At 39.8% G+C, this 144179-nt stretch overlaps 1 protein-coding gene across 1 annotated transcript; it reads right to left on the bottom strand.

Annotated features, from left to right (window-relative positions):
* Positions 1-47817: 47817 nt before the first annotated feature.
* Positions 47818-132795, bottom strand: LOC137661594 (tubulin polyglutamylase TTLL13-like). Its single transcript, XM_068397200.1, is given in 9 exon segments — positions 47818-48071; positions 52519-52808; positions 53723-53777; positions 53780-53906; positions 54189-54414; positions 54556-54641; positions 55753-55896; positions 56176-56332; positions 132713-132795. Coding segments are annotated over 9 exon segments (1422 nt in total).
* Positions 132796-144179: the final 11384 nt, after the last annotated feature.

The raw sequence follows: 144179 nt of genomic DNA, 5'->3' as shown, positions 1-144179 counted from the left end.
GGGAAACCAGCTAATTAAGCTGATAAAGTTGGGCCAGCGCTGGGGACATTTTAAAGACACAGCGCTTGTATTTTCCGTGGAGGAATGGAGAGAAATGGGAGACACTGTGGGAAAATACTGTTGAGAGTGACCCCGAGGAAAAAGAAATTAAGGAGGTGCGTGGACTCTGGCAAAAAGTGATAGAGACTTTAAAAACTATGAGGGCAGAAAGAGAGGTCACCTGCGCGGCTGCGCAGATGCTGGTGGCTCCGGAGTCCACCCCCCCCGCTAAAAAGGAAAAAACTTCTGGGGCTCGGGCTCGTTTCTTCGGGTTACCCGCAGTTAAGGGCATGTCGGTGCCGATACAACCGTCTGTAGCCGAAGCCCGTGCGGCGGTAGAGGCGGCAGCCTCTCGGGAGCAGTGGCGCAGCAAGAATTTAATCACGTGGCAAAGGGAGCGGAAGGCGGAAGAGGAGGAGGAGAAGGAGGAGTGGTCAGCTCCTCCCGACCCTGCCCGGTTGGTGGGAGGAGAGGGGAGCCGGCCCCCTCCCTCTGCGCCGCCGGCGTACCCACCCCTTCCTCAAGGGGTGATGAGGTCAACATCGACGTCATCTACCCCACCTTACCGTGGGAACCCGGAAACCGATCCCACCAGCCTCTTACAGCAGGTCTTGCGGGAATTAAAGGATTTAAAGGTACAGCAACAAAACAGAGACAACGCCAGGGATGCTCCGCTTCCACCTGCACCTAGGGCACCGAGGTGGAGTGGGGTGACTCGTGATGCCATATTAGAAGGACACTGGAGTGCTGCTGCTGATCTAGGTGGAGTGGGAGCTTTTCCAGTGCTACAACAGAATGGAGTAGCTACTTGGGAACCACATGATTGGAAAATTCTTCAACAAGCAAAAGCTGCAGTTACACAGTATGGAGTAAAATCAGACGCTACAAGGAATATAGTCATAAGTGTATTTGCAATACCAAATATACAGGTTTAGTGCTTTTGCCTGTTAGTGATTGTTTTACATGTGTAACGTTTTGGTTGAGATGTTAACTGGTGGAAGAGTACTGTGGATGTGAATGTGGGAAGTAATTTTAATCATGTGTAATTGGTCACAGGGCCTAAGTTGCAGTAATTAACTTTTTGTTGATTTGTTTAACAACGCCTTGTTGCATAATACATGTGCGGAGTCATCAATGGGATCTTGGTTTGGGGAAGGGCAATCAGGTGGCAGACTCCCTGGTTAGTCCTGATTGCCATATTCCTCCTTTAGACAAATTTCAACAAGCCAGACAAAGCCATGAGCATTTCCATCAAAATGCAAAAGGAATACAGAGACAATTTGGAATAACAGAAAATGAGGCAAAATCTATTGTTCAAGCATGTCCGAGGTGTGGGGCTCAGGGACCAGGCATTGGTATTGGTGTAAACCCGAAGGGTTTGGCAGCACTTGAGCTATGGCAGATGGATGTAACACATATTCCAGAGTTTGGGAGACAAAAATATGTACATGTCACAGTAGATACTTTTTCGAGGTTAATCTGGGCATCCGCAATGTCCGGAGAAAAGGCGCAACAGGTTTGTAAACATTTGTTGGCATGTTTTGCTGTTATGGGGGTGCCAGAACAGATCAAAACAGATAATGGGCCAGCATACACCATCCAAAAGTTTCGTGTATTTTTAACACGCTGGGGAGTGAAACATGTTACTGGTACACCACACTCCCCGACAGGTCAAGGGATCATCGAATGTACCCATAGAACCTTAAAAGAATATTTGAGGAGACAGAAGGAGGTAGATACTGATCCAACATCGCGGTTGCATAAAGTGTTGTTTACTCTGAATTTTCTGTGTTTGACAGGGGACCGAGAAGAACCACCGGTTGTAGTACATCACCAGCAGTTGAAATTTCATAATAACACCATTATACCTCAGTTACAGGTGATTTATCGGGAACCTGCTACAGGGGAGTGGAAAGGACCAGTGCCAGTGATCCTTAGTGGCCGGGGATATATGTGCGTGGCCACCGACCAGGGACCACTTTGGGTGCCGAGCTGATCAGTAAAACCACACCTCCCCGAGAAATCGGAGGGGCGAGGAAACGCGACAGATGTAAATGACTGCCCATGAACGAGCCAATTATTGGTGACGGGGCATGTCGCATTTGATGAGGAGTGTGAGGATGAGGTAGAACTATGGTCAAAAACTGAGACAATCTTTGCATCTATCTTTGCTCCCAGGGTTGCTTCGGCACATGCGATCTCACAGATACGAAGGTTGGCCTGCCGGAGTGGAAAAAGGGTCAATAAAACATCCCGGGTATTAGAGGCTTTAGCAAATGATGTAGACAGTGTTAGGCATGCAACTTTGCAAAATAGAGCTGCTATAGATTTTTTGCTTATGCATGGACATGGGTGCCAAGATTTTGATGGGATGTGTTGTATGGATTTAAACGATTCTTCTCAGTCTATTCACAAGCAGGTCCAGGATTTGATAAAATCCACAAACCGGTTACATGAATACCATGGATTCCTGGATGACTGGCTTGGAGACCTGGGAATTGGCGGATGGGTGATGGAACTGGTAAAAATGGTTCTTACGGGAGTTTTTGTGATTGCAGTTATCTTGTTAGTGTTACCATGTTTATTTTCTTGCCTGCAGAAAGCTTTAATGAAACTTGCAAATTAGGCCTGGCTTGCTCACAAACAAGAAGGGGGAATTGTAGAGGCTTGGTTAAGTGAGAAGGGGCACGATCTTGTGCCATTGAGCAGTCTGAGGAACCCAGGCTTTGAGCAAGGGTTAAGCCCAGAGCTAGCAACCTTGGACTCCCCTTGAGCGGTGCAGGGCGGGGGGCTCCGCGGCACCTGCTTCAGCGGGGGGGCGGTCACAGCTCTGAGTGTGTAAATCTATAGACCAATCACAAGTGCGACCGGGATGCGTGATTAGCATGTACTCAGCTTACAGCCTATATACCCTCTGCGTGCTTAGCGAATAAACGGAGAACTTCCATACTCACATTGAGATTGTGTCGTTACTCTGGACTGTCGCCCAGCACCTGTGAGCACGCCCCCGTTTTTCCCCTCCTTCACTCATACATACACAAATTCGACCAGGCCAAGTGCAAAGTGCTACACCTGGGTCGGGGCAACCCCCAATATGAATACAGACTGGGTGATGAATGGATTGAGAGAAGCTCTGCAGAGAAGGGCTTGGGGATATTGGTGGATGAAAAATTGGATGTGAGCTGGCAATGTGCGCTTACAGCCCAGAAAGCCAACCGTATCCTCGGCTCTCAGGAGACCCCACCTGCAGTACTGCATCCAGCTCTGGGGCACCCATGACAAGACAGACACGGACCTGTGAGAGCGGATCCAGAGGAGGGCCACAAAAATTATCAGAAGGCTGGAACACCTCTGCTATAAAGGAAGGCTGAGAGAGTTGGGGTTGTTCAGCCTGGAGAAGAGGCACCTTTGGATAAATCTCAATATGTAAAGGGGGCTTATAAGAGAAACAGAGAGAGACTTTTTTTTTGCCAAGGCCTGTAGTGACAGTACAAGGGGCAACAATTTTAAACTGAAAGAGGGCAGGTTTAGATTGGACATAAGGAAGAAATTTTTTAAGCTGACAGTGGTGAGACACTGGAACAAGTTGCCCAGAGAAATTATGAATGCCCCATAATTGGAAGTGTTAAAGGACAGATTGGATGACGCTTTCGGCAAAATGATCTAGTGGAAGGTGTCCCTTCCAATGGCAGGGGAGTTGGACTAGGTGATCTTTAAAGGTCTGTTCCAACCCAAACCATGTGATTCTATGAACAACCTTATTAAAAGTTTGCACCCTATGGCTAACACTCCAGGCTCAAATTTACTAGAATTTACAGGCAGCTTTGGGCTTAAATTTACTAGAACTTACAAGCAGCTTGCCATTAAAGATGCTGGTTTTAAAGAATACTCTTTTTTAAGTCTGACCTATTTCAAACAAGACTTTACTAAGGAATTATCTGTGATCTCGGGAAATGCAAAGTCTTAGAATTAAAGAGTGTCTGTACTTCACACACAGGTGTGGACATATGTATTATCAACAAACTGTTCTGGAGGGAGTGCATCAATGTCTAAAATGTAAGAGTAGCTGTTAATTGAATCAGCTGCACCATTTTTTAATGTTAATTGCAGACTTTATTCTTTCATGTGTGCATAGACATTTTGTGACCGTCGCTTAATATGGCTGGTCAACCTAATAAAAGAATAAACCAGTTACAGACTTACCTATGCTGCTGCAAACTGACAATATCCAAAGAAACTTTAGAGCAGAACCATTGCCTCATTAAGAATTCACCACAGTTAAATCCCTCTAGTAAGGTGACTGCACGTGTCTTTGGACTTTCTGGCAAAAAAAAAAAAAAAAAAAAATCAGAATTCTGATTTTAACTTTATCCCTATTTTGTTTACTTATTTACCTAAACTTTACAGGTAAGCATTTAAAAAGATGGATTTTTGATTTTAGAGATCTTTAAAATGAAGGGGTTTGGAAGTTCTTTTGATTATGATTTTTTTTCAACATGTACCATTTCAATTTTAGTAATTTCCACTGGATATCTTAAAGTAGTTCAGTTTTATTCCCTGTGTTAGCTGGTAGTCATTAGTGGTTTTCAGTTACTTATTTTATGGAGTATATATAGAGATATTCTAACTAGTTATTACTCAAAACTCATCTTAATGTCTTTGTGTTAACATTCCACATTCAGTAAGCCCTCAATCCTGCAAAGACAATCATATCCCTACTTGCATGCAGAGTGAATAATTTCATTAATGCTATTGGAACTGTTCTGATTGTGAACCTTATAATTCTGAAAGTACTTTTCTTTTTTTTTTTTCCTAAAAGTACTTTTCAGGAGCTGTTTAGTTGAGATTTTGCAATGAAAACTGTGCTAATAATGGAACTGCAAGAAGATGCACGTTAAATTGTGTTTTTCAATAAGAGAATATCAATGTGAAGACTCAAATTTTATTTTATTTTGTGATTTAACTTCACTTCGTATACACAGATGAATGTATACAGATAAGTAAGTGACCTATGTATATATTGGCCAAACACTAGATTATATGAATAACGATTTAATTTTCTCTCTGGTACATATGTACTTCAGAAGTGGGTTTGATCTTTGACATTAAACTAGACTGAGGGCTCCATAGCTTCTCACTATATTAATTCTGTTATCCCATCAGTTTCTCCTTCATTATGGTAGTATCTCAAAACTGATTCGTATGGAAAGTAGAATTTATACAGAGTATAACTGTGCAGCCACTGTGCTGCACAAAAACATAAACATGAGATAAACCCTTGCCTGTTTTCTTATTAAAAATGAGAAAATACCCAAAAATAGTAAAAAAGAGTTGGGTTTAGTATGGATGAAGGTAATACATTCTTTTTAGCTAAATGTATAATTTTTGCAACCCAACATCACTATAACTCAATGTATGTTTCCATGGCATTTTTCATCCAAATATGGTCACTTTTTTCATTCTCTAAGTCAAACGAAATATACGTAGCTGTAGTTAGCGGCATGTTGCTTTAAGTGGTTGAAACCCTATTGCATTTTTAGAAGGTAGAGATAAAAAAAAGAAAAAAAAATAATAGAATAGTCAATGTTCAGAAAAAGTCAGCTGCCAGCTGCATGAACTTAGGAAGTTGCTTCACTTCTAAAGAATTAATTTCATTACTGCTTATTACAGGTTTCTTGTTCCCTACGTCTGGCACCAGCTATTGTCTTGAACAGGACATGGGACTGATGAACTATTGCTGTGGTCAGATGAGGTGACTTTGAGGTAGGATCTAATCAGCCTCCTTCGATCCTTGAGTTGACGCATCAAGGACGTTTTGTGTAGAGTAAGCAGAACTTCAACCTGTAGCTTCCAAATTATCCAAATTTCCTGGCTTCAAATTAAGCATGCCCCACCCAACTAAGAGTCTTTGCAAACATTTGCTGATGTTATGGTATTAAGACTCTATCTGAAAAGTGTGATTGTTACCATTTTAATAAGAGATCAGTATAGCTTGATGTTTATTGTCCGTAGCAAAAAGTACAGAAAAATACAATTTACTTTGAAAGTTATAATATCTACTGGAATTATCTGAACATTCTAAATTTTAATTGAAAAAAATGAAAGTTTCTGAAGCCTTTAATCATAAATTCAATTATCTTCAAATTAATTTAGCTTAAGGTGAGAGGTGATTACCAGCAATATTCAATTTAATGTCACCCTATTTTTGTGAGCTTTTATGACAGATTAAATTGACAAGAATTTTCAGTTTTATCAACGAATTTTTAAAGAACTTATTCTTTTGATAGTTTATTAGGACATTAAAATATTAATTTAAAGTTCTGCTTTGAAAGTTTCTTCCTCGAGCAACCCCCTCTATCCCCACTTCCATTTCAGTTGAAACATGACCCAAAAAGGGACAGCAATTTTTCTGCCATTTTAAACTATTATAGACCAAGACAGGAAAAGTACTTCAGCTAGAAAAGCATAAATAAGACACCCTCTATTTTAAAAAGACTTTTTAAAAAATTAACTAGACATTCAATAATTAATAATACAGTGCAGCATCATTCTGACTATGGCTCTGAGCAGTTTTCTGACTTTCTAGTCCATGAAAAACAATTAGAATACTGTAAAATTTGTTTTGAGCCAATTAATGTTTTCTACAGCCTGTCAAAGGTAGGATATAATCCTTACCCGTAATTAATATTGATGGGCTGGTGAAAATCACATGGATGATGATTACTGAAGTTAACAACAAATCATGTTTTTGAAAATGATATACTAGTGCAGATGAGGGGAAGGGTTTAAATGGTTTCCATTTTTATGGGTTTGAAAGAGGTATTTTTTTTTCTATTTTGAAAATAGTATTGAAAACACCATCAAAATTGTTACTAAAACCAGTTACAAAATATATGATTTTTGTAAATGGAACTGTTGGAAACATTTTTTGAAGAAAAAAAAAATCGATACTTTGACATGACAAGAAGTTTTAGTAATAGGAACAAACCAACAGAGACACTTTACATCTAAATAGCTTGACTCACTTTCCTTTTCCATTTTGATGTCCAAAAGTTTACAGTTCAAAAACATAGAAACACATACTTTACTATAACACTGAAAAATGAGCACTTAATGTTATCAGTACTGTGGATAACAAATGTGAATTCACATCAGTGTAACTTCTTGAACAGCTTTTTTTGTTCTTTGTAGTGTGTACAAAACACTGTTGCACTGGTGCCTGTTGTGTTATAAAATATGTAAACAAGAAACACTGTAACTCAGGAAAATAAGAAATGTATGTTTTTGTCCTGGTTTGGCCTAAACCAGGCCGATTTTCCTTTCAGTGATTTTTACTTTCAGCTAAGTCTCCTCTAAATAACTGCACTTTCTGAAACTAACTGCATGTTTTTGCAGACAGTGTCTGCTTCCAGGACTGATAACGCTCGAAGTTTGTAGTTATCGCTGAGGCACCGGTAGGGATGTTGTGCAGTAAGGCTCTTGCTGTACTTTTTTCTTAGAGAAACCAAGGTCACCGCTGGATTCCTCACTGCTTACAAGTGAAAAGCTGAAGGGGGGGTCGCAGCTGCAGGGGGGAGCAGACAGGGCAGGTGACCCAAAATTGACCAACGAGGGTATTCCATCCCATACACGTCATTCTCGGTATAAAGCGGGGGGATCACGAGGGTCTCTCCCCTCTTGCTCGCTCTTGCTTTTTCTGCTATGGCTGGTGTCCAAGGAGGACTCCGACTGTTTTCCTGCTGCCCCCGATTCTGATCTGCATCCCTGAATCCAGCTCTCGACCGTCGCTAGGCCCAGCCTGGGCCTTCCCGGAGCCTGCCCTGCAGTGCCGGTGGTGACGTTGCCGACATCGGGGGAGCTCGATCTTGGTTTTGTATATATATTTGTATATATTTGATTATTCCAATATTATTATTATACTCTTTTTCATTATTATAGGTTTATTAAAACTGTTTTAACTTTCCAACCCGTAAGTCTCTCTCCCTTTTCCCTTTCCCTTTCCCTTTGGGTGGGGGGGGAGGGTTAACAGAGAGCGTCTGCTGCAGGTTTAATCGCCAGCCCAGCTTTAAACCGTGACAGATTTATTGGCGCCCAACGTGGGGCTCGAGAGAAGCTCCAACAGGTTCCTCTGATAAGTCGAATCCCGGCTCCGGCAGGAGGAGACCCAGAGAGCTCAGCTGAGAGAGTATCAGATTTCTTCCTTTGAGATTTACGAGGGGTTGGAAATTAAAACAGATAGCGAAGATGCTGATGTCATTTTTGAATGCTGTGTTATCTCATCTCTTTATAAAGCCTTTTACAGAGTTAAGTGTAATGATACCTTACTTGCCGTATGCGCTGTTTGTTACTGTTTATGTGCAGTTTATCACTGCTGGGCACTGGTCAATGTGCATTGTTTTGTTATGGCGTTTCATACTGATTTATGTCGTGATAAACTGGGCTGTTACTATTCTGACCGCGGTAGCAGCGATTTTATCTGCGGGCTCCGGGCGTCCTTTAGCTGATTGTGTTAATGATTACACTTCCAATTTTACTTTGGGAAATAGTACCTTCTCCTTTTCTGCCAAGCTGATTCCTCTAGATTTTGTGAAATTCGGATGGTGCTGTCTAGGTGGCATGTTTTTATTTTCGGTTGTCCTGAATGTGTTTCTGATGTGGGATAAGATTAAGTATCGGTGCAGGGACAGGTGTAGGTGTTATGCAGCCACCTCAGATCCTACAGCGTGTGCTGCCGCTACAGCTCGCACCGCAGCTGCTACACCCCCCAAGATGGCCACTGCAGTTACTCAGACTCTAACGAGTCTCAGCACTCCCACGACAGCCACTGCATCTACTCAGACCCCAGCATCTAACGAATCTGTACCAATTGCTCCTGTAACCAGGAAGAAATACCGAAAGAAATCAGCTCGTGAAGAGGAAGATGATGACTCAGAGCCTTCTAAGGCAGAGCCATCACATGACCCAGGTGAGGGCCCTTCTCAGGCAGAGTCAGGGCCCGACACAGATGGGGGTTCCCTTGATCGTCATTTTAAAGCAGACCCATCACAGAAGAAAGGTCGTTCTAAAGCAGAACTATCACAGGAGGAGGACTCGGATGTAGAGATAACCTACCACTCCTTATCCCTGAAGGACCTGAGAAATATAAGGAAAGACTTCAGCCGTTATGACGGTGAGCCTATTATTACCTGGTTGCTCCGATGCTGGGATAATGGGGCGGATAGCATGCAATTAGACGGCAGAGAAGCCAGACAGTTGGGATCCCTGTCCAGAGATGGTGGTATTGATAAGGCGCTCGCAAGAAAGTCAAACACTATCAGTCTCTGGAGGCGACTCTTGTCAGCTGTAAAGAGCAGGTATCCCTATAAAGATGATGTTATGAGCCACCTAAGTAAATGGACCACTATAGAAAAAGGTATTAACTACCTTAGACAACTAGCTGTGCGAGAGATCATTTATAGACACCCACGGGAAATTGTAGATCCTGTAGATCCTGATGAAGTGGAATGCAACCGATCCATGTTCCGGAAGGTTGTGAAGAATGCTCCACCGACATATACCCATACATTGTCAATATTAGTCTGGGGAGAAAATGCTATGGCACGACCTAGTGTGGATGAAATGGCTAACTGTATGCGACAGTATGAAGATAGTATTTCTTCCCCACTGCAGGCCCGTGTCTCGGCTGTGGAAAAACTGACTAAGGAAAACAAGGACTCATTTAAACAACTGTCAGACAAACTGTCCAGGATCGAGAATAAACTTGACTCTCTACCTACACAGGCACGCGTTGCAGCTGTTAGGAGAAAACACCCTCCTACAGGACCAGCTCGAAGGAAACGGAACACATCACGAGGTATCCTGTGGTTTGCCCTGCGTGGTTATGGGGAAGACATGAACAGATGGCATGGACAACCTACCAGTACCCTACAGGCACGAGTACGTGAGTTGCAAGCTAAAAGAAATACCAGAGAGAATTTTTCTAGGAGGATGGCTGCTCCAGTTACCAGTGAGCAGGACCCCAGTCAGGGTAGATGGGCCTCAAATTCCTTTTTCCAAAGTGTGAATAGGAGAAATGAAGGTCCAGTCCCTGTGAGCAGCATGAATCCATTTCTTGATTAGGGGGGCCCTGCCTCCAGCCAGGTGGAGGAAAGGGACAACCGAGTTTATTGGACTGTGTGGATTCGATGGCCTGGCACATCAAAACCACAAAGGTATCGAGCCTTGGTAGACACTGGTGCACAGTGCACCCCAATGCCATCGGATCATAAAGGGGCAGAACCTATCAGTATTTCAGGAGTAACAGGAGGATCTCAAGTGTTATCTGTATTGGAGGCCGAAGTGAGCCTAACTAAAAATGAATGGAAAAAGCACCCCATTGTGACTGGCCCAGATGCTCCATGCATCCTTGGCATAGACTACCTCAAGAGAGGGTATTTTAAGGACCCAAAAGGGTATAGATGGGCCTTTGGTGTAGCAGCTGTAGAGACTGAGGACATTAAACAGCTGTTTACCTTGCCTGGCCTCTCAGAGGATCCTTCTGTTGTGGGGTTGCTGAAGGTTGAAGAACAACAGGTGCCAATTGCTACTACCACGGTGCACCGACGACAATATCGCACCAATCGAGACTCCCTGATCCCCATTCATAAACTGATTAGACAATTAGAAAATCAAGGAGTGATTAGTAAGACTCGCTCACCCTTTAATAGTCCTATATGGCCAGTGCGAAAGTCTGATGGAGAATGGAGATTAACTGTGGACTATCGTGGCCTAAATGAAGTTACGCCACCGCTGAGTGCTGCCGTGCCAGACATGCTAGAACTTCAATACGAACTGGAGTCAAAGGCAGCCAAGTGGTACGCCACCATAGACATTGCTAATGCATTTTTCTCTATTCCTTTGGCACCAAAGTGCAGGCCACAGTTTGCTTTTACCTGGAGAGGTATCCAGTACACCTGGAATCGACTGCCCCAGGGGTGGAAACACAGTCCTACTATTTGCCATGGACTGATCCAGACTGCACTAGAAAAGGGTGGAGCTCCAGAACATTTGCAATACATTGATGACATCATTGTGTGGGGTGATACAGCAGCAGAAGTTTTTGACAAAGGGGAGAAAATAATCCAAATTCTTCTGAAAGCTGGTTTTGCCATAAAAAGAGGCAAGGTCAAGGGACCTGCCCGGGAGATCCAGTTTTTAGGGATTAAATGGCAAGATGGGCGTCGCCAGATCCCGATAGAGGTGATCAACAAAATAACAGCTATGTCCCCACCAACTAACAAAAAGGAAACACAAGCCTTCTTAGGTGTTGTGGGTTTCTGGAGAATGCATATTCCAGATTACAGCCAGATTGTACGCCCTCTTTATCAAGTGACCAGGAAGAAGAATGATTTTCAGTGGGGCCCTGAACAACGACAGGCTTTTGAACAGATTAAACAAGAGATTGTGCATGCAGTAGCCCTTGGACCAGTCCGTATGGGACAAGATGTTAAAAATGTGCTCTACACCTCAGCTGGGGACAATGGTCCTACCTGGAGCCTCTGGCAGAAAGTACCAGGGGAGACTCGAGGTCGACCCCTAGGATTTTGGAGTCGAGGATACAAGGGCTCCGAGGCCAATTACACCCCAACTGAAAAAGAGATACTGGCAGCATATGAAGGAGTTAGAGCTGCTTCAGAGGTAATTGGTACTGAAGCACAACTTCTCCTGGCACCTCGATTACCAGTACTAGGCTGGATGTTCAAGGGTAAGGTTCCTACTACCCATCATGCAACTGATGCTACATGGAGTAAATGGATTGCATTAATTACACAGAGGGCTCGAATAGGAAATCCAAATCGCCCAGGAATCTTAGAAGTGATCATGGACTGGCCAGAAGGCAAAGACTTCGGAATGCCACCAGAAAAGGAGGTGACACGTGCTGAAGAAGCCCCACCATATAATGAACTACCAGAGGATGAGAAGCAGTATGCCCTGTTCACCGATGGATCCTGCCGTCTTGTAGGAAAGCATCGGAAGTGGAAAGCTGCTGTATGGAGTCCTATACGACGAGTCACAGAAGCCACAGAAGGACAAGGTGAATCAAGTCAATTTGCAGAGGTAAAAGCCATCCAGCTGGCTTTAGACATTGCTGAACGAGAAAGGTGGCCAAGGCTGTATCTTTATACTGACTCATGGATGGTAGCAAATGCCTTGTGGGGGTGGTTAAAGCAGTGGAAGCGAAGCAACTGGCAGCGTAAAGGTAAACCTATTTGGGCTGTTGAACTGTGGCAAGATATTGCTACTCGGCTAGAGAAACTAGTCGTGAAGGTACGTCATGTAGATGCTCACGTACCTAAAAGTCGGGCAACTGAGGAACATCGAAACAACCAACAAGCAGATCAGGCTGCTAAAGTGTTCCAAATAGATTTGGACTGGGAACATAAAGGTGAACTATTTTTAGCTCGGTGGGCTCATGACACTTCAGGTCATCAAGGAAGAGATGCAACATACAGATGGGCTCGTGACCGAGGGGTGGACTTAACTATGGACTCTATTGCACAGGTTATCCATGATTGTGAAACATGCGCCGCAATTAAGCAAACCAAACGGTTAAAACCTTTGTGGTATGGGGGGCGGTGGTTGAAATATAAATATGGGGAGGCCTGGCAAATTGACTATATCACACTCCCTCAAACCCGCCAGGGTAAACGCTATGTGCTTACCATGGTGGAGGCAACCACCGGATGGCTGGAAACATACTCTGTGCCCCATGCCACTGCCCGGAACACTATTCTGGGCCTTGAAAAGCAAATCTTGTGGCGACATGGCACACCAGAGAGAATTGAGTCGGACAATGGGACTCATTTCAAAAACAGTCTCATAGATAACTGGGCCAAAGAGCATGGCATCGAATGGGTATATCACATCCCCTATCATGCACCAGCATCTGGGAAAATTGAACGGTATAATGGGCTGTTAAAAACTACCCTAAAAGCAATGGGGGGTGGAACCTTTAAAAACTGGGATAAGCATTTGGCACAAGCTACCTGGCTAGTTAACACCAGAGGATCTATCAACCGAGCTGGCCCTGCTCAGTCAGATCTTTTACATACAGTAGAAGGGGATAAAGTCCCTGTGGTGCATGAAAGGAATCTGTTGGGAAAAACTGTCTGGGTTCTTCCTGCTACAGGCAAAGGTAAACCCATTCATGGGATTGCTTTTGCTCAAGGACCTGGATGTACTTGGTGGGTGATGCTGCAGGATGGTGGAGTCCGATGTGTCCCTGAAGGTGATCTGATCTTGGGTGAGAATACTTAATTCTGAACTGCATGATGTTAATTGCTGCATAATACTAACAGTGTTCATAAGTGTCTTTCAGGTTAAGACAGTGGTGACGAGACCAGAGCTAGCTGCAAGTGGCGTCCAGTAACCTCCTCGAGACTGACATCTTTAACCTGCAACCCGTGGGCATGAACTGTGACAAAACTCATACCATGTCTCCTGCCCTGAGAGACTCCTAGCCAGATGGAAACCCACAATCCTGAACTAAATGAACTTGATGAACTTTTTTTTTTTCTGTATAGAGATGAATCATAAACTAATGTTATCTGTATATATTTTAAAATGAAAAGTTAGTGGTGATCTGAGTATGACGTGAATGGTATGGAATAAGGGGTGGAATGTCCTGGTTTGGCCTAAACCAGGCCGATTTTCCTTTCAGTGATTTTTACTTTCAGCTAAGTCTCCTCTAAATAACTGCACTTTCTGAAACTAACTGCATGTTTTTGCAGACAGTGTCTGCTTCCAGGACTGATAACGCTCGAAGTTTGTAGTTATCGCTGAGGCACCGGTAGGGATGTTGTGCAGTAAGGCTCTTGCTGTACTTTTTTCTTAGAGAAACCAAGGTCACCGCTGGATTCCTCACTGCTTACAAGTGAAAAGCTGAAGGGGGGGTCGCAGCTGCAGGGGGGAGCAGACAGGGCAGGTGACCCAAAATTGACCAACGAGGGTATTCCATCCCATACACGTCATTCTCGGTATAAAGCGGGGGGATCACGAGGGTCTCTCCCCTCTTGCTCGCTCTTGCTTTTTCTGCTATGGCTGGTGTCCAAGGAGGACTCCGACTGTTTTCCTGCTGCCCCCGATTCTGATCTGCATCCCTGAATCCAGCTCTCGACCGTCGCTAGGCCCAGCCTGGGCCTTCCCGGAGCCTGCCCTGCAGTGCCGGTGGTGACGTTGCCGACATCGGGGGAGCTCGATCTTGGTTTTGTATATATATTTGTATATATTTGATTATTCCAATATTATTATTATACTCTTTTTCATTATTATAGGTTTATTAAAACTGTTTTAACTTTCCAACCCGTAAGTCTCTCTCCCTTTTCCCTTTCCCTTTCCCTTTGGGTGGGGGGGGAGGGTTAACAGAGAGCGTCTGCTGCAGGTTTAATCGCCAGCCCAGCTTTAAACCGTGACAGTTTTAGACTTGAACACTGAATAATATGCAGAAGCATGCTTATAGAATTGTTGGGAAGGTACAAACATGCTCTTACCATTTTCTTGCATCCAAGTTACAAGTTAGGTTGCCCACATTCAACAGTTCTTACACAGAAACTTGTATGGTTTATGTGGACAAATGACACACACCTTACCTTACATGCAAAGCCAATAATATTTTGTTAGTCTAATTAATATCTTGATGGTCTAATCAAGGGTTTATTATTAATGCAGTTAAAATGACACTAGGACTTATAATTCAAATTAGCTACTTTTTAAAATTTGGCTACATAATGAATCAGTTTTAAGACTGAATTTAAGATTTAGATTTAAGATTAAGTTACCTCATTTTCCTTAGTAAACTTTGGTTGTGTTTTAAGGTCACACTAAAATACCCCACCAACATATTTATTCTGAGTTATGTTTTAATAGCTACTCTGTTCTTACCTTTTTCCCCTTTCTCCAGAGACCCTTGTATTACCTCAGAACTGCAAGATGTGTATATAACTCCAGAGAATACTATTCATTTCACCTGCACAGCAGAAGGAAATCCTTTGCCCAAGGTAATTTGTATATACATCAAGTAAATGATAACCAAGTGGTTCATATGAATGCTGTTTATTTTTGAATAGAACTTTGACTTTGGTAACTCTACGGCTACTATATTTCACATGTCCATATGTTTGGGAGAGACAATTGATGTGTATAGATGGTTGATTTTTTCTGATTTAACCAATTTTAAAAGAAACTAGCTATGAAGACACATGGATAAAAAATGCTGCTGAAATGTATTTACTTCAGAGTCTTCTTCTTGAGCTATTTTAAAAATAATGAAAATTACAGGATGTAGTAAAAGGTTTCCACCTCATTGAAATGTCCTGCTGTTATAGGAAAACTGTGAGAAGGTTTTTTTCTGAGACAACATTGAAGAGGAAGTAAGGTTTTAAGCCGTTTGCCAAAGAAAATATTTGTAGTTATAATATTCGTAGTTATAATATTCTTGTAAAATCTATATTTCCAAGGTGTAATTGCTAAACCACAATATCTCCATGAAGATCGTTTCAATATTATATTTATTGATACCAACTAGCAATTATGCAGACTTTGTAGGTGCTCTAAAAGCTCAAGAATAAAAGTTATGTAACACTTAGTGAAAACTATATATTTATTTGTTGTATTTTTTAAATTATGGGATAAAAAAAGAAAAACAACGAACAGATTAAAAAAAAGTCTAATTCAGGATTAAGAAATTAATACGGATACGGTTGGCCTTCTGGGCTGCAAGCGCACACTGCCGACTCATGTTGATATTCAATATTCTTCTCAAGAATATTTATTACTAATCTACCTTGCATATCCAAAGCTACTTGATCAGCTGACATTTCCCATTTAAGAATGTCTTTTAGAATATATGGGTATTATAAACGAGGTTGTTTAAAATAACTAACGAAAATGGCTTTTTATGATTCAATGTTCACCTTTTACATTCAAGGAAAAGATGAATATCCCTATAATGCAAAACGTGTAAGATAAGTCTTGTTTCTTACTCTTGGGATTTAAATTCTTATGAAGTATGTTTTTAATTGCACAGTTTTAGTAATGATGTTGTTGCCAGATGTATAGCTGTTACTTTATAGCTTTTTTTTTCAAATAAAAAATGTAGCCTGTTCCAAGTGGCTCACCCAGAGAATTTACACTGCTGTATCACAGTTAGGCCATATTTTCCAACAGGAATGTCATTTCTGAAAAACAAACAGTCAAAAAAGTATTCTTCAATGGTTAGATGCCCCATATCACCCTTCTGCAAACTGGCAGAGCAAGTACAAAAAGAGAATTGTTAAAAATCCTTTGAAACCTTATTGTACTACAAGCATATTTTAATTTATTTTCACAGAAAATATTGCTTAGTAGGGATGCTTATGAGGTTCTTTTCTCAATAACTGTCACACTTATTCAGCCAGCAAAGAAACAAAGATATTTTGCCTTCAAACAAAACAAGCATAAACAAAACTCTTAAAAAGTAAACAAATCTTCCTCTTGTTTATAATCTCAAACCAAGTGTAATCGGCATAAAATAATACAAAGGGTGATGACATTAACAGCGAAACACAGTTGTATGCTGGACATATGGATTTTTAGCCACAGCTGTGAGTGAATGGTATCATACAGGTGTGCCACAATGACACCTGTGTGTCTTTGTCTTTTTTATTAGGGAATTCTGGTACTCTCCAGTTCTACTTCTAGTTGATACCACTAGGGGCAACAGTACTCTGGTACAGCATCTTTGACACTTCTTTAAAGGAGGGGAAAGAGTGACTAATGTGGGAATCAAGTTCAATGCAGACACACTGGGAAGCTGGAGTTCTTGTTTATCCTCTTACTGTTAGAACTGAGGACAGCTGACCCCTGTCTTAAGCTGATGAAGTGTCTGGAGTGTATGACCTATGAGGAGCGGCTGAGGGAGCTGGGGTTGTTTAGCCTGGAGAAGAGGAGGCTCCGAGGTGACCTTATTGCGGTCTACAACTACCTGAAGGGAGGTTGTAGCGGAGTGGGAGTTGGCCTCTTCTCTCAGGCAACTAGCGATAGGACAAGAGGACACAGCCTCAAGCTTCGCCAGGGCAGGTTCAGGTTGGACGTTAGGAAACATTTCTTCTCAGAAAGGGTCATTAGACATTGGAATGGGCTGCCCAGGGAGGTGGTGGAGTCACCATCTCTGGATGTGTTTAAGAAAAGACTGGACACGGCACTTAGTGCCATGGTGTAGTTGACATGGTGGTGTCAGGGCAATGGTTGGACTCAATGATCCCAGAGGTTTCTTCCAACCTGATTGATTCATTGATTGATTGATTGAAATTTACAATATAAACTTCTAAGCAAAGCAGGAAAATTAGTGTGGTCCTTCACTGACTTAATTGGCTAGGAATATTAGGCTACCTACAGTCAGTCGCTCCAAACATCCATCCAGCCCTGAGTCCTCTCTCTGACAGTAACTGGTAAAGGAAGCCCAGGGAGCAGGTTGGGTACATACAACATTGTATAGGCTATTTCAGAGGACAGTGTCCAGTCACTTCCTGAGCACTGCACTTCAGTGTATTCATGCTCCCTGTAATGATAACAGAGTTTCTAATCCAAATGCAAATCCATTCTGGTTAAACAGTACACAGTTGATCTGCATATTTATAGTACATTGGTTGATCAAGGTTGATACGACCCATAACCTCTTTGATCTCAGAGAAAAAAAAATACTTTGTTGATGAAAAAAAAAAAAGAAAAAGGGAAGCTATGTGAGCTTTTATGAATGAAAAGTTTTTATGAACTGTATTTTATCTTCAGTCATTCATTGTATGAGAAAGATGGCAGAAGGCTGAATTTGCTTGAGGATGAGTCCAATGACTCAAAGTTAAGCCAAAGCTATCATGCAGCATTTGTTACTGCACGATGAATCTCATGGACTTTTCTGTGTTGTTTTGCAATTCCTTCACCATAGCAATACATCTAAGGATTAAACTCCACCTCAGGTAATATTTGAAAACATGTGAATAAATAAAAAGTATAATTTAATGATTAGAAATGGTTACATTATAACAATATGTATAAATATTTTACCTTTCCATGCTTCATTGATAACAATGTTCAAAATACGTAAAAGCTTGTCACATCAACAAGGCATTGTGGTTTACTAATAGATTTTGATGCTAAACAAAGCCAACTGAAGCTAAGATTACAAAATTATGATTTGACAAAGGCAGAGAAAACATTACAGGCAAAAAATTACAGGTTTGTATTACTTTAGGCAATCTATTGTGAGAACAAGTGGGTAAGACAGGATGATAGGCGATACATATGTTTCAGGGCCTTATCTCAGGTTGCCACTTATCTCGCCTGCTCTCTTGCACTCTATTTCAACCATTCATTTATACGTCTGTCAAAATATAGAGAGTTCCCTGACTCTTATGCTGTTTTATTTCTGTCCTGCAACCTGCCAAAGAATTTGGCTAGCACTTACTGTTGGGTGATGTCCCTCTCCAAATGATGTTTGGGGCCAAACTAGCCTTTTTGTGGTGGTGATAGAAGGGCCAACTGGAAAATGACGATAGGCAAGAGCAGCCCATTGGATGTAGTAAGAAAGCCATTTGTTTGGTGGAAACCGGAAGTGGGTAGGGTTGGAAGGACAAGAGGAGGGTGCTGAGTACTCCCAGGTGAGAGGGAAAGGGCTCAAGCATGAAGGGTTGTAGTACAGAAATATTTTGGGGTTTTCATACGGCCTTTTTGCACCTTCAGAAGTGTGCTGAGTGTCAGCTGCCATCCTGCACTTTCCATTCCTCTTGGAAACATAATATTTCCTAGGGATTATGGGAATAAGTGTGTATATGAAAAACAGATAATTCTATCCAAGATTGCTTTATCCTTAAATACCTAAAAGTTTAGGGAATTTGTGTTTTTAAATTCAGTTAAGCTGCAAAGCTAGGTACTTACAAAATACTTTTAAAAATGACTACAGGTTTCTGAGTACCCTTTTATAAGTAATTTTGAAAGGTTTTATTCACACAGTTCTACCCGAGCTATATACATGCATGCCCTTCACCCCTCCAGCAGTGTGGGTTATGAGCATCTCCTCCACCCCCTTTCCAGGAGTGGTAGGTTCCCCTGTTTGCCCACCACTCCCATCGGAGATGTGGTGCTCCAGTTACACATGTACCTGTGCAGCAGCCTGTGATCCCCTAACTGTGTCAAACCAGGCTTTGCCTTTTACTCTTTCCTCTCCAAGGTTTCCCTCACTTCATTGCAAACATTTGTGCTTCCTTTGTGCTTCTTTTCAGGCTGGCCCCTTTGTTTTAAAAATTTCATTTCCCTGGTTACTTCTTAGTCCATGTGATGGTTATCTTTATCTCCAGCAATACCAGCACTGATGAATGCTTCCTAGACTGTTTTGGGTGTCCCATTTGTGCGCACTATTACACTGTCACTCACCTGTTCCCTACAGCTGCTATCCAACTATTTTACCAAGGGTTGGTTTTGTGAGCATCTCCACAAATTGGAAATCATTAAATACACTTCTTGCCAGTTTAAGTACTGCTTTTTCACTGTGACCTTTTCATCCATTACTTTAATGCTTTAATGCATGAACTGTGTAATTACATTGCTGACACTTGGTACCATAATGGTAACACATAAAGTGTATATAAGATAAAGTGAATTTTCTGACTTGTCTTGAAGCCAACTAAAGATGCAGGTGGAAGGTAAAAGGTATTTCACACCTCTGTGTTTGCATCTTTTGAAACAAACCTTTATCGAGATTGTGTAAGAATATTTTGAGGTAATAGGAGTATGCTTATATAATCATGCTTGGTATTTTTGTTAGTGATCTTGGCATAAAAAGCAAAAATATTCTGACGACAGTTTTAGCAAGTGTGGTCAATGTGAGCTGGATCAGAGGAGTGTACAGGACAGCCTTCTGTTATGTAGATGGAGTGAAATACAGTGTCATGAAATCACACTTAAATTAATTCAGTAGGACTGTTCAGGACGAGCACCAAGGTGTGCTGCTGGGGCCATGCAGCTTTTTTTCTCCCTACAGCTCATTAGTTTTCATGGAGCACTGCAAAATGTAGGGGTGTTGCTTCAAGTATCTTTGTTAGCACATTCAGAGAAACCTACATAGCCCATTTTATAATCTACTGCAGTATGCAAACATAGTTTTAGAGACTAGTAATGAGAATTGCAAAGAAAACTCTTATTTTGAGAATGATCAATGAGAAAAAATACAAATTTGTACATTTTTTTAATTGTGAAAAAGTGTGAAATGTGAAACAGTATGAATTGACATAGCTATTGCTGGAAGAAAAGCAAATATAGTGCTAAGAAGGGTCACAGATGGCATTTCAGCTTCAGACTGGGAAATCTGAAAATCATTGTACCTGGTGAGACCTACTTTAATTGTTCTATGTACAGAGTTGGTCAGTCATGTTTTACGACTCATTTGTTTGAGCAAATGAAGTGAACATTTCTTTTTGAATTTCATTGCAATACAAAACCACAGAGAATAAGAGAAAGGAAATGAGAAAGACAAGAGAAAGATAATCAAGGATGAAAAGGAGAAAAGTATCTTAAACATCAGCACTGGCACAAAAAGGAGGGATTATACACTGACTTTGAATAATTCCCTAACCATTAGAACAATCAGTTTCCAAAACAACTCCCATTGCTGCTGTATGGGTATTTTCTATTGAATCAGTATGGGTGAGTGTACTGGTGTGTGCTGGGATAGAGTTAATGTTCTTCATAGGTGCTTGTATGGTGGTATTTTTTTGGATTTATGATTAAAACAGTGTCGATAACACACTGATGTTTTTGTTATTGCTGAGCAGTGCTTACACAGAGTCAAGGTTTTTTCTGCTTCTCACTGTGCCCTGCCACCTATCAGGCTGGGGGTGCACAAGAGGTTGGGAGGGGACACAGCTGGGACAGCTGACCCCAACTGACCAAGGGGATATTCCACACCATATGACATCATGCTCAGCATATAAATCTGGGGGAAGAAGAAGGAGGTGAGGGACGTTCGGAGTGATGGTGTTTGTCTTCCCAAGTAACTCTTACATGTAATGGAGCCCTGCTCTCCTGGAGATGGCTGAACACCTGCCTGCCCATGGGAAGTAGTGAATGAATTCCTTGTTCCACTTTGCTTGTGTGCGCAGCTTTTGCTTTACCTATTAAACTGTCTTTATCTCAACCCATGAGTTTTCGCACTTTTACTCTTTCGATTCTCTCCCCCATCCCACTTGGGGGGGAGTGAGCAAGCGAGAGGCTGTGTGGGGCTGAGCTTCCTACTGAGGTTAAACCATGACAGTGGGGGAAGGAAATATTATTTAATAATATTACTTAATATAGTTTTTGTTGATTATGGGAAAAAAAAGCAGCTAAAACATCTAAGTAGAGATAACTGTCCTTTATCAGAGAAATGATAATTAATTAATTAATTAAACAAAATCTAGATGATTCCTGCCTTATTTTCTGTTTAAACTTGGAATATTACAAAGGTGAAAATAATAGCTATAAAAACATATGCAAAGATTTGAAAGAGAAAAATAATACAAAACACACCAAAAGCATACCTAATCTGTTGTTCATATTTTTGCTATATATATTATTGGACTACTTAACATTTCATAAACAAAAGCCTAGATTTGAAGCTGTTGTAGTACAGTAATTAATTTTATTATTTTCATTTTCTTATTTGTATGGTCATTCATTATCTTCACCAGTTATAACAACCGCTTCTGGTTCAATAGTTTTTAACAGATATCAGCTTAAATTTAACTATCTCTGACCCCCATGCAATTTTATGTCATTTTCACATGTTATTTTTTGACACAAAAAAGTTACTCTTCATCCCAAATTGTCTAACCTTATATTTCCACCCTAATAACCTGTATCTACATTTTGAGATCCTTTGCCTAGATTTGAGGTAAATGTAGTATTCATATCCCTGGCATCATTAGAATCTGAAGTGTAGTTTCTCAGCTTTACAACAATATGACGGAAGTCACCATCTGCTTGTCCTTCAACTTGTTTTATGGTTTCCTTGTTACTTGTTATGTATTGTGCTTTTTAATTTTCTTTAGCTGTATCATTAACCAACCAATAGGTGTGCAAAAAGCAGCTTTTATTTCTTCTAAAGCAGATTGCTTTTTTTAGCATATTATGCTTTTTTTGTCATTTTAGCAGATGCTTCATCTCTGTGTCTATGGTACCTCTCTATTTTGCTTCAGTAACCGAAGTAAAACCTAAAAATTCCCCACTGTAGATTGGCTGAGAAGTGATGAATAAAAAAAGGAAAAGATTTCACATTAAAATGTACATATCAGTGTGTGAGGCAGATACACTATGTTTTATGACATAGAATAATTAATATTGTAAATCAGAATTTATTCTTATTATGCATCTTTACAAAGAATGGCAAGGAGGATATTGCCATGACTGATTTTAACCAGATTATAAGTCTTTATTTATGTAAGAAATATAAAAACTATGTTAATTCTTAATAAAAAATACCAGTGGGAGTGCTTTGTTTCAAGTAATGTCATGAAAGTTTTAAGAGTCAGAGACGTGCATGTGGGTTTTTAAACTGATAAAGATAAGAAAAAGGCAAGTTCTTGCCAGATTATACATGTCAAACACTCTCTAATTTAAAGGTCATTTCAATTTCCAGTATTTTCCTAGTTAAAGCATGGTTTCCCAAGAATACTAGCTAGCTAGTACAAGAGAGAGATAACAAGGATAAACCCATTTGCATTTTAGTCTCTGCTTTTCCCTTTCAATAGTCAGTATTAGGTTTTGCACATATTTTATATAGTTCAAATTAATTCTCTAGAATATCTACTGCCATAACATCCACTGAAAGGATTGCTGCTCAGAGACCTTAGAGAAAAGTCTCATTACACTTTATGATATACTGCCATTAATGAACTGCTCTGACACAAAATTAGTGTCTTTTGTTTGTGACACCATAATTAACAATAATTCATTTTATAGGATAGCTCTTATAGGGGAAGAATTATAAATAGTTATTAGTCTCCAGGGAGTTAAGTCTTTACAGACTATCTGAATATTTCTGTAGTGAGTGTTCCCTTTTTATTCACAAACATATGAAACAGGTGCCATTAAAATATATAATTCCAGTGTTGTAGCCATTAACTTTGTAAAGATATTACTACAGATTCCTAAGGCAATTAAATGTGGTTACTAGATGGTGTCCACTGCACATTGTCAGAGAAAGTACCAACATGAAAAAAGGTGAGTAGGTACATCAATACCCTGAGCTTAAAAAGCTGTACGAGATTTTTGTACTATTCCTGAAATATACCAGGAAATTGAGGTTAAAATGCTTCAACATCTAAAAGAATATCACTGGTGCTGAAGCATGAAAATGTATGTTTTAGGAACAACCATTACTCTGAGCTTTGAAGATCATCATAAGGGAAACCCAACAGTAACCATAAGTAATTTAAAAAATCACATTGATGTATTCTAGAATCACATTCAGTAAAGTACTTTGTTTGTAAAGGCATATTTAGTGGACAGGCACTGGGGTATGATGGTTACCTGTACGTGAAGTCAGTAAACATAACTTTGATTTATTAGGATGAATCTTTCAAGATGCATTGAAGACCAAAACACGAGAACAATTTGGATGCACTGCATGTTTTGAGAGAAATGACTTGGTGAAATCCTTAAGAAAGATCATCTGTTTGAATAATTTTTGTTCACAGATGGCAGAGTTGTACAGTACCCTTATCTTCTGAAAATAATTTTGCTAATACAGGCGTATTAAAAGCCATCAGCTGAAAGAAGTACTCAGTTTTATATCTTCTTAGACAATATGTTGCAGTGTTTTGCACTGAACCTAGTCTGAATTGTGTTTTGAAAGCCCTCTTTCTTATGATTAATTTCCCATTTGCTATACTTTTCAGATTTCTGATTTAGGGAAGACAAGACATAATTACACATTTCATTATCAGCCCATCTAGCCCCAAATAAGTATCCATTGCATGGAGATAAAATGGAAAAAGAAAAAACCAAGCCAGTAGTAAATTTAAATGTAGATTTTATGACATATAATAGTAATGATAGAGAAGAAGATTAACAGCACAGATTCTATTTCAGTCATTCTTTCTCTCTTCTGAGAATTATAGACAAGATTTTACTTTTTCAGCACTATGAATCATGATGGCTCCATTTTGTCCAACACCACTAAGACTGGAGAAGTAGGTTTAGAGTTCTTTTGCTTTTAATTAATGATCGAGGATGTAAAGGTATACTTATTTCTCTATGATATGAATGAATCTTGAAAAATCAATATTTACGTCTTATTATTAGCATTTAGATCAGGATAAATGTTATATTGAATGAAGTAATTTGTACTTTATTGTTTCCTGGGGGCAAGGGAGCTTGTAGCTACGAGGACGAATCATGTAGTAAGAGAGATCCATGGTCTCCTTCCTATCTCCTGTTTTCTACTAGTTATTTATTCCTTGTTCGATATGTTTTTTCATCTTGCACTCATTAAAAACTTCTTATTACAGAATGAGCTTTTTTGTAATATAGCAAACTTGGTCTACTGCAAAAGAGAAAAAGTTTTTCCAAGATTCCAGTCTGCAAATTGTTAATCTGCCTTTATCCTTCTACTTCCCCATTTATTTTTCTGGGACTTTCTTTTTAGAAAAGCAGGATCAGCCATTGGCCCTTAGGTGAAATTATTACGTTTGACGAGGACTGGCTTTCACCTTTTGGTTTTTGGCACCTGGAGAACTACGGATGTTCTCCATATTCTTTCCCCTTGCCATCATGCATCAAAGTCTTGGCTGTAGAATGTTTCTTTGCTTGAATTTTGGACATGCTAATGAAGGGAATAGATCATATTTTAAAAGTTGCAGAGAAGGATTGCATCATGACTGACGTAAATATGGGATTCCTATATACTGACAAGAAGCCAGAGTTCTCTTGTCTTAATAGAGTAGGAATAAAACTGCTCATGTTCCTCCAGATTTTCCATTTTGTGCCAAGGCCTTAGCAATGATATAAAAACTTCAATTGGTTTTAATGAATTTAAGGTCCTTAATACTTCATTATTAATATATGTATATGCACTTTTTAATTATAGCTGCTATAATAATCATAAAGTATAATATGAAGATCACTTGAAAGTAAAGCAGAGGAACTAAGACCAGACAATGTTTTCATTTCAGTCCCATTTGTTTTTTTTTCTCCTGTTCAGCTTTGCCACATTCTATAGTGCAGCCCAATGACAAGTTTGTGATCGCCTGTACCTAAAAAAGGTATGATCAAACTTACATAAGGTCATGTGTAGAGGCTTGGTTAAGTGAGAAGGGGCACGATCTTGTGCCATTGAGCAGTCTGAGCAACCCAGGCTTTGAGCAAGGGTTAAGCCCAGAGCTAGCAACCTTGGACTCCCCTTGAGCGGTGCAGGGCGGGGGGCTCCGCGGCGCCTGCTTCAGCAGGGGGGCGGTCACGGCTCTGAGTGTGTAAATCTATAGACCAATCACAAGTGCGACCGGGATGCGTGATTAGCATGTACTCAGCTTACAGCCTATATACCCTCTGCGTGCTTAGCGAATAAACGGAGAACTTCCATACTCACATTGAGATTGTGTCGTTACTCTGGACCGTCGCCCGACACCCGGTGAGCCGCCGCCCCGCTTCAGTCATGTTCCTAGGCTGCATAAAACATATGCAATAAGAAAAATAAGAGAAAGTATTATATATAAAAACAAAAAAAAAAAGCCCTGACACTTTCATTACATGACACTGTTAATGCATTACTGACTCTGTTAATGCATTAGTGCTTAGGATTAATGTAGTTGAGACACTTAAAGAAATTATATATGCTTGATTTCTCATTTTACCTTCGTAAATGCATAAACACACGCTTTATTCATGAACAATTACCCATTTTCTGCATAAATGTCGTAGTGCCTGGAATTTTTTCATTGAGTTCCTTTGTAGAAGCACTTCTCTTACTTATTCAGATTGTCTCTTTTGTTATATCACAAAGAAGAAAGAACGCAACTTCTTTTTACGTAAGGAACAATGTTATATACATACATATATTTAAAAAATAAAAATATTATGACCCTTTCAGTTGTGCTCCACACTCACCCTTACTCTGTCCATAGTTTGCTTGTTCCTTTTTAGCTTTCATTCTGAATTTCCCTTGAACTGTGTTTTACTCTAAGCTGGGATACTGTGTCATTTATTAAAGTTTAACATATTAAGGTTTACCCTAATGGTTTTTTTTGTTACACAAATAATAACTAGCATTAATGTTTAAGGATAAAACTTAATTTTGATTACAACACAATTATATATACTTTTTTTTTTAGAGTGACTACTTCTAAATAAGTGTTTATAAAATAAGATCATTTCAGCCTCATAATGCTTTGTCACTGTTTTCTATTGTTGAACACAAAGATATATAACCTGTTTGCAGCCATGTAGTGAATTGCACAGTGGGCCACAATCTGCCATTGAAAGCTCTGGGCATTGCAGGGGTTCAGTACCTCAGAATTTGGCCTGGCTAAATAGCAATTACACATTATGTCAAATTGCTTGATAATTTTAGTTTAAACTAAAAAATAACTCTTGGGGTGGGGGTTACTTTCCAATAGAACACCTCATTAACAAGCAACTCAATACACTGAACATTATTTTTTGAATCTTGTGACATTCCAAGTCTTTGTAGTGGAACTAATCACAGAATGATTACGTAGCCAGAAGTATTTGTTTAGTAAATTATTTTATGTTTCATTTCTCAGACACATTTTTAGAAGTTCACTAACTTTATTCCATTGTTCCTGGTAGGATTAGTGAAACAAGAGCTGGATTTCCAACAGGATCTGATTACACTTATATACTGCAGATTTTAATTGCTTCTATTAGTGATTTGAATTGTCACCATGTTTTCAGGATGACTGAAGAGCAGTTTATTTTAATAAGGAGACCACTGGGCATCAAGAAACTTGGACTCTCTGCACAGACTCTACCTGGCTGACTACGCAAATGATCAAAGTCCTATGCCTTTCTTTCTTTCTTTCTTTCTTTCTTTCTTTCTTTCTTTCTTTCTTTCTTTCTTTCTTTCTCTCTTTCTCTCTTTCTCTCTTTCTCTCTTTCTCTCTTTCTCTCTTTCTCTCTTTCTCTCTTTCTCTCTTTCTCTCTTTCTCTGTGTTAGTAATGGTTCCTTCTTGTCTGCGACACACTAAGTGGATGGAAAACTCTAAATAAAAGCAAATATTTTGATTATGTGATTCTACATCTAGATTCTCTTATTGTTCTCCTTCACCATAGGTGGTGATCTATCCAAGTTGTCACCCAGCAGTGAAGCTTATCAGCATTAGCAAGTGACAGCTCATTATGTCATGAATATTGAAGCACACAGTGCACAGTGCTTAAAAATCCCTCACTTGTTACACAATGTGGTGTCTAAAATTAAGCGCTCTAATTTTTTGTAGGTATCACCGTTTAAGGCTGGGCAGGCAGTTAAATGGATGGCAGACGTTCTCTGTTAACCTTCTTTTTCCCCAGAGGGGAAAGGAAAAGAGAAAAAGGAGAGAGACTTATGGGTTGGAAAGTTAAAAAAGTTTTAATAAACAATAACAAGGAAAGGAAAGAGTATAATAAATAATGAACTGTATACAAAACTGCAACCGAGCTCCCCCCGATGTCGACCAAGTCACCACTGATGCTGCAGGGCAGGCGCTGGGCAGTCCCGGAGCACACGTGGCAGCAGGCAGGAACTGGATTCAGGAGCGACAGCAGGAGAGTGGTCAGAGTCCTCCCAGGATGTTGGCCATAGAGGAAGAGAGTACGACCCTTGTGGTCCCTCAGCTTTATACTGAGGATGACGTGGGTGGAATGGAATACCCCGTTGGTCAGTTCGAGTCACCTGTCCTGTCCCCCCCCTCCTCACAGGTGCGGCACTCCACAGCCCCTTCCTCTGTGGGACAAAGAGACCCAACAGGGACCCTAGTTCCCGTGACAACAGGCTGTGTAGTCAACTTCAGAAAAGTAGTCACTTAAAAGGAACTTGACTGATAAGTCTGTCCTAGTCCAAACCAGGACACTAGGAATGAGAAGCTGATTTAACAATTCACTGGATTGAATGGCCTTTCAATTTCTTCTTTATTGGACTGGATCTTTTTAGACAGTAAGAGCTAATTGTGAGTGCAACCCATTTTGAACCGTGCATTAATGAGATTAATCAGAAACTCCTTAAGGCCTATGCTGTTTTTCCTGAATAATGTAGCTAAATTGACCTGTTATTTGTCAAAATAAAATGTTGTAGAAATGGTGAAAGTAAAACTGACAATGTATTAAATAAACAATTTTGAGAAAGAGGTCTTTAATACACAGCCTCCCAAATTATCAAATACAGTATGATCTATGAGTATAGTTTACCATGTTTATTTCTCCGTCCTTTAATATGCTGTAAGAAGCTGACTACCATACAATGGGTGCTAAGTTGTGTTGCCTACTGAAACCTTACACATTGCTTATGGAGCCCAGCAGGATCACAACTAGTATGAGTCAACATATCAGCATCCTGGGGAAGGTGAGGGTGGTCTCACAGCTCAATGTGCAACCCAAAGCTAACAGAGGACTTTATCCTTTAGATGGTGTGGGAATATAACAGAAGATTGGCGAGGAGGATTGTAAATATGCTCAAGTGACTTGCACCTGGGGTGCCAAAAAACACATATATCATACTAGTAACTGTTGTTTAGTCTTGTGTGCTGGACAAGTAGAACATCTGCATTCAGATAACATAGGCCTGTGGTAAGACTCAGGGGCACCTAATTGTTCATGCCTGAGATTCCTGCCCTGCTGTGAGAAACATCAAAGCACAGTGGAAAACTACCGCCTGCTAGAAATCCTTTATATACAGGCGGAAGCAGCAGGCCCGGAATCTCTTACTCTCTGTCTAGCAGGAACCGAGCTCCGCGGTGCCTGCGTCCCCGCTTGCGTACCTTTGCCCCCGGTGCTGCTTCGGAGATCCCCCGGTTTGCGAGGTAATGGGAATAAATTTGCTCTTTGCATTTTATCCGTGGTCTTGTGGCTGTTCCTGCGTCCTGCCTGTGTTGGCTCACACATTTTGGCGTAGTCGGCAGGATCCAGGAACAGTCATGCCATGGCTGAAAAAGAAGTCGGGGACTGGGGAGGCCGTGTCGGTGACTCCCTGCATTCCGGGATGGCCCAGTACTGAGGAATGGGGCCCCGTGGCCACTTTCCTGGCTACGCTGGCTCTGCCAGAAGCATGGCCTGAAATAGATGACGGGGTGGCGATGACTCCCCAGGCAATTGACACGGCTGTGCGTGGGTTGCCATGGAAAAGGGCATCAGATTCTTCTCGTAAATTAGCGGGGAGATTGGGATGGTTGTTAGCTACTGGTCTTAGAGCTTTTCACCGTGAAAATGTTGCATTACAGAGTAGAGTGAGGGAATTAGAGAAGGAAGTCTGGATATTAAAGGATGCAAAGGTGATTGCACAAGAAGTAATTACTACTCAAGCAGAGGGGTGCTGTGGGTTGCAAGATAAGGTAGAGCGGTTGGTAGCGCGTATTGCTAATAGACGAAGGGATGAATATGGAAATATTGAGAGTGAATCCTTGGACTCTGAGATTGAGTTTGAATTTGATCCGGACTTAAAAGGCAGGGAGGTGGTAGAAGCACGACCCCTCATACAAATGATGGGGCAGCAGGAACAAGCGGACGGGGGAGTGCAGGTCACACATACTTACACTCCAAAAGAATTGAGGGAGTTTTTAGAGATTTATCAGCAGAAGAGCGGGGAAAGCATATTGACATGGATTTTGCAAGCTTGGGACAGCGAGGCTGCCTCTATTCATTTATTAGCAGGTGAAAAAGATTTATTAAGCCCTATAGCCCATGATGATCAGATACAGCGGTGATATGCTCAGTTGCAAAGTGTCAGGGGCCCTGATGGGCGAGCCATTATTGCACCTACGCTGTATCAGTGGTTGTGTGCAGCAGTTTTAACAGCATATGCAGAACCCGTTGAATTAGTGTCGTCCCTTGTAAGCTGGTGCACATTGGAAGAAGGTATTAATTTGGTGCGGCAGATGGGGATGGCTCATGTGTTAGTTACGGGATCTAGTCCAGACAGTGCACTCGTAACAAGAAGTATCAAAATGCAGTTCTTGAGAGGAGCGCCTGCCTCACTAAAGCCCCTCATTACATCATCAGTGACAAATGCTACGAGTAATATAGGCGCCCTAGCAGATACCTTAAGGGAAATTGGGGCTGTAATTTCAGGGCCATCTATTCGGGTGGTGAATAAAGGAAAGCCGGCAAAAGCAAAGGGGGTTACAGCATGGGTGACAAGAAAACAAATGTGGAATGATCTTATACAAGCCGGCATCCCACGATCAGAAATAGACGGGATCGCAACATCAGAAATGTTCCGCAAATGGCAAGAGTTAGCATTTACACGAAAAAGCCGACCATCCCCAGCCCCACCACCAACTCCGTGCCCACCCTCCGCCCCTCCTACCACCGCAATACACGACACTGCTTGGCAAATGAATAATAAAGTGGCTGTCTTGGGGCTGGGGGGGGGGGTTTACATGTATTAGCTCTGGTGAATACTGGACCTGCAGTTACTGTATTGCGTAGTATTGTTAATAATAAAGATGCCACATCACAGATCTGTGGATTGGGGGGAAATCTGACCCCCGCCCTCCAAGCTAAGGTGACCTTAACAATAGAAAATGCTACACCGTTTACTGCGACTGTGTTAATTGCCCCAATTAAAGAATATTTCTTGAGTATTGATATGTTGACAGGACAAACAGTTGAAATTTTAAATGGTTGCTTCTGCTTTGGAACTCCGCAAGCAGGATTTGCCATTCGATCTATAACTGTCTTGTGTGCATTCCCGAAGTGGGATCCTGTTGTGCTGCCTGTGCCTGCCAAGGTGATAACAGCAAAAACAGTATCGTATTCTAGGGGGGGGAGGAGGAAATTACCCAAACCAGATGGCACTTGGAGAATGACTGTATATTACATAGAATTGAATAAAGTCCCCCACCCCCCCACCCCATGCAGTTACTGTACCAGACACGGTTACTCTTATAAAAAAAAAAAAAATCAGCAAAAGTTTACAACCCTGGAGAGTGGTGACAGACCTTGCTAATGCTTTCTTTTTGCTAGTTGTTGCTTCAGAAAGCCAAGACCAGTTTGCCCTTACCTGGCAACAAAAACAATATACTTTCCAAGTTTTTGCCTCAGGGATACAAACACCGTCCCTCCATCTGCCACCAAATGATAGCAGCTGATGTTGCCCTATGGTCAGGTACTGTTGCTGTTTATCATTATATTGATAATCTATTGATTATGGCAGAGTCACAACAAGAAATTGCAGCTGCGGCAGGCAGAAAAGGCAGCACAGACTCTGAGATCGAGGATGCAAGGGCCTGAAGCCGAAAGGCCTACGTTTTTGGTTTGTTTTTTTTTATTGTTATTCTACTACCCTATTTAACTTCTGTAATGCAGGAGCTGGACTATGCAGTTCAAGACAACAACACCCATTCCCTGTTTTCAGCTCTGTGTTCAGAACTGACCTTCAACACCATAAATGCAACCTCAACATCACTGATGAACCAGTCAGCACAGAGGACAACATTCAACATCTCCAGGACTTATAGCATCCAATGGAACAGTCTACTGATGGTGCCTGGCTGGCTGAGTGGTTTCATTCCCTGACAGGATGACTGGGACACTTGATTTACACTATTATTCTATAGATATCTATGTTTATTCCTTTTCCTATATGTATTTATTGTGTGCCTCTGTATATTACTCTGTTCTACACCCCGCAAGCCCAAATGTACACATCCAGCTTTGTACTTCCCAGGAGAAGGGGTCTCTTGAGCGAGTGGGTGGAATGTGGGAATATAACGGAAGATTGGCGAGGAGGATTGTAAATATGCTCAAGTGACTTGCACCTGGGGTGCAGAAAAACACATTATCTGCATTCAGATAACATAAGCCTGTGATAAGACTCAGGGGCACCTAATTGTTCATGCCTGAGATTCCTGCCCTGCTGTGAGAAACATCAAAGCACAGTGGAAAACTACCGCCTGCTAGAAATCCTTTATATACAGGCGGAAGCAGCAGGCCCAGAATCTCTCACTCTCTGTCTAGCAGGAACCGAGCTCCGCGGTGCCTGCGTCCCCGCTTGCGTGCCTTTGCCCCCGGTGCTGCTTCGGAGATCCCCCGGTTTGCAAGGTAAAGGGAATAAATTTGCTCTTTGCATTTTATCCGTGGTCTTGTGGCTGTTCCTGCATCCTGCCTGTGTCGGCTCACACAGATGGATTTTTAAATTATTATTATTTTACTTTATTGTGAATTTTTTAGTAACCTGGATTTATATTGTAGAGAACTGTATTGCAGAGGAGAGAGGGACTTTACCTAGAAAAAAGTACTAGGAAGGTACCCAAAATCCTCAAACACATAAAAAATATATAGATTAGGACTACTTCCAAACCCATTTCCTTTTCTAAAATCTGTTTCCATCTATAGCAGAGACAAACTCTTAACTCTTGCTCTCTCTTGATTACTGATTTTCTCTCCTATGTCCCATGCCCAAGCACCAAGAGAGACAGTGTGTAGCTTTTGACTAAGGACCACATATTTTAGTGTAAGGAGGGAGTCTGACATTTAAGAATTGGGGGCAGCTTGACCATTGGATTCCTCAGGCTGATAAGTATGGGTCATGATGAAAATTATCTAATAGAATTTGTTTGGAAAAATGCCCTTTTTTTTTTTTTAGAAACCTTGAGACTGAAAGGAACCTTTGGAGGTCATCTAGTCCAGTCCATAGGCCAAAGCAGGGCCAAACAGGTCCTGAGTTGATTTGGCTTCATATTCTTCTAGTTTACAATAGTTACTGTTACTGCATATTGGGTTTTCATATCTGTTACTGGTGGATAAACTTGTCCTGACCTTTGGTATAAGTTATACTTTTAAACTTGTGGATGTGTCAGAGATATTTGAGATAGTCCTTATACATACATTTCTCACATTTTCTCTTGCTATATTTCCACAAAACTCTGTTTACTGTCATAGCACATGATCATTTTTACAACAACTGGTAATAGGAACAATCCCACTGATACACCAAAATTCATAAAGGGAATTTCCAGCTGCCATGAAACATTTACAGTACTGTTGTCATATAGGATATATGGTCAGAAGAACTTAGGGCTTAGTTATTCAGGAGTATGGTCATTTTCATATGTAAACCAAGTGGGATACATTTTGCTAAATCAATAAATATTTTAATCCATTTAATGCACTAATATAAATTTTATCCTCCTTTCTTCTGAGATGATAACAGATCCTCATAAATTTCTGAAATGGAATAATTATCATAGGATATGAATATTTTAAACTATGGTAATTTGGGGAGAGAGGAAATGATCAGGTTTCTAACAGTAGTAGAGCAAGAAGTTAGAGGTTGTATGTTTAAAGGACAAACTTGACTTGAAAATTGAAATAAAATTGCTTTAGGATGATCAGGCAATCAATCATCCTTCTTGATTGATTTAAAAAATGCAGTAAGAGCATCCAAATCAAATTTACAGAAGGTAATCCAAAGTTTTCTCTGGTTCAATAGTTGCAGAGATTCCCCGTCTTGTGTAATTTACATCATGCTATTTTATGAGGGTCTAATTTTTGTTTCATCAGATTCCAGAGTCTCGAACAACTGAATACCACTGTCAGATCTCAATTATTCCCCCAAATTTACTATGGACCATTATGTGATTTTGAGGAGCAGAGCTCAGATGACAATAAATAGAATAGATATTGTAGTGGTAATTTGACTGGAAAGACGCCCTCATAAAATGTGTTATTGTTCTATCTTGTTTCAATATGGCTTGGTTAGTTGATCACTCCAATAACTTCACTAGGCTGTTGTAAATTTTTCTGGCATAACTTTTGAAATCAACATTGCTGTTACAACTTACATTAGCTCATGAGCTGCACTGGATTATTCAGTTTGGTCCATAGCAAAGGTAGTTAGTATTTAGATATGGGTTCCTGGACATGCTAAGAGATGACATTCACATAAAGAATGCTTTATTTTTTTCTTTAATTCTGCATCTCTGCTTGTATTTATTGATCACAATAAACACAAGTGACGAGAGTTTTCACTTGTTTAGAAGTTGGAAAGAACAGAAATACTCCTTGGGGATCACAAGGACTATCATCTTTTACAAGTGAGCAATCAGAGTTGCAATTACAATGTGAACATAAAGCATAGGAATTAATATACCAGTGAGAATAGATATGAATGATACACATACTCATTTGATCTGTCTATTGATAAAGTCAGCCTAGCCCTTCTTTTTTACCATGTCCCCTAACAAAATCTGAGAAACCCTTGCAAGGGATGTTTTTGTTCAACATAGGATTTAGACTGGTTTAACATTGAATTGTATTCTGAAATATCTTTTATGAAAGAACAGAAAAGATTTAGTAAAATGTACTTTGTTTTTCTCTGGTTTTATTTGTGGACTGGCATTTCGGTTATGAAAAGTAGCAAGTTCCTTTGTAAACTCAGAGAAACTTTACTATCACAGATGGGAAGATATGAGTGTGTTTCAAGTATGTTGCAAGCTTATACCTTAGTTATAACTACGTGCCCCTCTCCTGTTAATATATATTATAATATTAAGTACCAGGGAGAGTATAACATAATTCAGGAAAAATATTAATCCCATGAACATTTCCATGCTTTATTTGATAATCAAGTTTGTTAAGCAATTATAGTTTTTCTCCCTACTGAAATTACTCTCCCTTGTTGCCAGCTGATAAGCTATTCTACTAATACATTGGTAAATATCTTACTAAGGCTTGTTTTTAAACTGTTTTGTTATGACTAGAATTATTTCTAGATTTGAAAGTCCACTATGGAAGGGTTAGGTTTCAAAACCTTTTTTAATCACTTCTGAAAAAGCCATGTGAGTAGGGCTTGTGTACTTGAACTCAGAAGACTTCTAAACTCAGTAACATCAATACAGAAATTATAGTGCCTGCAAAAGAAGGTACAGGCATAGTCTTTGGCTCTGTCTCCTAGCTTGATCCATCTTCCACAAACATGAGAGAGATTTTCAAGTGTTTATAAGGAACAGAATTTGGGATTGCTGAGAATTTGCTTGCTTATGGAGCTCAGTTCTTCAATTTAAATTTTCATTAGGCTTCACTGATTATAATGCTGGTATCCAGATGGAAAATGTGAAATGCTCAGAAGAATCAAGAACTGAATCAACTGATTAAGTTGTTACAAAATCAGTTGTTAGGTGTCAGAAAATTCAGTCCCTGGGAAGATTACAGCTTATTACAGTTAGTAGTACTAACAAATAGTACTAACGTGCAAGGAGGTTTTCATCTCACTTTATCTTCATAAACTGTTTTGATCTTAAAGTAACTGTCTAGATTCAATCACCAATGGCTGATTGAGCAAGATAAGGTGATTTTCCCCCTTATCGTAAAAGATGCTTGTCTTTTTTCATGCACCAGAATTAAAATGGCTGTTTTTGTCTGTGTGGCCAATACTTTTGATGGCTAAAGTCATATAAAAGGAGTTTGCAGCTGTCTTCAGATCCTTATATTATTACACCAGATATCCAAGCATGCACTGCTTTGCAACTAAACATCTTTTAAAGTAAGTGTCAAATTGTTAACACAGTCACCTAGTAGAATTCCTATAGGCATAAAATCGAGTTATGACATATGTTTCTAGTATAGTTGAAATACTTGTGCATTTCTACTGAAAAATTTAGAGGTGTCAATACATAAATTTGTTGAATAACTCTGATTTGTAATTTTCAGAGGGTGTATGCTAGGAATATCTTTGAAAAACAAAATTTAACATTAAACGTGATGGAAAGGTGTTTTAAACTTAAAGCTGCTTAATAAGCAAAAAAACCATTTACTTCTTAAAAGTCACAAAGTGATGAAAAAGACAGATGTAATACAGACAAATGGGTATTATACAATGAAAAAATACCACTGGAGTTAATTACTGCAGAACAAAAGGCGTTGTTGCTGGTATTTGTACTACTGTTATCTTATCAGTCCTTTTCTGAGTCAATAAAAAAGCCTTAATGTACTGTATATACAATAGTATATACTGTATCTTCTTTCTCTCCTCAAGGGAAAGAGTTCTGTATTTTACAAGACAGACTTCAAGGGAAGTTTTTCTTTAATTAGGTTTTCATACTTTAGGTACCTCCACATAGATTCTATTTTGTTCCATTCAAAGGTCACTGCTGTAATAAGATTCAAAACACGAGACTATTGTAATAGACACTTTTCTGGATGTGCTTTAATAATCTCACCATGTGTGCTGATCTCTCCATTCTGTTCTACAAATTACATCTTAACAGTAAGTCAATGGCTAAAGGAACCAACAGCAAATCAGAATACGCTGCTGATGGCTTTGCTTTGCATAGCATTGTGCCCTTATTTCATATGATTTGCTCTTGGAATTCTTCAGAGCTACATTTCACGTAGCTTAATATTAAGTTTCCATGATATACAGACATGTATGAGGAAGGTATTTTCATGTTTGTAAGATGTATGTATAATACAGTATAGGCTGCTTGGATTTCAAAAGACATTTAATAAGATTCTCTCTTCAAAGTTTCTCAAGGAATCTAGTTAAATAGGTAAAAAGAAACACTTTGACATGGATAAAAAGAAAAAAAAAGAAAGGGAAAAAAAAAGAAAGGAAAGAGCAGAGAATAAAAATAATTTTTTCTGCATTCACAGCGGAAAAAAGTCACCAGTAGAGTCACTGGCACTTGTGCTATTTAACACATACATAAATGACCTGTAAAAGGGTGAATAGTAAGGCGACAAAGTTTTTTTAAGATGTTAAGCTATTCAGGGCAATGAAGATAACTGTGAAGAATTTCAGAAAGCTGAGTGCTTTCTAAAAATTACTGAAATTGGAACGGCTCCTGTGTAAGTAATATCTGAATAAGCTAGGCTGTAGTTAAGCTGTAGGACTTCTTGCAACAGGATGAATGTGTGCTCAAAATTTTCCAGACATCACTGAGAAGCTGGATCTCTTCATGACAGAGAAATCAAATCAGGCTATGGAATATAAACCTCTGAGTCACAAATTCTTTGAGCTGCAAATGACAGGAGCTTGGGATGGTATTCTGGGGTAGTAACCCACTACATTTCCTTTGTTCCAGACAAGATCTATTATGCATCATTGGAAACAAAGCACTGGGTGGGATGGATCTTCAGTTTGACTCATACAGAGATTTTTGTATTTTTGTTGATGTCAGAGAGATGGGGATATCACAAGACTACCTAGGTTTTTAGACACTTTTTTTGTCTCTATACCTACATTTTTCATAATGCTCACAAATGAACTTGATACATTCTGTACAACAACTCATTAAAAAAAAGCTATTTTTTTTCTCATTTCATTTTTACATTGTACTGCACAGCTATAGTCCTTGGATATTGGTTAAGAGAAAAAAAGAAACTGGGAGGCAGAACATGGGTTTTGACAGATTTCATTTGTTTATTATTTGTTTTATCTCTTAGGATGTTGAGTGTCTGCTAAGGATTGTAAAAGTATTTAAGAACTGCTTCATTTCTGTAAACCCAGATGTCTCATTTTCAGAATTCATTTTCTCTGTCCCATGAACACAGTTTCCTCAGTCTCAGCAATGCAGAGACCTGTTTATGATCAAAACCTTATCAGTTTATGTCTGTTCCATAACAAATGTACTGCTTTCTCAAAAAAAAAGTCTTCTGGAGGTTTTTTCTTTTTTGATTTTGTGGGGTTTTTTTTTCAGAAACCTTGAATTGATTCCCTTAGCTGATATCAAAAGTGCTGTTTATTACATTGTACTGAGGTTCTAGTGCTGTATGTAATACAGCTACATGTTCTCCAGAAAGATGAGGAATCTTTTTCAGGAAAATCATTAAACAGCAATAACGCTGACAGCTGCCTATCATCAATAACCAAAACTGAATTAATTACATAAGGTTAAAAAGACTCTTACTTCACCACCCCCATGGGAATTCTTCTGGGGTTTTCATACAAAATATTCATTCTCTATTAATCAATAGGAGATTTTGAAGTTTCCTTGTTCTTCTCAGACTTGCTGCTCTTTGAGAGTGTAGAAGTGCTGTTTGTGTCACACAAAGTTTAAACTTTTTAAAGTGAGAGATTGTTCGAACTGTGAAATTGTTTTTGCAGTAGCACAAGACAGACAAGCAAGTGATAACTATGTTGAATCATCCATTCCTTATGTCATATAGCAGGTTTGACAGTGCAATTAACTTCATAAGAAGCAGCTTGTTTCCACAGTAAGAATTTATCTTTGCTCACAGAAGCTGTTCAGTTTTATTCTGCTTACTTCCTGTCTCTTTCTTGAAATGCGAAAGTGATACTTTAATACGATTGTCAAAAAACTGGTTTTCTCTTTTAGCAGTCATCAGTGAGCTGCGACCATTCAGGTTTTTTTTTTTTGTGGGGGAGGGGGTATGATATTTTTTTGGTTGTTGTTAGGGTTTTTTTGGTTTGTGGGAACTTTTCTGTTTTTTTTTTTGATTTAGGTCTTTAATTACAGTATCTGATACTAAGTAAAGCCAGGAAACATATTTTTAGTACTTTTGAATTTCCTGGTCATTTCCCCTATTGCTTTTTTTTTTTGGTCTCATGATGAGCCAATCTACAGAAAATCCATATCCTGTGGTTTTATAACATGAGCAAGAAACCATAAAGAATATCCTCAAAAAAAAGCTTTTTTATTTATCAACAGAACCTCTTTTTCACAGAACAGAGACAATTCTTTGGCTTCTGCTAGAAATTTTCTAGTACAATTTTAGCAAGTCTTGACAGTGTCAGCAGCATTCCTATAGGGATTTTTTGCTTTGGTTTGTTTATGTGGGGTTTTTTTTGTGTGTGAAATTACGGTCTTTAGTTTCCCTGACAAAAACTGGAAAATTACGAGTATTATACTCTTTTGTAATTTTAGCGTGAAAGGCTAAAGTGGTCCCATACTGTTGCTGCATGTTAGCTTGGAGGTACTAAAAATTCAGTTTGTTCTTTAAACAAATGGCAGTCTTCAGCCTTTCATAAACTCAAGCAAAAAAATGCATATAGTATTATTTCCAAGTGTTCTGCAAAAGAAATCGGATGTGTTCAAAAAACAAGGTGTAAGGAAGTAGAGCAATGCTTTCTGCAAAAAGTTATAAATGACATTTTGTAAACTGACTTCTAGTGATAATGAGGATGAAAATAGCAATCACGCTTTTTTTGTTGCATTAATTCCACTCCATGGAAATAAATATTCTGTAAATAATTTAAAAATAAAAAAAATTGTTTTGCATATATTGCAGAAAGATTTCTAATTTTAAGATCTAAAAACATGTTTGCATTTTACTCAAAAATATTACCTCAGTTCAAGCTAACTTCAGCTGAGGTACCCAGCCTTATAGCTCTAACAGTGCTAAGCTTGATGGTTGAGGGCTTTTTTGAGCTTTTTAAGAGTTTAAATCTGTAAGCAGGATCTTTAGTATTTCCTTGGCTGCTTCTCAGATTTCTTTGCTGCAAAATTTATGTTGAACCTGCTGTACAAGCTAGTGTTCAGAGATCTGTGGCTACGGGGTTACTGTAATCCCAGTCCCGGAGGTGACCATCTCAAACCTGTCTCTGCTCTGTACAGAGAGGTCTGCGTCCCCCCACACACTGCTGTTCTCCCACCACACAGGCAATCCGTGAAAAGTTAGCTGATGTAAAGGTACAGAGCTAACTACAACACTGTGAGGTTAAGCTTGCCTTTCAAGCCTTTAGAGTATGTTAAACCTTCCCCTGAAGCATATAATGCTGGTCTCCCAGGCATGCTGAAAACTACTATTCGTTTAGTGTAACAAATCAAAGCCTTTTTGTGAATAATAAACCATGGAAAAAAAATCCTCTGGTGACAGAATAAAAGGGGGAGCTGGCACTGGCTTAAAAAAGCATTTCTTTTTTACAATGCCACCATGGTCTGGTCCTAGGAGCATAGTATATTGTGGATAATTTTTTTTTTAATACACTTTTAAATCTGTCTCTCTCTAAATACTGATGCTTATGGATTTCTATGTTTAGTATTTACATATTCTGTGTTCATCTTTGTTTAAAATCTTCTTTGAGTTCTGCCTACTTTATCTTACACTTTTTACTGTGGGTGGTAAGCACCTCTGTCTCAAATTTTGTATGAAGAATGAGTGTGAAAGAGTTATTTACAGTATATGCTTTCTTTTCTAACATTCCTGGAGAATGTAGTATGCCTTTTTACACATTTTTGCAATTGGTAAAGGTAACTTCCATGCTGTTCATCATCGATGCATAATATTATATATTATGAATATTATATATTGTGTGGATGTCCACAATACTGTCTGCCATAATAATGTCCTTTTCAAAACATGGCATCAGACATAATGCAGAGAATATATTATATGGCATTTTAAGAAAACTGACAATAAAAAATGCTAAAGATTTGCTGCTACTGGAAGACCTTATTCTGTGACATTCATTTTCACTTTATTGTTCTGCACTTGCAATTAAAAGAACATTTTCCTTCCATGTTTACAAGCTCCAAGTTAAGTTTCGTCATAGTTAAATAACAAATACATTTCTTGAAAAAAAACAATCTTTTCCTTGAATTTGTTGCAATATTATTTTCTATTTATTTTAAAAGAATCAAAGTGGCTAGAATTATTTGTGAATTGACATAATATGACCTATTAGTTCAAGGATTCTGGATATTTCCAAGCAGGGCAGATACTAGCATAACAATAATAACTATGTGTAAATTTTTTTTTGTAGGTAGATTGCCTGTAATTTCTTCGTATCATTTTGTAGGCATTGGATCATCAGTAAGGCTTTTAAAATAAGAAAATGGCTTTGTCTAGTCATTAATTTAGAGTTTTATCTTTTTTGCCAGTGCATTGTAGGCAGTTACTCTAGATTCCTCTTCAGTGTATTTACACCACAGAATTCAACCCATGCCACTTATGTTGCACTGTGGAATATTTAACTGCATTCTCGATATAGCTTCTGGATATTTGTGGGTTGCCACTCTATCAGCGATGTATAGGATTGACTGAAATTGGAGATGAGTGTACAGGTAAACTGCCTAAAACAGCATTCGACAAGGAAGGTTTTCCACCTTGTTTTGTGATCCCTGAGCAAGAAATTCAAAATGCATGCTCTTTGTTCACGTGAGCCAGTTTGTGGCAGTAAGATGCTCTTTCCTAATGAACTCAGTTTATGCAAGGGAGCAACTTAACCATCTGATATTGTATGTTGATGCTTCGTATCTGTGTGGAAGCTCTGAGAGAAAATCAGAACTAAGAGATAAAACCAGTCAATGTGGTCTCCTCAAAGTTTTCATCTTTAATCCTGAAAGCGCTTCCTGCCATTTGCCACAGGTCCACCAAGTAAATAAATGAGAGAGGAAAATGAAAACACTGTTACATTAGCTTCCTTTCTTACAGTAGACTACAGAGGATATGGGAAGCTGGGACTAACCATTTTGCATGGGCTGTGGTTTCCTAAACATAACTGCATAGCAAGGAAGCTGCTGAAAATAAACTGCTGCGTTGGAGACGTCGTCGATAAGGATGTTAGAAACTGTTTGTGCTGGGGTGTAACTTATCACATTCAGTCACTGGCCACCCAAGATCTTTGGTGACTGTGGCATGAAACTGGTGGGCAATTACAAAGGTCATAACTCCAATCTAAATGATGGGAATTATTCATATATTTGCAACAGCTGCTTTTAAGTTTGTGCAAATGCTGATCAATCCTGTTCTCCATTGGTTGAATGAGACTTTGGTTTTACAACGGTGCTGGTGAAAACTTCCTCTAAAATATGAGTCACACAAAATCCTTTTTTCTTTCCATGAATTTTCTCAGGAACTTTTTTTGTCAAGCAAGAGCAACAAAAATGTTTATTTAATTCCACGTAAATCCTTTCCTTCCTCTCTCTCCCCATCTTCCTAGACTCTTTTTATGCTTCTGTCTGACATTTACACATTTTATTTGCTTTCTTTCTTTAGGTGTTCCACTTACATATTTTCTCTTGTTCTGAATAATCTTTTTTATTCCTTTCTGTGACCCTCTAGGTTTTCTATTTAATTTGCTGTTCCCTTTTGGTTTATTTCCTTCAAAACACACACATAACCATATCAAGTCTTACATTTTTAAAATAAATTAAATAAGGTAGTAATGTTATTAATTTATTTCATTAAGAGACAGTAACATACTTTTCAGCCAGCTGCACATTAAAATGCATTATTTTATGTATTGGTCTTGTATTTGATTCTCCAATTTCCTCTTCACTATCCGGTTTCTTTCTCCATCCCTCCTTAATGTCAGTTTTAGTATTAGCTTTGAAATGTCTCTTTTTAGTGATGAGAGTGTTTTGACTGTATAATAAAAATAATTGTTGAAATGCAATGCAATCACAGAATCACAGAAGCACAGAATGTTTGGGGTTGGAAGGGACATCTAGGGATCATCTAGTCCAACCCCCTGACAAAGCAGGTTCACCTAGAGCATGTTGCACAGTGTCACGTCCAGGCGGGTTTTGAATATCTCCAGAGAAGGAGACTCCACAACCTCCCTGGGCAGCCTGTTCCAGTGCTCTGTCACCCTCAAAGTAAGGAAGTTTTTCCTCATATTCAATTCAAATTTATAGTTAAGATTTACTGTACTAAAAATTGAAGACCTCTATCTCAGAATAAAAGCTGCTGAAAACAACTTGCTGTGGCAGGAAAAAGAGATAAAACCAAGTTTATAGCACAGCTTGCCACAAAAATGAAAACTATTTCTTTAGTTCAGAAAACTTGTCAAAAAGAAGAGAAGCAGAATATAATTTTGTGAAGTTCCATGTGATACTGAAATAATTGATTAATAAGGCTGTCATGTAAGTTGTTCCTTGGGGTATATTTGTGAGAATTGCTTTGCTGGGATATTTGTAGAAGAGATATTGCTGTGGATTAGCAAATTTACTAAAGCTTGATTCATGTCCAGAAAAGAAAAGTTGCCTGCAGCATTTCCATGAACTTTCATGTGAGATAGATCAGTCTGTTAAGCTGCTCATTCACCTTACTATGTATTGTAGGCACTGCTACTAATATTTGTGGAAAGCTGACACTTCTATAAGTGCACAAGCCAAGATGAACTTACTGTTCCTGTCAAAACAAAGAAGCAAACCTATCATCCTTTCTCTACACACTTTGGAAGACCTGAAACTGAAATTGGCTTTAGAAGTTAAACCACTCCACTAAAAGGGAGAAAAGGGCTTGCATCAAAGCTAAAATTCTAAATATTACCTTGTCATGGTAGAAATAGCAGATCAGTGAGAGACCTTAACACAGCTCTCCCCCATGCAAAACTGCAACAACATTTAGCATTTCTTATTTGGGATACTTTAGAGGCAATTTAAATTTTCAAAACATCTTTCCATATATGTTTACAAATAAAATGTGTTGAAAGGAAAAAAAAAAAGCTGTTTGCAAATTTCTCAGGTTTTCAAGCAGAAACAGAAAAGCACTAAAATAAGTAGACAAAATCGAGTTTACCTGTTTATTGGAGACTTTTGAAGTCTGACCTTCTTTTTGCTCTTGCTTCTTACTTCCTTTAGTTCATATAAGTTTTCTAAATCTTGCAAAAAGTTATACCATATAAAAAATGCATGAATAGTTTCTTTGATGTATAATAATTTATAAGCTAAAAGATTTAACTTCAAAATGTGATATCATTTTTTTTTCCAGTCTTATAAACAATATAGGTTCCTTTGTTCAGGGACCAGGCTGTCTAATGTTGATTTTGGTTTCTGTCTGTAGCAGTGGAAGGCATTGAAACAGCAGATAACATTGCTCGTAAAAGTATTATAGTCTTGACAAGTCTGTGGAACTTTATTTAATATGGACTATTTCTTGCTCAGAAGGTTACAATGCCTGTGAAAGGCTGGTTTCTTAATGACAATAAAACTGAAGTTTTGAGAGCTTTTCATGGAGTTGAGGGACTTAAGGGAGCATACAGAACAGCACCTTCGGGAGGACAGAGTTAAGCTGAAATGTTTTCACAGAATCACAGAATCAATCAGGTTGGAAGAGACCTCCGGGATCATCGAGTCCAACCATTGCCCTGACACCACCCTGTCAACTAGACCATGGCACTAAGCGCCATGTCCAGTCTTTTCTTAAACACATCCAGAGATGGTGACTCCACCACCTCCCTGGGCAGCCCGTTCCAACGTTTTCAGGGCTGTATGAACTGGATCATAGATGCTGAATGTAAGCTAATCTAATTATACTTTAGTATTTTTGTTTGTTAAAAAAATGTTTCTTAATAATATGTTTTTCCAGTTCAGCCTAAGAGTTTGAATGGCATAGGTGTTAATAACAGGTAAGTTACAAGTATCAGTTTAGTAAGCTTTTAAAGAATACATGAAAATTTGGGGTTAGAATTTTCTTTTTTTAGCTTTTTTTTTCTCTCCCTTCTTTTTTTTTTTTTTTTTAAGAAGGGAAATACTGCTTGTGTTTGGAGACAAATGATTACTCTTGGTCGAGCAATATATTTTAGCATTATGAAATGAAAATTTTCCTCATTATGTCTTTTTAAAGCATATATTAACCTAATTATTATATTATCTGTTTAAAGACTAACCTAGTGCTGAACATGAAATAAATCTATTCAATCCCTCCTATTTTTCATATGCAGATGTCCTGTATTTCAGTAGCTGCCTTCTGAGGATATTAGCATTCATTTGTAATACTATTATGAGAATATCAGGAAGATTTCCAAAGGTCATAAAACATGAAAAATATATTTGTTCCTGAACCAGTGCTGTAGTTTTATAATTACAGAGGTTATTATCCATGAAATCGTACCCATTAAAATGTTTTAAATTCAAGAAAACTAGAAAATAACTTTGAAAAATATCAGTCAAGTTCTGAGTTTCTACCATACTTTACATGGATTTTTGTAGACTATGTGGCACTACTCTCAGCATCAACTTGTGGCTTGCACTTATTGTGGAACATATAACTGCTGGTACAAGAGTGGGATCAGTTCTAATGTTTCTTTCTGTAATTAAGTTTTAGCATCTCAAGGATGCAAACCAGTAATCAACTATATGATACTGTAGTTTTGTCTAAGGAACACTAATTTTATAGTATTTATGGTTTATAATTCAGATTTAGTATAATGTCTAATAACTTTCATGATTCCATTATGACTGTGGTTAAGGAATTTTACCACTAGATTATTGAGAGATAGATTGAGGAAGATTATAATTTTACACAATTTAAACTCCCACAATACTCCTTGTACTCAATTGTCACTGTCTGAATTGTCAGAGTTAGCTAAATGTGGGTTAAAAATATTGTTGGGGTTTATGCTTTATTGGTCTACCAACCAAAGCGTAGAGGGAGAGTAGGAAAGGACAGTGCAGCACTGAGAGATGCTTAACGCAAGACTAAAATTTGACTTTAACTGATGTCATTTATCATCTTTTTTTATCTCATAACTTCAAAGGGAAAGCATCTAGCAGCCCTGCACTGAATGATTAAAAGGCCTTTTGTCACAAATCGGTAAATAAACCGGATTACTTGTCTTCAGTTTAATCTCCAGGTCTTGAATCATATTTGAAATTCTGTGTCTTCTTTTCTACAGAGGGACAATTTTTCAGAATTCCTTACTCAGTGCATGCTATGGACATTAATGATATTCAGGGTTTTCTGATTTTCTTTCTTTAGAACATAAAACCCAGACTTCTGCATCTGTCAACTCACATCCACAGTGACCATCAGAAGAAGTTATGATCCACTGCATGCTTCCATACTGCTTCCTAATATTAAATTTCTAGCTATGCTCCTTCAAACCCAGAAATCCTTCAAGGTAAAAGCTGCATGCCCAAAACGTTGATAAGAAAATACCAGCGTCGTTCTTTCCAAGTATCCCGGCAGATTCGTTATGAATATGTGAAGGAATCATTCCTTCTTCTTGAACTGCTGATTAAGCTGGACTGCAAACAATGCTAGAGGTGAGGACAAGTGTCCTGGCTGCAGGGAGGGAGTAATACAGCTGAATATAAGTGATTATTTTAGTGTCTCATTTCATGGTCCAAGGACTTGCCATTTTCCTGCTGATGTAATCAGACTCAATCTTAACAATTTCTGAAACAGGGGCAAACAGGGTGTAATAATACCACTTTATGCAAAAGATACTAAGATTCAGAAGTTAACTCCACTTTAGAATCATAGAATCATAAAATGGTTTGGATTGGAAGGGACCTTAAAGATCATCTAGTTCCAACTCCCCTGCCATGATCAAGGACACCTTGTGCTAGACCAGGTTGCTCAAACCCCTGTCCAACCTGGCCTTAAACACTGCCAGGGAGGGGGCATCCACAACTTCTCTGGGCAACCTGTTCCAGTGTCTCATCAACCACACAGGAAAGAATTTGTTCCTAATATCTAATCTAAATCTACCCTCTTTCAGTTTAAAACCATTCCTCCTTATCCTGTCACTATATGCCCTTGTCAAAAGTCCCTCTCCAGCTTTCTCATAGGCCCTCTTCTTGTACTGGAAGGCTGCTAGAAGGTCTTCCTGGAGCCTTCTCTTCTCCAGGCTGAACAGCCCTGACTCTCTCAGCCTGTCTTCATAGGAGAGGTGCTCCAGCCCTCTGATCATCTTCGCGGCCCTTCTCTGGACTCGCTCCAACAGGCCTGTGTCCTTTTCCTGTTGGGGAACCCAAAGCTGGATGCAGTACTGCAGGTGGGGTCTCATGAGAGCGGAGTAAAGGGACAGAATCACCTCCCTTGACCTGCTGTTGATGCTTCTTTTGATGCAGCCCAGGATATGGTTGGCCTTCTGGGCTGTAAGCGCACATTGCCAGCTCATGTTGAGCTTCTCGTCAACCATCACCCCCAAGTCCTTCTCCTCAGGGCTGCTCTCAATCCATTGTCTACCCAGCCTATATTGTGCTTGGGATTGCCCCGACCCACGTGCAGGACCTTGCACTTGGCCTTGTTGAACTTCATGTGGTTTACATGGGCTCACTTCTTAAGCCTCTTAAGGTCCCTCTGGATGGCATCCCTTCCCTCCAGTGTGTCGACCGCACCACACAGCTTGGTGTCGTTGACAAACTTGCTAAGGGTGCACTTAATCCCACTGTCCATGTCGCCAATAAAGATGTTAAACAATGTCGGTCCCAATACCGACCCCTGGGGAACGCCACTAGTCATTGGTGTCCGCTTGGACGTCCGGCTATTGACCGCAACTCTTTGAGTGCAATCATCCAGCCAATTCCTTATCCACGGAGTGGTCCATTCATCAAGTCTATGTCTCTCCAATTTAGAGACAAGGATGTTGTGTGGTACAGTATCAAATGCTTTGCAGAAGTCCAGGTAGGTGACTTCAGTCATTCTTCCCCTATCCATTAATAATGTAACCCCGTTGTAGAAGGCCACAAAATTTGTCAGGCACGATTTGCCCTTAGTGAAGCCATGTTGACTGTCACCAAGCACCTCCTTATTTTCCAAGTGCCTTAGCATAGTTTCCAGGAGGATCTGCTCCATGATCTTGCCAGGCACAGAGGTGAGACTGACTGGCCTGTAGTTCCTCAGTTCTTCCTTTTTTTCCTTTTTAAAAATGGGGGTTATGTTTCCTCTTTTTCAGTCAGTGGGAACTTCACCAGACTGCCACGACTTCTCAAATATGATGAATAGCGGCTTAGGAACTTCATCCGCCAGTTCCCTCAGGACCCAAGGATACACTTCATCAGGTCCCATGGACTTGTGCACCTTCAGGTTCCTTAGATGGTCTCGAACCTGATCTTCTCCTACAGTGGGCGTTTCTTCATTCTCACAGTCCCTGCCTTTGCCTTCTGTGATTTGAGCGATGTAGCTAGAGCACTTGCTGATGAAGACTGAGGCAAAAAAGTCATTGAGTACCTCAGCCTTCTCCATAACCTGGGTAATCAGGTCTCGCGTTTCCTTCTGGAGAGGGCCCACATTTTTCCTAGTCTTCCTTTTATCACTGACATATCTGTAGAAGCATTTCTTGTTGCCATTGATGTCTCTGGCCAGTTTTAATTCTGTCAGAGCTTTAGCTTTCCTAACCTGATCCCTGGCTGCTCAGAGAATTTCTCTGTATTCCTCCCAGGCTACCTGCCCTTGCTTCCACCCTCTGTAGGCTTCATTCTTGTGCCTGAGATTGTCCAGGAGCAACTTAGTCATCCATGTGGGCCTCCTGGTGTTTTTGCCTGATTTCCTCTTTGTTGGGATGCATCACTCCTGAGCTTGGAGGAGGTGATCCTTGAATATTAACCAGCTTTCTTGAGATCCTCTTCCCTCCTTGGCTTTATCCCAAGATACTCTACCAAGAAGGTTTCTGAAGAGACCAAAGTCTGCTCTCTTGAAGTCCAGGGTGGTGAGCTTGCTGTGTACCCTCCTCGCTGCCCTAAAGATCTTGAACTCCACCATTTCAAGGTCACTGCAGCCAAGGCTGCCCTTGAGCTTCACATCCCCCACCAGCCCCTCCTTGTTGGTAAGAACAAGGTCCAGCACGGCACCTCGCCTTGTTGGCTCCTCTATCACTTGGAGAAGAAAGTTATCATCCACACATTCCAGGAACCTCCTGGATTGCTTGTGCTTGTGTAATCGTGTACACGATTAGTGTAACCTTTCATCTTTCCATGCCTTCTTATTATGCCATAAAATATGACATAAAAGAGAAGAAGGAAAAAAAAGATAATTTTAACCTAAAATTTAGGTTAATTTAGCAGATCCTGAGACAGAAGAGAGAAGGCACATAATTTCCTGCTTTGCTACTATTTATTTATTTCAAGCTAACCTTATTAAATCTGAACATAGTGATTTTTAACAAGAATATGTGGTCATTATAACGAATTTTTCTTTAAATCTAAAAGTTCTTGAAAGATGTTATGTGCTGCTGTCACACTTCTATGACCAAGAATTTGTGAAGAAATTAATTTTAAAAGCCTTTTATGAGCAACAAAATAATAATTGAAAACTTTTGGTCATGTCCTTCCTCAAATGAGGTCTTAGTTCTGAAAATATAAAGTAAAATGCTGATAAAGAGAAGGTATGGCATACTGTAATATAGATAATGAAGGCAGATGTGCTTTTAGCAAGTTGCCAGTTGTTTGTTTTCATTCTAGATTTTTGCATGTTGATAGTTTTAATTACTAAAAATCAAAACTATGAAAGTAATGAACAAATTTAATGATAAATAAGATGTGATACCTGGAGTGTGAAAACATGTTTCAATACAAGGTAAGGATGAATCGTATCCAAAACAACTGTGTAAGGTCATAAAAACTGAGAATTAAATTTAACAAATAAGTGAAAGTAATTAAAAATATTTAACATGAAAACAAATAATACCTTTTCCAATATTTGCATTCTCTGTCTGTTTTTATCTTTGCCTCATTATAAGTGTTCAACATGATGTTTCATACTCAAGAAGCATCTATAATTAATTTGCTTTATTTATTTTTTTATATATTACCTCTTAACTAGATTTTTGTATGAAAGTCCTGGGCTCTTCATGACCTCCCAATTTACTGTCTTTGGCGTGTGTGCCCTGTGGCAATGGTGACAACATCCAGCAAGTCCAGCCTGATGTCCTCTTAAAAAGCAAAGTCTCCTGAACAATATGTCAGCTACAGCAGCCTTCCAAAGATGGATCTAAAAATTTGGCAAAACTGCTGCAAAGATCTGCAATACTCTGGAACAGATGTAGCACATGGAATGTCCAATTCCAAACTAAGTAATTTTTAAAATGTTAGAATTGTTACTTAATATATCTTCCCATATTAATATTACATATTGTGACAGGACATATAGTAAAAAGAGGGTGAACTAAGTTTTGAATAAGTAATTTGTGATTTGGACTTACTTTCAGTGTTTATTTCCTTTGAGCAGTTTCAAACTAGACACCTAGCTGAATTTTTTTAAGCATTAATTGCAGCTGTAGAAGACTGCTTATCATTTACCAGAGTTAATAATTATTGTTGTTTGCAACTGTGATGATTATAGTGTGTATAACAGTGAATGAATAATTTGTCCTCTGGTGGCAGTTTAGGGAGAGTATAATATCTGCAGATACTTTAGGACTACAAATGAGTTTTATCCTACCTCAGAGCCACCGATTTTGAAACTATGTGACCTAGGTTGGTTTCTCAGTGTTTTAATACTCTGTCATTATCTAGTAATTATTGTTTTTTGGTATAATTCCCAATTGTGTTTTTCTGCTAAGTAAGAAGAAAATTAGTCAAGCTGTTTTTGAGTTATAAGTCATTACCCTGAACATGAAGCTACTCTGTAAATATGCTGATTGGCGCAGTAAATACTTTATACAGATTGCAAGGATTCACAGGGAACAGTGGCGCAAATGATGCTCTATAGAAGGGACAAGAAGGAAAAAAATAGTTCTGAAGCTCAAGCATGAGTTGAAAGTCAAGGGGAAGTATCAAGCATGTTGTACTTTTGTGACTCAAAAACGTAAGAGGAGAAGATTTTGTTGTGAAGGACATGTTCTTCAAACCGTAGTAAATGAAAGAAGCTGTGAGCTTTACATGGCTCATTAAGTTAGGATGGAATTAGAGAAGTGAACACCGTTAAGTACTGAGGTGGTCGTCACCACCTGCAGTCTTCTTCTGAAGCCAGAAGAGTTACGATATTGTCAAGGATTTCCATACCTCTGTACGATCTTCTTTCCTTTACAAGGGAGTCACTGGTTTGAACAGCCAACCAACAACTGGGGTCAGGCCGAAGGGTAGAAAACTCAGATAGGTAATTCTGTTCCTGATGTCTGTGATCCCGTACTGGTAGAGCTAGGGTTCCTAGGAGTTGCAGCTTTTTAGAAGAAAAATGCATAAATCCTGAATCAGGAGAGCTTCTCTGAGGGAGATGTGGGTTGTGGGCTGGCCCAGATTATACTGAAAAAAATATCCACCTCACTTGTATATGGTTTGGGAGCCTGAGTTAGTTCAACCTAATTTTTAAATGATCCTCCTTGATCCTAGCTGTAGCCAAGCTGCTGTGCACCTCATTTCACTGGATTTATTGCATGCAGTTGTGCAGCCTATGAAAACTGTAACCATCCAGTGTTATATAAGCAGCAGGTCTTCAGGGTGCCCCAGTGGGAAGTTCATATCAACCAGTGAGAGAAGCTGGAAGTATTTGAAGCAAGGCACATGAACAAAGCCTTCCAGAGAGAGTTTGGAGGGTGGTAAAAGTATAAAAGGGAAAACTGGGCTGATTTTTGAGTGAAAGAGACAGGTTTCGTGCTTGTGAGCAGGTGGAAGGTGGTGTTTGTGTTTATATTAAACTAGATTCAATAGGACCATCTGGGATTATATAAAAGTGGGAGGAAAAAAGAAAAGTGATGTATGTCTCATGTATTTCTCTTGTCTCTATATGAGACAAAATATTGTTTCTTTTTTTGCCCATGCCTCATCAATTAGATTCCTAAATCTGAGATTTAATAACTGTGAAACTTCAGGATCTAAGACCTCATCTGAAATTAACATGTTTGTGCAAACTTCCTTGGGTGGAAATCATAGAAAACATTTTAGAAACACTCTGTCCATCCTTCATGTCATGCCGTAAGGATTTATACAGGTAACATTTGTCTGTGAATTTCTCAGAGATTTCCATGATGTCACCCAATATTTGCACACATGCATAGGACTATTCAACTATAATAACTTTTGTGAAGTATTTTAGTTTAGACTGCATATGCTTCCCAAAATTTTTAACCTTTCTTTTATTAATATATCTACATATTATTTTACCTGTTTATCTTGGTGTTGTCTATCTCCTTTTGTGCTTCTGTCATCCCTAACTTGAATTTTCTGTCCTGGCATATTTGTCTTTGCCCTGTTTACAATATTATTTTCTAACCAGTTGTTCTGAAACAGTAAAAAGACAAGTTTGAGAGACTACCTTATGGTATAAAGTTAAATATAGCAACTAAACTCAAATACAAGACTGAAAACACTTTTATGGCTTAATTGTCTCATTAAAGTTTGCTATGAGCTGTGGAATTCTGACTTTCTGCAAATGTCTTTGAAGATACTATTTTCATTAATCATGCAGCAGCTTTTAACTGTATTAATTTATTAAGGGAATATTTGGCAATATAATAGATCTCATACTATGTAAAAATTCTATTTTCCTTAGTCAGCAACAACCGTAAGTGCTGAGAGCACTTCATCTATCCTATAGAAACTTGAAAAAAGGAAAAACAGATCTTTCAAATACCTTTGAAATTCAGTGTGAGAACTTAATGTGAAACTTCCATCTGGAAATTACAAGGCCAGATGGTTGTATAAATAAACATCTTACCAGGATGACGCCTGGTAAGCAGCAGGGTGGCTTCCGAGAAGGGGTCAGAGCAGGCGGTCTCTGCACCTGCGAGGGGTGGGTTTTCAGCGGGAGCAGCGTACCTGGCACACTGCTCTCGTGCTTTGGATGCCGCCGTCTCCTGGAAGAGGGAGCTGCTCTGCTTGAAGAACGGCTCGTACTTCTCTGTTCCATGCGCCGGGTAAATGCGCCGGTAGCCGCCCAGGTGCGAGTTCTCGTACTTCTCTGCCTCGGAGAGCCGAGCAGCCTGGGTGCTCTCTAACTCCTCGCGCCTGCAAAGCGGGAGAAAGCCCAGGCAGGGAGCTGTGACCCGAGGGTCCGCGTGCTGTCCTGGCTGAGGGACAGGGGCCTTGCTAGCTCCTTCCCCCATCTGTCCCCTTTTGGGAGCCTGTTTCACACGGGCGCGCTGCTGGGAACCAACACAACTCGCGCTGCTTCATCCTCTACCTGTGGCTGGGGAAGCATCACCAGATCTCTGCCTCGTGTCCCAGGCTCCCACCCTGCCCCTCAGCCAACTCACCCAGTCACAGAAGTTCAGTTACAATGTGCCTTTGAAGGCCTGTCTGCCTCCCTGTCCGCTGCTGGGAGCTTTCCTCGCCAGCGGGGAGCTCGGAGCAGCCAAGGCGGCAGGGGCAGGCAGGTGCAGGGCTAACATGCTCGGTGTGTCCAGCCCAGAGTTATCTCAGGTCTCCGAACTGCGATGGGAACTGGAGGGAGTTCCTGCCTCGCCCTGCATGGCAGGAAAAGCCCGGGCAGCAGCCTCATCTAACACGGCCTCGTGAAAGGCCACGCAGACAGAGAAGGGGGGGAAACCCTTAACCCCCTGCTCTGGAGAAGGGCCCCTGGGTGCCCTTGGTCCCTGAAGCAGTCCGTCCCGTGAGCGTCACCGTGAGCCTGGGGCTGCTGGCACTGCCCGTCGGCACCGCGGGACCTGACAAGCAGACGCAGCTCGGCGGGGATGACTCTGTCCAGGGCCAAGAGCACCAGGTGCCTCAGATCTCCTGGTGCCCCGAGATGAGCCCTTGTTCTTCCTTGCGGGATGCAGATGGCTTGGTGGGTCTCTTCTCGGAGGCTAGTAGTGCCATGGCCTCTGGGAGCTTTGGCTGGGAGACAGCCAGCCTTGGTTTCATCCTGCCTCACCATGCCCCATCTTTTCTCACTGCAGCACTACGGGGAAGAGCAATACCTGGCTGCATGGAGAGTCTGGTGGGCCTGGAGGAGCCGTTCCTTCACCCGCTGTTCTCTTCCTCCAGCACCTTCCTTCTGTTACAGGCGTGTACGTTTATCAGGTTGATGGTGTCGCAGAGAAGAGTGTCCTTCACCTCCTGGTCTAGAGGAGAGTCCGTGGTGAAGCTGGGAGAGTGGTTCACCTGCCAAAACAAGCAGCTGATCTAGCCTGGCAGCTCGCAGCTCCCAGGAAGCACTGCCAGCAGCAGCTCGCTGGCCCCGCTCTGCCCCACCGCACGCCTGGGTTACTGGGCTACTTGTCTTCGCAGCCCGTTTAATTTTGTGAACGAGGAGGCCCTTTTTAATCAGATGAGTTCTGTTCATCCCAGCACCCCTTGTTCTGGAGCCCTCCCCCAGACAAGCCAGCTCTCGGCTATCCACTGCTTCCAGAGCTGCTTCACCGCAGCAGGAGGCTCCTTCCTCACCTCTAGCAGCCACGGCTTCAACTTTCTGTCTAGCAAAATATCGAAGCCCAGTATCTCAAAGCAGGCACAGCTGGTAGTGTGGTTGGGAAAGCAGCTTTGGTAATTGTGCTTCACAACGGGGTGAGCTGAAATAAGAGTCTTTATAACAATATCTTCAATATCTTCCCAGAGTATTGTTGTGTTGTAGTTGTTATCCACCATCCAGGCGTTCAGGGTGGACAGTTTCCTGTGTGGAGGACAGGAGATGGTAAGAGCTGACCTGTGACACCACGGGTGCCCCAGGAAAGGTGGCAGTAAAGCCGTGTCCCAAATGCAGCTTTCCTGCAGGATGTGCACAGGGCGTTGCAGTACCTGGACAAGGCAATACTTCTTACTGCCCACAGAGTCATCCTGGACGAAGTTTTCGTGATGTTTGTTGATAGCATAGTTGGTCAAATGCATGCAAATATCATCCTGAGGGAGGAACCGCCAGAGACACTCGTTTACTCTTAACCACAGAGTGCAAATAGAAGCAGCCCCACCAGCACTAATCTAGCCACCAGCTTCGCCCACTTCTGTCTCCTCTCTGTGGCGGTGACTTGCAGCAAGGAGTTAATCATGCTGGTGAGTCCCTCTCTAGCCAGAGTTAGGGCTGACAGAGCTCTGCCCTCCCCACACCCCTGTCCTTATCTCGGGGGAAAGCATAGGGATCAGCTCCACAAATGCCATCGCAGCCGTGGCCTCTCTGGTAAACAAGGGATTCGTCAGGACAGAAGCTGCAACAAATTTCTGCAGATTCTTCGTCTTCCTTTGTCACCCAGAGCCTCTCCAAGACACGCACGGACCAGAGGGAGGGTGGGCGTATACATATAGAGCTCTGGGGCGAGCGGGCAGGTAGCCAGAAGCCCGGAGTGTCTCAGGGCAGCCCGTGACCGCAGCACAGCAATCCAACACTACAGCCTGTCTGCTGATGGGGTTTTGCAGGTCACAGACCCTGCTTGGTGGTGGGCACGGCTGTAATCCACACCTCGCTTTCCCAGTTCCCCTCCCTGTCCCTCCAAGGCTGTTCCAGCACCACCAGATAACCCCCAGGTCCCTCTTTTCCACCTGAAGCACAGGTGGGCGAGGAATGGTGCAGACTTGAGAACGCTCATAAAAGCAAGGAGCAGTAGGAGTGTTGCCCAGAAATGCTGTGGGGTCTCCATCCTCGCAGGTTTTCAACACCTGACTGTGTGAAACCCCAAGAAACCAGATCGGAATTTATTGTTGACCCAGTTTTGAGCAGAAGGTTGGACTCAAGACCTTCCAAGGTTCCTTCCAAGCCAAACAACTCCATGATTTTGTGATAATGCCAGTAAACAGCCCAAACGTGTGGCCTGGGAGTAGATCTGCCTCAGGCACTCCTGAAATTCCTCCTGCGAGGAGGAGGTGGTACAGAGAGAGGGGAGAACAGGAAAAAAAGAAAGCTGGGTCCCATGAAACCCACCTGTCCCTGTCTTTTCAAGGTCTGGAATGCCCCTAGGACAAATTAGGAACTAACACCTACAGATACTGTGCGAGTTTCCAGAAAACTTCCCTTTTTTACCAGGTTCCTGCTGCTGGGATCGTTGTACCTCATGGTGGCAAACCGGGCCAAACCCTCCTTGTAAACAAAAGTCCTCAGCAGGTCACAAGATGTGACTAGCACATAGACACGCATGTCAAACTTAAAGCCATCAACAAGGAAAGGCTGTGAGAAAAAAGGCAGGAGCAAGCATGAGAGAAAGAAACGCTGCTAGGCGTGCTGCTGGCTCCTCGGGCTTGGCTGCTCTGCCTTGTGCCGCTCCGTGGCAGCTCAGCAGTGAGGAGAAAGGCGAGCTCTCGCCGTGCCTCTGCTGCGCTGCAGCCGCCCCAGTGCCTCCAGCAGACCCAGGAAGACGCAGGGCGCAGTACATGAGGAGGATGCGGGGTGCTGGAAGAGCTGGGAGGTAGCAATGCTCCGCCTGTATGTCACAAGTGTCCCCATTACCTTAGAGATGTACTGCTGGCAGATGATGCGCTCTCCGTGTGGGATCTCCTCTGGATTACATGTTACGAAGATCCCCCTCCCTTGGCAGCTGCTCTCTGGCTTGCAGATGAATGTTCTGGTTTTCCTCGCGCGTCTGTAGGCCTGGAGTTCTCCATAGCTGTGTGAGGAAGGGGTGACTGTTACAAGCTGCAAAAAACCAGCCCCTGAACTCTCTCATGACAGTCAGGCACTCAAACTGCGGTGCTGCGGGCCAGCGCAGAGCAGACATCTGCAGCAGAGGAACAGGACACCTACTCCTCCTTGTTCTTGGGGCCCCAACTGTTTCATTCCCCCCTTTACTTGTTACTTGTAAATTCTTTTACAAAGGTTCCAAGTTTTCATATTTCATTACCTTAGGTAGGATCCAAATTTTCATAGTTAATTTCTTCAGTTAATGAAATATAACAAGGGCAAGTGTAGAGTCCTGCATCTGGGCAAGAACAACCCCATGTACCAGTACAAGTTGGGGGCAGACCTATTGGAGAGCAGCGTAGGGGAAAGGGACCTGGGGGTCCTAGTGGACAATAGGATGACCATGAACCAGCAGTGTGCCCTTGTGGCCAAGAAGGCCAATGGCATCCTGGGGTGTATTAGAAGGGGTGTGGTTAGCAGGTCGAGAGAGGTTCTCCTCCCCCTCTACTCTGCCCTGGTGAGGCCGCATCTGGAATATTGTGTCCAGTTCTGGGCCCCTCAGTTCAAGAAGGACAGGGAACTGCTAGAGAGAGTCCCGCGCAGAGCCACGAAGATGATTAAGGGAGTGGAACGTCTCCCTTATGAGGAGTGGCTGAGGGAGCTGGGTCTCTTTAGCTTAGAGAAGAGGAGACTGAGGGGTGACCTCATTAATGTTTATAAATATGGAAAGGGCAAGTGTCATGAGGATGGAGCCAGGCTCTTCTCAGTGACATCCCTTGACAGGACAAGGGACAATGGGTGCAAGCTGGAACACAGGAGGTTCCACATAAATATGAGGAAAAACTTCTTTATGGTGAGGGTAACTGAATACTGGAACAGGCTGCCCAGAGAGGTTGTGCAATCTCCTTCTCTGGAGACATTCAAAACCTGCCTGGACGCGTTCCTGTGTGATATGATCTAGGCAATCCTGCCCCGGCAGGGGGATTGGACTAGATGATCTTTCGAGGTCCCTTCCAATCCCTAACATTCTGTTGTTCTGTGATCTGTCACTTTTTTTGTATAACTGGTTCTATTTGAAGAAGGATTTATTTAATCAGCTTGGCACATCATTCAGTGTGTCATTCCTATCAGCCTGTAGCCTGTAGCTCTCTTTGTATCAAGTCCTCTTTCATTTGTAGAATGCAATGGAGGTAATCATTTCTTTAACCAGATGCAGGATGACTGTTGATCTAAATTGTTTTATGCAGAAGTATGATGAAAAAGAGCAGATGAATATAATTGAGTAAAATTATTCAGTAAAGATTCTTGCTGTCACAAGTACCTGGATTATGAACTTACTGGTCATACCTCTTTTCTCCATCATGTAAAGATGCTCTCTAGAAAAAGCTTTAGTAGAGTAATGGAAATAAGCAAATTTACTTAATGGAAGTGTTCTTTAGAGTTCTATGCTACTTCATGAATCCTGAGGAACAAAAATGACTTCTGAATCCAAAGTCTATCAAAATTTGAACTCATGCAAATATCTGATTGGACTGTCTTCCTAAAAATTCAGTAAGTCAATACTTCAGGACAGGATGTGAACATGTACAAAAATACTTGTCAAGAAGAACATGAGGTGTGTGGGCCTTATTGTGGATTTCGTTTTAATCTATATGACAAGTGACTGAACATTTAGACTGTAGATATTTTGTGTTTATTCAGGTTTACATTTGCATCAGATATGCATCTGTGGGTAAACCAACACTCACACAGGCATACATCACTATCGAATTTTACACACTTACTGGGATTTTACTACTGTCTTTTAAAAACTGTACTTGGGAGTAATATTATTGCCCACCCTACTTAGCAATTTTCTTCTGATATATGTCTTTGACACAGGTTTCATCTGAAGAACAGAGAATCATGAGTTGATTACTTTCTCCTCTTTGCTTTCACTGCAGCACACAATCATCTAGTCTGGTCCCTGCCTGAGAAAGAGTAGGTGATGTTACACTTACAAGAGATGTATATTACAGAGCTACTTTCTTTTTTGTATGTTTACATTAGCATTTTCTTTTGGATTAACATTTTTGTGGCTACTTTCCCAGTTGCCCCTGATTGCTTTTGTTCACATCATGGGACAGACTTGTGAAGCAGGACCTGGATTTCTTTTCAATGAAACAAAACCAAAAAATGCCAGCCAGGAACGTACCAAATGAATTCAAGCCCAGAATCATTTGTTGGACAACACTAGAGTATACTCAAAGTTATCCCTTCCTCTTTGAAAATTTTATAAAGATCATTTCATCCTCAATACAAACTGTTTTGCTTTATATATCTGCTCCTACTACTGGGACACATTATTTCCTAGTGTAGATATAAATTTAGCCTTTGAAAACAATTTTTACAGTAATTCTTCCTGGAGAGGGCAGATATTTATGGACCTCATCTAAGAAAAGTATATCTGCCAGCAGTTTTTCAGAAAAGTCTACTGGTTCTGTTTTTTTTCCAACACTTATCTAAACTACATATAATGAGGATGACATGTACTGCTAATTTCATATAAAAACTCTTTCCATCAAGAAAGGTGTCACTAAGCAAAAAAAAACAGGTCCTAAGACACAAGCTGTTCTTGGTTTTAAGGTTGAGGTATTTCGTCAGCCTTTACTAAAAAATAATAATTGTCAATATAAAATCAGTTGAAGAAATGTAAGGGTTAATTTAATAGAATTAGAAAACTAAAACCTGTGCATGGATTGAATACTCTGATTTTTTTAATCAATGGTTACTGTGTTATCTTTTGATCCATAACCTATAAATCATCAACAGTACACAAGAATATTGAAATTGATATTTTAATTTTTTTCCCCTCCAAGATAATTTTAGGGATGTAAATGCAGTAAGAATAGAAGAGAATGAATTGTCTCCCAAGATCAAAATCTGTCATATGTTTAATTGCATTAGATGTCCTTAAGACTTCCCAAGGAATGCTGGGAGAGCTGCCAAGTGGCTCGATTTTAGAAGAGGCTCTCACTAGGAGCAAACAGTACACAATGTACTGTACATAATGGAAGTAAATTATGTCATGTACATGTAAATTACTAAGTTTATTTTCATAAATATGTTTCAATTGTAAAAATTGTCATTTATTATTACAATTTTTTTAAGAAGATTCTCCTGTTAGGAGAGTGAAATAGCTAACTTGAAATTATTTCGTACAATTATAACTCTTCCATTTAATGGCATACAAAGTAGCCATTTTAACCTGCAGAACTTTTAACAGAACTTTTAATCTGCAAACAGAGCCAAAGCTTTCAAATTATCTTTGTCCTTATTTCATTTGTTCTCATCAGATGAAAATTAAATAAATCAGTTCTGAATACATCGTACTAATCTGAGTAAACAGAATGAGCAAGCAATTAGAAAATTAAGAGCAAATCTATTATTTTCAGGAAATTAGTTAAAATGAAACATGCAAATAAAAAAAAAGTTGTTCATCTGAAGATGTTATCAATAAAGTAAAGAATTCAAATGAACAAGTTTGATGCAGTGGCTACTGAAAGAAGACATTTTTCTGCCTTAGGAACAGTGGTTCATTACTGTTATTTCTTAATGAAAAGATTTGAGGAGGTGTTCATGCTGGCCAAAGGCCATGATGAACCAACCTACCTTGGCCTGCATTCTTACAAAGGGGAGCACACTGATGGGGAGCAATAGTTCCACTTTTGGAAGCCCCAATTTTGGTCTTTCCGAGGGATCAACATTACCTGATGTCCTTGCAGCGTATTCATTTGCATCTTCTTCCACTTTCACTCTGTTTTTATACTTACTGAGTCTTGGTTTTATTCTTCAGTTTGCAGAGTAGCAGATAATTATTTGAGAAATGTAAAATGACTGATTACTTTATCATTCATAATAATAAACATTTAGCAGTACTGGTTTTTAACCTAAAAGGATATTATCTAAAGTAGTTAGTTAAACGGATCGATAGCTCCTGGAGAGATCCTGGATGGCTCCATTTCTCCACAGCTATATGCCCACATTTAACTGCTTACAAGTTCTGTGCTGCTCACCCAGAAAAAAAGAGCAGCACAAGCTCTTTGTACTTCAGTTCTTATGATCCTTAGCTTGCATGTTGTTTATCAGATAGAACCTGCCAAGGACAGTCAAACAGGATTTCCCAGTTAGTATTAAAGTTGGCAGGCAAGTCTTCGTTTTTTTTGTCTCGCATAGCCTACACTTTTAAAGGCATAATTTTCTGCTTATTGTGTCTTAAAGAGGCTGTCTTCTAACAGTGGGAAAGATTATGTGACTAGATGTTCTGGACAGCCTAATGAACCCTAGTGGAGGGTTATTTGTATAGTTTAAGAATTACATTTTATCTAGTTATCTGAAAATTGGGCATGTAGACAAAGATAGGTATCCAGATGGTTCACCCCTTGGATAATAAAAAAAATTGTATAAGTGAAATTTAAGGAAAGTGAACCATCTGGATGCAGCTTAAGACAAATTGTCAAACATCCTGAAGTATGCTTTCAAGCACACGGAAAAATTGCTCCTGAATACACGTGTGTCTCTGATTTTGTCAGATAGTTTCTGAGCATAAGTGTGGATGTTTCATGAGTGAAGAGGGAAATATTTAATAGAGAGAAAATTAAACATTTATTTTTGTCCTTTTCTTAAAAACATTGGTTGCATGTTAAAAACTTCTGTGTTTCTCTAGGAAAGAAGATTTCCCAAAACCAGAAATCTGGAGTTTTAGACATAGCAAAGCAAGGGAGGAAAAGACATGTGAAAATTTTTATATCACCCATTTGTGGTGGTTAGTAGTTTAGAATTTAGTAGTGGAAATGTCACAGGTGCATTTTGTATAGATGTATGATGCAACTACAACCGGACAGCAGTTCCAGTATCTTGCCTTTGTTTCATTAATCATTGCTTTTCCTTCCACCTTAGTAAGATCTCAAGGAAATGGCTGCAGCCTTGACTTTTTGCTTTCATGAGTTTTAGACAGACCTTTCTAAATATAGGACTTAATTGAATTTAGTTGTCGTTATATTTGTCACGGCGGTCAAATAAAGACAGGAAACAGAAGGATAGTTCCAAGCAGGCAGCAAAGCAAGAGCAAAAGCGGACAGAGCGCCTGCGTTTATTTTGCTCCATTTTTTATATCTTCTCCCCTCTAGCTGTCTAGCTTTGTGATTGGTTGCACTCGCTGTTCATGTGCCCGACCACAATATCTGATTGGCCGTCACGCGCCGGCCATGAGTCCATGGTTGGCAGCTGGAATGTCACCCGTATCTTGTTTTTCTCACATCCTGTTTTCTTGCTAAATTCCTCTTCACTCTCAGGTTTAACCATTTCAAGGACATAGCTCCATTCCTTCAAGGTCAGGGCCGCCAGCAGCCCAGTCCAATCCCTCATTTAGTGTCATATTCTTAAGTTCTTACTTTGTCCTTTTACACTCAAAGGTATAAAATTTTTAATTCATTATTCATATGTATTTATGGTATATGTTTCTCCAGATTTGTACTATGCATATAATTCTATAGGGTTTAGGAGAAAGAACATTGCTGTAGTTTGGGTGATTCCTTAGGGACCTTGGAGTTTCTAAGTCAAATATGGCTAATATATTTGACTAAATATGGCTAACAGGATAATTTCCCTAATTCTTTTATCTACAGCAAATTTGCTGTGTCTACAGTCAGTCTTTATTTTCAGTATGAAGCAATCTACCCCTCCCCCTGCCCCGCGAAACCCTAACACCTGTGGAACTCTGTTAGGACTAAATGACCAAAGGAAATATGGACCTGGCTCTCGGTTTTGTACTGCCATCCAAGATGGGTGGCAGTCTTCAGGCTAAGTGGAAATTGAGTCTCAGAACTGCTCCTCTTGTTATGTAACAATTAAGTTTAATTCTGTCATTTTGTAAATATTTTTTTATATTTTATAGCATCTAGGGCAATTGAAAATGCATCAGCTTGATACTTCTTTTCTGGCTGTACTGCAGTACCAAATTTGTTTCAACACTGGAAAGAGTATTTTTCTGACAAAACATTTAACATACTCTGAAGAAGGCAGAGTATTTTTCCCTGACTTTGTATATATTTTTACAATTCCATTGTTCAGTTTGGTGATCATAACTAATAGTCAAATATTACTTGTTTTTTATGAATAAGAAAAATATTTTTCTCACATTGAACGTATTTAAAAAGGTAGTGCTTCTGGGTTTCAGTCAACACTGACCTGGAAAAACTGTACATGAGCACATTGAAACTCTCTTGAGGTGATTAAGTGCCTCTATGTTTCATAGCTGGTAGAGTTTACTAACCTATCAGTATTCCTGGTTTGAATTATAGAGTTTGAAGGCTGTGTCACCTGTCATCTTTTGTCAAACTCAGTGTCTGTAGCCTGTAGTAGACTAAAATAAACAACCAGTGTTGTTTTTAAAACAAAGATTTCTTTGAGGGATTCCAACATTAGCAGAAGGTAGCATTCAGAATACAGGCACTGGCAGTCCTCTGTCACAGGATGTTTATGACTCTGAATGACAGAGTACACATTTTGAGCCTGTTACAGGAGGCAGTCCAGAGCAGTTCTCTGTGCTTTCATTGAACGGTTGTTTCTACTTAGCACTCTTGACTTAAAGCACTGAATCCTAATGTTGTTTCAGAAATACGTTTAGCACTTCTCCCCTTTCTGATTCCCCCAAATTCTAGCAAAAATCATAAGAGGAACAGTCTCTGCCGTTCTCCAAGAGTCTCACCAGACTCTCATACCCTGCCTGTCTAATTCTAATGGCAGGAATGTCTTAATACATCGGGGGTGTTTACTCACTCACGTTACCAGAGCATAAACTTCATACCCTTCGTCAGACTTGAACTGGTCCTGTTAATTTCTGCTGCTTTTTAGGTATCTGATAGCAATATTGTAAACATGAAGTACCCTGACTTTAGGAATCATGTCATCCAGAGAGGTGGAGTACCTTTTCATGTCACACAGCATCAGTTTTTTTAATAGAAGATTTCTATGGATAAAGTCATAGATTTGCCTATTAATTTTGCAGGACTGAAACAAAATTTAAAAAAATTTAATATTCTTTGTCAATTGTATGAAGAGTTCTTATACAGCTGTCTAAAGTTTCATTGATAAATGCTTTTATCATACTGTGAACAAACATTAAATGAGCGAAGTTACGTATCTGTTACCTATCTAGTTATGTATCTGTTCTTTTTTATGAGCATTGTGAACAAAGGCTGAATGTCACAATTGCATTGATACATCTATTATACATGCCACCTTCTCTGGACACTCCCAATTTTACAAGGTCTTCTTGTGACAAGGTACTCTGTCATAATTTCCAAATACCTTTGAACTTCAACAACTTGTGAAGACTGACTAACTCCAGTCTCCTGCTTGCCATTCTGAGTAACTGCTGCCAACTTAAATTCATCAGTCATAATATTTAGGTCATTGGAGTATATCCTGAAGTTAGAAAATCAGTCCTAATGCCAGGTCTTGTGTTAGTTATACGTGTCATTCTTTATGTGCATTTATTTTCATGCTGGGGAGTTTCTCTTTACACGGAGCCTACCTTTTAAGTGTCTTTTGCTTCTCATACGTAACTTAAATGCATGTTGATTTAATCAAGCATTCCTCTACAATAGTCAATGTCATATACTATTGGAACTACAAATACATATGAAAAGTGATTATTTTGGGCCTTATCCAGAAATGGCATTAGTCTGCCTTATTTTTTTAAAGACAATTATCTCTGTGGTCTTCCTGAGTTAAAACAACTGTGGGTCCTGTTCATGCTAAAGTAAAGCAAGTTCAGGTTAATGCATTGATTCCTGTGAGTAAGAGAATGAATGGCTGAGATGAGTAAGTTATGCAGAACAGCTTATATCACTGAAGCAAGATGTAGCATCACTGTTGTTCAAGTACACTATTTTTTCAGTAGCAGTCAAATGTAAGTCAAGGCAAAAATCTGCAAGGCTATTTCTTACCAGCAAATGAAAGAAGACACTAATGCAGCTGTTCTCTGAGCTGACCAGAAGTCAGAACTGAATCTCAGTCCATAATTATCATCTCCTTTTTTGGATAAGTAACCTTTAATGTTATGTTCAGATATGTTATTGACTGTGACTTTAGTTTGGCATTCATAATCCTGGTCTTCAGAGGCAGCGGCAGGGTTAACTAGTGGCAGCCAGCTTTCATATTTCGGTAAAATAGGCATTTTGTATTTCACATTCACAAAACATTGCTTCTGTCATATCAGGTCTCTAATTTATGTGGCCTGTACTGACTCTTTCCTCACTAAATGATAGTCAGAAGCAGACAGCAAAGCATAATAGCAAGTATTCTTGACATCAGCTGTGAAGGGGTAGCTGTGGCTCCACCATTCAAAATGCTCAGAAATTGTTTTGTGTTGTGGAAAGATTATTTCCGCTAGCCATACAGAAACGCGTAAAATAAAGAAACAGAAAAGACTAAAGGGAAACAAAGGGGAACAAACTCAGAGTACCTGTTTTGCTGGATTCCTAAACATCGAATGCATGCGGCATGCAATAGTGACTTTATCCTTACATGCTACCTTGCCTCCACAGGTGCCTCTGAGCAATAGATATGAAGCCCTAGTGGAATACAGCCGGTCCAATGGGGATGTGGTGGAGAGGCAACCTATATCAGAGGTCCCACCACAGTCAGAAAAACCTGACAGGCATATAGCTACCTCCTCCACAAGGAAGAAGAGAAGAGTTTTAGTGGCTGGAGACTCCTTCCTAAAGGGATCTGAGGGCCCAATATGCAGAGCTGACCCCCATCACAGGGAGGTCTGCAGCCTGCCTGGAGCCCAAATCAGGGATATCACCAGGCAACTCCCCAACCTGGTGAAGGCCACAGACTACTACCCCCTGCTGATCTTCCAGACAGGTGGGGAAGAAGCTGCATCCCATAGTCTGAGGGGGATGAAGAAAGACTACAAGGCCTGTCCTGGTTTGGCCCAAACCAGGCCAATTAGTCTTAGAGAAACCAAGGTCACTGCTAAATTCCTCACTGCTTACGAGTGAAGAACCGAAGGGGGTTGTACCTGCAGGGAGGAGTGGACGGGGCAGGTGACCCAGGACTGACCGGCAAGGTATTCCATCCCATACATGTCATTCTCACTTTCCTGCTTATCACTAACCCACTGCCTCCTGGAGGTGGGGCCCAGGAGGGAGGGGCCCTCCTGTCTCCCATTGATTAGTACCAGCTTTGCCAAATCTCCAGTTAAAAGCCTGCAGGTGTGATGGCAGGGGAGCTATTGCATTTTGCCCTCTGCCCGTGCTGGGTGGAGCTATTGCATTTTCCTCTCTGCCCGTGCTGGGGGGAGGTACTGCCTTTTCCCCTCTGCTTGTACTGGGGGGAGCAACTACGCCTGAGGAGGATTTCCAAGCTCTTGATCTTGGTTTTGTACATATTTGTATATATTTGGTTATTTCTATTATTATTGTTATTATATTCTTTTTCATTATTATAGTTTATTAAAACTGTTTTAACTTTCCAACCCATAAGTCTCTCTCCCTTTTCCCTTTCCCTTTGCCTTCGGGTTGGGGGGGGAGGGTTAACAGAGAGCATCTGCCACAGGTTTAGTAGCTGGCCCAGCTTTAAACCGTGACAGGCCCTAGGACGGTTGGTGAAAGAGTCTGGGGCACAAGTCGTTTTCTCCTCCCTCCTTCCATTTTCAGGTGATGACATGGGATGGAATAGTAGGATTCTCTCTATTAATGCCTGGCTACGAGACTGGTGCTACAGGCAAGGCTTTGGGTTCTTTGATAATGCCTGGTTTTATAAGACACCAGGCGTGACGGTAATACATGGGAAAGGTTTATGTCGTAGGGGCAAAAGGGTTCTGGGACAGGAATTAGCAGGGCTCATTCGGAGAGCTTTAAACTAGATTCGAAGGGGGATGGGGTAGTAGCTGGGCTTGCACCACTGGGGCAACGCTCTAGTGTTGAGGCAGACCAGGAGGCCTCCCATCCCCCTAGGGTGAAATCGGTGTGCCCAGCTCGCTCCCTGAAATGCCTGTACACCAATGCATGCAGCATGGGGAATAAACAGGAGGAGTTAGAAATCCGTGTTCGGTCGGGGGGCTATGATTCAGTGGCAATTACAGAGACTTGGTGGGACGCCTCACATGACTGGAATGTGGTCATGGATGGCTATGTCTTGTTCAGGAAAGACAGGCCTCTAAGGAGAGGTGGTGGAGTTGCTCTTTATGTGAGTGAGCAGCTAGAATGTATTGAGTTCTGTCCAGGGGCGGATCAGGAGCAAGTTGAGAGTTTGTGGGTGCAAATTAAGGGGCAGGCTGGCAGGAGTGATACTGTTGTGGGTGTCTATTACAGGCCACCGGATCAGGATGAGGACGGTGATGAGGCCTTCTACAGGCAGCTGAGAGCAGTCTCTCCATTACAGGGTCTGGTTGTCGTGGGGGATTTCAACTACCATGATATTTGCTGGGAGGCCTACTCAGCCAGCCATCCTCAGTCCAGGAGGTTCCTCCAGTGCATTGATGATAACTTTCTGATGCAAATGGTGGATGAGCCAACTAGGAGAGGAGCGCTGCTGGATCTTATCCTCACTAACAAGGAGGGTCTGGTTGAAGAGGTGAAGGTTGAGGGCAGCCTTGGTTGTAGTGACCATGAGATGGTAGAGTTCAGGATCTCATGTGGCAGGAACAGAATAGCTAGCAGAATTACAACCGTGGACTTCAGGAGGGCCAACTTTGGCCTTTTCAAGCAATTGCTAGGGGAAATCCCATGGGACAGGGTACTAGAAGGTAAGGGGGCCCAAGATAGTTGGTTAGCATTCAAGGACTGCTTCTTCCGAGCTCAAGATCAGAGCATCCCAGCAGGTAGGAAGTCAAGGAAGGGTAGCAGGAGACCTGCATGGTTAAACAGGGAACTGCTGGGCAAACTCAAGTGGAAGAAGAGGGTGTACAGATCATGGAAGGAGGGGCTGGCCACTTGGGAGGATTATAAGTCTGTTGTCAGAAGATGTAGGGAGGCAACTAGGAAAGCTAAGGCCTCCTTGGAATTAAACCTTGCAAGAGAGGTCAAGGACAACAGAAAGGGCTTCTTCAAATACATTGCAGGTAAAACCAACACTAGAGGCAATGTAGGCCCACTGATGAATGAGGTGGGGGTCCTGGAGACAGAGGATAAAAAGAAGGCGGAGTAACTGAATGCCTTCTTTGCCTCTGTCTGTACTGCTGGAGGCTGTCCTGAGGAGCCCCGGACCCCTGAGGCCTCAGAAGAAGTCAGGATAGAGGAGGAATCTGTCTTGGTTGATGAGGGCTGGGTCAGGACCAGTTAAGCAATCTGGACATCCATAAATCCATGCGCCCTGATGGGATGCACCCACGGGTGCTGAGGGAGCTGGCGGAAGTCATTGCTAGGCCACTCTCCATCATCTTTGCTAAGTTGTGGGCAAGGGAAAGTCATGCTTAACCAACTTGATAGCCTTTTATGAGGACGTAACCTGGTGGATAGATGATGGTAAAGCTGTGGATGTGGTCTATCTCGATTTCAGTAAAGCGTTTGACACGGTCTCCCACAGCATCCTTGCAGCTAAACTGAGGAAGTGTGGTCTGGATGATCGGGTAGTGAGGTGGATTGTGAACTGGCTGAAGGAAAGAGGCCAGAGAGTGGTGGTCAATGGGACAGAGTCCAGTTGGAGGTCTGTGTCTAGCGGAGTCCCTCAAGGGTCGGTACTGGGACCAGTTCTATTCAATATATTCATTAATGACTTGGATGAGGGAATAGAGTGCACTGTCAGCAAGTTCGCTGATGACACCAAACTGGGAGGAGTGGCTGACACAACGGAAGGCTGCGCAGCCATTCAGAGGGACCTGGACAGGCTGGAGAGTTGGGCGGGGAGAAATTTAATGAAATATAACAAGGGCAAGTGTAGAGTCCTGCATCTGGGCAAGAACAACCCCATGTACCAGTACAAGTTGGGGACAGAGCTGTTGGAGAGCAGCGTAGGGGAAAGGGACCTGGGGGTCCTAGTGGACAACAGGATGACCATGAGCCAGCAGTGTGCCCTTGTGGCCAAGAAGGCCAATGGCATCCTGGGGTGTATTAGAAGGGGTGTGGTTAGCAGGTCGAGAGAGGTTCTCCTCCCCCTCTACTCTGCCCTGGTGAGGCCGCATCTGGAATATTGTGTCCAGTTCTGGGCCCCTCAGTTCAAGAAGGACAGGGAACTGCTAGAGAGAGTCCAGCACAGAGCCACGAAGATGATTAACGGGGTGGAACATCTCCCTTATGAGGAGAGGCTGAGGGAGCTGGGTCTCTTTAGCTTGGAGAAGAGGAGACTGAGGGGTGACCTCATTAATGTTTATAAATATGGAAAGGGCAAGTGTCAAGAGGATGGAGCCAGGCTCTTCTCAGTGACATCCCTTGACAGGACAAGGGGCAATGGGTGCAAGCTGGAACACAGGAGGTTCCCCTTAAATATGAAGAAAAACTTCTTTATGGTGAGGGTGACCGAACACTGGAACAGGCTGCCCAGAGAGGTTGTGGAGTCTCCTTCTCTGGAGACATTCAAAACCTGCCTGGATGCGTTCCTGTGTGATATGATCTAGGCAATCCTGCTCCGGCAGGGGAATTGGACTAGATGATCTTTCGAGGTCCCTTCCAATCCCTAACATTCTGTGATTCTGTGATTCTGTGATGCTATGCTCACCATGAAGCTGATACGTTGCAGATGCATTTCCAAATTAGGTGTTCTGTCTTCAAACAAATTATCTGTAACCTATATGGATAATTTTGTAGTAACTTGAATTTTGTGTAGAATATAGGTTTCAAATATCCATTCAAGTACTCTGTAGCATCAGTGTCAGCTGAGAGTTCACTAGTGGCAGTGCACAGAAACATAAAGCCTGATCATCTTTTTCAGACCAATACTTTGGGCTGGTTTTAGTGTGAAGTAGTTTTGGAAAACACATTTTTTTTTAAACCTGCTGTTGGACTATTTTCAAAAGCCAGAAGGAAGTGAAGTAGTTGGAATTTAAAGGCAATTCCTACCCCTTGGATGATAGAAAAATTGTATATGTAAAATTTAAGGATTTCTTTTGGATTTATTTCAGGTCAGGTCATCTTTATTTCAGGTTATTGTGATTTCATTCCTGAATAATAAAGGTTATCTCGGAGTCCATTGTTTAATATATGAAGTTAGAACTGTTTTTCCCTCTGTCTGTATCTTTGTTTATTTACAATTTCATCTACCAAGTCAGTCAATCGTGCAAGTTCTTTTTCCAGTTCTTCATAATATGCCTTTGCTTTTATTACTGTTCCCTCACTTTTCATTCCTTTCTGCATATTGTTTATGAATATATTGAACAGTAGACATCTTAACACTACCCAGTGTCTCAGTAATTTCCCTAGGAGCCACTGAAGGATTTGGAACACCTTGGAAAAATCATTCAGTGGCCCAAGTAGACAAGATTTATCTGTTTGATAAGTGCTTCCTTAACATATCTGAACAACACATTCAAAAAAGTCTCTTTTATTGCAGATAGATTAAGTCTCTTAGGAAATTTGTACGTTGACTATGACATGTTGGGATAGTTAGAATATTTTAGATTATTTTTGCCAGTAATTCAGGTTATATTGTAACAATTCTATAACCATGGACGTGTTGATGAAAAGTGATGAGATTTTGAGAGTTTTAACTTGACAAAGGACATTAATATAAAAAAAAAAGTCATTAGAATTTATGTATATAGTTAAGAAAAGCTTAGAAAATGCTTGAAGAAGATTAAAGGGGTGGGAGGGAAGGTAAGGTTTATTTAAGGAACACTTACTTTGAAGGTTTACTACGGGAAACATTTTCAGGCCCTGTGGTTTTCTCTGGCAGTGTCAAGAGAAATGTGGTAAATGTGGCCTTGAATTTAGCAGTAAGGAATATTAATTCTACCTCTTGATTTCTGCTGAAAAGTTAACTGGGCCATAGGTCTGTTTCAGCTTAGCTGGGTTTGTTTTGGTTTAATTTCTTTGCTTTACTTTGCTTTATTCAGTAGGTTTTTTCTTGTGCTTTGCTTCAGTCATAAGGCATTTTTTGTTTTCTTTTCAGTTAACAACAATACTATTATTTTCCTGAAAGACAGAAACTTTTGTAGCTATATGTTGCATAAAATATGACATTTGATTTGTCAAGGCAAAGCGTCTTGACACTCAACAGAGCAGAAAAACCTTTTCAGGAAAGGATCCTGCTTCTAGGATCTCAACAACGCATTAACAGCATCTTTAATACAATAGAATTGCATGACATTCCTTTGAAGTTCCAAAGAGTTTTCATCTCGTGTAAAAATAACATAAGGAGGTGAATGCTGTTTTGAATTTTCTCCAATTTTTGTCTAATTGTCACTATAAAATGTTTAATTTTCTTGTGAAAACTCTCATTTAGGTGTAATTTTCCTTTTTCCAGTGTTTATTTTTTATTTCAGATACAAAAAATATCAACACAAAAGTGCAACTGGGGGAAAAAGTAGTCACTGAGTGGAGTTCAAGACTTTTCAGTTTGCTGCCAAAGTGAAAAGTTTGCTGCATCACAGCTTCGAAGGAGTAAGTCTGTCTTTTCACCTTATACCAGACTTTCAAGTGGATCATTTACTCTTTGAAAAATTATAATTCCTTATTACACCATCATAATTTCCTTCTAGAATAGTCTGAGAGTTCCAACTTAGAGTACTTGGTGAAAATAAGTCAATTATATCTGATTCTTTCAATATTTTATTTGAACTGCCCATTTTTGCTTGCTGCTGTTGCTACCAAGTAAAAGATCAAAATTACCTTTTGGAGATTTGCATTTTTGGAAAAGGTATTTATAAAGCATGTTAAAAACATCATTTTCCTTCCTACTGGTGAGTTTTTACTTACAATAAGCATAAACTGATTCTTATAAATTTAATGAAAGTACAATTTTAGTGAAAGTGATACCTAATCTGCTGTAATCAACAAAAATGCCAATTTTGTTCTGGTGTTTATGTAGTACTTCACAAGTTTATCTTCTGCAAGAATTAACCATGAAAGCACTTACCTGAAATTGTGTGGTAATACATAGTATGTGTTTAATTAGACATAAAAGGACAGCTTCATTTGAAACCCTTCCTCTTTGGCTCATTTAAGAGGATTTTGCATTTTTACAGCTCTGTCTGTAGGCAATAACTGTTTGTGCTTTGTAATTCTCTGGAGATTCCTGTTTTAATTTTTTTGAATACCTTTCCTGTGTTTTAATTAATTTTTATGACGAAGGAGCACAGATGGTCTTTTAGAAAGTGCTTGGTTCAGAGCATTTTAAAAGAGAAGATTATTACTACACTTCCTGTTGCTAGCTATATGATATTGCCACTTCCTCCTGAACTATTTAGCACATATGCGTCCCTCAATTTTTTATTTATTTGTTTGTTTGTTTGAGTGATGTTGGGAAAAATTAGCATTTCCAAATTCTGCCGAGACTGAAATTAATTTGGGTGTCAAACCTTAATCTTAATAAAAAGAACACAAGAATCAGAAATTGAATTAAGGCTCTGTGAAGAATGAGATAGGCTCCTCATGCATATCCATGAAGCTGAATTTGTAGGAGTGAATGAAGGAGGTAAATGTCTAAGATCTTTGATCTTCCAACTATCCTTTTTCTCATAGGCTTTGCTAGGTGCTATGCAGGTGCCATTACAGAGATGAGTAAATTGAAACCACTCCTGAGATGAGAATGCTGCATATACACAGGTCAATAGCACATAACAAAATATATTTGAATTCTGTGAGGTTGAAATTCTTTGGTTATATATGGAGAAAATATATATATCGCAATAGCAGTTAGGACCATATCAGATACACATCTTCTCAGTTATGAACCAAACGGAGCTTACACAGAATAGATTTTCACATAGAAATTTTTTTTATTGCTACTGAAACTCACATTATGTTGAATGTATATAGTGAAATTCTTTCTGAGTGAAATATGAAACAATATTTCTAATGAAATCTCTGTGGTTTATGCCTGAATATGAACATAACGGATTTAATGTGGGTGAATATTTTTAGTTTTCTTTTTTTTTAACTTGCTAGTTGATGAACAGCTGGCAGAGAATAGGCTAGTGCTGCACTCTGCATGCATCATGCCATGGAGGCTATCTAAACACTATAAAGTGCTTAATTCATTCTTTTTGGTAGTTAAACCACACATTAGAAAGTGACTTTTAGGGAGCTGATAATGCAATACTTGGGAACTAGATATATGAATGGAATTGAATGGAAAATTTCTTGAATGACAAACATGCATCCTTGCATCAAAGCCAGGTCCTTCCTCCCAATTTTGACAGTGCTGTTCATCCCCATTTTTCCAAATGGACCATGTTTTCTGTTCTCCACTATATTCAATGAACTTCAATTCTGGCTGTTATTGTGAGAGTTATTATGAATATTTGCTTGGAGGAAGGGATATGCAAAAAGAATTAACCTTTGATAGCAGAAAGACAGGTGTACAAGCAATGTATCATACCAATCACTTTACTTTGGACATGGAGAACATAATTTAGAAAGAGTTTGTCAATGATTCTTTCATTTAGGGTATATTCCCTGTCATCATCATAATCATAGTTTTTCCATCACCTTTGAATATTTAAGAACCATGTCTTCTTTCAGCTACTGTTTTACCCCTCTCATTTTTGCAAAAGTCAGTGTCAATATCTGATCTAATCTGTAAGCCATTGAGAAACACTATTTCTTTGATATAAAAGATTTCCAGTGTCAAGGTTTAATGCTGGGCTGGCTATTAAATGGATGACACTCTTAACGCTTTCCTTCCCCTAGAAGGCAAGGGGAGAGGAAAAGAGAAAAGGGAGAGAGACTTACAGGTTAGAAAGTTAAAACAGTTTTAATAGTCAATGAAAAAGAGTATTATAATAATAATAATAATGGAAATAATTACATATACACAAATGTATACAAAACCAAGATCGAGCTCCCACAGTGATGAGCACATCACCACTGGCACTGAAGGCTCCAGGAAGTCCCAGACTAGACTTAGTGGCAGACGGGAACTGGATTCAGGAATGCACAGACTGGAATTGAAGGCAGGAGAAAAATGGACAGAGTCCTCTTCAGACACTGGCCATATAAGAAGAAAGGGTGACCCTTGTGATAACTCAGCTTTAAACTGAGAATTATGTATATGGGATGGAATACTTTGTTGGTCAATTTTGGGTCACCTGTCCTGTCTGCTTCTCCCCACAAATGTGATTGTTTTATGGCCTTTCACTTGTGGAGTATGAGGAATTTAGCAGGGACCTTGGTTTCTATAGGAATAAGGATAAGCAAGAGCCTTTCTGCATACCATTCCTACTGTTACCTCCGTAATAACTATAAACTTCAAGCATTATCAATTCTAGAAGTAGAAACTGTCTGAAAAACATGTAGTTAATTTCGGAAAGTGAAGTTACTTAAAAGAAACTTAGCTGAAAAATCTCTGAAAGGAAAATTGCTTCTGTCCTAGTCCAAACCAGGACATGCAATCAGACAAACAAATAGGAAGCTACTGTGCAGTGGTGTTGCCTGTATTTTGAAAGTGTCATATGATGCCTGGATAGATAGATAGACAGACAAGAGGCTTTTCAGACGCTGCTTTTGAATTAACTTCTTATGTCACTGTACTACTGGCCATATATAAGAGAAATTTGAAAAGGAATATGTTATTATGTGAGCTAGTGATGATAAAATATATAGAAGTCTTTATATGTGCCCAACCTCTTCCAACAGCATGTGCTCTCAGATAATAGCTTACTGGAATTCCCAGACTTTCCAAGAATAATGAAGTAAACAATGAGTAGAGATAATGGGACTATTCCTTGCTAATAGTCTGAGGGACTATTTCTTCCTCAGAGTTTCTTTGACCTGTTTTTCCTTTTTTTTTACTTCTTTGTAAATAGAGAGTGCTTCAGTGGGAATTTTCCACGTACGTTCAGACAGTTGTTTGCAATAATATATTTAAATTTCTGAGGTTTTTATTTATCATTTGTGAGAGTTCTTTAGAGCATCCACTTTTAAGCTTTTATACTGTGTTGGTCACTTCATCTCATGCTTTGTTCAAATTTCTTAGACTGCTATACTTATTACTTAACACAAAACAAATGATCATAATTTCAAAACCTCTCTTGTTTTCCTGAATTGTGTCATAATGTTACGGATGTTGTAACACTGTGTTCCTTCAATAAATATGTTGAAAATAATAGATTTAATAATAAAAAATAGACTCTAACATCATCAATAAAGTCATAATATTTGCTTTCACATTGCTGGTACCACTCGCTGGCACTTGACCTACAGGATTAACCAGTATTCTCTGAAAGAAGTAACTTTTCTTGGGAGAAATAAACAGTGGTTTATCATGGAAAGATAGACCAGGAAGAATGGTCTAAAAAAAAAAAAAAAAAAAGCAGGAGAATGATGGGGTCAAGAATTACGAAGTCCCTTCATTATTAGTGAACTTAAATTAAGGTATTGCAGGACAATTACTGCAGAAGAGACAGGCACAAACTTGTAGAATGCATTTTCAGAAATGCTGTAGCTGTGTATGTATGAGCTCTATCTCACACCTGCTAATGAAAGGCTGGATTCTGGTCTGTGGTTTGCTTGAAAACAAAAACCTGCACAGATCCTCTCAGTTAACTTCCTATATGGCAGGACCATCGCATTTGCTTTTGCTTTGCAAGGCAGGGCTGCTTTTCTTCCTCAGTTCTTTCTATATAAATGCCTCCCACAGCTCGTGTTTCACTGTCTGTTTTACATCCCATTGTGCCCTGCCTCCCAGGACTGTCTGGAAATCAGCTTGAAGGGCTATGATCAGTGGTATGGAAGAAGTTTGCAGAAGACACTCATGAGCATCAGGGACCAAAAAGGCCCACCTTGTCAGCAGGTAACCAGGAAAATACCTTCTCCTCCTTACATCCATTAGACACCTGCTGCCTATTACTAGAAAGTTGAGGGTAGCTCCTGAGTAATTCCAGGGAAAATTGAGTTTAATCTCTGCTCTTTAATAATGGAGAAAATATTTCTCCTTCAGTATTGCTTCTGGGGGAGTACTCTAAGAAGAAAGCAGTCAAGTTTTGGTGCAAAAGGAGGATGTCCTTATGAAATAGGTTTCTGACTTCTAAGTTACTTGAATGGAGAGTTGTGTTGAGGGAGTGTCTGTAGCCCACTGTTACCTGCTGTAGATCTGAAGTTCTTCAGATATTATTTAGGTGAAATAAGAAGGAGGAATAAGCAATCAGAATGGAAAGCTTCTTAGGAAAGACGGAAGCACTGGGCCCAATTGTACATGTGCCTATGCAAAAATAGTTTTGATAGGGAACTACATGCTTAAATTTAAAAGTTTTCTCCAGAACCTCACTGATCTGGGGAAATTGTGTGCTTTCATACCTAGGAAAGGGCTGGAGTTCCTTTTATTATTAATAAAAGGAAATCCATGGGAGGCATCTCTCTTATTCGACTGTGCATGTGGAACTTCTTTTCCTGACACGCTTCTGCTGAAGAACTGCACAAACTGCTGCAGTTCATGGCTTTCACAGAATCACAGAATGGGTAGGGTTGGAAGGGACCTCTGGAGATCATCTAGTCCAACCCCCTGACAAAGCAGGTTCACCTAGCGCACGTTGCACAGGGTCATGGCCAGGCGAGTTTTGAATATCTCCAGAGGAGACTCCACAACCTCCCTGGGCAGCCTATTCCAGTGCTCTGTCACCCTCAAAGTATAGAAGTTTTTCCTCATATTCAGATGGAACTTCCCATGTTCCAGTTTGTGCAACACTGAGAAGTGTCTGGCCCCATCCTCTTGACACCCGCCCTTAAGGTATTTGTAAGTGTTGATAAGATCCCTCCTCAGTCTTTCTCTTCTCCAGACTAAACAGACACAGCTCCCTCAGCCTCTCCTCATAAGGGAGATGCTCAAGTCGTCTAATCATCTTTGTAGCCCTCCGCTGGACTCTCTCCAGTAGTTCCTTGTTTTTCTTGAACTGGGGGGCCCAGAATTGCACACAGTACTCCAGGTGTGGCCTCACTAGGGCTGTGTAGAGGGGGAGGATAACTTCCCTCAACCTGGTGGCCACACTCTTCCTGATGCACCCCAGGATACCATTGGCCTTCCTGGCCACAAGGGCACATTGTTGGCTCATGGTGAACTTGTGCACCAGAACTCCCAGGTCTTTCTCCACAGAGCTGCTTTTCATCAGGTCAATCCCCAGCCTGTACTGGTGCATGGGGTTATTCCTTCCTAGGTGCAGGACCCTACACTTGCCTTTGTTGAACTTCATAAGGTTCCTCTCCACCCAACTCTCCAGCCTGTCCAGGTCATGATGAATGGCAGCACAGCCTTCTGGTGTATCGGTTACTCCTCCCAGTTTTGTGTCATCAGCAAACTTGCTGAGTGTACACTCAGCCCCTTCCTCCAGATCATTGATGAATAAGTTAAACAGGACCGGACCCAGTACTGACCCCTGGGGAACACCACTAGCTACAGGCCTCCAACGAGACTCAGCGCCGTTGACCACAACCCTTTGAGCTCTGCAATTCAGCCAGTTCTCAATCTATCTCACTGTCCACTGATCTAAGCCACACTTCCTGAGCTTCCGTATGAGGATGTTGTGGAAGACAGTGTCAAAAGCCTTGCTAAAGTCAAGGTAGACAACATAACTACTCTCCCCTCATCTACCCAGCTGGTCATGTCCTCATAGAAGGCCATCAGATTAGTCAAGCATGATTTCTCCTTGGTGAATCCATGTTGACTACTCCTCATAACTTTCTTTTCCTCCACATGCTTAGAGATGGCATCCAGGATGAGCTGTTCCATCACCTTTCCAGGGATGGAGGTGAGGCTGACCAGCCTGTAGTTTCCTGGGTCCTCCTCCTTGCCCTTCTTGAACACTGGAGTGACATTGGCTTTCCTCCAGTCCTCAGGCACCTCTCCTGTTCTCCATGACCTTTCAAAGATGATGAAGACTTTCCAAGTCTCTTTCACAGACTTGGAAAGAGCTTGAAGCTCAGGAACTGAGTTAACTTCAAATATACCGAGTTCCTTTCTAGGGCTCTTGCAATTATTTGAGGTAATTTCCAAATGAATTTGCACATTTACTTTTGTCATTTGTTTCCAAACTCATAAAAAAAATTTATTAGGTAAATTTCTGTTGAAGGAAAAAGAAGATTAAAGAGTATATCAACACTGAAAACACATTGATGTGTACTTTAATGAGATTTTTCCAAAGATTGAAACAGATGACGGAAGATTAATTTCAATTGACTGAAGGCATTATAAGAGAATTCTCTGTTCTTTTCATTTTTTCTCTGTATTTCTGTCTTCTTCTTTCCTGATGTTGTTGTTCTACAACAAACTCTTTTTCCCAGAAGTACATCATCACAGAGAATCTGAAATTGCAAGTTTGGGGTAAATAACATAATACAGGATTATGAAAAGAACAAAACACTGAGACAGGTGACATGCAATTTACAGTTGTTGAATAATAGTGTAGGTTGAAGTTTAGAAAACAGCACACAAGGAGGAAATGCTCAGATGAATGCCATATAAAGAGGAAGAAATTCTCTCACCGTAAAAAGGAGAAAAGTGTTTCAGTGCTCTGATTGTGGATATATTTATACAATAGTTACTCTCTGTGTGCAATCTTATGTACAAATGCAAATGCTTATCACTGTAAACATACATCTTCATTCGAGATGTACTGGTAGACATGCAGAACCATGCACAGAAACATAAAGTGCAGACACTTTATATCAATAGCAGAAGCATAGGTCATGTTGGAAAAAACAGATGGTATTAATTTGACACCCAACTCTGAGGCACAAAAACCAATGAAGCTGAGTGGAACAGGGCTAATGGAACCCTTTCTTTAAATTTTGAGCAAAAGTTTCAACAAGAACAAAATATTAGGGGAATTTAAGTTAAACTCCAATCTCTGTGATAACCAAAAAAATAGAGATAAAAATATGAAAAACCCAGAAATGTTTCAAGGAATCTAGAACAAAGGTTTTAAACTTTCATATTTGAAATTAAGTTTGTGTTTCAGAATGTATGTATTTTGAAAGAGTATGTATGTCAAGGGCTAAACTACACAGACTCAGAAAACACGGTTGAACTGGAGAACCCATGTGGTGTAGAAATAAATGTTTCCAAAAGTAAACATTAAATGTTAATCTCAACGTTAATATATTGTGATACCTTTCACCTTCTTTGCTAAAACGGAGAAGAGAAGCATGTCCCTCCTTGGCTTTATTTGTCAGATATATGAACCTTGTAACTTTGTGGTCAGTAAAAAGGAGAGACTGGCACTTGAAGAAGTAATGTATACAGCAATAGAAAAAATGTAAATTCATTATAAATAAAATATAACACTTTCAAGCATAACAAAAATCTCCACCAAGCCCAAGCAGTGTACTGTTTCAGCGTGACTTTTATTCTTTGTCCCTTAGTGCACTCACGCTTTTTCAGCTTTCTGCACATTCAGTATTCAACTGGCAGGCAGTATTGTAGCAGTTCAATATCTGAATGATTGCAGTGGTGCAGAAATATATTTGAAATGAACTAAAACAACATTCAATCAGTTTATTCCCATTTAAGCAGTGAAAAGAGTTTATTATATATAAAGTTAGATTTGTTACCATAGTTAGCATATAAACTGTATACCACTTCTAATTCTAAGTACTGCTGTGGTAGAAGATGTTGAAGCATAAAACAGCTTGATTTTGCTGTTAAGAACACTAAAGTCTGAAAGATAATCCTGGATACCATGTAGTATACTAAATGGGTATTACTGCTGGGTGGACTCAATTACAGAATCACAGAATCAATCAGGTTGGAAGAGACCTCAGGGATCATCGAGTCCAACCATTGCCCTGACACCACCATGTCAACTAGACCATGGCACTAAGTGCCATGTCCAGTCTTTTCTTAAACACATCCGGAGATGATGACTCCACCACCTCCCCGGGCAGCCCGTTCCAATGTCTAATGACCCTTTCTGAGAAGAAATTCTTCCTAATGTCCAACCTGAACCTCCCCCGGAGAAGCTTGAGGCTATGTCCTCTTGTCCTATCGCTAGTTGCCCGGGAGAAGAGGCCAACTCCCACTCCGCTACAACCTCCCTTCAGGTAGTTGTAGACTGCAATAAGGTCACCTCTGAGCCTCCTCTTCTCCAGGCTAAATAACCCCAGCTCCCTCAGCCATTCCTCATAGGTCATACCCTCCAGACCCTTCACCAGCTTGGTCGCCCTCCTCTGGACTCGCTCCAACACCTCAGCATCTTTCTTGAAGTGCGGGGCCCACAACTGGACACAGTATTCAAGGTGCGGCCTCACCAGTGCCGAGTACAGAGGGGCGATCACTTCCCTAATTGTCAGTATTTGTCCTGTTTCAGCGTATTATCATACATGAACATACCACAGGAAAAAAATTATAAGATATTTCTGTGAATCTTAGAGCTATGTGCAGTCTTCACTAACAAATGTTATTCTAACAATATATACTTCATAATCTGTGATAGAGAGTGGAAATCCATATTTCAGGCTTTCATTTTAGAAAAAAATTTTATGTCTCTGAGGCACAGTGCTCTGTCTAATTAGAACTTCCATCAGAAAAGTAACTATCATTAGTGCAAATCTATTGATGTTCCCCTTTAGAGTATTAGCAGTGTATGTGAGCAGAGTGCCCAAATTGCACTGTCTTTGTATTCAAAAGATAGTATTCTTTTTTGAAAAGAATTTTATTTATTCACTTCAGGCTAGGTTTTAATTATAGTCCAACATCTCAGAAAATAGTACGTGTTTTTGGAGCCCATTATGGCTCTTTCTTACCCAGACATGGGAAATGGAATGATTTATCTTAATGTATTTGCCTTGTATTTGATTGGGCACTGGAGCCCCACCAGCTCAGATTAATGAGCTGCCTCTCATTAGATATGCTATGGCTCTTTACTAACATAAAATGACCAGCAATCCTTTCTGCCATCTGAACATGCAATCACGTATATATTTATCTGTTTTTAATGTTTTTTTTGTTTGGGTTAAAATTCTTGACTTTTGACACAGGTCCATCTTACAGGTGTAGAGTTGCTTATTATTTTAAACTAGTTATTGTACTGGGTCAAAATTTGAATTTTCTGTCAAGGCCAGCATCCTTTCTCTCAGAAATTATTTGTTTTAGGAGAAAGAACTCCTTAAGTGATATGATTCTTTTTGGAAAGGCTTTAGCTACTAAATGGAGGGACTATTTCATACATCTTGTGGGATCTGCTGAAGGTAATATCTGTCAAAAAAAAAAATTATTTGACCGACTTCAGCTTTGGACCCCCAAACTGCCTGTTTACAACAGCAATTTGCTGAGTTACAAGTCTTATGATCACATTTATTCTTTATACCTTTTCTTTTGCATTAGCATTTCAGTTTCAGAGGAAATTCTCTCAAATTTCCTGAAAGTGGTGAGGTCATGCCATGCTCCTTATTATCTGTAATGAAGTGGTCACATACAAAGAGAAACTTTTCCACTTTTTCGACAAGCAGATTATCTTGGAATAGCTGCTGCTTATATTTCACCTAGTATGATCAAAAGTTCCAGTGAGGAAAGGCTGAAATTTTTGGAACATGTGCCTGCATTGCCAGTCCTCACATCAGAGGTGTCTGGATTTGCTCTGCAAATCATCCCTGAATACGAGGGTCTGCACTGTATGTTATATCTGCGCCCAAAGTGTTATCTGTTTCAAAAGTCATCTTCATAGTACATAGATCAATACAAACATTCAAGCATAAACTTTAACAACCACTAAGTTACAGAAGGGAAGAAAATTTGAGACCTTGCTCTCTTTTAACTGGAATGTGTCAACCTGCTCTATCATGTACTGTGGTGATGTTGGACAGAAAACTGTGATGGGGTGTACCTGTGAGACAGACACCAGCCTTGCCTTCTAGAAAGTCATGTGAGATCAGCAGGATGTGCCAAGCCCTTGGATCTCTCAGGAAACCTGCTATTGAGTTTTGGGTCTCTGAGATGCTGATTCTACGAATGGATGGAGCAAGGTCAGGAAGAGTATGAGGCCATCTTCTTATCTAGGCTCTTCAAAATTGTCATACATATGTAGAAATGGTATTAAAGGTCAGGGAGACAGGGAGATTTCTAGAAAGGTCTGGCCAGAGACCAGACTTGCCAGTCATGGCTTTGAGAGAAATGTCTCATGTAGAATAGTAAGGGCTTTTGTGACTACCGATTTTAAGCACTGTGTGACTTTGCTGCAGAGTGCCTAATATTTGAGCATTGAAGGCATCTTGAGCTGGTGGAAAGTTTCAACTCAGAAAAAATGTATATATATGCATTGCAGGCATGGTTTTTCTTTCTTATTTTGTACTATTTCAGCAGGTTACTAAAAATCCTAGGACTTGATTGCAATGTATGGAGAACAGACTAGTGTATTTAAAGATATGTTTTCACTTTCCACACACAGATTTCATTACACTTGCTAGTATTTTTAGCATACCTGCAAGACAAAAATGTTAGGACTCAAATTCAGAGAAAAAAAAATCTCTATAAATTGCTTCTAAAATATGCATCTTGATCTGCACCTTGTATTCTGATGTGAAACCCTTATAAAAGACTTTCCAGACCAACTTTGTTGAATGTTGTGAAAGTTAGGAAACACACTTACTGTGAAGTGGGATGTAGCCATGTTCTTTTGCTAAAATAAACCAGAGTTTTAATCTAATTTTTAAAGCAGAAGGTGGTACCTATTCTGCCTAACTTTTTCAGGTAGGTCTTTCATTTTTCATGTAACTGACAGTGACACCAAATACAGATCAAAGTGCAATAATTGAAAGAAAATTAAATATTAACTACAGATGTGTTACGAGCAGAAAAAAAAATAATAGTGAAAATACAGATGATCCACACTGTGGGCTTTATGGTTTAAAATTCTTTTAAGGTTTGAGGATTTCTTACGCTTTATTTTTTAGTCTTACTAAGAAAAGTGATTTACTAAGTTGTGATACTTCTCGTCTCAGTTTCTATCTATCTTTTTCCTACCCTCCTTCCCTCCACTTTCTACACATAAACAAGCTGGAGGCTTGCCTTAGGCAGGAAGAATGCACAGATTGTAATGGGACTCTATGGAAAGAAAATGAACACCGGAGGAAGGAAGACTGCATTAGCATGTAGCTGTAGGGTATGTGCTGCTGAAAGTTCCTCTGCAGTTTATTTTTCTCTTTGCTTTGTTATGATGCCAGCTGCAACTACTTGCAGTGAGGGATTAAGGTATGAAAGTTTTCTTGCCACTTTCTATGGTGTAGGGGCAGCAGGGAACATGAATCTGTGGGAGAAAGTCTGTGAAGATTTACCGTAATCATGAATAAACAAATAGAAAATGAATGGAGCTTGAATTTCTTCTGGCCTTCACGTGCGCTGTATTAAATTCCCATTTTGATGCTGTTGTGCTCACTTTTGATAATTCTTCAGCAAAATAACTGTGAGAGGTACAAGCTCTTATTTTTTCCTGTAACTATGAGAAGTAAATCTAGTAACAACAGCTTCTTGTTCTTGTTTTTTAATGTAGAAGTTAGCTTATTCTAATATCATCAGGCTTCTGCCATTTTAAGTCTTCTCCATGGGATTATAATCTTTAAAATAAATGGCTGCTACTAACTGATACACTTTTTGATACAGTTTAGCAGCTTCTCACCTTTTATCTCCCACACATATACGCTCCCTATTCTGTCTTCTTTGGGACCCAGTATTGGCATCCTCAGTGATCTCAGAGAGACTACTGTGTCCTTGTCCTTGGGTATTTTAGCTAGCCACAAAAATAAAAAAAAAAATCTACTTTAAGATACAAAACCTTAACATGTTGTATTTGATGTGAAATTCATATAATGTAGAGAAGCAAGATGTCTCTATACCTCTTAAATTTTGTTTGTTTCCCTTAGGTTAGGCACGAGGCACTATAAAAAACTTCTATATGTCCTAAGTGCAAGTGTTAGGAATTAAATGGACCTTGCATTCTCCATGCATCTTTGTACACCTGAAAAACATCAGCTTCCAAGGCTCACTTGTATGAAATGTCTTAAAGATCACAGGTCTCAATCGTTCCTGTTTTCTTTATATACGTAAGTGAAACTACTGTATCCCAGCAGAATTGCTTGCATGCAATTAGTTCAGAAGGGACTATTTATGTGGTGGAAAATGTTGAATCTACTTAAGACAGTAAGTTGCCCATCTTGTTTGACTGCATTTGAAAATTATCTAAGTAATAACTATGTTCCTTGTTGGACCTTTGGTTACAGTTCCTGTTGGTTAAATTTTACTACTGTAAGCCATACAGACACATCATTGTTCATTTTGTTACTCAGAGGTTTGCCCTTTTCTTATCATGTGACCTTCTTGCCAGATTATATATGTGTCTTTTTTAAAAAATCAGCTGTCAAAGTCAAATCTTAAAAAAAAAACCAACAAAACAAACAAGCAACCCCAAAACCAAAACCCCAGAAAATCAAAACAATTCCATACAAAAAAAATAACCCCAACATTATGGCTGTTTGGTAGGCAGTTAATGTGAAAAGAAAAATGCCCAGACATCTACACAACAGAATTTACTTATGGCATGAACTTTTTTATCAAGCTGCATTTCAATTTAGAAGCCTCTGCTCTCTGCTGCCTGGAAGCTCCATTGGTGTAGCACAGTGCAGGGAGCAAATTGAACTGCTGCCTGTTCCTCACCAAAAAGGGCAGATTAGAAAACACTGGTATGAATTTGAATAGCTGAAAAAAATATTTGTCTCTCAGAGTTTGAGTCAACATCAGAAAAATTTCAATTTACCTGACAACTGTTAAAATGATTGCTTATTTGTTTAAATAAATTAAATTTCTTTCCTTTTTAAGAAGGCATATGATGTGTCTGCTTTGTGTTTTTGACTTGTATTTCTTTGATTTGAAGGTCTGAAAAACTTCATTTAAAAAATACCGATATCACCTTTATTGGGTGTTTTTCTTCTTTTTTTCTTTTTTTAGGTGAAGAAATGCTAATGTTCTAATGCTTCTTTCCAGAATGACCAAATCATCTGTACTGTGGAAAACTATCACTTAGCAAATCATACAGTTTCCACAAAGCTAGAAGGGGAATCCTGTCCAGTCTGCAAAGATGATAGTAACAGTGCAGAAACACTAAGTTGAATATTACTCTTCTGAAAATAAGCAACATCTGCAGCTATCTGGTAGAGGATATAGCTTCCAAATTTATGTATCTGCCACTTACCTAGAAGTACTGCTGATTATAAAATGTGCACTAAAGTATTTGATTTGAATATGCATGCTGACTAAGCATTTTCATGATAATGATTTATCTTCTGTATAATTATCTTTTGATATAGCTAAGTGTTATGGATCGGTGAGAAACATAATGAAAGAATGTACTTAAAAGCCCTTTATAATTCAATATATCTTCTGATCTGCTATTAGAACATCTTATCTATTAGTTTAATAAGTTGAGCTGCAAATTTTCTTTCACTTTTTCCATTCTGGTCAAGAAGCCAGGAAGAAAAGTCAGAAGCATGGTATATCTTTGAACTTCACTCTTCAAGCAGCAATTGAAAGTTCTTTTTGAAATTCAAACACATTTTAGTAGGGTTTTCTTTCAATTGGACTGTTCTAAACAAGAGTTCTAGAAAAGAAGTATGTACATGACCTGTGGTTTTTATCTTTTCTTTTTTTTTGCACTTCTATATTATGAAAAGCAGTGTGATTTCATTTTACAAAGCTCTGTTCTGATTCCACATTAACATTATGATGTTTTATTTCTGTCAATCAGGGTCAAAATGCAATAGCAGAGAATCACAGTTCCTTGAGGTTTAATGGTGAGAAATTTAAAGTCTGTCTCAGAGATCTTGCCGTTTCTGCACATGTATTCAAGAGGATACAGAGTGCATAGGTATAACAAAACTTGCAAGAAAATTATGCATTGACCTAAGCAGGTGTTTTCCTTTCATGTGCATGTGCACATGTTGTTCACACACAACAAAGTCTTGTCTATCTTGTCCGTATGCATATCATTGAAGTAGAGCCCTTTACAAGTGCCTTAATGATATTGTGACTGTCTGTGTACCAGATTCTGAAACAGTCTTCCAAGGGAAGTACTAGATAACTTTGCTACAAGATGGGATTTCTAGTATGTTTACAAAGATTATATAGAATTATCAGTGTTAGCTAAGAAAATCCAGCAGCACTGTGTCCTTTATTTCTATAAAGGGCATGAAGGTATATTATATAAAGGTTGTGATGCTCCTTCAGAAATCTGGAAAAGCTATACCTTCAAAATTTAATATATCACACTCCCTAAAGTAGTAACCCCTATTAACCCACGGACTGTAGTTAAAATTGAAGTAGTTGTTCTCAGCCTTGAAGATCTAGTTTTGAAGTCTGCTTATTCGACTTCAAGGAAGGGTTTGTGCACCGGAGATCTTTCCTGTTTTCCCACGATATCAGTTGGTCCAACAGGAGACATATTACTTCTGTTACAACAGTGTTTTTGTTATAACCTTAATACAACATTGCTACAGTATCACTGTTGCTTACATGAAGTTTATTGTAAATGAGCTTTATTATGCAAACAAGAGTGTGTCAGTAGAATTTAGGCATTAATATCTGCATGCCCAGATATATTTTTTACAGAGCTTCAATGGCACGGCATCTCTTAAAAGAATGTGAAAAACTGCTGTGCTCCATTTGCTGCACATGAAATTATAAAATCTGTGCTGCTTTCCTCCTTCATTTATTTTCTAACCCTTTGTCACCATTTGATTACTACAGTAGTCTACTTTTTAATGATATAATTTATATAAATAATCTAATTAACATAAATATTTATGCACATGCAAAAATGCCAGATCATTAAACTGCATTAACAAAATATTAACAAAAGACATACTTATTCACCAAAGAATTTACTTGTTATGCAGGACCAGCAAAAAAATAAAAAATGCGGCACTTAAAAATCTGCACTCATATGCAACTAACATAGCAATGAAAATATTGCAATCAGAAAGAAAAACTTGTGAAAAATCCACTGCCTGCTGAACCATGCTGAAGAATTTCTGTTGAAAGTAATGCATACATCTGTAAAAAGACACATTACATCTGTCTAATTAGGCACAATATTTTAGAAAGTTACTGAGTTCTGTAAAATTTTTTTTTAATGATGCTGCAGGGTATGTTATAAAACAGACCAAAATTTGTCAGTTTGTACTGAAAATACTCATTTCTGTTGATTTTTTACCTTATTGAGTTAGCTGGAGAGTATTTAATCAAAAAAATATAACACAATCTTTAATAAATAAGCTATGGTAATCATTGTTATGATTAATATTGCAATGAGATCATGGCCCTGCAACCTCACATAGATCTCCAGTTCTTCCTGTTTATTCCCCATTCTGCATGCGTTGGTATACAAGCATTTCAGAGAGGTAGCCAAGCATGCAGTTTCCCAGGAGATGCACAAGAGGATCCATGATATCTATACATACCCTCGAAGTGGTTGGCCTTCTTGTTCCTATCTTGGGAGGCAGCTAAGGAACCTCTCTCCCTGCTCTGATTGGCCTGGTTTATTCCCCCAATAGAGGCAACGGCATGAGCATTACTGCTCTGGACCCCTCCCCCTAAGTCCTTCAGTTTAAAGCCCGCCTCACCAAGTTGGCCAGCCTGCTGCCAAAGATTCCCTTGCCTCTTTTAGACAGGTGGATCCCACCCTTCCCTAAAAGGTTATAGTTGTCAAAGAGTGTCCCATTGTCATAAAAGCCAAAACCCTCACGATAGCACAATAGAAATCCTGCCTACTATGGAACGAGAACAATGCAGTATATCTCAATTGATTATTCTTGTGAGAACTATAATGATTAATGTGGATGCTTTGGGTATTTTTGAGGGGGGGTGGTTGGTTGCTTGGTTGGTTGCTTTTTTTAACTGACTCGAAAGAAGTATCAACTTTCTTTAAGGACATCCTCTTCTGTAATTATAAGTATTGTTAACTGAAAGTAGAATTCTTCCAAATAAATCCTACTGTGAGTGGAACATAAATGATATACATACCTTGGACTGACATCGTGTAAATCTTATTAAAAAAAACCCAAAGCAAAACAATAACAAAACATTCCTGTTAAGGTGATATATTAACACCTGCAACAGACTTCAGAATTCAATATTCAATATTATTTCATTAATCTGTTGTGTTAAAATAACATTCCAAAAACTTTAACATGATAAATTTTCAGGGAAATGCAAGAATAAGATAGTCACAAAAAAAGAATTTTACCCTATAAATACTCCTATTATGATCATGAAATAAAACATTTTATTATATAGCTTCAAATAAGTTTGTGTTATTTACTCAGTTTCTGTCACTGCAAGCCATGTACAGTTTTTTATTGATCTAAATATGCAAATTCAGCTGTTAAATGCAAGATCTCCAAACAACTATAGTAAAATTTAAGTATGAAACAAGGCTTATGAATAAATAAAACTGGGATGATTATACGTATAAGTGGTGTAAAAGTTATACCTGAAATATGACTTCATAGTCTGCATTATATATCTATTAAATTAGTTTCCATGCTAAATTTTCTGCTTTCACTACTTTTTACATTCGATTTGAATTTAGAAACATTAAAAAACTTATCAATATTCTGTCATGACTTTACAAAAAAGTCTAATACTGAGACTGGGGAGTAGAGAACATTGAAATGTTGCATTTGTGTGTTTCTACATTTAATCTCTGTTTCATAATATGGAGTGTCATCAAGGTGTCCATAGATAAGAGACCTCATTTATATTTCACACACGGCTAATTCAGAACTAACTTAAATGAAATCAGTGGACATTTATTACTACAATTTGAAAAGTAATTGAATAAAAGTAATAGACAATCTTAAAAAAAAATAGAAAGATCTAGAAATGAAGTGTGTGGGCTCACTACCTAATTATTCATTTTCTTATTTTCAGTGTCACTGTGCGGAGCTGTACTTGTTTGTACAGATTTATTCAGATCAAATTTATTCTCAGAAAGGGTTATTAGACATTGGAATGGGCTGCCCAGGGAGGTGGTGGAGTCACCATCCCTGGATGTGTTTAAAAAAAGACTGGACATGGCACTTAGTGCCATGGTCTAGTTGACATGGTGGTGTCAGGGCAATGGCTGGACTCGATGATCCCAGAGGTCTCTTCCGACTTGATTGATTCTGTGATTCTGTGAAATCTAGATGTTGCCTTGAGACAACTGGTTGGTTCTCCTGATGGCAGGATAACACTTGTGTTTGAAATTGCAGATCTCTCAAAGAACATGGGAAGAATTTTTGGCAAAAATGAGGCCAAATAGAATGTAAATTTGGAGATATAAATTTGGAGATATAAAGTAATCCAAGCATAACTATCACTGACAATCATAGCAGTAGTATTGTCATAACTTTACATTTCAGTACTATTTGATTATAAACAAAACCTTCCTTAAGTGTTGTGTCGGTAAATATCCTTATTATAAGTGTTCTTCCACACAACAAATTTATTTACAAATTTTTGGAAGTCCAAAGTATAAATGCTGTATTTCCCTTGTATAATTAAATTATAAGAGAAAAAGCAAAGAGTTCTTATAATATTGCTGGTTTTTAAAAATTTTTACTTACTTTATTTTACATTATTTGTGTCAAAGCATGAAAATAAATCTACTTTAAACTTCATAACTTAAAACAGTGTATAACAATACTGATGTATCAGGCATTTGTTAAATTATATTTTTCATCAATATCTTCATCAAGGCTTAGTATTCCAATGATGATTTCAATTAAAAGAAGCATCTTGAAGTACAACATTTTTCTTGACAAATGTGGCCTTTGATATATTCTAGAGTAGGTGTTTCTGTATGGCTATGGAAAATCAGAGGTATAATTTAGTTTTCTATGGTTGTGACTAGTCATAAGGAAATCGATGATAGTGGGAGACAAGATGAAAATTCAGTATTAAGTATACATTTATATGCATTTGCAAATCATTGGTATTAAATTGTGCAGGAGGAAAAAATCCATACTTTCCTGTACCTCACTGGATATAAACAAGTACACCAGTTTAACAATGCAGGCAAGTACTTTACTAAATATAGTTGATCTCTGGAATCGTTGATTTTGTCAGAATTAAATTGGAATGAAAGATCATACGCATAAGACAAGAAAAACTAGGTTCTGTGTCTTTTTCTTTGCAAAAAATACTTTTAAAATTTCCATCAGAATTATCCATGTTGAAATATAGGATTACAGGCCCAGTTCACATATGCATTTTTTACTGGCAACACATATTAAGAACAGAATGTTAATTCAAGCACAACATCCAGTGAACATTACTTTGGTTTTATTTATAATGGGATGATTGTATCTATCCTTTCTCCTATAGCAGATTGTGCTTTCCCAGTGGTTCAAAAGTCTGAGTTCATTTCCTTAGGAATAGAATCAGTTCCCAAAGGGCTGTAATTACATCTCCAGAGAAGAATAAGAGATTTTAAAGATGGTATAGTTCAAGATGAGCTATTAGGAAGGAGGCTTCTACTATAAACTTCTGCACAGATAGCTTGGAGCTTCCATTTCTTTGCTACTTTTCCAGTGCAAATGAGGTTACCTGTGAACTGAAGACATCACTGTGACATGACGGTTCAAAATTTGGGAAATGAATTCTGCTTTTCTCCAGAACTCAAAGGTTAATTGTAAAAATTCAAAACTTTCTTCACAGGTGAGGTTAACTGGCAGCCATTCAGTATCTGAGGCATTGATAAGAAACAGTGCTAAACATTGGAAGCTTTTTCTTATTCCTAAAAACAAGACCTTCCCCAAAGACTAGGTAACTGAGTAAATGGGAAGTAAATTTTTCTAATATCCATGTAAAACTTGTTCCATGCAGGAAGAAAACTTCAATTCCAAGTACCATAATATGTCTTTTCAAATTATTATTCCTAAAAAAACCAATAAATCCAAGTGAATTTATACTTTTCAGTTTATTTTTTAACTCTCTATATGTACTATAAAGAATATTTCCCTGAAGATAATTTACATTACTGTATACCACCTACCACTATATTACTTACTATATTTGTCATAAAAAAATAATAACGTGATGGGTTCCTAGCTCAGTATATGTATCACCTATTTGGAATTATGCACATATCTTTCATAGGTCAGGTAGTGATAAATATTTTCCATAAAAGTGCTTTTATTCATATGACTGATTCATGGAGTCTAGGAAAGAAAATAGCAATTACATTTACATATGGAAAGGTTACATCAGTCGAAGTACAAGATATTTTAAGCCATACATGTGGAATAGAATAAGCCCAGGTATAAAAGAACAAGATTTTTTTTTCCTCATTTCTGAAGGATTTTTTGTTAACAGAGAAAATCTGTAACAGTGCAAGTTTTGATCTTTTTTCATATAAGTATGCAAATGCTTTCACTTGCAAGCAATATAATACTGAAAGAAATATTTAAAGAATTGCAGGAAAATGAAGAATTGGAGAGATTAATGTGTTCCTAACTTCATACGTGAGTTTCTGTCTAGTTTTAGTTTCCTTAAATCTTCAGGGTAAAGGCACCACTCTACAGTCTGAGAACTTAAAAAGACTTTAATAACTGTTTAAGAAAGACAAAATTTGCAAGAACATATTCTCAGTGCTTTGTGGTCTTTATGAAAAGGATGATTCATACAAAAGGAAATCCAAATTTATTTCTAACAATACAAACACATACTGTAGGAAAGCCAAAATAGATTCAGTGCAATTATTAAAGCTGTCTCAGACAGAGACAGGGTAACTTTATCAATAGTGATGAAAAAACCATCCCTCTCAAACATCTGTAGCATAGCCAGTTGGAGCTCTTTAAATAGATCTATAAGATTGTATGCAGTTTCTGAAGTTTCTAGCTTTAACGCTGCAATCCTTTAAGTAGTTTCCAATCACTGATCTGTTGAATCTTGGACGCTGGAATTGTCAGTGCACTGAAAACTGCCCCTAAAAAGAAGGTTTCTATGAATTGTTACATAAGTAAGAAGAGAAATTATTTATCTGGCAGTTGTTAAGAGTTCTTTTTAAAGAATTGTGTCTTCTGAAACCTGCCCTCCACCCCGCTATAGAAATTTGTGATTTCACAGGTGAGAGGAATCTGGGTATTGTATCCTCTTTCTCATGCAACAGATGAGGAATTTCAAGGACAATACATGTTCAATGGGTACTACTAGCCAAAAAGGCTTTAATCATGGACATTCAACAGTGGAAGTTGTATGTTGACAACATATTGCAAAGAACACTAAAAAGGTTAGAAATCATCAATTTTAGGGCTCTTCAAATGAAAGAAGTGAGGCACACCAAATGGATAAAAATAGAACTTGTGACTGTGACAGTACCACTTTAGAAGTTCACCAGTGCAGTGACTCTCATTGCATTGGCTGTCATGTTACTGAAGAAGTGGATGTGAGCTTTGATGGCTGCCTGGAAACCCTCTTTTTCTGCCAGGCAAGATGTTACCACAACTTCTGTTTTTTTTTTTTTTCCCCTTAACTCTTTTAATTTAACAAAGATTCAAGTTAAATGCAAGTTCACTGACTGACCTTGCCCTAACCTGTCTTAAATGATCATATCATGCCTACTTTCATGCACAAATGATTATTTAAGAGGTAGAATGGGTGCAAACATACAATTCAGTGTTGATGTGTCCCAGCTACAAATAGTGTCGGTTAGGACACAGAAGATTAGAAGCGGAAAAAAAAGAATTCCATTAAGTAACCAAGTTCAGTTTTTTTTCTGTAATATAGTTAATAGCAGGAAAAAAAGCAATTATCTAAGGACTTTATTCTTGCTTGAGAGAAGTGATGAAGAGCTGAAATGGTAAGAAAACTGTAATGTTAGAGTATTTGGCATTAATAAAGTCAAGATTATTAGTTAGTAAAGAATATTATTATATTTGTATGACAGTAATGCCCAAAGGCACAAATTGTGAAATCAAGGCCTCGCTCTGCTCAACAGCGTGTGTATGCATACTACGAAACAGTCCTCCAGCCCAAAAACTAGGAGTATAAATAGTTAAAGCCAGAGAAGAGAGTAGTGAAATGGGTGCGAATTAAGGGGCAGGCTGGCAGGGGTGATACTGTTGTGGGTGTCTATTACAGGCCACCGGATCAGGATGAGGACGGTGATGAGGCCTTCTACAGGCAGCTGAGAGCAGTCTCTCAATTACAGGGCCTGGTTGTCGTGGGGGATTTCAACTACCCTGATATTTGCTGGGAGGCCTACTCAGCCAGCCATCCTCAGTCCAGGAGGTTCCTCCAGTGCATTGATGATAACTTTCTGATGCAAATGGTGGATGAGCCAACTAGGAGAGGAGCGCTGCTGGATCTGATCCTCACTAACAAGGAGGGTCTGGTTGAAGAGGTGAAGGTTGAGGGCAGCCTTGGTTGTAGCGACCATGAGATGGTAGAGTTCAGGATCTCATGTGGCAGGAACAGAATAGCTAGCAGAATCACAACCCTGGACTTCAGGAGGGCCAACTTTGGCCTTTTCAAGCAATTGCTAGGGGAAATCCCATGGGACAGGGTACTAGAAGGTAAGGGGGCCCAAGATAGTTGGTTAGCGTTCAAGGACTGCTTCTTCCGAGCTCAAGATCAGAGCATCCCAACAGGTAGGAAGTCAAGGAAGGGGACCAAGAGACCTGCATGGTTGAACAGGGAACTGCTGGGCAAACTCAAGTGGAAGAAGAAGGTGTGCAGATCGTGGAAGGAGGGGCTGGCCACTTGGGAGGAATATAAGTCTGTTGTCAGAGGATGTAGGGAGGCAACTAGGAAAGCTAAGGCCTCCTTGGAATTAAACCTTGCAAGAGAGGTCAAGGACAACAGAAAGGGCTTCTTCAAATACATTGCAGATAAAGCCAACACTAGAGGCAATGTAGGCCCACTGATGAATGAGGTGGGGGTCCTGGAGACAGAGGATAAAAAGAAGGCGGAGTTACTGAATGCCTTCTTTGCCTCTGTCTATACTGTTGGAGGCTGTCCTGAGGAGCCCCGGACCCCTGCGGCCTCAGAAGAAGTCAAGATAGAGGAGGAATCTGTCTTGGTTGATGAGGGCTGGGTCAGGGACCAATTAAGCAACCTGGATGTCCATAAATCCATGGGCCCTGATGGGATGCACCCGCGGGTGCTGAGGGAGCTGGCGGAAGTCATTGCTAGGCCACTCTCCATCATCTTTGCTAAGTCGTGGGCAACAGGAGAGGTGCCTGAGGACTGGAGGAAAGCGAATGTCACTCCAGTCTTCAAAAAGGGCAGGAAGGAGGACCCGGGTAACTATAGACCGGTCAGCCTCACCTCCATCCCCGGAAAGGTGATGGAGCAACTTGTCCTTGGTGCTGTCTCTAGGCACATCAAGGATAGGGGGATCATTAGGGGCACTCAGCATGGCTTCACCAACGGGAAGTCTTGCTCAACCAACTTGATAGCCTTTTATGAGGATGTTACCCGGTGGATAGATGATGGTAAAGCTGTGGATGTGGTCTATCTCAATTTCAGTAAAGCGTTTGACACGGTCTCCCACAGCATCCTCGCAGCTAAACTGGGGAAGTGTGGTCTGGATGATCGGGTAGTGAGGTGGATTGTGAACTGGCTGAAGGAAAGAAGCCAGAGAGTAGTGGTTAGTGGGACAGAGTCCAGTTGGAGGTCTGTGTCTAGCGGAGTTCCGCAAGGGTCGGTTCTGGGACCAGTTCTATTCAATATATTCATTAATGACTTGGATGAGGGATTAGAGTGCGCTGTCAGCAAGTTCGCTGATGACACAAAACTGGGAGGAGTGGCTGACACAACGGAAGGCTGCGCAGCCATTCAGAGAGACCTGGACAGGCTGGAGAGTTGGGCGGGGAGAAATTTAATGAAATATAACAAGGGCAAGTGTAGGGTCCTGCATCTGGGCAAGAACAACCCCATGTACCAGTACAAGTTGGGGGCAGAGCTGTTGGAGAGCAGCGTAGGGGAAAGGGACCTGGGGGTCCTAGTGGACAACAGGATGACCATGAGCCAGCAGTGTGCCCTTGTGGCCAAGAAGGCCAATGGCATCCTGGGGTGTATTAGAAGGGGTGTGGTCAGCAGGTCCAGAGAGGTTCTCCTCCCCCTCTACTCTGCCCTGGTGAGGCCGCATCTGGAGTATTGTGTCCAGTTCTGGGCCCCTCAGTTCAAGAAGGACAGGGAACTGCTAGAGAGAGTCCAGCGCAGAGCCACGAAGATGATTAAGGGAGTGGAACATCTCCCTTATGAGGAGAGGCTGAGGGAGATGGGTCTCTTTAGCTTAGAGAAGAGGAGACTGAGGGGTGACCTCATTAATGTTTATAAATATGGAAAGGGCAAGTGTCAAGAGGATGGAGCCAGGCTCTTCTCAGTGACATCCCTTGACAGGACAAGGGGCAATGGGTGCAAGCTGGAGCACAGGAGGTTCCACTTAAATTTGAGGAAAAACTTCTTTACAGTGAGAGTAACTGAACACTGGAACAGGCTGCCCAGAGAGGTTGTGGAGTCTCCTTCTCTGGAGACATTCAAAACCCGCCTGGACACGTTCCTGTGTGATATGATCTAGGCAATCCTGCCCCGGCAGGGGGATTGGACTAGATGATCTTTCGAGGTCCCTTCCAATCCCTAACATTCTGTGATTCTGTGTGATTCTGTGAAATGATTTCTCTGTGGTAAGATAGTAAGAGAGTAGCAAAATAAAGAGGAAAATGCAGGTCTGCTGTATTCTAGTTGAATCTATTACAGCCATTAGATCACTCTAAAGCTTTGCAGTTAATAGATTCAGGTAGCAATATTGCTTTGGGACACAGATTGTCTCTAAGTATACCAGGAATTCACTGCAGCTGCACCTCAGAGCAAACATAATAAGCAAAAAAGAGATTTTTTTTTAAAATCAGATAACTATCTAATATTTGAAACAAAAATGTTGCTAATTAATTACTTTTATTATTAAACCTTTTAGTATTCTTTTTACAAATGGCAGCATCAAATTATTTGGACAGGTAAGAAGGTTCCATGCTCATGAGAAATGTGCTGTGAAACATACCTTTAGTTTAATACAGAAGATCAGGTGCATGTCATAAGACAAGCATCTTAATCAGTGTGGAAGATTCGAATGTATGCCAAATACATTGGACTGACTTTCGTATTAAGGTGCATCACTATAATTCAGATGCGATTTTTATATATAACATGTATAGTCGAAGATGTTTATGTTCCCTGATTGTGAAATAATGACTTGGTGAGATTTATTGAAAATAATGACTAAATTATTTTATTAAACAGCTGACAGCGGCGGCAGCAGCGACAGCGACTTGAGGTTAGTGCGGGGGCGAGGGCGGCATCGGGCTGTAACCAGGCGGTTTTTGTACTCGTGACCCCCTGGAGCAGCAGCCCGTGGAGCAGCAGCCCCGAGCTACTTCCCCCCCACCCCAGACCCAGAGGTTCCCGGCAACGAATCAGGAGAGGAGGGGGTGTAGCCGGAGGCACCGCGGGCGATTTAAGCGATCTAAACGCACCACCCCCTGTTGATTGGGTGATTGATTGATTGATCGGGTGATAAAGAGCCTCCTGGAGGACAGGGACTAGTCCCTGCCCAGAGGGGAGGGACTCAGCAGTGACTGTGTGAGTCAGCAGTGACTGGGTGTGTCCCAGGGCAGGAGAGGCTGCAGTCGTTTGCAGCTCGTTGGGGAGGGCGCTGACTCCCTCCCAGTGCACAAGGCGAGGAAGGTGCCAAGGAGCTGTGAACCAGGGGTGGCACCAACAGGTATTTCCCAGCTCAGTGGAAGAACAATGGTATCTACCCGGTGGAAGAAGACCAAAATGGATGTGGGAACCCAGACAGAGTTCCCACGGAAGGAGGCGATGGTGCAGGTTGCCGGCTGCAGGGAATGCTACAGCGTCTCTGTGGTGTCAGGGGGCTGTGTGCGCTGTGAGCAGGTAGATGATCTGCTCGGCCGAGCGGCACAGCTGCAAAGCCAGGTTGAAAGGCTTCAAGCCGAAGTAGAAAGGCTTAGGAGCATTCGGGAGGCTGAAATGGAGATAGACTGGTGGAGCCAGGCTTTGCCCTCCCTGCAACAAAAATGGGAGCACCTGCCGGAGAGCTCCCAGGATCGAGGGACAACTGTACTCTGCCCCTCTCAGGTGGAAAACAATAACCTAGAGGAGAGGAGTGAGTGGAGGCAAGTCTATGGCCGTGGCAAAAGGCGAGTGCCCTCCTTGCCTACTTTGCCTCCACAGCTGCCTCTGAGCAATAGATATGAAGCCCTAGTGGAATACAGCCGGTCCAATGGGGATGTGGTGGAGAGGCAACCTATATCAGAGGTCCCACCACAGTCAGAAAAACCTGACGGGCGTATAGCTACCTCCTCCACAAGGAAGAAGAGAAGAGTTTTAGTGGTTGGAGACTCCTTCCTAAAGGGATCTGAGGGCCCAATATGCAGAGCTGACCCCCATCACAGGGAGGTCTGCAGTCTGCCTGGAGCCCGAATCAGGGATATCACCAGGCAACTCCCCAACCTGGTGAAGGCCACAGACTACTACCCCCTGCTGATCTTCCAGACAGGTGGGGAAGAAGCTGCATCCCGTAGTCTGAGGGGGATGAAGAAAGACTACAAGGCCCTAGGACGGTTGGTGAAAGAGTCTGGGGCACAAGTTGTTTTCTCCTCCCTCCTTCCATTTTCAGGTGATGACGTGGGCTGGAATAGTAGGATTCTCTCTATTAATGCCTGGCTACGAGACTGGTGCTACAGGCAAGGCTTTGGGTTCTTTGATAATGCCTGGTTTTATAAGACACCAGGCGTGACGGTAATACATGGGAAAGGTTTATGTCGTAGGGGCAAAAGGGTTCTGGGACAGGAATTAGCAGGGCTCATTCGGAGAGCTTTAAACTAGATTCGAAGGGGGATGGGGTAATAGCTGGGCTTGCACCACTGGGGCAACGCTCTAGTGTTGAGGTAGACCAGGAGGCCTCCCATCCCCCTAGGGTGAAATCGGTGTGCTCAGCTCGCTCCCTGAAATGCCTGTACACCAATGCACACAGCATGGGGAATAAACAGGAGGAGTTAGAAATCCGTGTTTGGTCGGGGGGCTATGATTTAGTGGCAATTACAGAGACTTGGTGGGACGCCTCACATGACTGGAATGTGGTCATGGATGGCTATGTCTTGTTCAGGAAAGACAGGCCGCTAAGGAGAGGTGGTGGAGTTGCTCTTTATGTGAGTGAGCAGCTAGAATGTATTGAGTTCTGTCCAGGGGCGGATCAGGAGCGAGTTGAGAGTTTGTGGGTGCGAATTAAGGGGCAGGCTGGCAGGGGTGATACTGTTGTGGGTGTCTATTACAGGCCACCGGATCAGGATGAGGAGGGTGATGAGGCCTTCTACAGGCAGCTGAGAGCAGTCTCTCAATTACAGGGCCTGGTTGTCGTGGGGGATTTCAACTACCCTGATATTTGCTGGGAGGCCTACTCAGCCAGCCATCCTCAGTCCAGGAGGTTCCTCCAGTGCATTGATGATAACTTTCTGATGCAAATGGTGGATGAGCCAACTAGGAGAGGAGCGCTGCTGGATCTGATCCTCACTAACAAGGAGGGTCTGGTTGAAGAGGTGAAGGTTGAGGGCAGCCTTGGTTGTAGTGACCATGAGATGGTAGAGTTCAGGATCTCATGTGGCAGGAACAGAATAGCTAGCAGAATTACAACCCTGGACTTCAGCAGGGCCAACTTTGGCCTTTTCAAGCAATTGCTAGGGGAAATCCCATGGGACAGGGTACTAGAAGGTAAGGGGGCCCAAGATAGTTGGCTAGCATTCAAGGACTGCTTCTTCTGAGCTCAAGATCAGAGCATCCCAACAGGTAGGAAGTCAAGGAAGGGTAGCAGGAGACCTGCATGGTTAAACAGGGAACTGCTGGGCAAACTCAAGTGGAAGAAGAGGGTGTACAGATCATGGAAGGAGGGGCTGGCCACTTGGGAGGATTATAAGTCTGTTGTCAGAAGATGTAGGGAGGCAACTAGGAAAGCTAAGGCCTCCTTGGAATTAAACCTTGCAAGAGAGGTCAAGGACAACAGAAAGGGCTTCTTCAAATCCATTGCAGGTAAAGCCAACACTAGAGGCAATGTAGGCCCACTGATGAATGAGGTGGGGGTCCTGGAGACAGAGGATAAAAAGAAGGCGGAGTTACTGAATGCCTTCTTTGCCTCTGTCTATACTGCTGGAGGCTGTCCTGAGGAGCCCCGGACCCCTGAGGCCCCAGAAGAAGTCAGGATAGAGGAGGAATCTGTCTTGGTAGATGAGGGCTGGGTCAGGGACCAGTTAAGCAATCTGGACGTCCATAAATCCATGGGCCCTGATGGGATGCACCCGCGGGTGCTGAGGGAGCTGGCGGAAGTCATTGCTAGGCCACTCTCCATCATCTTTGCTAAGTCGTGGGCAACGGGAGAGGTGCCTGAGGACTGGAGGAAAGCGAATGTCACTCCAGTCTTCAAAAAGGGCAGGAAGGAGGACCCGGGTAATTATAGACCTGTCAGCCTCACCTCCATCCCCGGAAAGGTGATGGAACAACTTGTCCTTGGTGCTGTCTCTAGGCACATCAAGGATAGGGGGATCATTAGGGGCACTCAGCATGGCTTCACCAAGGGGAAGTCAGCTTAACCAACTTGATAGCCTTTTATGAGGACGTAACCCGGTGGATAGATGATGGTAAAGCTGTGGATGTGGTCTATCTCAATTTCAGTAAAGCGTTTGACACGGTCTCCCACAGCATCCTCGCAGCTAAACTGGGGAAGTGTGGTCTGGATGATCGGGTAGTGAGGTGGATTGTGAACTGGCTGAAGGAAAGAAGCCAGAGAGTGGTGGTCAGTAGGACTGAGTCCAGTTGGAGGTCTGTGTCTAGCGGAGTCCCTCAAGGGTCGGTTCTGGGACCAGTACTATTCAATATATTCATTAATGACTTGGATGAGGGAATAGAGTGCACTGTCAGCAAGTTCGCTGATGACACAAAACTGGGAGGAGTGGCTGACACAACGGAAGGCTGCGCAGCCATTCAGAGAGACCTGGACAGGCTGGAGAGTTGGGCGGGGAGTAATTTAATGAAATATAATAAGGGCAAGTGTAGAGTCCTGCATCTGGGCAAGAACAACCCCATGTACCAGTACAAGTTGGGGGCAGAGCTGTTGGAGAGCAGCGTAGGGGAAAGGGACCTGGGGGTCCTAGTGGACAGCAGGATGACCATGAGCCAGCAGTGTGCCCTTGTGGCCAAGAAGGCCAATGGCATCCTGGGGTGTATTAGAAGGGGTGTGGTCAGCAGGTCAAGAGAGGTTCTCCTCCCCCTCTACTCTGCCCTGGTGAGGCCGCATCTGGAGTATTGTGTCCAGTTCTGGGCCCCTCAGTTCAAGAAGGACAGGGAACTGCTAGAGAGAGTCCAGCACAGAGCCATGAAGATGATTAAGGGGGTGGAACATCTCCCTTATGAGGAGTGGCTGAGGGAGCTGGGTCTCTTTAGCTTAGAGAAGAGGAGACTGAGGGGTGACCTCATTAATGTTTATAAATATGGAAAGGGCAAGTGTCAAGAGGATGGAGCCAGGCTCTTCTCAGTGACATCCCTTGACAGGACAAGGGGCAATGGGTGCAAGCTGGAACACAGGAGGTTCCCCTTAAATATGAGGAAAAACTTCTTTATGGTGAGGGTGACTGAACACTGGAACAGGCTGCCCAGAGAGGTTGTGGAGTCTCCTTCTCTGGAGACATTCAAAACCCGCCTGGACGCGTTCCTGTGTGATATGATCTAGGCAATCCTGCCCCGGCAGGGGGATTGGACTAGATGATCTTTTGAGGTCCCTTCCAATCCCTAACGTTCTGTGAATCTGTGATTCTGTAAATGCAAACACATCATTTATAATATGGTGATAATTTTGTTGACAATTTAGCATAACAAAGACTTAATCTACATATGAGATTAGATGTCTGTTTTCTCTAAACTTAACATACACTGGGAAAATTCAACACCAACTTTATACACAGATTTCGCACTGTGTTGTTTTACTAACATGCTTATACCAAGTAGCGTTCCTTGAAGTCTTATTAGAAGACCTGAGCAATTTTCAAAATGCTATTTGAGCTTCTCAACTTCTTATATAGGGAGAAAATATAGAAGGGAGTATAATTAGCATATAAATGCCTCCTAAGAACCTCCCAAGAAAGCAATGTGGTAAGTATGCAGGTTAAATCAACACACAAAGCAATGACAGTTTCTGACACTTCAGACCGTTATTGAGAAATGTCACTTTGAGTGTCTCTGTGCAGAACTGATGAAGATTTTTCTTGGGTAAATTACTTCCCACGTCACAGAAGTGGTGCACTTAGATATGTCTATTTGTAAACACTCTGTTAGTGCAGCTAAGATACAAGTAAGTTTAAGTATCAATGTGCTTGTATGTTCTCATCTACAATAACATCCAAAGAGTATGACTGAAGTTGGTGCTATAACCCTAATATTCTTAAAATTTGCTATCTTTAAGAGCAGCAACAACTACTAAAAATCCCTCCAGCTAGCTATCATGAGTTACAGTGTTAACTATCCTGATAAATCTATGTATGTAAAAATGGTTTTCAGCTTCGCAGTCCTTTTTCTTTTAAATAAATCATTCTCGGTGATCAATGCTATTAGCTGGAAAAAATGTAAACATGCTTAAGGCACACATAAAGACAGAGATAACTAATGTAGGTAAGCTGCAATAATGCAAAGTGTATCTTTTTATAATAAGAAAATTGGGTAGAAAAATCAAATATGGGGTTGGGAATACAGAGAATGAAACAGGGCTAACTTCTCTCAGCTTGAAAGAAGCCTTCAGCTCACATTGAAATAACAAGTATCCTCTAAAAAAGATGCTGCTTTTGGGTGATAATTTAAAGCCGTTAGCCTTACATACTCAAATGGACCATTAGATTGCCATCTATGGTTTTATAGTATTAAATGTCATGACATCTTTATTTTTCTAAGTACCCACAATTCACAACTGTAACCTTTGCTTGTGGGAAAAAGCTGGGTTCAGAAAGTTCCAACCCTGCTTTTCAGGCAGTTGTTGACAAGCAAGGAGGATAAATTAACAAAATATAAGATTTTGCATATTCTTAGAGTGCCTTTATAAAAACACTATGTATTCTTGCAATGCTATTCATTTAGGTTAACACGCTAAGAGGTTGTATAGGTTATTGACCATTTTAATTTCACTAAATATGTTCTCTGGTGAGGATGTAGTTCGTGCCACTGACTTCTGAAAAGCTTTAAAGTGGAACATCTGCAAACTGAGGACCTAGAGTCTTTCACTATTATTTGTTTATTGACAATTTGTGCTTATTAAAAATGGATAATCAACTTGTTTTAAATCTCTGCTGACAATGAGCCCATTGGAATCCAAACCTTCGGACACCATTCTTCTGCTGAATGGAAAATATATACACAGTTACCCCATTTAGTATCACTGATTATGAGAACTCTGTGATGAGTTTTTTCCCCTTTTATTTCCTCCTTCTGTTTGATTCCTAGACAATTTCAGTGTTCATATGTATGTGAGCCTCACAGTAATGTGTCTGTATAGAATATATCTCACTTGGAAGCTGATAAGTAGTAACATTAAACAAACTGCCCATCAGATTTGAGTTTTAGAATATTATTTGCTTCTACTTATCTGGAAATTAATGGAGTACTGACCTTGTGAGAATCATGCAAAAAGTACAAGCCCTATAGATTTGTGTTTATTTTTCAGCAGGCTGAATTTCTGCAAGACTTCAGATTTGTCTTTTTCTTTACTCTCTTCACATCTATTTTCTCACCATTCTGGGAATCTTTTTTCTATTTCATCAGGACTACTAATTGCACACATCATTTGATGCAAACCTGAAATGTTTTGGAGAGAACTGCCAGCTCAAAGCCAGACAATCTCAAGTCTTTCACTTAGTTTGCTGTTAGAGATTTGCCTGTTAGCTGTATGTTCAAATGCTGCTGTCTTTGGATGATTACTGCAGCAATCTGAAACAATGCAGTGCAATGTTCCTCTAAGTACCTTACAGACAAAAAAGCAATCCACAGTAAAATTTAATAGTGTTTTGTGTATCAAGTCCAAGGATATGCTTCAGACTGCAGGCTGAAAAGGAGCCAGGGTGGAGATTGTCAGCTGGGTGGCTTATCTTGTAGCTATGCTTGCAATAGTCGATTTTTGGTGGATGGCTGCCTTGCTGTCAAATTCTGTAGAGCCATTATATGAAATCAAAATGTGAACTTTATTCTCTTAAGTAATATGTTCAACTTTGTATTTTTATGACTATTTTTATACTGACAAAATAAGGATCTTTTAGCAGTGGAAATGTGATATTAAATGTTTTTAAACTTCATCATTTAATTTCACCAAGTCACTACAGGGGTGGAGATTTTCATCACAGAAGTAATCAGAGGCACTCTCTGATGAAGAGCAAGTAAACATCCTCATTTATTGTGAGTGATGAGGCATATGACATTCTTAGAGGATTTCTGGTTAGGACTGCTGTAAAGATGAACTGTGCAACTGCAAAAAAGAAGTTTAATGAAGGCTTGATAAGATATGAAACTCAGTGGAACGGCAAGATTTTACCAGGCAAAGCAGTGTCAGGCCTGCTTTTATCACAACAGTGCATGCATTAGTAAAGCAGAACAACTGGGTAAATTCATCTTAGTTTGGGTTGTATCTGAATGGTCAAGCAGCTCAGTGAAAACACAGTTTTTCCCGGGTCAGTTGCAGGAAAGCAGTCAAGAGAAGAGGTGACTGAATTTACAGTGGAATGTTCTCCTAATTAAAAACACCAATTCTTTCAAATGATATCTTCTACAGGATTGTATCAATATTGACAAAATCCATCTGAGAAAAAAAAAAAAAAGAAAAACAAATCCTTTTTTTAAATGGAAAAAGTTACATTTTAATTTTAAAATTATTTTTGAAACATAGTGATATTCTATTTTTGCATCTTATAAAAAATGGAAAAGTCAAATTAAATGAAAGTGAAATAAGATCCTTTATGGAAATGAATTGCTTCTTTTCATTTCCATAAAGGACAAGACAGTCATCATGTCTTTCTCCACTGAATATTTTTCAGTATTTTTTTTTTAAATTTACATTTTTCTACTTGTTTCACTAAAATGATATGCAAAATCAGAGAAAAATCAGTAACGGAAGAGTGGTTCCAAGACAGCTTTAGAAAGCAGTGATCAAATAAGAAATATAACTACCAGACAGAAGACCAGACAATATACTGCTGTGTGATTGTTCTTTGATTAATTATAGATGAGTAATATTGTCATTATAATATGGTAGCTTTCCATGAAAGCTCTGCACAGGGACATTTTGTTAATCTCTAGAAAGTTAGATTGTGTCTTTGAAAATATTGTAGATAAAAATAAGGGCTTCTTTTAATACTGAGCCTAGCTCCAGCAGATCTGCTTCTACCTCTATTCTGACCCCCATCAACATACATCACAGTAAAGGTAAGAGTTCAAAGAGGAGCTGGTAGAAACCCATATGCTTTTGACACTGAATTAGTGCTACTGAAGAAGCAAAGCAGATTATTTCTGTGCATTACAGCTTTGTTTCTCAGTGTTGTTGTCTCACAAGCTAGACTGGTTTATCTAAGCTAGGTCAAGGAGCGTTAACTTTAGTACGTATATTCTTTAGGCCCTACAGTTGTCTGGCCAGTCAAATCAAGGACCTCGAAGAATATGTCACACCTCCTTTCTCATTCCATGAAGTTGCTGGAAATCCCATGGGAATCAGGATACAAGTGGGGTTTGTGGAGGAGGAGTAGTATGTACCCAGGGCTCCTCCTGCAGTCCAAGTGGGACTGGATGGTGCTCCTCTGTCTGGGAGTACAAATAGGGTCTGAACATCCTCCCATCATGGTAACAGTCACAATAAGATCTGAGAGTATGTCTGTACTGTAACCACAAATGAGCTGTACTATTTTGAAGGAATTTACTAGGAATGTCAACCAGCTGTGAAGTTGCAGTCACTGATGTGTTGTCAGCTGTTAATTTCACAGGTACTGTTACAGGAGATAATTAAATTGAAGCTAATCTTTGTTTGTTTCAACATGGTGCAAACAGATTTATGGTTTCCAGCATAGACATGTGTTAAGAAAATATTTCCCTTCTATGCTAATGTTTAATGTAAGACATGGGATCTGAGCATATTTTCCAGTAAAGAAAATGGAGGGGGATGAATATTCTTCACTGACTTCAAAGACCAAGAAAGTTTTGAAATATACTTCATGGTGTTTTTGGTAATCCAAGATTAACCTCACAAGAGCTATTTTAATGATAATTATAAACTGATTTATTATAAAATCACAGGTTGCTTTTAATATCATTGTAGGTGTAGATATTTTATTTACTGCAGTCAGGTAAGAATTCAAATCATGATCCTCTGTGTTGAGTGATTAATTTGGAGTTAAACCTAAAATAAGCCATACTTTGCTCAAAACCAAAATGAAGTGATTCTAAATGTATGTGTCCCAGATCACATGCTCTGTGTTTTGTCATTTTTGTCTAGGACTGACTATAATAGTATGATATTTTGACCTGAGAGAAGACTAATTTTTCTAGCAGTCCAGAAGAGGGTGTGTTGGAAATTTGAAGAGGTACTTCACTCAATTCCAGCTCCTGTGGTGTTCCTGTAAATGATATATGGTACGAATGTTTGCATGAATACTTATAGTGAATTGTAGACGATTTGATATACTCCTAACAAGTTCAACCACATAAATGTGAACATTACAGACTGTAATGAACACATTTATCTAGGAAGAGTAATCTAAATCTCAGTCAATTTAAAATCCTTATAGAAAACTGTTTTTCCAGAGTATGTCCATAAGAAAAGAGAAAAAGGAAGTGTTGTAGCATGATTAATACATTCTTCTGTACAAAGGGCTTAGCTTTTAAACTGCTATAGTTCACTGTCTGCACAATGTAGGGACCCCTTTTTATAGACCTGTGTTAGCTGACAGAAATCTCTTCTGCAAACCAGGAGACTATAAAGATAGAACTCAGATAGTTTTACATGTTCTGTAGTGTTGCTAAATTTTGTCTGTGATCATTCAAGATTAATACAGCAGAAACTGTGATCAATCATCTTCACCACAGTGAATCCAACTTAATATTCCTAGCTTTGGTCAGTTTGGAATTATTCATTCTGATTGTAATTTGTGTATTCTTAGCTAAATCTGTTAAGAATCTGTACTTTTCTTTAGGTAAATAGTCTGGTGAGACTTGGATAATGATCAGGTACTTGCTTTCTTATATATAAATGGATCATCTACCTTCTGATCACAACTTTGGCAAGCTGAAGAGCTGAGACACTTTTGCCCATTTTGCCTGTAGCAAAAATAATCTATCTACTTGTCTTTTTCATAATGGCTTATGTTGTATTCTTCCTGAATAAATATATTGCATACTCCTGAAGATGGAAAAGCTTTCTGTAATACTCTTTTACTTATTTGTTAGGCCTGTACATACTTATGTATGTGTGAAGCATGGTAAGCAGCATGTAGATCTATAGAATTTTTGAACAGCAAGGATTTGTGCTAGATGCCAGCTACTGAGCAAGTTTCTGTTTTATTATCATCATAAAGGATAGCTATTAGACATTTTAATAACTTATGACTCAAGCTGTCTAGAAATAACAATAACACCGTGCATGTTGGTCTGTGGTTCTCTCATTGCCTCATCAATTTTCTTTTCTTAACATGGTTTTACAGGAGGTGTGCCTCGAATTTTTTAAATTATTTTAGCCACTACTACTTTTTTCTGTTTTTTTCTCTCTTTAGCGTCTCATGCTCTATTGGATAATGTCAGCAGGCATTTTCCAAAGATTAGCCCAAGAGAGATCAAGAAACTGATGCTAAGAATAGTAAGACGTATCATATCCTTATACAGATGCAGGATCTGATGAAGCTTCAGAAAAGCTTAAAAGATGAAGAAACTTGAAAAGACTGTAAGTTAAACCTTTTACATCAAGGTGGATTAATTGTTCCTTGTTTATCATTCTTCCAATGATCTGACATCCTTTTGTCTTCTTCAGATAAAAGAATAACCTCCTAAATAGCTGATGAGAGTGTAAAGCTCATTGTCACATTTTGCAAGATGAGTAGCTTGTATATTTTTATGCATATTTTCTTCCATTTTTTTCACCATATCCAAAGTGAATGGTCATAAATGCATATTTAAATGGGCATGTGGATGTACTGAACCATATGTTTATGTGCTTCTTGACTACTGGAGCTTAAAGGAGTTATGCCAAAACTTACACCATTATTGTACTACTTGAATATAAAACCAGCATTTGCATCTAAGCTTGCATATGAAATCCCATTTTCCACAAGCTCATAAAACAAGAAATTTCTTTGTAACACATCAGAGCATTTTAAAATACTTGCTCTGAAGGTCAGAAAACACGATTGAGGAATGCATTTGATGTGCTAAGACCCATCATGTGGAATGATTTCTATCCAAACGCCTTTGCTGTCAGGGTTATGTATGTGTAACCATAGAATCATAGAATGGTTTGGATTGGAAGGGACCTTAAAGATCAGCTACTTCCAAGCCCCCTGCCATGGCCAGGGACACCTTTCCACTAGACCAGCTTGCTCAAAGACCCATCCAACCCAGCCTTAAACACTTCCAGGGAGGGGGCATCCGCAACTTCTCTGGGTAACCCGCTCCAGTGTCTCACCACTCCCACAGTAAAGAATTTCTTCCTAATATCTAATATAAATCTACCCTCTTTCAGTTTAAAACCATTACCCCTCATCCTATCACTGTATGCCCTTGTAAAAAGTCCCTCTTCCCGGAACCTTCTCTTCTCCAGGCTGAACAACCTCAACTCTCTCAGCCTGTCTTCATAGGAGAGGTTTTCCATCCCTCTCATCATCTCCGTGGCCCTCCTCTGGACTTGCTCCAACAGCTACATGTCCTTCTTATGTTGGGGCCCCAGAGCTGAATGGAGTACTCCAGGTGGGATCTCACAAGAGCAGAACAGAGGGGGAGAATTACCTCCCTTGACCTGCTGTTGATGCTTCTTTTGATGCAGCCCAGGATATGGTTGGCTTTCTGGGCTGCAAGCACACGTAATCATATCTCCAAACGTATTGTGAGATAACTGAGCTGATGAAGAGAGAGGAATTTTATTATGGAAACCAATGATAATATTGACAATGATTCTGCAATAAAATATAATGATACAGTGATACCTGGGTAGTTGGATTTGTGTTAAACTAGTAACATATTTAAGCCATATATATAACATAAATATTTGTTACACATAATTAAATACATTATTATACATATTATCATTACATTATTATTATACATACACATATATGTGCACTTTATACATATATATGCATGTAGATAAGCCTAAGGATACAGAAAAAGCGAATGAATCTAGCCAGAAAAACTACTGGATTTCACTGCAGATTATTTGTGATCTAATATTATCTCAGCCAAGTTTCTAGTAAATGTGGTATTTAACAAAATACACCACTTATTTTAAGTCCTACTGAAGGAATTCAAACGATCAGAATAGCAAGCTTAGGATAGAGAATCTCACCTATTTTCTACATCAAATACATGAAAATAAGACAGTATCTAACACAGAAGTTATAGTCTATCAATATCTTTGACACATGTGGAAGTAAGGGTTATAAAAACATTTTGCTGTAAAAAATGCAAGCTCATCTAGCCAAATGGAGGGGAACAAACATGTCCAGAGCAAATACTTTGAGCATTAATGTCTCCAGTGACACTGGAAACTGCTATACATGACTGTAATATTAGCAAACTTCTCCAAATTTGAGTTTCTTCATATCATTACTGACGATGTGGAGTTCACACAGAATTCAAGGGAATGTACCTTTCTCATTGCCCTGTGTAATAGTTTGTTGTGCATTTGAAAGAAAGAAAGAAACATAGCCTTGCAAAAATGAAAGAAATGTCTTTATCCTCCCTCGGTCTGGAATGTATTCAGTGTGGGTAATTCAGCGGGGTGTAATATTTTCTGGTGAAAAGAGTAAATTAAAACCTCAAAATACAGAGCTTTTAGGTGGATTGTAGCACTAACCAAATTAAATTTGTATGTGATTGAGTGCATTGATTTTCTTCCTTTTTTCTTCTGTTTTTCTTCAGCTTCTTTTGCTTTCTTTATGCTCATTTGAATTTGCGTAGTATTTATATAATTTTCACTTGCATTGTCTACAATTGTTTTAAATGAAAAGAAACATGTTGGGTTTGCCAATGCAAAATGATTTCACAGTTTTAGGCACAGTGTGATTCCTTCCAGGGCTCCTCTAACTGTATCATTTTTTCTTTTAAAATGTATGTTATTAGTTTATCTTAAAAACATATGTGATAACGTGCAGTCAGAGCAGAGAAATAAAAGGGAGAGTATGTTATCTGGAAAAAGCCTTTATTTGCAGCCATTAGGAAGAAGACATTTCCCATGACAATCTGTATTTCCAGATGATTTCCTTTGTGTTTTAAAAGCTAGGGATGGAAAAAGAGTTTTTTGAGTCATCTAGTCCATCTCCCTTCCATTGCAATTATTCCCTGATGTAAAATTGGACTGGCTCATCTAATGCAAGTTGGCCAGAGTAATGGAAATCTGGTTACTTCTCATTGAGAGACAATTCCCAAAGTTTAATAAACCTCACTGTTGGAAAGTACTGAATTTGTTCTGAATTTTCAGTTTCATAATTTTATCCATTTTACTCTCTGATGTGTGTACCTACTTGTAGAAACTTGAACTTCCTTCTTCCTTGATATTCTTCAGTGGACATTTTCAGACTGCTCTGATGACCTCCCACACAAACTGCTTACCTAAATCACACACCTTTGATTATTTTAGTATTCCTTATCAGTCAGTCATCACAATCTATTAATTCAATGTCTTTCTTGGATATAACAAGGTAAGTTTGAGAAATACGTTATTTTTAATTATGGCTCCAACTATAATAAGGCAAAAATATAATTTTCCTGCTATAAGAGGACAGATAAGGTGGTCCAAACATACTGTGATGAATGGCCACACATGGATAGATGTTTCTGCATTTCCAGCAGCAAAAAAAGTCAACCATCTTTACTTTCATATAACTCCGTGTCTAAAACTCTCTTGGCAATTGGTACTTTTCAGTTTCTTCCACTGCAGTTTTCCTTGAATGGTTTGAAGGGAATATTGAATTCCTATTTATTATGGTCTGCAAATTTCTGAACACATTTCACTTTCTGTTTCAAGTCCCTGTTTCCCTTTGTGCTATTTCTCTGTCCTTGTTGCAAGTTTTCACAATTTAGCTGTCAGTTTCATTAATGTGTTTTCTATTCCCCTTTGCAGAATGTAAATGAAGATGTCAAAGCTAAATTTAACATGAATACTGGAAATATGCCCCGTTTCAACTTCTCATAAGTGAGTGCATTACCATTTGTCATTAGCCCTTGTCAAGAGACCTTCAAGTCACTTCTTAGTTCAGTTCCTCAAGCTGATTTGATTTAAGCTAATTCTGAAGTATGCATGCAAAAAAAGATGATATATGCTTGTATGTGATTCTACTAATACTGTGAGCACACAACCAATTATTAATAAACCAGAAAGTATTTCATGTATTCACTGTGCAGGTCAGCTACTACTAAAAGAATCCAGGATACTGAGGATGTCCCTGATCTTTCCCTCTCAGACCATAATGCCGTCTAGTCTTTCATTACAGAAATTTTTTATACACTCTTGAAAGTATCTTGTGGCTTGTGGCAAATAGAAGATTATGAAGTAGATGTTCTGTAGATCCTCTCAAACTGTCTATTGCATAGATATATGTGACACCAGAGAACACAACTCAGCACTACAGGTATTGCTCCGTATTCCTTGTGTTAGCTATGTTAATTTATTCATATTCAGTGACATATTTCTATGCTAATATTATCATTGACTTTATGGAAATCATGCAGTTACATATGGAAATAGGTCATGCAACATAAGCAGGCAAAGGTGTTGCTCTAGGCAAGTGAAGTAAAAAACACATTTTAAACTAATTTCCACATGTAATTTTCTTGTAAAGGGAATCATTCAGACAACTTTCTGAATGTTTAAGTGAATACGCCGATTCTGATAGTTCATAATACTGATAACTTGAAGATCTTCATGCCAATAGCATCATTTCTCATAGACAAACGAATTTAGCTAGATATTCTTCTGTATTCATGGCATATAACTATAAAATCAATTGTAATGGATTTTTAAAACTAAATCAATGGCCCAGAGGCAATTATATCAATGCAGGTGGTATGAAAGCCACATATATTTTATATGCAATCTGTTTCTGAGCAGGTCCTGAGATGCACAATGTAGTGTGCATTACTCAGTGCTCCTGAGCTGAATCAAGTGTAATGCAAAGGCTTTGAAAAGGCCTTTTTTAAAAACAGTATTCTTCCTGAGAAAAGCAAATTTAGAGCTTAATTGAGAATGCACACCTCCTCTTCTGTTTACTTAAAAGGTTTTCTGACTTGAAATGATAAATGTCTCTGAGTCAGCATCTCTGGAAAATGTTGGTGTAAGGGGCCACAAGAGTGGGCTGTTTTGTAAGCCAAGGAAGGGTGATAGTGAGGCAGGCAGAGGCAGTGTCCTTTTAGGGCAGAGCAACAATCCTTCAGTATCTGAACCAGAATTGCAGAGCAAGTCCCATGACAGCCATCAGGATCAGCCCCAGCCCACAAGGCTGCTCCCAGTTCACTCTCACATAACACTCTTCCCTGGTCCCATGTCCATGCTTCCTCAGAGCTGGCCTCTGGCAAAAGCAGCCAGGTCCTCAGGGAAACAGGGGTGTGAGACCTTGTTCATGCCCTGAGGGAAATGAGAGTTGGATAAGAAATAAATTGCACTTTTTTTTTTTTTTTTTTTTTTAACAGAAACTACTCTGCTTTGTGAATATTGTGCATGTGTTATTCTCCCCCTATCAGAAGCCTCTTATAACTAAAGATAAGGCCTAAGACGGTGACAGTACCACATAGAGGCATGACTGATTACAGAGCTCATCTTCTCCCTATCACATAATTTTAATGGAAGCCAAGCTTGCAATTGGTGCTTGAATTACATTCCGGAAGAATCAAGTCTTCTGTGCATTCACTGAAGAGGGACAATATGACAGAACCTGTATAAGCATGAGAGACCAATGTATCAACCCCAAACTTAATGAACTGTCTTTTGGGCTCAGAGTAATCTATATGCTCTGCCAGTACAGCTCATCATTGCTCTGTTGTTGCTCATGTAGTGATTGGGGAATTTTTTAACATCTTGCGGAAAAGTACTTACCAGGTAGCAGTTTCCCACAACTGTTGACTTGACTGAATGTTAAGTGCAGATCAAAATTCTCTTGTAAGAGCTGTTACCACAGCTTTCATGCTGGAAACTGTTCTGATGTTGCCCAAAATATTCTTTTAGAACTATGCTACAAGAAATACACATTTCTGAGGAAATATTGCACTCTGCTCATTAAGAATGATCCATGTATTTGCTAAAGCAAGCAGGTCCCTGAGATGTGCATGTTGACTTTGATATCTTAATACCTTTTTCAGAAGAGACAGTAAGGCCCATCACTGATGACATCTCTCCCTTCAGAAGCAAATATGTCCCAGTTCTCGTTTTGCTATTGGACTAAAAATGAAGATCAATCACATACCTCTAAAAAATACATTGAAAATTTTTTTTTTTCATAAATTGCCCTGTGTCTCCATTTAGCCCACACCCAGGGCTAAACAGTAACCAGTTGTTCTATCAGCCGAGATCCCTCCCCAGCTGAGAAAAGGAATTGGGAAAAGGAGGGAGACTCGTGGGTTGAAATTTGAACAGATCTAATAAAATAAAAAAAACCAATATCAATACTAATACAAAAGATACAAAGCTATACTCAGCTCACGTAGCAGTAGCAAGTTCCTCCAGTGATCACAACCCTTAAGAAGAAAGAAGAAGGGGAAAAAAAAGGAGAAGAAAGCAAGCAAATAGCCCCTCTCCAGCAGCTTTCCCATTTATAGTGAACCTAACGTTAACGTTACAGAATACACCTGTGGGCCAGCCTGGTCAGCTACCCTGGCTTTCACTGATAATGGCCTTGATCACCATACCACAGCTGGCCACAAACTGAAACAAAATGTAACAGAAAATGGATTCTACAAATTTTATCCCCATGAAACCAGGACACCCTGGGAGACATAGCTAATAAGAAGCAAGAAGCATCATGCTTGGAAACAGTGGCAGAAATTACTGTGGGAGGACAGGCCAGGAATGAAAATTTGCGGCCCTATAGGTAATCTGTTACACAGTACAAGTCACCCATAAACTTTGACATTAAAACTTTGAATATGGGATGAAGGGTTGAATTGTTAGATTTTTAAGTATTGCTATATTAAGTCAATGATGCTTGTATTAACAGTGTACGTGAAATCATTGTACACTGTTTCATATAGGGACAAAGCCATGTTCCCTGCTTCCAGTACCTGCCCATGGTGCACTCAAGAATGTTCAGACTTGGCAGAGAGGTGTCAGGAGCTGATGATGCCTGTAAAGCTAGTGAAATATTTCATAACTTGGATGACAGCTTGATAGAAATTATACAGAAGGGGTTTGCAGCTCTGTTTGCGTGTGAGAGAGAGAATCTGACAAACTTGCGAGAACAACATAAAGAGGGTGAAAGAAAGAAGAGTACAATGATGAAGTGCTGTGCAGGTGTCAACTTACGGAAAGGTCTTTGAACTTCAGGGGTATTTCTGAAGATACAGTCAGTCTCACTCGTACGGAGAGATAGCATGCTTGGAATCAGTGGCAGAAATTATCTTGGGGTGACTGGATGTATCTGAAGAGTTTTCTAAAGCCTTTTTAATAATTCACTGCAAAGAACTTCTGCACCATTCCGTAAATACTGTGAAGAGCTTTTAAAATCAAAGCAAGTACTCAACTCTGTAGAAAGGAAAACTAGAAAGTTAAGATGAGAGATACTTACTTGTTCTTCAAATATAGGTTGTGTGAGCTTCATTTCCAGAGTGTGCAGACATTACAATCAAGTGGGAATAAAATCTGAAGTGCATTAGTTAATCCTTGGTATATTCTGCTGTGGGAACACAGTATGCTTAATGAACCGAGGAAATCCTGTAATGGGAATGTGCATAAAAGTATTATTATAGTTTTATTTTTGTTCAGTATACAAGGAAGAGTGGAAAATGGGAAATCTTAAAGTGTAGATAGCTTTAAAATGCAAGCAGTATAGACAGTAGAGGTGGACAAAACAATGAAAAATCCCACAATAAAATGCTAAAGAGCAAAAAGCATAGTGGACCAAGAGAGTAAAGATTACGAACAGAAGCAGTCACAGGACTGCAGTTCCTATTACATAGGGATAGTCTTGTCTCATTGCATACTTGCTGGTTTTGATTTGTTAAAGTGTTGAATGTACGCTTCTACCAGAGACAAAATTTCTTGACTGAATCTTATTCTGTGCTGTATGCTCTAAGGTTGTAGAGGTATGCACCTCTTTGAAAGCTAATGTCTTTTTGCGTGTTGTTCTACCAGGCTTTGAGGGGTAGGAGATTGTGCTGGTTTGTTTTTTTTTCTTCTCATCTGCAAGGAAAAGATTCATTAAAAATTAGAAGAGAGAACACATTGCTACCCTTCTTTCAGAGTCTTCTAGTGTAAACCTTTTTTGCTTACAGATATTCTGTTGCTGAAATTGTATGTATATGTGTATTATCTCAAACAGGATCATAAGATAATCCAGGTCAGAAGAGAGCTCACCCCCTTATAATGTTCACAAGTAATTTTCTTCTAATACTGATAAAAGCAGAATTAAGAACATAGGGGTTGAAGGTCTTAGATTGTGTTTATTTTGTGTAGCATTGATGTATAATATCTAAAGTGGTTCGTTCATCACTCTGTATTCTTTGAGATTTTAGAATAATTTGATCACTTTGCTTTTTTTTTGCTTACTGATAGGCAGATTTTTAGAGTCATCTTTCTCCATTTTCTTTTTTAAGTACAATACGAGCCCCCAAAGTGAAATTCTGAAGTCGCATTACTTCTTTTAATCTTGATTCGTATAGTGAGCCTGGAAGTCCTGTAAGGAGTTTAATAAACTAATTCAATTGTAGTTGCACTGTTACATTCATTGCAAACAGTGGAAGCCTCACTTTAACTCACACAAGATAGGTAAAAATTCATTCCTAATTATTGTGCTCATTATTTTAATCCTTAATTGCATATTCATTAATTAGGAAGTTTAAGGCTGTTTATTGTTTATCTGTGGCAACAGACAGTGCCTCTGACTGGGTCTTTCTCTGCTTATTAGCTGAAGATAAAGGTAATATTAAGAACTAGATGTCTCTTTATAGCTCTCTTCATGTAATTGCACATCTGTTTAGTGAAAGTAGTGACCTCATTTGAAATCAGATTCTCAACAGCAACAAGGAAGACATATCATGTATTTGTCTATAATAAATTATATTTTTCATTGGAATTATTCTTGCATCTAAAACTTTGAAAAAGCTTGTTTAGTTTAATGATTTGAGGTCATAACATTTTTTATAAAGTGATCATTCTGCAGTTCTCTGTTTCCAGAGGAATCTAGGAAACCATGAACCCACTGAGTTTAGATAAAAAGGGTAGGAATGAACTAAGCTAATGGCCTGAATATCTTTTAATGTAAGAATTCCTACTGACATCAGCAGGATACTCCTCATATGTGGTCCTACAAACAGGATTACATCTTCAAGATTGAATCTAAAGATGATATTTTGCCTGAGTCCTTACAAATCATAACAAAACTCACAAGCTGATAGCACTTGAAAAACACAAAAAAGGCTTTGATTCTTTAGACTGTCCAGAAAATAAAACTTTTTCAGTAGTCATTTTAGTTAGAGAAATCTCATTTGTGTTGTGCAGCATAAAACATAATGAAAGGCATATAAAAAACATTCTGCCATCTGCTAGGGTAAGCCTGATGGTGAATCCTGTTCCCAAGGTCTCTCATCCTTACCCTGCAGCTTCCATGGTTTTCAGGTTTCAGGAAACTGTGCAGTCTCATAGAATCATAGAATCATAGAATGGTTTGGGTTGGAAGGGAGCTTAAAGATCATCTAGTTCCAAGCCCCCTGCCATGGCCAGGGACGCCTTTCCACTAGACCACGTTGCTCAACGCCTCATCCAATCTGGCCTTAAACACTTCCAAGGAGGGGCATCCACAACATCTCTGGGCAACCCGTTCCAGTGTCTCACCACCCTCACAGGAAAGAATTTCTTCCTAATATCTAATCTAAATCTACCCTCTTTCAGTTTAAAATCGTTACCCCTCGTCCTGTCACTACATGACCTTGTAAAAAGTCCCTCTCCCGCTTTCCTGTAGGCCCCCTTCAGGTACTGGAAGGCTGCTAGAAGGTCCCCACAGAGCCTTCTCTTCTCCAGGCTGAAAAGCCCCGACTCTCTCAGCCTGTCTTCATAGGAGAGGTGCTCCAGCCTTCTGATCGTCTTCATGTCCCTCCTCTGGACTCGTTCCAACACCTCCATGTCCTTCTTATGTTGGAGGCCCCAGAGCTGGACACAGTACTCCAGGTGGGGTCTCAGGAGAGCAGAGTAGAGAGACAGAATCACCTCCCTCGACCTGTTGGTCACGCTTCTTTTGATGCAGCCCAGGATATGGTTGGCCTTCTGGGCTGCAAGTGCCCATTGCCGGCTCATGTTGAGCTTCTCATCAACCACCACTCCCAAGTCCTTCTCCTCAGGGCTGCTCTCAATCCATTGTCTACCCAGCCTGTATTTGTGCTTGGGATTGCCCCGACCCACATGCAGGACCTTGCACTTGGCCTTGTTGAACTTCATGCGGTTCACATAGGCCCACCTCTCAAGTCTGTCAAGGTCCTTCTAGATGGCATCCCTTCCCTCCAGCTGTCAACCACACCACACAGCTTGGTGTCATTGGCAAACTTGCTGAGGGCACACTCAATCCCACTGTCCATGTCACCAACAAAGATGTTAAACAGGACCAGTCCCAATACCAACCCCTGAGGAACACCACTCATCACTGGTGTCCACGTGGACATCAAGCCATTGACCACAACTCTTTGAGTGCAACCATCCAGCCATTTCTTTATCCACCAAGTGATTTGCCCATCAAGTCCATGTCTCTCCAATTTAGAGTCAAGGATGTCATGTGGGACAGTGTCAAATGCTTTGCACAAGTCCAGGTAGATGACATCAGTTACTCTTCCCCTATCCACCAGTGCTGTAACCCCATCGTAGAAGGCCACCAAGTTTGTCAGGTGACAAATTTATCTCCCTCAGGTCCTCCTCAGAAAAACCTCTCTCTTTCTGTTATCTCACAGGCTTTACTGAAACCTCTCAAAACTCCACCAGCCTTACTTCTGCTGCTAGCTCCCTGTTTGCTAGAGCTCTCCACACCTGCCCATCATGCACTCCAGAGTTTCTCTGGTCAGAGGATCTTGGCTCCATCAGTCTTGGGGAGGTGCACGCAGCTCCCCTCCTTCTGGACAACTCCAGCCGATGTGGAGCACCACAGCCAGGACAAGGCAACCCAACAGCTTTCTTTTTTCTTGCTTACTCACACTGCTTTAGTGGACTAGAGCAGACAGCAAAGAATAAACAACAGGCAAGCACCCTGGGCTAGTTCTGAGAGAGATACTGAAGTTCAACAAAAGGGTTATCAAGCATTGGAACAGGCTGACCACGGAAATGGTTAATTCACTATCCCTGGAGGTATTTAAAAGACCTCCATATGTGGGACTTAGGGACATGGTTTAGTGGTGGGCTTGGCAGTGCTAGGTTAACAATAGGAATTTATGATCTTAAGGGTCTTTTCCAATCTAAATGATTCTATGATTCTGTAATTCAAAGGGGAATCAAAATAACCAGAGATGCTAGAACCCTTAGAATTGTATTCTAATTTTATTTTAGTTAAACTTTCTGCAAATTAGCTCAAAAAGATTTGGAGGTCTATAAAATCTAGACTAGTAAGTCAGTACCAACATTTTTTTTTCCCAAAGGATGCCAAGAAACTTTTTCAACTTATCCAAACATCTCTTCAGATAAGATGGAGATGCAGTGTGAAAGTCTCCATGATCACTTTTTGCAGTGTACTCTACAGTTGTTGTATAGTACTACATGGAGGAGGCACTTTCACTGAATGAAGATAGAGATGTGGGAAAATACTCCATGAAAGTTATCAAGTCTAAAGATCAGAGGTTACAGTTTCCTGATAAAGTTTCCAAGGAAAATGAATTGGGCAGCACAAGTTGTGTTTCACTTTTGTTGTTTCTTACTGGGTTATGTTCCTCTGAAGCTGGGCAGTAGAAAGTTGAAGTTGCCTGTTCTCTTCTACCTGACTGCTTGACATCTTGGAACAGGGAGAAAATTAAGTCTAGGCTGGGAGTGACTGAGTATGCTTGGGGAGTAAAAGTTTCTTGACCAGGACAGTCAGAGGTTGAGACTCAGACACAGGAAGATGACTGGTGCCTTGCAAGGAAAGGCAGAGAACCAGGAAAGAAGCCTGTGGGAAAAAAAAAGATACATGTATATGTATACATATAGGTTGAGGTGACTGATACGAGTTTGCTGTTACTTCAATACCCACATAAATGTTGTTAGACTAAAAGCAAGACTGGAGGAAAAGCAAGATTGTCTCTTCAGAGACACAGTGATCTAGAGGTGGGAATCCCTTTTTATTTCCCTCTTTCTCACTGTAAGGTTTCTCAGTTCTAGTAGCTGTTCAAATAAACTTACTTTTCTTTTACTTGTTTAGGTGGTCAGTCTAAGAACAAAAGATCTCAAGTATCTGGTCCTGTCACACCAAAGACACATGCCAGTGAAGTCAGTGGGAAGGAGGCTTTTTCCTGATTACTAAAGGTGCTATGTTATTACCATGCAGTACAAGGACTGAAACTTTTCTCTGGCCATTTTTTTCTGGGGGCAGGGGAATCTCCTTACAATTCCCAGCACAGGAAGAATCTGGGCCTAGCCACATATACTCTTTCTTTTTTTAATCCTCATTTAAAGACTAATACTTCTCAGAATTCTAAATTACTAAGTATTTAAAAATTCATTATTTTCTATAAAGTATATTATATTATAAGAAATAAAAATAAAGGAAACATCTGTGTCTGTTTTCTAAGCAAATCTATTTAGCATTGTTTTGGGGAAATATACTTTAGTCATGCTGAACAACTAATGTTAAGAGTTCTCTAATGATTACAATTGTCCCTTCAGTCCCTCGCCATTCTGTTCACATTCTTCTTTAAGTGAAACAGATGTTAGATTTAGATGTTCGTGTTTCTGGAGGAATGAGGTATTTTGTGTCACTATCTGTTCTAATTCAGGACAGACCTGTTCTTCAGAGGTACTAAGCACTCACATTAGAATATTAGATACTGATAGATACTGATATATATGAGCATACAGTCATACACTCAATGAGTTCCCTTGCTTCCCTGAGTACTTTGTTTAAGGGACCTTTTTCTCTCTGCTTTATACTCTTGGTATTTCTGTGAAGACAACAGGAATTCTACAGAACTTACTTACTCTTCTATCTCTCATCGATGTGCTAGTGTTGCCAAGGGTCTACTCGTCAACACTAGCATATCTCCATTCCTTTATACACATTTATAGTTCAACGTTTTATAAACATAAAATCAGTCAGACTTATCTAATCATCAGCATCATAGTATGTTGTTAGAAAATTCAGAATTAAGTTTTCTGCATCTTTTTGTTGCACAGTAGATGAAATGATCTCTTATAGACAAAGCAGAGGAAACATTTGGAAAAAATATCATAGTGGATGGAAACCTAAAGATAAATGTCACTGCCCTGCATGATGGGCCATTAAAAATTAAAAGTCTCTTAAAAATGAATCCTTCATACCTTTCAGTACAGTGTTTGCATTTCATACTCTACCTTGGCAAAGCACATAACTTAGGCGAACTAGGCTTCTTAGGTTTCTCCATTACCCTTACATTCTTTCCTGAACTTTTAATCTTTAATTTCATCAGTTCTTCTCATGACCCCTGCAACTGATTTTTCAGTGAAGTCACCAGATCTGTTTTTTGACAGGACTAGGACTCTCTCTCTGTTCGTATAACACACTGCACATAGTTGAACTGCAAGTTTTGCAGTACTGGTGCTGAGGTGTTCAGTTACCCCCTCCCATTTCCCTCTGCAGGAAGAACAAGGTGGTCTATTCAACCTCTATGTCTTGCATATCCATTGTAGATACACCCTCTATTACCACATAATGACATCCTCAGGTGCTCAGTTACAATTCTGTGCTGTTCATGGAATTATTCTGTAAAACAGTGTTTCCCTGCACCATGCTTTTTAAAATTTGAATGTTGTGAAGTATCATTGCATTAGGTGGCTGTCCAACATATGGTAAATGCAGTCAGCTCTGCATGTAATGTTCTTATTTCTAGGGAGCTAATAAAGTTAATTATTCAAAATCACCAAGTATACTGTTAACATTGTAGATGGCTTTCTAATTTTTTCAATCACTTATTTCACCCAAGATCCCACATATACCCTTTTAAGACTTATGCTTCATAGTGTTATACATTTGCTCTTTAGTTTTCTCTAAGGAAAACCTTTTTACAAACAGTACATGCTGAAATACTCTTTAAAAATATTAAATGTACTTTTCATAGGAGGAAATATACCTTTTATTGTAAAGCAGCACAATAATAACTTTCAAACTTTCTGTACATGCATTTATGTGAAACATGCTTTCTAGTAGTGTTCTGGGTTTTGTTGGTTTTGTTTTTTTGTTCCCCTCCCACCCTCTGCTGCTTGTTGTTTTCCATTTAAAATAAAGGGGTTTTATGATATTTAAATCATGTAGGGATGCTCATATCTTTGAAACTAAAAAAAAAACCAAAAGGAAGAATATTTATAATTCAGTGCATTGTTGATCATTATACTAAAATTCATAGACAAAAAAGTAGGCAGATTTATAATACTAGTTCTTTGTGACGGGCAACATCTCCTTCATTGCATATGCCTGTACCTAAGACTGCTGGTACTGAGTGGAAAAACAGTAGGTTTGAGCAGGGCAGGTGGGACCCTTACTCTCCACACTTTGCTTCAGGAGATGTCAAACAGGAGAGACAGGTTTGTTCTACTAAACCCCACCATGTGCTGAGTTTGCTGCCCTCAAAGTCCAAGTATTAAAAGAGTTAGCAACCCAAGGATCAAATCACTTTGCCGTATTGTGCCATTGTGTGGATCCTATAGCCCAAGGAGATTTGCTATGCATCAAGAAGATTTGATATGTACTATGTGTATCTTGTTATAGTGTTTATGTTTCCAAAACTTAAGGGTTCTTGAGATATCTTCTAACTGTGCTAGAACATGGGGAGGAGTCTGGAAAGTGAAAGCTTTGTTCTTATTCCAGCTTTTGCCTGACCTAAGCATTTGAATCTGATCAGCTTTTGATCCTGTTTAGGCAACACAAAAGCTGCTCTAACCTGCCTTAGGGATTAGCTTTGTCTTTTCAATTTCTTCAGTAAATAAAAAATCCGTAGTTGTGAGTATGCTGTTTCTCAGAAGGGACAATTTTGCTATAACATCCTACAGAACATTGCCTTGCAACTCTCTTCCTTGTCTCCATGTTTGATACTTAAAGTATATTATCTTGAATGTCTCTGTGATATAACAAGAGAATTCTCTGCTAGTTGCTTAAATTAGTTCTGTGTTTCCCATTCAGGAGTCGCGTATTCCCCTAGTGGCACTTAAGAAATTATGACCTTGATTTTTGGTGGCTTGTGTTCTCCAGTCAAAGCCATAGAGTGCCAGGAACTTTTATCTGATGAGAGAAATGGCTTTTCCGATTTTCCATTTTTTATAACAAAAGGAAAACATGTAAGTAAAAATACGTGGAAAGGAGCATTTAGCTCCTTTATGGCTCTCATAAATTGAGTGAAATTCAATTAATATTGCTGCAGCAGGTGAATATTCTTTTTATATTTTTAAGACTATATAAGTTTTTACTATAGAACTGTCTGTTATAATCCACTGGATTTAATGCAATATACTAGAGTAAATGTAGTGATCTACAGGTTAGAAACATAATAATGAATTCTTTATGTCTTGGCTATAAGAGCTTTCAGAACAGGATTTTACTGGCTGTCCTTGTAACAGAAGTGCACATATCTGTAATTGTTTCTTTCCCTAATTAACACTGTGAGAAAAGCTTCATTCTAGAGGTATAGCCTTTAGTCACTCTCCACTCTTACTGTTGTACTTTTATGAAGCAACTATAATTACTCTGCAGCAAACTACCATAATTACCAGGAAGTGCAGAACATAATATCGGTACTTTCAGAAAATAGAAATAAATGCCAGAGTATAGCTTACCTATAGAAAAATAGAAAGTATTTTGTGCTTATCAGATAATTTCTTTTTCAGATGTCGTAGCTGTCAAGTATCTCTTAGGTTTTATTTGCAAATTTATATGAAAAGACAGTTTTGAAAATCCTACCCCACATCCGTAGCAGCTTCAGAAGTAAACACCTACAAAACACAAGTGAGAGAGAAATCAGTGTAAATCAGAAATTGGATGAGATAGTTCAAGGAACTTCACACTCCTTCTGGTTTGAGCAGTATGGATTATGGCTTGAGGAAAAGGCTTCATAAACAAAGCTGTTTAGGTTTTTCATATGAACAATTTCTCTGTCTTTTACCCTGCAAGTAAGAGGGAAAAAAGAAAAAAACGTTTTGAGGTGGGCCATATTTGAAAAATACAGATTTTAATAGTGATACCAACCCATGCTGAAAACAGAATTATAAGGTCTAAGGTTCTAGATGTCGATTTGGTTTTTATTTCATTTAAAAGCTATTTACAATTTAATATCATTTTTCAGGACAAAATGTTGTGATAGACGGCTGGGCTTTTGGACCGCACTTAAATTTGGTACCAACTGTATTCAGTTAACCTGAATTGCTCTCCATCATTTTATGATTATTTGGCAGTTCATATGAGTGCATTATCCATTCTGACAGACACAACACAAGAACTCTTGATTACTTTATGACATTTTGTGACAATCAGGACCAGGAATTGCTGTGTTGTCTCTCCTCTTGAGTGTCCTTTGTTTTTTAACTTAGTTTTGAAGTCTCTGAACTTCTATTTATCACTCCTTTTTTAAACAAGAACTCCTAACCATCTTTGGTGACTGTTTTCTGAGTGAAGATGACTCTGATTCTGCTTTGTAATCTGAGATTTATCTTCCCACCTGCTAGCAGGAGTAAGTCTTGTTCCTGCTCTACTGTAGGTCAGAGTCTTAGTCACCCTCTCTTTCTGTTTGCATGCTCTCCTCAGGTTACAGCTAGGCAGTCAATTATCTGTAGGAAAGCTTTGTAAATCTGTCATGTACTTTAAGAAAAAAAAGACCAAGAAAGCAAACTCTGAAAATAACCCCTAAAATGGAATCAATACGTGAGAACATATCTGAAACAAATGTTTAAAATATACACAAGCATATATTTTGTCTTCTTGTTTTGTATTCACACTTGCTCATGGATTCATAGTTTGGTACTTCGTTGAGAAAGCTTCCTTTCAATAAATAGATGCTTCACTGAGTAGGACTGGAAAAAATTGGTTTTTCCCACCTTCAGCAGCATTCTAAATTGGCTTTCATTTGGCAGAGCAGTGCTAGGAATATCTGCAGTGAGTATTAGGCCTTGGCCGAACAAGGTTTTGTTTGTGGTGGGTTGACCCTGGTTAACAGCCAAGCACCCACACAGCTGCTTACTCACTCCTCTCTCCTGTGAGACAGGGAGAAAATAGGAGGAAGCCAAGAAGACTTATGGATCGAGATAATGATGGTTTAGTAGGGAAAGCAAAAGCTGTGCACACAAGCAAAGCAAAAAGAAACATTCATTTACTACTTCCCATGGGCAGACCCATATTTAAATGCTTAGTAGAAAGCAGGGCCTCATCACGTATGACAGTTACTTGGGAAGACAAACAGCATAACTATGAACATCCCTGCTTCCTCCTCCTTTTCCCCAGTTTTCTTGCTGAGCACAACATCATACACTCTGGAATACCCCTTAAGCCAATTTATATCAGCTGTCCCAGCTGTGTCCCACCCCAGTTTCATGTTCACCCCCAGACTACTTGCTGTGGGAGGGTGGGGGCAGAGTGAGAAGAAGAGAAAGCCTTCACGCTGTACAAACACTGTTCAGCAAAGTCTAAACGTTGGTGTGTTATCAACACTGTTCAGTCACAGCCAGGGACTACAGAGGCTGTGTTGTGCACCACTGCGTGTTGATGTTTCACATCCTCCACCCTAAAGGTCCCAAAGCACTATAAAGTTTATAGTACAGAATTACTTTATCCCTGTAAGATTTTGTTAAGCTTTATCTTGAGAGGTTCATACACGCACTAACACTCAGCCAGAAATCCCCGGAGATTACAAAAAGAAATGGCGATTAGAATGACCGATGACCCTCCAAAAATGTGAATATCTTCACTTTAAAAAACTGACAGAGACATCACAAAACTGTCTTTCTCTCAAATCTTTCTGATTGAGACATGTATTCAAGCAGAAAAGCACCACCAGACTCATTGGTCTTACCAGCTTTAAGCAAGCATTAGAGCCATAGAGGTTGTAGGCTCACCTGTGAAACAATAGAATACAGACACCAGTCTTTCTTGGGGTCATAGAATCATAGAATCATTTAGGTTGGAAAGGACCTTTCAGATCGAGTCCAATCATTAACCTAGCACTGCCAAGTCCACCACTAAACCATGTCCCTAAGCACCACATCTACTCTTCTTTTAAATACCTTCAGGGATGGTGACTCAACCGCTTCCCTGGACAGCCTCTTCCAGCCATGCATGGAGTGGATGAGCCTTCAGGTTGATGCTTCTCCAAACATTACACAAAGCAAAAAATATGAACGTTGTGTGTCCATTTTTAACTGTTTGCTTCCCTGAATGTAGCTTCCCTTTCTGTGCTTTGGGCAAATGTGAACAGTAGTTATTCTGTCATGTCTTCAGTCCCTTTAGTAATGCTTTGTGTGTTTTCAACTTCCCTACGAAATATAAAATGTATCTTCCAACAACTAGAAGAGAAATAGAGCCATTACAAATTGAAGGAAATAACACAATCCAGAGAGAGGTGAAGGCATTAGGACTAACTGGAGTAGAGTTGATAGAATATTACATTTTGACATGGAATATCATCCCCAAAACAACTTCTGTCTTTTTACTGCTATTTTTATATTAATTGTGCCAACTATTGAAGCATATGCATAGTTTATATCAGCATTTACCTGATTTCAGAGATGAATTGCTAGTTAAAAAACCAGTGGTGCAAATATGTTATAAGATAAAAGAACCTCTGCCCCCCCATAATCAAAGCTTAAAATTATGGTCTTATGTTTTAATTAAAAGAGGGAAATTCCCATCTCATATTTATTGTTAATGTTTCACAGCACAAGAAATATCAACAAAGATGATAGTATACAATAAATTTTATTCTCTGTCATGATCATAAGATCTGAATGAGGAATGAGAGACTTCAAGCACTTTTTGAGCCAGGCAAAGTATAACAACAGGTTAAGAAAATGGTAAGATGATCAGGGAGAATTTGTAATTCCGCTCTCATTTTAGCTGGAACTTTCCCAGAACATTTAAAGCTCAATCTAATGACCATGGTGTGGATGCCAAAATTCCCATTAACTTTTACGATTTGTTACCAAGGTCAGAAGTCTTATAATTGCAAATTATCTAGAGTACGTCTTTGTCTGGGCCAGAATTAAAATTGTATTACATTTTTTAGTAAAATGTAATCATATTTTGGTCCCAAATCCAAAACTATTCAGCTTGTGTTTCTTAACAGAAATGTTATCATGTTATCATCTCTCCAGAAAATAAATATCTTTGTGAATATCCTTATTTCACTGTTCTTGATATCAGCCAGATTAAAAGAGCGCATGTATTTCAGAGGAAAGGCATGTCTATTTTTATATTAAAGCCCATCAAAGTAAAACTTTCTTGAAAGCTTCAGCAGGGGCTTGACATTTTTATGATCGATGGAAGATTTTACACATGTCTTTAAATAATATGAAGACAATATATGACTTTGTTTCAAAGTCAGAGAAGGTTGTTAAGTGACTACAACCTTTGTTAAGGTTTAACTTGTGTTTAAATTTTAAATGAAGTGAAAATCTGGAAATGCAAATAACTGTTCTTCCTTTGGGAAACTGCTGAAGTCGATGATAGTGTTTGTTCATGATATTTGTCGGATGTTCTATCTCTAATTCACTAAGGGGCAAAGGCTTGTCCAATTCAATTTTACTGTGAACTTTAGAACTGCTGATATTTATTTGTGAATATCTCCATAACTTCATTTAGCATCCTTTTGTATTTCCAGGAAGTGTGGTATTTAACTCAAGTTTGGGGGGAAAACAGAATGACTTGAATTTAGTAAAATTCAATTTTAGGGGTATAAAAATGGGCCAGTGCTTACAGTGTAAACCTTCCATCTGTAATTAAAAATAATTCACATACTTCCAGTGCATATGTGTCAATGGAAGATACTACCATGCCAAATGCAACCACAGAACCTTTACATGCATCTGATCATATTGTCATTCATTCTTAGTAATTCGTGTAAACAGCACTGAAAACATGATCTGAAAGTGCTGATGTATAGCTCATTGGCTGGCATGTGTTGCATGCCCAGTTAAAAAATCATATGATTGTTAGAGATGCCATTGAAAGAGTCTGGGTCTTTTATTCAAACTTTTGAAGATTTATGCTTTTAACTTTGTGGCACCCGCAGGCAAATGGTTATAGTTAGAAAGGCAAAACATTTCTCCTTTATACTCACTTGCACAGGTAAGGAACATCCAAAAAATTGCAACATCCTGATAGCATACAAAGCACTTCACTGTCATTCAAAAACTATGATCATCCTAATTCCTAATATTGCATATACAGATCACATTAAGGTATTTTAGATATGCAAATAAAGTCAAAGGGTAGAGATATTTAATAGTGCTGCTTATATTTTTGTCAGTAGTGCTTGTATAAAACTACATTATTGCTAAAAAGAGACAGCAGAAGTTCCAGGAATAGTTGTGATATGCTGAATTTGATTTAGACAAAAAGGATGGGGTCTGCTTGAAAAAAACATGTGCCTATAGAAGTGTATGGGCAGATAGAATGAGACATGACATAGATCATCGTACTTGCTAATACTCACTAGTGTTGCAAAGAAAGCCTGAGATGCAAGAAGAGATGCAAATACTGTGAAAATGATTTACAGGATCTTACAGTGGCTTGAATCAGAAAAAAAGATTAGAAAACTCAGCAGTCAGGTGAGTCATCCCTTCATCTAATCCTGTCCATCCTGATCTCTTTTATTCTTCCACAGTCTCTTTTTTCTTTTTTTGCCTGTTATATGCTACTAATTTACACAACAGCACTAACATGCTTCCATATTCTAGACTAATTTCTTTGTTCTCCATGTGCTGAACTTTCTGTTCAGTCATCACGTGCTATGGTGAATGAGCTAGACAAATGGCAAGTTACAATCTTGGGCTTCAGGAGAATATATTTCAGCTTGTTCAGGGCTCTGCTTGGCAAGGTCCTGCCAGAGACTGCCCTGGAGGGCAAAAGGCCTGGCAGAGTTGCTCCATCTTCAAGGGCATCCTCCTCAAGGCACAAGAGCAGCCCATTACAGTGTACAAGAAACCAAACCAGCGTGGCAGAGGGCCAGCATGGATGAACGTGGAGCTCCCGAAGGACCTCAAATGGAAAAGAAAGTCCACGCAAGGTAGAAGAAGGGGTTGGCTACTCAATAGGAACACAGAGACAACTGGTTCAGTTAGTGAAACATTAGAAAACACAGCAAGGATACAGTGAATAACAATGCACTATTGCCTCTCTCTCAGAAGTTAATTTGCTTTCAGAAAATTGTTTGCAATCACCATTGAAAAAAATATGGTATTTAATCTCATTAACCAACAGAATGAGGCTCCACAGAAACTGACTAGTGAGAATAAGCTGGCAGACATGCTTGTTTGTACTCATGTTGTTCCTTTCCTTTTTATTTCATCTACTCTTTCTATGACTACTGAAAATATTCTTCTTTCCCAGTGTGTGTTTAGCACATCCAGCCCAGGACCAAATTAATTTAGTAAGAATGATTAGCACTTACACAGGGCTTTATATTTGGAAAGAATTTTGCAAATATTAACTAATCTTTAGGCCATCTCTGTGAAATATGTATCTAATTGTTATCTTAATTTTATATATGGGGAAAGAGAAAGCCATAAGTTAAATGCATTATCAGGACCACACAAAAAATGAATAATAGAGTCAGTAATATAGCTCAGGAGGCCTCCAGTCTGTTTCCTACTCGGACAATGTTGATTAACTTGAACTCAAAGCAGGATCTATCCAATGTTGAAGGTCAGGGACAGGCCTTCATACAGTAATGAAGTGGCTACCCAAAATGTAAGTTTAACGACATGGTAATTACTCATTAGGATTCTCTTCTAGTATTACATCCTGGATTATTTCCTGGAACAAGATGAACATAAAATGTCTTTCACTATACAAATCTTCATAGATCAAGCAGATGCTACCAACCATACTGGGTTACTGGGAACTGCTAACTTTATAATTCTCGTCTTCTCTACTAGAGGTAATTACTTGGACACTTCAGACTCCACATGCTGCCACATTATTGATCACAGGTGAGGAAGATAAAAAAAAATACTTAAATCTCAATATCCTTAAATCCTTAAAGAACAAGGAAAACATGCAACTTAATTCCTTAAAACAGTGTTATAAATCGTCATCAGGAGGTAGCATATTCTTCAGTATTTAAACAAATATTAGCTTATCTATGAATCTGTAGCAAAGGTATTAGCTGAAATTTGATACCAGACCTGTATCTGACCCAGATGTTGTTTTTAAGAGGTTGTATAGGATAATAATAGCCAAAAAACCATGGCTGAAAATATAGTCCAACTTATTTTTAATTTTGTAATGCATCTGTCATTCTTTATAAATGGTTTAATCTGAAAAGAGTAATATGTTTGATTTTTGTCACCTAATCCAAAAAAATATCAGTAATTTCATTTTAAATAACAATTAAAAAAGAATCCAGCAAGAATTGACAGTATTTGTACTCTTTAAAATTGAGAATGTTGTTCTAAAAATTATAGTCAGGGAACATTGTCCACATTTTGACAGAGGCTATGGTTTTATACTCTCTCTGTATGTGCCTTTTGAATCAAGCTTTTTGACACAAGGACAATCAATGGAAATGTTATCAGTAGTATCATAGAAGCCACAATCTTGCTTATATTTTTCAATGCTTATAGGTAAAATGAGAGTTGGTTGATTTGCATTTATTAATGCAAATGCACGATTTCCTTTTTTTTTTTCCTGGGAAGTCTGCTTCTTCAAGTAATGAAAATAGTGTTATAAATCTGTCAAGAAAGATCCTTCTAATATTATTTTAACAATAAATTCTATCATAAACTGCAGTAGTTGTAGGAGTAGTAGATAAAGAGGTAGACATGCCTCAATGTTCTATTTTAATGACAGGTTTTTAGGTTCTAAGTGTAGACAATCTCACCCTGTAAAACAACTATTGACAGATAGAGTTGTTTTGATATTTTCTTATCTTTTGAAATATTTTCCATTTCCTTTATCTATTTTTACATTTTCTCTGTGTATTTTTTCTGTTTTTATCAAATAGACCCTATAACTGACTGTTGACTCAAACCTCTGCTGTGTTTTGACTTCTGTGATCACTGGAATCATTGTGCCCTAACTAAGCCTTTGTCCCACTTAGTGGGCACATTATTTATTTGATTTTGTTTGTTTTGTTTGTTTTTACAAATGAACAGATAATCTTCCAGTATTTTGCACATCTTTTATCTTCCTCGAAAAGGCAACTACAGACTGAAAGAGGATCTGAATGTAGGGAAATTCCTGTAGTATTCCTGCAACTCATTTTGATTTCAGTCATGACAATAATGTTTATTTCAACCAGTATATAACCCTTACCTGTTATCTACTATTGAAAGGTTAAGCAGAAAATTTTTTTTAATGTGACGTCTTAGCTAGACAATTGCATTTTATTAAGTTAGTATAAAAAGTTTCGTTAAAGCCTCCTTATATTAAAAACAAAGTAATTTTAAGTGCTGTATGATTTATGTAACATTTGCCAAAGTGAATACTGATCATGGTTTATTTGAAATAAAATCGATCAGTCATATCTCTGGAGTGTCTGATTCAGAGGTGGGGGAAAAAATTAGAGGAAGAGCTCTCAGCCCTCTTTAAATATGAAGTTTAAAAAGCTTGACACAGTCTCTATAATGTCTGCAAAATGTTTCACTGCAAAGTTTCCACCCGTTGTTGATAAAAACCACACTATCCTTATTCCTCTGGTTATTGAATCATGAGAGATTGATGTTCATTCTTACTGTCACAGTCCAATAACTACTTATGAGAAATGTTAAGAGGGAACTATAATAAGTGGTGGATGTTAGTAGCTGTTCTTTGTTTTTCCATCAGACTTCGAAAAATCTGCAAAGAATGCTGGCAAGCCAAATCCATGAAGCCAAAGTATTATTGAGTAGTCTCATAGTCAAAGGGCAGCTCCTGAAGCAGTCCTTTGGGGAATCAAAAACTGATACATACTGATGTAAAGCAATACAAATATTTTGCTAGCAGCTTTGAAATATATTTGAAAGATATTGTGGTCTTGTCAGTCCATCGTTTGGTCATTGGGATAGTGATATTTTTTCATCTTCTTTTAACAAGCAATATCTTAAATCAAATGTTTCTTGTTAGTGCCATAAAATTGAAGAACTGACGTTATTGAAAGAGCCATTACTGCTTAATGATGTGAGGGTGTTTGTTGGCTGAGGGTACTGAATAACACAAAATCATTGGGAAGTTAGGTAGCTCACAGGAAAAATTTCTCAAAAATAATTCAAAGAAATGCCTGAGAAAGCTTTCCTTTTGGGAAAATGACTTGAGATTTTGCACACCTGGCCTCACATTTCCTGACTGAAGTTAACAGATTTAGGGTAAGTTTGTATCATTTATTGTAAAAGCAGGAGAAATTTTTTTTTTAACAATGTAGTGAAGGCATTTCCAAAAAAACTTTCTATTCCAAATTTCTTATAGTTTTTTCCTCTTATTTATTTATTTTGGGATGAGACTTCATACCTGCTTTGTGTATAAGATGCTGACTTATCTACGTACAAAAATGCATCTACACATCTTCCCCACTGCACTTTTACATAAGAATAAGATTTTCAGACATCTCTCATGCACATTTATTAATTATGCTTCCAGACGGAGTTAAACCCCAAATGGAGGTGCACAGCATTGATGCTTTAATGGTACCTTTTGCTTGTTATTAAGATAGCCAGATTTAACAGCAAACTAACACAATAGATTAGTTCCTCTACTTAGAAAGGGAAAAGATTTGCATGATTTGAGATCTACCAGTAAGATGACCCTTCATAAAGACTGATTTTCTTCCATGTATCTACATCTAGATACACCCAGAGATCTCTCTCTCCCTTGCTTCTCTTTCTCTGTCATTATGTAAACAGCAATATAGACTCACACAGAATCACAGAATCACAGAATCAATCAGGTTGGAAGAGACCTCAGGGATCATCGAGTCTAACCGTTGCCCTGACACCACCCTGTCAACTAGACCATGGCACTAAGTGCCATGTCCAGTCTTTTCTTAAACACATCCAGAGATGGTGACTCCACCACCTCCCTGGGCAGCCCATTCCAATGTCTAATAACCCTTTCTGTAAAGAAATTCTTCCTGATGTCCAACCTGAACCTCCCCTGGCAAAGTCTGAGGCTGTGTCCTCTTGTCCTATCGCTAGTTGCCTGGGAGAAGAGGCCAACTCCCTCTTCACTACAACCTCCCTTCAGGTAGTTGTAGACTGCAATAAGGTCACCTCGGAGCCTCCTCTTCTCTAGGCTAAACAACCCCAGCTCCCTCAGCCGTTCCTCGTAGGTCAGACCCTCCAGACCCTTCACCAGCTTGGTCGCCCTCCTCTGGACTTGCTCCAACACCTCAACATCTTTCTTGAAGTGCGGGGCCCAGAACTGAACATACACGCATGTTAAACACATACACTTATGCTACTTATATTTAATGAAACAGCTTTGCACAATTTTGGAAATTATTAAGATAAACTTGTAAACACTCTTTGCACTGAAGATTTGAGTAATACTGTATTTAGTCTCTGTGTCTCTGTTGATTTCTGACAAATTTTTAGATCCTTGCACAAAACCTGTCAATGCTTGGTGGTATTTTTGTTCTTTTTTTAAGGTATGACGAAGCTTAAATGAATTCACTAGGCTTTTATAGTTAAAATCTATGAATGTTTTTGCAAAAATTCTCTACTATGTACACCAGTAGAAATAGTGCACTGTATGTATATTATTATATTTTTCTACATTTAGCATTCTGTAATGTAAATATGCTTACAGAAAAATCTATAGATGCTAAAGAAATAGAGAACATCAGTGTTTATTCATATTAGTATGCCTACAGTTCAAATTTGTCAGATGACTCGTTAAGTAATTCTTCAATTTCTTAGTAAACACAGTTTAAAAGATTACCTTTCCTTCAACCAGGATTCTGTTCAACAGTGTTTTCTTAGTAATATGCAGCTCATCTTGCACATCAATTGAAAATCGGGATTTCCATTTAAAAATTAGGATTAGGAAAAAGCATTTCATTTCCTGTTATTTTGCTCTTATTACATGCAAGTTTTAAGCGAGGCCAGTACAAATGACATTTCACTATTTTTAAAGGTTAATAAAATGTTTTCACATAACTTTGGTAACAAATAAGAGTACTAGTACACTTCTGTCATAGATTATTACAGTATTTACACCTCATATTATTTAAGTAGGAGATAACCAGAAGATATGTCATGAAAATTCCTATGGCCAATAAAGAAAAACCTGACACGATTCCATTTATTTGTGCAATCTTTTTAGAAGACAAAGGATCCATAGTAGAGAAGAGGCATTTATTAATTTTATTTTCAGTGTGTTAAGTAAGCCTTCAAACACTTGATAATTTTCTTTTTTTTTTTTCCAGTTTTATACAAGATTTGAAAGGCACAAACGTAAACTCCTTCTTAGTTGAGAGAGGCGGCAGCGGCGGCAGCGGCGGCAGCAACTGAGGTGAGTGCGGGGGCGAGGGCGACATCGGGCTGTAACCGGGCGGTTTTCATACTCTGGGCCCCCCGAGCAGCAGCCCTGAGCTGCTTCCTCCCCCACCCCGGACCCGGAAATTCCCAGCAACGAATCAGGAGAGGAGGGGGCGTAGCACCACCCCCTATTGATCGGGTGATAAAAAAGCCTCCTGGAGGACAGGGACTAGTCCCTGCCCAGAGGGGAGAGGGGGAGTCAGCAGTGACTGGGTGTGTCCCAGGGCAGGGGAGGCCACAGCTGTTTGCAGCTTGTTGGGGAGGGCGCTGACTCCCTCCCAGTGCACAAGGCGAGGAAGGTGCCAAGGAGCTGTGAACCAGGGGTGTCACCAACAGGTATTTCCCAGTTCAGTGAAAGAACAATGGTATCTACCCGGCGGAAGAAGACCAAAATGGATGTGGGAACCCAGACAGAGTTCCCTCGGAAGGAGGCGATGGTGCAGGGAATGCTACAGCGTCTCTGTGGTGACAGGGGGCTGTGTGTGCTGTGAGCAAGTAGATGATCTGCTCGGCCGAGCGGCACAGCTGCAAAGCCAGGTTGAAAGGCTTCAAGCCGAAGTAGAAAGGCTTAGGAGCATTCAGGAGGCTGAAATGGAGATAGACTGGTGGAGCCAGGCTCTGCCTTCCCTGCAACAAAAATGGGAGCACCTGCCGGAGAGCTCCCAGGATCGAGGGACAACTGTATTCTGCCCCTCTCAGGTGGAAATGATAACCTAGAGGAGAGGAGTGAGTGGAGGCAAGTCTATGGCTGTTGCAAAAGGCGAGTGCCCTCCTTGCCTACCTTGCCTCCACAGGTGCCTCTGAGCAATAGATGTGAAGCCCTAGTGGAATACAGCCGGTCCAATGGGGATGTGGTGGAGAGGCAACCTATATCAGAGGTCCCACCACAGTCAGAAAAACCTGACAGGCGTATAGCTACCTCCTCCACAAGGAAGAAGAGAAGAGTTTTAGTGGTTGGAGACTCCTTCCTAAAGGGATCTGAGGGCCCAATATGCAGAGCTGACCCCCATCACAGGGAGGTCTGCAGTCTGCCTGGAGCCCGAATCAGGGATATCACCAGGCAACTCCCCAACCTGGTGAAGGCCACAGACTACTACCCCCTGCTGATCTTCCAGACAGGTGGGGAAGAAGCTGCATCCCGTAGTCTGAGGGGGATGAAGAAAGACTACAAGGCCCTAGGACGGTTGGTGAAAGAGTCTGGGGCACAAGTTGTTTTCTCCTCCCTCCTTCCATTTTCAGGTGATGACGTGGGCTGGAATAGTAGGATTCTCTCTATTAATGCCTGGCTACGAGACTGGTGCTACAGGCAGGGCTTTGGGTTCTTTGATAATGCCTGGTTTTATAAGACACCAGGCGTGACGGTAATACATGGGAAAGGTTTATGTCGTAGGGGCGAAAGGGTTCTGGGACAGGAATTAGCAGGGCTCATTCGGAGAGCTTTAAACTAGATTCGAAGGGGGATGGGGTAGTAGCTGGGCTTGCACCACTGGGGCAACGCTCTAGTGTTGAGGTAGACCAGGAGGCCTCCCATCCCCCTAGGGTGAAATCGGTGTGCTCAGCTCGCTCCCTGAAATGCCTGTACACCAATGCACGCAGCATGGGGAATAAACAGGAGGAGTTAGAAATCCGTGTTTGGTCGGGGGGCTATGATTTAGTGGCAATTACAGAGACTTGGTGGGATGCCTCACATGACTGGAATGTGGTCATGGATGGCTATGTCCTGTTCAGGAAAGACAGGCCACTAAGGAGAGGTGGTGGAGTTGCTCTTTATGTGAGTGAGCAGCTAGAATGTATTGAGTTCTGTCCAGGGGCGGATCAGGAGCGAGTTGAGAGTTTGTGGGTGCGAATTAAGGGGCAGGCTGGCAGGGGTGATACTGTTGTGGGTGTCTATTACAGGCCACCGGATCAGGATGAGGACGGTGATGAGGCCTTCTACAGGCAGCTGAGAGCAGTCTCTCCATTACAGGGCCTGGTTGTCATGGGGGATTTCAACTACCCTGATATTTGCTGGGAGGCCTACTCAGCCAGCCATCCCCAGTCCAGGAGGTTCCTCCAGTGCATTGATGATAACTTTCTGATGCAAATGGTGGATGAGCCAACTAGGAGAGGAGCGCTGCTGGATCTTATCCTCACTAACAAGGAGGGTCTGGTTGAAGCGGTGAAGGTTGAGGGCAGCCTTGGTTGTAGTGACCATGAGATGGTAGAGTTCAGGATCTCATGTGGCAGGAACAGAATAGCTAGCAGAATCACAACCCTGGACTTCAGCAGGGCCAACTTTGGCCTTTTCATGCGATTGCTAGGGGAAATCCCATGGGACAGGGTACTAGAAGGTAAGGGGGCCCAAGATAGTTGGTTAGCATTCAAGGACTGCTTCTTCCGAGCTCAAGATCAGAGCATCCCAGCAGGTAGGAAGTCAAGGAAGGGTAGCAGGAGACCTGCATGGTTAAACATGCTGAGTGCCCCTAATGATCCCCCTATCCTTGATGTGCCTAGAGACAGCACCAAGGACAAGTTGTTCCATCACCTTTCATTAGGGGCACTCAGCATGGCTTCACCAAGGGGAAGTCATCCTTAACCAACTTGACAGCCTTTTATGAGGACGTAACCTGGTGGATAGATGATGGTAAAGCTGTGGATGTGGTCTATCTCGATTTCAGTAAAGCGTTTGACACGGTCTCCCACAGCATCCTCGCAGCTAAACTGAGGAAGTGTGGTCTGGATGATCGGGTAGTGAGGTGGATTGTGAACTGGCTGAAGGAAAGAAGCCAGAGAGTGGTGGTCAATGGGACAGAGTCCAGTTGGAGGTCTGTGTCTAGCGGAGTCCCTCAAGGGTCGGTACTGGGACCAGTTCTATTCAATATATTCATTAATGACTTGGATGAGGGAATAGAGTGCACTGTCAGCAAGTTCGCTGATGACACAAAACTGGGAGGAGTGGCTGACACAACGGAAGGCTGCGCAGCCATTCAGAGAGACCTGGACAGGCTGGAGAGTTGGGCGGGGAGAAATTTAATGAAATATAATAAGGGCAATTGTAGAGTCCTGCATCTGGGCAAGAACAACCCCATGTACCAGTACAAGTTGGGGACAGAGCTGTTGGAGAGCAGCGTAGGGGAAAGGGACCTGGGGGTCCTAGTGGACAACAGGATGACCATGAGCCAGCAGTGTGCCCTTGTGGCCAAGAAGGCCAATGGCATCCTGGGGTGTATTAGAAGGGGTGTGGTCAGCAGATCCAGAGAGGTTCTCCTCCCCCTCTACTCTGCCCTGATGAGGCCGCATCTGGAATATTGTGTCCAGTTCTGGACCCCTCAGTTCAAGAAGGACAGGGAACTGCTAGAGAGAGTCCAGCGCAGAGCCACGAAGATGATTAAGGGAGTGGAACATCTCCCTTATGAGGAGAGGCTGAGGGAGCTGGGTCTCTTTAGCTTGGAGAAGAGGAGACTGAGGGGTGACCTCATTAATGTTTATAAATATGGAAAGGGTAAGTGTCATGAGGATGGAGCCAGGCTCTTCTCAGTGACATCCCTTGACAGGACAAGGGGCAATGGGTGCAAGCTGGAACACAGGAGGTTCCACATAAATATGAGGAAAAACTTCTTTACGGTGAGGGTGACTGAACACTGGAACAGGCTGCCCAGAGAGGTTGTGGAGTCTCCTTCTCTGGAGACATTCAAAACCCGCCTGGACGCGTTCCTGTGTGATATGGTCTAGGCAATCCTGCTCCGGCAGGGGGATTGGACTAGATGATCTTTTGAGGTCCCTTCCAATCCCTAACATTCTGTGATTCTGTGATTATTCTTCTAGTCAGCTTATCTCCGGAAATGTTAAAGAAAATCTTTAAGATGAACAACAAGGAGAGAAAATTATCATGAACAATTTCTCTTTTTATATAATATTGACATGATGAAAACATGGGATCTCACTCTAAGAGAAACTGACCTTTGGAAAATTCTGACCATTTGGAAATTCTTCTCAAAATCTTTTTTATTTCATCTGAAGAGCAGGACAATCAACACCTTTCTTCTTAGGAAAGCAATCAGGTGTAATAACAGAAACCTACTGTGAGAGTTTCCTCTTAAAAATAGTGGAATATGCATGAAAACAATATTTTTTGAAACTTCAAAATTTTGTTATTTTTCAGCTGAACACAATAATATGCAATAATTCATCTTTACTATTTCCTTTGAAGCAGTAGAGTGTGCAGCTGTTTAAAGCTGATTTTTTTTTTTTAGTAAAGGCAAATAAATAAAGATAAATAAATAAAGATAAATAACACCACTGTCCATCCCTTCTTCATTTGAAAAATCTGAAAACAATATTTTTGATATAATCTTCAAACTGTATTATAAGTAATGGCTCGGGGCAATTTATATTTACTGTTAGACAGTGCCTGCCACTCTGGTAGTATGAAGGAGATTATAGTAGGCAGAAACAAACTTCGGCCATTTCATGTACTCAGAAAGAACTAGTGGAAATGAGATGTGGAACCCTTCTGAGAAGGATTTTTTTTGAGGGAAACAAATGATGCCACCAATGACATATGATGGTGTGTCTTGCTAAAAAGAATTTTTCAGTAAGAAAATATACATTTTTTGCAATTATTTCTTGTTCTTGCAATAGAAAAGATTTGTGATATTTGTTTGAAATGCCATAACCTTGAATCTTTAATTCTGAATTCTTAGCAAGTTTGTTACTTGGCAGCGCTAGATTAACAGTTGGACTTGATGATCTTAAAGACCTTTTGCAACCAAAATTATTCTATCAGTCTATGATTCTATGATTCACTGGAGGTTTATCCATTTATTACAGATAATCTTTCTTCCAACCTGAATGTTGAGCACAGATTATATAGAAGCATTGCTTACACAAAAAAATAAATATTTTTTGCAATTAATTACTTTATTGGCATTATCAGCAACTTTTTGCTCTCACTGGTGTCTGTAAGATCTATAAAAGAAACTCTGCTTGTTTGTGCATAGTTACTACTTTAATACTCAAGCTTTTAAGCTATAATCCCAATGAGAGCAGAAAATGTGCTCATTCCCTAATTTTGCATGTGGATTTCATAGATATCAATCTGACTTCAAGAGAACTATAATCTTAGAAACAACTATATTATATTTTTGGCATTTAATGTGTTGCCTTTACTCTGCCCTTCTACTTACTCTGCAGAGAGCTAACACCAATGGATTTGCTTGGCAACAGTGTGACTCAGATGCATAATACCAGTATGTATTTTTTCCTATATACCATCTGGATCCTAATAATTTTAGCTTTTTTTTTCCTGACTGTTTTCTTGGCATGCTTAACTGTTGGATGTTCTCTCATGGTGGATTTGCTTAAAAGGACAGCTGAGGGTCAAGCAGTTGATCTTCTCTTGTGTGTCCAAACATCATTTTTGTTTGGTGTGAATAGCTTCTCGTCTATTCATATGTTAAAAAGCTTTTGGACAAAAAGTATTTCTAAGACACTAGATATCAAGGCTTTAGTTCTCTTTAACCCTCTTCATCAGAAGAAACTCTCAGCACTATGTCTGCTATGTTTAGGAGCACAAATAAGACAATTAAGACAATTCATTATTATAGTAAGTATTAGTGTGTATGTGTATTTTGTCCTTAAATCAGTACATACTGCAAAACGCCAAATGTAGCAGATACTTCTCTAAGAAAGAGTATTCAATGCGGATTTTCCATGTCTATATTTGTTAAAGTAAAATTATAGTTCGATTCTGAATTCTCATTTTGGTTGATGATAGACTTAATTGCTTTACAGTGAATTTCCTTAATGGAAATCAAATCACAATCATATTCACAGTAGGCTTAAAGTAATGCATTTGTTTTGCAAACTTCAATGCACATAACCTTTTCTCTGTCAGCAGCATTTCGTGTTGTTTGAATCAGAAATTTTTAAATTATTTTCTCTCAGTCACTATTGGCATTGCTATTATTATTTATATTGTTGTACAGTGTTAGACATTGTCAAGATATGTAGTACTACATGGTCCCTGTTCTGAAGTACTGAGAACTGAAAAGACAAGGAGCAAAAGGCTCAGGGGAAATTGCAGACTGATGATAAACATGGATAGTGATCTTATTAACTTCCTTTAACCAGACTCCTAGCCCTATGCCACTGTATAAATCAAGAGGTTTAATGCAAAGAATAGAAGCAAAATACTTCTACGGTGATCTAAAAGTGAAGAAAAGAAGTTTAAATTTATTATACAAGCAAAAAAGAAGTGATAGGTATGTATTTAGGTTGACAAAGTGTGGTAAGTGTGACTGATGATAATTTTAGGATTTTTTTCTTTGCTAGTAGCTAATGGATCTGAGCAATAAAAGGAGGAAGAGATAAGAGGAGGTTGCAGCATCTGAAATTAGAGACATACCCTTCATATTTTTGGGGAGAAAAAAAGGGGTTTTAGAAGATTATTTTGATGCATTTTAATAGTAAAATATTTGGTCTCTTTAGAACTGATCTGGAGACAGAACATAAGGTGAGCAGCAGACACAGACTGAAGAAGAAAAGGTGAATGTGGAAACGGGGCCAATGCTCAGGAAGACAGTTCATATTGGAAAGCAGGGACAAGAAATAGAACAGACAGCTTGGGTAAGTACATTGCCCAAGGTACAAAAGCAGTGGTCCAGCAGAAGAGTAAGAGCAAATGCAAGAGCTCAGCCACAATTTACTTGCTCTTTAGACAGTCAAAATACTCCAGTTTCCTGATACAGCTGTCTGGGGAAGGGGGAAAGTGGATAAACCTAAGCTCTTCCAGAGGTGACTTGTTGGGCCTTCAGTTGTTGAGAGAGACAAGAGACATCTCCAGAGTGGATATTAGAGGCAGAATCTGACCAAGGTTAATCTATAAAGGAAGTAAGAGAGGACATAATCTGATAACCTAGAAATGCAGATGAAGGAAAAGGATGCTATTCTGGCAAGGGGCACCAGAACAATGGCTTTGAAGGGAAAGCCAGGATTTGGTCAGTTTACCATTTGGTTACTGGCAATGACATGCTTTGGTGACGTTAGATGGTCACAGATGAAAGCTGAAGCAATGCAAATTACTGAGATTTGTTCTAAAAAAATAGATTACAGCTTTTTTGACCCTGCTATCTACAAAGATAGTGACTACAGTGTGTAGTGGAAATGGCCACTACTGTGGGTGCTTTCTGATTCTTAAAACCTTTTGTTACTGTGGTAGTTCTCGCAAGCAGAACTTGCTATTTTTTGTTCTAAGAGATTATGTTGTAACAGTCATTAGTTGTATAGAGGTGACACCCATCTCCTGGAAAGCACTTGGGGACTATCAGCATAAGAATGATAAAGGAGCTTTACTTGGTATAAACTGTGATCTGTTGAAAACACCTCTGGCTAACAGAGACTTCTTTCCTGTGGAGCCTATAACCAACTCCTTGAAGTAATTCAGCAGAGAAAGCATTAAGTTCTAAGAGTTACTCAGTTACCCTCACACTGTGACCCATCTGTACAGGTTTTCTCTTTGCTGTGTGAAACTGCTTCTTTCCTATTGACAAGTCGTTTGGTGATCTTGCAGGGATATTTAATCTAATTGTCTTTCACTTGTTTTTTCCTCCAACAAATTTCCTTCCTGTCTTTTCTCCCTCAGCAAAAACAAACATCTTTCTTCCATACACAAATATGCCAAAAACTGTCAAGCTGAAATTAAGAAAAATACACCTTTAAAAACACAGATGCTTACAAATACATGTACCTATTTTACAAGGTTGTTCTGTGACATAATTCAGCTGTGGTTATTGAAAAGACAGATAAAATAAATCAATAAAGTAAGTGTTGTCAAATAAAGCCAAAGTTGCAAGTTTACTTCATAAAGCCAACAGGGGGTGAAGTGAGTGGATTTGTCTCAGATACTGAACAAGATGTCCCATTAAATCAAATTAATAATGCTAAGATAAGAGGCTGGATGAATTATGAAATTGCTTGCTGACAGTTTTATTGAAGTTGTTAATGGAGCTGTAAAATGGGCTATTCCTAGCTCTTAAGGAGTGTCTCTTCTATCCTAATTCAATAGATTAGTAAGTTTCTCTGTTTCCGGAGGCTGTGGATGATGCACATACTGGTGAAGCAGACACTCTAAATAATGTAATACTTGGAAGAATTTAATTGCCTAATTAAATGGTTGTAATAAAATATCGTGTGTCTTAATACAAGCAAAAAGTTGAGAAATTATCTTCCCACTGAGTATAACACTGGTAAAACCGTTGCCAGAACAAGGAGCCCAACTTTATTGGCCCCAGTTCATGGAAGTTTTGCATTCAAAAATAATGTAGGCACAGGAAAACAAGTCTTAAAATAGAGGCTTATGCAGCTCAGTAGCTTTTGCTCATTAACAAAGAGAGTAAAAACTTCGTGTAGTTACTTACACAAGGGAATTATATCCCAGAGTAGCACAAAGTGGGCTTTTAATCCAAGGAGTATAAACTGAAATTAGGCAAATGCAATCTGGAACAAGGTCACAGTCCCCTATTAATGAAAGTAATTAATACTAGAGCAGTTTGGAAAAGGTGGTGGGAGAAGTTTCTTCATTACCACCTCCAAGAACAGTCTGAATTTTCTGAGAACTGAAGGTAAACTTGGCTCTATGAGGAATTCTGTATCTTCTGTTATTGTTGTGGAGGCTAGACATTCTGGAGGACTTCTTTTTTGTTGTTGTTGGTCCACATCCTTTACCCTACACTACTGAACTATTTCACTTAGATATATTGTCTGTAAACACTCCGTGATACATCAAAAGAGGGAAAAAACCAAAATCTGACAAAGGAAAAAAATTTATCCTAAAATCAGCTTCTATGGATTATTCTAGCTGTCCCATTCCTTTAAAATAAGAGTACCTGTATTGCTCTTATTCTTATAGTACTTGCAAGACTATTAAGATAATAATTAAAATAAAATCTCATGTTTCAGAACCTCAACAAGTCATACCCTAGAGGTCAGAAAGCCTCTACCTGGCTACCTGTTTTATTTAGTTTTGACCCTTCTTTCTCTGAATATGAAAGTGACATGAAGGGTCCACTTTGTAACATCCGACAGGCAAGGGGGAATACCTCTATCTGAGATGCTGACAATTACAGCCCTGGCTGTCTGCACTACCCCCTATGCATAGATATAGGAGCATCAGCTACAACATAGCATTTTAAGATAAACCATCCCTAGTTTTGGTGAGCTGCAAAATGCTTTTCTCTTAGCTGTAGCAGTTTAAAAACTGATTGACAAACAGGTCAGGCATCCATGCGTGGAGGGTAGAGGGGACAGCAGGGAGAATAACCTCGTCGGCCGCCACAGGCGAAGCAGCCCCTGCTCATCGGACACACTTTGATTCCTTGCTGGTGTGTTTTGTTTGCAGGATCTGGGTCAACTGATTGCCAGACTTGGGGTCAAGGAGGAATAATCTATTAACACTCAAGGCTGACTGTATTTTTCTTTAGGGGAAAAAAAAAATACTTTTTTTCCCATTCTCCATCAGAGAAAAAAAAAATACATAGTAGCAGCCAAACCTGTTGAAATTGTCCCCTAGTAATTTTTCTTTTCTTTATGTAGTCCTGGAGATAGTAGGTTTGTGCTTATTATTAACTAGCTAATTTTTGCTATTAAAATATTACTAAATAATGGTCAATCAGAATGAGATATCTTGTATAACAGAAAAGTTAATGACATTGCAAATTATTCACCATGTGTTCAGAAGAGGTCAGATGGTATAAGTTTTTAAAACATCGGCAATAAAACTTTTCTTTGAGAGATTCATTATTATTATGCTACGAAATACAACCACGTGTAGAAAGAATTGGGTTTGTACTATAGAAAAATATTTTCCTGTGGTCTTTCAACTGTTTTTTTAAAGAAAAAGCCCAATACCCTGTTTTCTTCATCCCTTCAGTATATATTACAAGCATCTGCTCTGGTTTACTGTTCTTTCTGAAAGGAAATTAATGTCCTGGTTTGGCCTAAACCAGACCAATTTTCCTTTCAGTGATTTTTACTTTCAGCTAAGTCTCTTCTAAGTAACTGCACTTTCTGAAACTAAGTGCGTGTTTTGCAGACAGTGTCTGCTTCCAGGACTGATAACACTCGAAGTTCGTAGTTATCACTGAGGGACCGGTAAGGCTGTTATGCAGAAAGGCTCTTGCTGTACTTATTCTCAGAGAAACCAAGGTCACTGCTAAATTCCTCACTGATTACGAGTGAAGAGCCACAGGAGGGTCACACCTGCAGGGAGGAGTGGACAGGGCAGGTGACCCAAAATTAACCAATGAAGGTATTCCATCCCATACACGTCATTCTCAGTAAAGTGGGGGGATCACGAGGGTCTTGCCCCTTCTGCTGTGGCTGGTGTTCCAAAAGGACTCCGTCTGTTTTCCTGCTGCCCCCAATCCCGATCCGTGCATCCCTGAATCCGGTTCCCGTCTGTCGCTGGGCCCAGCCTGGGCCTTCCCAGAGCCTGCCCTGCAGTGCCGGGGGTGATGTGACCGACATTGGGGGAGCTCGATCTCGGTTTTGTATATATTTGATTATTTCTATTATTATTATTATACTCTTTTTCATTATTATAGTTTATTAAAACTGTTTTAACTTTCCAGCCCGTAAGTCTCTCTCTTTTTTCCCTTTCCCTTCTTGGGTTGAGGGGGAGGGTTAACAGAGAGCGTCTGCCATCAGTTTAAATAGTCAGCCCAACTTTAAACCTTGACAGGTTTATTGAGAAGGGCCCTCACCTGTGTCTGTTTTAGGTCAAACCAGGACATAGAATTATCTCTGAACTGTTGCATTATTCAAAGAAGTTTATCCAGTGTTAAATATCTTTTCTGATTTCTGATTTTACTTTGAAATTACCTGTCCAAAGCCAAGGATATTAATTATTCTCTTGTAAATGTGTTTTTCAGAATCAGGTATAACAGATATCGTTGGGACCTGCAATGGCTATCAGCTAGCATTCATTACAGCTGTTGGGAAAAGATTTAAAGATTTTAAATTATAAAATGTTTGTGTTCATCGTGTTTCCCAGTTGAACTCACAGTTCTTATTAGAACCAAATTTTATGGCCCAAACATACGAATTACTCATAAAATTCTGTAATAATACTCTTCATAGGCCAAGCACTATACTAGATATATTTAATCAATCCTTGATTACTTAGTGGAATTCAGAGCCATATTTTTTCCCTACTGTGTTAGGAATGATAACTCCTCAATTATGTACTTACCCAATCCTCAGCGTTTTAAACAATTTCATAATTAAGCATTTTCCTGATATTCAACAGATACTCTAGTAAGGAATATTTTCATCAAATCCTTAATTAGAGACTTTTAAACATGTATCCATATAAGTAATTTGAATGAAGGGTCTCACAAAGACTATA

Source organism: Nyctibius grandis, chromosome 3 (assembly GCF_013368605.1).
Source record: "Nyctibius grandis isolate bNycGra1 chromosome 3, bNycGra1.pri, whole genome shotgun sequence".
Taxonomy (NCBI): domain Eukaryota; kingdom Metazoa; phylum Chordata; class Aves; order Nyctibiiformes; family Nyctibiidae; genus Nyctibius; species Nyctibius grandis.
Note: the sequence above shows the minus strand (reverse complement) of the source record. Positions and strands in the feature narration are given on the sequence as shown.